Source organism: Lepeophtheirus salmonis, chromosome 9 (assembly GCF_016086655.4).
Source record: "Lepeophtheirus salmonis chromosome 9, UVic_Lsal_1.4, whole genome shotgun sequence".
NCBI classification, from domain to species: domain Eukaryota; kingdom Metazoa; phylum Arthropoda; class Copepoda; order Siphonostomatoida; family Caligidae; genus Lepeophtheirus; species Lepeophtheirus salmonis.
This window is the reverse complement of record NC_052139.2, coordinates 23,886,747-24,030,925: the sequence shown is the minus strand read 5'-3', so window position 1 is coordinate 24,030,925 and position 144,179 is coordinate 23,886,747. Positions and strand designations below refer to the sequence as shown.

The 144,179-nt window shown below is 30.2% G+C and overlaps 1 protein-coding gene across 2 annotated transcripts; it reads right to left on the bottom strand.

Annotated features, from left to right (window-relative positions):
- Positions 1-26,197: 26,197 nt before the first annotated feature.
- LOC121124856 (FMRFamide receptor) lies at positions 26,198-142,120 on the bottom strand. 2 transcript variants are annotated; one of them, XM_071891143.1, is made up of 10 exons: positions 141,790-141,983; positions 104,776-104,876; positions 100,869-101,184; positions 96,325-96,575; positions 93,491-93,730; positions 92,471-92,590; positions 69,061-69,242; positions 68,605-68,671; positions 40,787-40,876; positions 26,198-26,578 (listed from the first exon to the last, which is right to left on the bottom strand). In XM_071891143.1, the coding sequence occupies exons 3-10, from the start codon at positions 101,182-101,184 to the stop codon at positions 26,507-26,509; spliced, it is 1,338 nt and encodes a 445-aa protein (XP_071747244.1). In that variant the 5' UTR covers positions 104,776-104,876; positions 141,790-141,983; the 3' UTR covers positions 26,198-26,506. The 2 variants fall into 2 exon arrangements, with proteins under 2 accessions (XP_071747244.1, XP_071747243.1); XM_071891142.1 differs by lacking the exon at positions 104,776-104,876 and having other exon boundaries at positions 141,790-142,120.
- Positions 142,121-144,179: the final 2,059 nt, after the last annotated feature.

Here is a 144,179-nt window from a genome sequence, read left to right as displayed (position 1 = left end):
TTGGCGAGCAAAAGTATTAGAGGAAGTAATGATTGTTCGACCGTGTAACAAGTATTGCTCGTAATTCTTTGAGTGTTTTTAAATCTCGAAATTACTCAAGCAGCAACATTCAACCTGCTGCACATTAAATATATTTATGTACCATTAGTTATTTATTTAATTTTTGGAAAGGGGTTATGTTTATTTATAAGTAGACTTTTTTGATTACGATGACTATAAAGCAATAATCATTTTGAATTACACAACGTCCGTCAATTCATTTTTTTATTAACTAACCGATCCAAACTTAAATAGTTTGTAAAAATCAAACATTTTATAGGGATTTTTAGTACTTATTATTAGATTTAATTTAAATATCACTATTTTTTTTTATTAAATATTATTTACGGAGTACATGTGTAGGTCTTTTTTATGAAGATGGCAAGATGGTGTGCATAAGCACCTTGTAGTAGGCCTCCTGACTAATTTTCTGTCCAGCCTTGAACAAGAATGGACACATCTTCTTTCCGTCAGAGGCCACAGCACCAATGACCATTGTTTGGTCTGGGTATTTGGTGTGGTAAACTCCTTAGACCACTTCTTTTTTTTCCACAAGCCAGAGGTCGTTCCAGCAGTTTGGAATTAATCAAGTCTGAAAATCTTCTTATCTGTCAAAATGTTCACAATTGAACCATTTGTTTTGCTCCATGTGAGGTTTGTCTTGCGCCTCTCGAGCTCCTGTCTTTCATTCCCTCTTTCATAAGATAGCATGGGATCCTTGCGAAAGAAAAAAATCCCAAGTTGAGTTTTATAGCCCTCCTGATGTTCCTACGAGCCGCCACAGAGAAGTTGTTGGCGAGTCGACTATTCGATTTAGTGGGATCCTCCTTTATATTCTTTTCTAAATCTTACAATAACGTCGTATCCTTCTTTAAATTATACCTTCCACTTCCTCACATCCTCGAGAGTTCCTTTCCATTTTTTTTTTTTTTTCATCTTGGCCGATTTTAAAAATAAGCTTCTAGAACACTAATCCTTCATCATATCAACTCCAGCATCTAGAAGATCTGAGATGCACTGCCTTTTTGCTTGTTGCTTGCTCATGATATGATGAAATGACTTAATTATTTGTATAGTTTAGTCATGTAAAAAAAGTCCGTCAGGAACAGTATATCAAAAAAAAAAAAAAAAAATCACTAAAACTTTACATAGTAATGATAAAATAAACATTTTTTGACAGATCAAGAGTAAAGACACGAGCTGACAAAGGATAGGTGCCATTAAAGTCCTTACCTACTAAATACGGTAACCAACATGTCAAGTTCTACCTCTGAAGTCAGAGCACTGGGCTGGATGTTACCCTGTAAGGCAAAAATCCGAAGTTGAATCAACAACTGCACGACAAAAACCGGTGTACGTCAGATGCAAGTAACAGTACCTTTTCGAAGTAAATCGTCAGAGGCAATACCTTTATACACAGGAAGTATACGACAAGTTCCTAGATTTATGTAATTACAAAAATGTATCTCCAGCATGGCTCTCTGAACTCTTCAACAAACGGGCGTGTTATATGAAGGAGATTTACTATGAGGAAGTTTCATGTTTCCGTCATGGAAAAGGGATTCATACATACCTTTATACATCCATTTATACCTACATCCCAACCAGGTAATTTATAAGAATAGTATAAGATTATATGTTCTAAAAAAAGGGGAAGAAAATAGTTGGAAATCTCCTATACATTTTGAAACCATTGGATTCTGATTGAAAGAAGCACTGCATTTAACTCTTAAATACCTTACAATATCACTTTTCATCCCATACCCCTCAACAGGGATTACTGTGACTTTGCCAATGCCATACAATGTTAGATTTATGTTCACGTTCTGCATCTTGCGCGTTACTGATACAACCACCGGAGCATCCATCTATGTCTACAACAAGCCTGATTCCCACTCCACACACCGACCACTTTTCATTCTAATAGGGAAAGAAGATACAGATGTGATGTGATAAGTCAAGAGAAAAAGAGGGTTGATCAAGAGAGAATTACACTTAAAGGTAAGATCGATATGACAGGCACTGTGTCTCTATGGTTTCAAAGCAGTGCTCGTCAGACATGTCCTTTGTCAGTATTCCCTCCAAGACCAACAAGTCCACAATATACATGTTTATGGCCATTTTACTCTCGACCTATTCCTTCGCTTCCTCTGAGGTATTCTTATAAAAAAGGAAGAGGTCAAGAGTAATTGGATTATAGTTTTTAAATAATGAAAGTAATAACACAAATTTTTCAATAAAACAAAGTCCCGAATTAATGTGAGAAAATAAAAGAAAATTCCTCAATGTGCTTCCGAAAACCTTTCATAGAATTAAGTACACTCAGTGTTTTTAACTGCAATTTTTTGCATTTGAACCCAGGACAATTTTTTACAAAATACTAAATTTTATGTAAAATCTATGATTTTGTTAAATATAGTCTCCTTACCCACTGTGTGATGTCACATCACTACTAGCGAGAATCACGGGTAAGTCAGTACAACATAATAGTCATATACGTTTATCAATGTTCGGTACGTTCCCAGATGTATTTAATTTACAAAACTTATTTAGCTAAAATAACATTTGCTTCACAGACTTCATGTGTTTCAAGTATAACACGTTTGTTGACGTTCAGTTTGTGTTCAATTTGTTTCTTGTGAGTTTTTGAGCATTTTTCGATCACAAATTATTTTCTAGGAATATCCTGCTAAATTCATAAGTGAACTGTATTTTGTCAAAAAAAATTCATAATTTTTTTTCAATATTTAGAAAAGTAATTTATATTAATATATCTCTTATATTAAGTATCTCTTTCTGTCTGTCTGAATTTCTGAATATATGAAAACCAGTCACTGGGTGAACTGTAGATAGTGCTCCATGACTTATATCTTAAGCATATTTTGATTTAAGAACTAACAATGTAGTTGAATTAATGAAATTTTTTGGGCGTGTGCATATAGCATCGACGGCCTTATACAGGGTGCACTGTATATAATGCTCCCGGATCTAAGTCATAAAAATATTTTACTATAAAAAAATAATAATGTAGTCGTATAAACGAAATATTAAAGCGTGTATATGTTATATGTTTGTTCTTGTTAATGGTCTTTAATGTATATCATAAATTATAATTTATATGAATTTACAGGATATGTTAAAATTTGAATAAATTATAAACACTGGTATGTTAAAAGGAATTTTGTTTGTATTTAGTTAGAAGCCACCTGAGATGGCTCCTCCTTCAATTATAATGGAATTTATGACGTCCTTGAACACACTTTATACCTTTTCTATAATGGCGTAGCTACAACTTATGACAAAATCTGTGACGTCAGTGTAAACTCTCCATGTTTTGTATTTTTCTATTTTTGTTATAACAACGATTATTTCTCTGAAATAAAAAATAAAGTTCCTGTTTTTATTTCTTGTTATTCTATCGAGTCGACCTTCTATTTTCAAAAATTGTCATATTCAATAGCGTTCAAGATACTTATAAATCCATGTTCTCACATGTTTTAGCTTCTTAAATGGTTTATATTTGATACTTTTATATCGAATATCACAATATACAACCATATCTCTCGCACGATGCAAATGTTTGTACTACTAAAAATTTATTAAAAAAATGCATTTTATGCTTATTAAATCTCTGTTTTATCTTTAAAAAATGGCTTCTTTCTGGTATCAATAACGTGTAAAAGTTATGAATGAAGAATATTATAAAATAAAAAAATTGTAGAACAACGATTTCATAGATACTTGATAATTGTCTGTACAATGAGTATATAAGTCGTATATCTATATTATATTTCCTAATATATGTTGCTCTTATAAATGTCCATACTTTTTTTTATATATTAACGAAAGTTAAAGAACATTTAAATAATTTAACCCATTGGTTAGTTTCTTACACTGGCTAATACTAACTGAGTTCTACGTTTATGTATCTCATGAAACAGCGTACTAATTCTTAAAATTTTACTTTTAATCCATATGGGTATATTTCTATCTCTTCGGCATTCGCTTGAATAGAGGAAGTGGAGGGATTTTCAAAAAATGGACAAAGAAGGATTTCGTGTATTGATTAAACATGATTTTATGAAAGGAAAAACGCCTCAGGAGACTAAAAAAAGCTTGATAAACATATTGGGAACTCTGTGCACCTTCGATTAGAACAGTTTAAAAGTGGTTTCAAAATTTTCAGAGTATCGGCACAAGTGACTCTAAACGTTCTGGACGTCCTATTGAGGTTACAACTCCGGAAATAATTCATAAAATCCATCATATCGTGATTGATGAAAGAAGAGTAAAGGTGTGTAAGATTGCAAGGGCTATGTGTATCTCGAGTTAGAAACAATTGCTGATGTGTGAGCTGGTACATGATGGAAAATGACTTTTTGAGGGCTAATCGTGGGCTTTTTTCTTGCAGCTTTGTTTTGAAACGGTCCAATAACGATGAATAATATGCACTTGTAATAGTTTTACCCTTTTCTAGATAGTCGATGAGGGTTATCCCTTGTGAATTCAAAAGACAGTAATCTTTACGGACGATTTCTAGATTCAAACGAATGTCAAACAGAAAGAAATAGGCCGATCTAGCAGAAAGATGGTGTTTTTCTTCCACGATATACTAATAACTAAACACAACCTCGATATGTACCAGTAGTGCATTTCTCAGACTCTGCATGGAATTTTTAAACGACTCTCGTAAATTTGATTATTTCTACGTTTTGCTTCATCTCAATAATGTTTTGCTTAGGATTTATTATTACAACTCATGAGTGACTTTGGAACCTAGAATTACCACCGACCAAGAGCAGAGAAACAGTTTACTGTAAGCTGTGGAGTACTACAGAAATAAATATATTAGTTTCCAGAAATCTAATTTAAACTATGAAGCATCAATGTATTTCTATTATGTTATATTGTATTGTTCTTTTAGTATAGAGCTTTTAGCATGGAAAACAAGTATTCTTTGTATGTTATTCTATTTTTGTATACATATACAATAACAACTTAGGAGAATACCTAAAAGGTCGGGGGAAAAAATATGAAAAACAAGCATTTTTTAATATCTAGCGTAACATTCGGGCACAAATAAAGTGTTACTAGCATATTGAAATAAATTGAAATACAGTTTATTGGCTTTGATTTGATACCCATATCAATACTATACTATAAGCCATTGCGAACCTATAGTCAAAATAATACAAACAATAACGGTTTTTTTCTGCCTTTTTTTTAGAGCCACCAAGAATAATTTTTCAAGGCCATTAGGCAGGCATAGACAAGGTACAAAATCCAAATAACTGGTATATTTAGTTTCTATAGACCTTGAAGAACGGGGAAAAGTTAATTATTTAAATGTTTGAATAAAAGTTAAAATTTGAAGAGGTCAAATATAGTAGATGTATGTATTTGGGATTATTTTTTTCTAAAGCTTTTATAATTATTATTTAGTTCTTGAAAAGGGAACATCTAAGTATAAAGTGTACTCACAAGTGTCTGTCCTCATTGAAGACGGAGAATGCCAGTTGGGGTTTACTCGGGAGTTATCAGTTTAAGTATTTGTTGGACTCGGACTCGAATTGAGGACTGATATCGGAGTGATTCCAGCCTATAATGCCTTGCTATATAAAGAGTGGGATTGTTGGTTCATTTTCTTCCTCACATGCCTACTTACAGCTGATCTAACAAAACGTCAACGCAGCGAAGCTGTCCTATTCCACAACATTCTTCTCTTTTCTTTTTGTACGATTTTGATTAAATCAAACCATAACCAAGAAAAACAACACATCTATTGGAACATTGCTTGAGATGTCACCTGAAAGATTAATGAGGCTAAAAAAATTAATTTTAATAACGTGGAAAATTTCCTTGTTGCACTCTTTTGACTTTTAGGCATATGTATTCAAATTGTCAAAAATTACACCATTAGTATATTGATCATCCATGGAATATTCAATTTTTTATTTTAACTTTTTCTTGTAAACGAATTATAGTAGGATTAAGCTTTATAAGTATTTTAAGTAAAGCATATATGGTCTATGTGTCTCTTCCGCCTCTTGTCTTTAGTGAAAGTATCAATGATTGCAAATATTAATTGTTCTGTACTTTACTGGGATTTTTTTTTCTCTGGGAAACATGTAGTATTTGGAGCAGATCTTTTTTTTTTTTCATTAATGTTTATTTCCTTAGCAATCAAAATAGTGCTTACATGAGAGTTGGACTAAGGAATTTCCATTTTTAATCCACATTCTCGAAAATCTGCATTTTATAGAGTGGTCCATCTTTGCCACCAAAATTACTGTAACAGAATCGATCAAACCAAAATTACGGGTGATTGGCTGCAACAGTATCAGGACCATTAACATTATTTACACTTTCAAATCCCTGGCTTGTGTTTTACTCTTTATCAGAAAAAACCCTGTAAAATAAGGAAAAACATACTCTAACACTCAACAAACCGACTGGTAATTTTTTTATTAAGAAATCTGATCTTTCTAACACCATTTAGCATATAGTGATGGTACTAATTACGATGCAAGATACACTTGACAAAATACATTTATTGGATACATAATTGATTTTTTTACTACATCTATTATTTATCTTCTTCTTAAAGCAAAGTTTATCTTGTGAACGTATGCACAACCACTCCTCGGAACTCTTGCTTTCTCCAATTTAAAAAGATGTTCCGTTTAGGAAATTAGTGCATTACATTATGTAATCAAGAGATGCAATTTGATTATTCAGTGTGCTCATATAATTTGATTAAATTGAGTGAAACGTCTGTTCTACTGCAAATAAATCTTACTTTTTGTCTTGAAAAGGTAATATTGGTTCAACTTAAGAGTCATCTAGTGAGTAAACCATAAGATGATTGAAGCAACATGTTTGGCTTGAAAAGTGAATTTAATTTTCTCATGTACCTGACAAGACTTCTAGGAGGTATATAGCAAGCAATATCTGTACGTCTGTTGAAGATTCTGTCAACCCGGAAAATCTTCTTGTCAAATGTAAAATCACATTGATGAGGCATTTTTATCTGGCGATCATCTTCTTTTTTGTATTGTATTTCATCAAATATGTATAATTTCTAGCATTTGAATGAACTCCAAGGTCCACTTTTATGATCCTATTCATGAATATTGCTGACGTACCCATGTTTCTAGCTGGGGATTAAAAAAAAATTCGTTTTTCTTCTCATTTTGTCAACATTTTATCACATTTTTTAGTGCCTTAAAATCTGGTAAAGTGACTTTCTGTTGATTGACTAATAATCCCTGCCGATATCCATTGAATTTCAAATTAAAATGTTTTTTTCACTTTCATTTTAGTAATGTTGTCTATAGAAAAAATATTTAAAAAAATAAAAACAAACTTGAATGTACTTCGTTATTAAGCAACTTTATCAATTACAACTCCATGCTTGTACTTTTAAACTATTTTGCTTTCAATATGGAATATAGGGTAAAGGCTTTACTCAAAATGTGAGTTTTTTGTTCTTCATTTAATAGGTCATCTATTTGGCACAACAATGTAATATTTCTTGTATTACATATAATCTTATATATAATCAAAAGATAAAAAAAGAGATTTAAAATCAATTAGTACTTGACTAATTCTAGACAAATACCTATGTCGTATTATTTTTCCTTTAATAGTCAACTTCTCTTAATAAGAGTTAATTCCACATTTATAAAAACTAAGTTTGGAACAATAAAGAGAGTCGCGAGAAGAAGAAAAATCGACAAATGACGAAAGAATACATAGTAAGATTTCATATTCGTAGAAAAAAACTGCAATGATGATATTAAATCATCTCTCAATTAAAATTTTCTGTACCCTAATTTTAATAAAATTACTTTAAAACTGTTTCAAAAATATTTTAATGCTAGAAACAGCATCAATATTTTCATCTCTTGGAAAGACCAGAAAGTTTAATTTAGAGAGGCTGCAAGGGAAACAAAAGGAGTACAGAACTGCATCAAGCTTGTTTAGGATTTTATCCTCGTCTAGGGTTTTTTCACGGAATGCCTCTTCAAGGACGACCAGGCAATCTGCAAGGAATGTAAAAACTAAAACAATACCAACACATAATCTTAGGAACTACAAATTCCGGAAGTCTATTGGCAATTTCATATAAATGTCAACTTCACCATTAAAAAATAAATTTGCCATATTACTAACGAAACCTACTTAAAATGGATCAGCAAGGTCTATATTTTGAATTATAGAGTATCCGATCACAATATTCATGCAAGGTCATGTTTCTCTCGCCACAATGATGATGAGACACAAACTGCAAATATTAATTTTTCAGTGAACAAAATTGTATGACTTTCTTAAAGGCTAGTATGGCAAAAAAAACCAAAAAAAAACTCCTACTCATGTTTTCTAACTTTACTATTCATCAGGAAGGGCGGTTGTATTGATATGTAAATAAGTTATGTACTTTGAGTCTTACTATTGGCTGGTGGAAAGTGCTGTTGTGATTCCCGTTGAGAGGCCAACTCATGTAACACCCCTTTCATTTTTTTAGGAAAAGTTGTCATAAAACATACTTTTTGAGAGCAAACTTTTATAAGGATGATATATTTGTAACAATTGTCATTTTGGTTTTTTTTTTTTCCAACTTTTCAGAGTATTACGGACGTTACTTATTCCTTACAGATATAATTATAAATAAATATACTAATCAGTAAAAATGTAACTTTATGGAATACATCTTATGAATGGAGGAATGAGCGATTTATGATTATTTTTGACACTTTTCTCTCCTCAACCATCAGAACCACCAAAAAAAAAAAAAAAAACACAACACAGAAAAACTGAAATTCAGTTCCTACGAAAAAAGGATCTGTTGTTGGTTTCATTAATTTTGATTTTGATTTTTAAAATATGATTTTATATTTTCAATATGGCTTTAATATGCTCTAAGGCCTAGCATTTTAGCTTGTAAAAATAAACACAAATAACACCAAATAATAAATCCCTGAGTGAGAGTGTAATAATATATATTTGGTTGATAGTGGTAGTTATTTTGTGATAATTTGATGTGATTTTGTAGGAAAGAATGAAGAGATAGGCATGCATCAGATATGTGCACAGTCTTTCAATAACCTTCTTCATCCACTGTTAGCAGCTTACTGCAGATGGTTGCGTTCTCTCTGTTTAGCTGAAAAGCAATATACCTAAACTAAGCAAGACTCGGCTCTCTGGACTGGTTTGACCCTTGAAATAGGCCACTGAAGTTCAACATATGTGGGTAAAGCTCTATCTATGATATTGTTTCTGTATCTATTTCAGACGTTTAACATCCATAAGGCGAAAATATATCATCCGTGAGGGCAATGTTTTGTGATTCTTTCTTTAATAGGAAAAAAAGTTTTTTATATATGATTGTTGGCTATCTCAAACCCTTTCCTACAAAATGATATTAAAATTATTTATCTTTGAAACATGAATTCATAGAGTATTCATAATGTGTTCTCTGAGTCCAAAAAGCTAATCCGTTTCTGTAACATTCGTAACGCTGGCTGGGTATTGTATCACTTCTCTCAAAATCCGTAAGGTTTAAAACATTTTCTAATGCAGACTTATGTATCTTAATACCAATATGTAGAACTAAACAATATTTATTTAATTTTCCAATTCATATCAATAGCTTGTTAATGTCAGGCTTAGTTTCCAAATTTATATTTGAATATAACGTCCATGACGTTATAACTGACCATATAATACAAGAAATTAGCCAGGGTGTGGACTCCAAATTGTGGAAGCCATCAAACCACAAACTCTTGTATGGTGTTGGTGGAGCTAGCAATCTTGAGCAATGGGCATCGAAGGTTATTATTAAATTGTAACGTCTACTATTTTCAGTACGATATCATAAGGTTTATCCCATGATGAGTTTTGCTATTGCTGCTCTAAACAAGTTTATGTGGACAAAGCTAGCTGTGAGAAGAGAAGATGATGGGGGAGAGATAAACATACTAATTAAACTACCTTGTCCTCTTTTTATTTTCTTCATCTATTTATATACATATATGTGTAAATAAGTACATTTAGGAAGATATTTGAATGACCATGATGAATAATTAGAAATTGTGTTTTTTATAAGATTGAAGAAAATAAAAAGAAATAATAAGTGTTGGTTAAAATTACTTCAAGATCTTCTCTTTATTGTTTAATTTATTTATCAGATATCTAGATTTGCCGGGTTTTTTTATCATTGTGTCGTTGACTTTATTTTAATTGAACGTTCAAGTGCCATTTTTTCTTTGAACATTACATAATAATGTTAACATTGTATTGTTTAAGGTAAATAAATATAAGATAAAAAAATTTATAATATTTGATATAATCGTTCTGTACTTGATTTTTTTTTTTTTCAAAATTGTTTTAATATTAACTAACCACATATTTATGTATGTGAAAGAAGTGTATTAAAAATTCAAGTTTCTATCCCAATACGAATATGAAAAAATATTAGGCAGAAACATAATAGAATACATTAATAAATGGATAGACATTTTATATCAATTGGGTTGACAAGAGGTATTTATAAACTCTTTATGTTCTCATATGGCAACAGAGCAAATTTGATATAAACCCTTTCAGATTTTGTTTTGGTCATAATAGGTAACACCCAAAATAGAAATCAAAGGATTTTCTTTATTATTTTCCTTAATAATTATGCTGGGATTACTTCCTCTTTTTGCAAAACTTTTTCTTGGAAATCCCCCCACACACACAAAAAAAATCAAATCGGATGTATTTTGATTACATAATTACAAAAAAAAATGTTAATTCTGTAAAAAAAGAAAGATATTTTTTAGTTGTAACATTTTAGACTTATATTGATCGCTTTCTTATAATCAAAATGAGAATTCAGCTGTGCAATGCCACTAGTCCTATGTTAGTCCTTATTTTTGACCGGAGTCCAGTCCGGTATCATGTAATCCAGTCCCACTTATAAGTCCAAGTTTTTTTTTTTTCTCTTTCTCCTGATTTTGTTTTATAATGGAATAAATTGTATTAAACAAAAATAACATATGGTCGAATTATATCGTATTATAATGAAAAAATAAATAATTTTTGCTAGATATGGAAAGGGCTCTTAATATATCTCTTATTTCTTATTTGCTTAATAAACCATCTTCATTTCTTGAAAAAGTTCCAAGGACCGATAGGATCGATCCTAAGACTGCACTGAACAAAATAAATAACGTACGTTTCCTGATTATAAATAAGAATGATTCATTTTTGGCCATTATTAAAAAAAAAAACTAAACTTTATGAGCAGTTTATTTGTTGTAGTTCCTGTTTTATTTCGTTTTTTTTTAATAAAATAAAAATTTCCAGGATACATCAAAGTTTTTTTTAAATTTTAAATTTGAATAATTGATCTAAAAAAGCAAAGATAAATTAATACATTTGTATTTTTCAACCAACAATGCAAAAGTATTCACGTAAAGTAAATATTAAAACTAAATTTTTTTGGGTATTTTAGTTATTAAAATACTGCTGTCATCTGTTTTAAAGCTTTCAGTTGCTTCATATTTCTTTTTAATGTTAGTGATAACGTTTACATTGACAAAAAAGTTCTTGGCAATGTCTGCTATTAAATTTATGACCGTTTGTCGTACATTTTTATTACAGAAAAACTAAGTACTTTTGTTGTGATCTTATTATTGCGGAATTAAAAAAAAAAACATATCTTCGAAAACTTCTGCGTGAATTGTATTATATTTGGTTAAATCATCAATGAACTAGAGGCTTTACAAGCCCATACGACCCCAACAAAGTATATTACTATATATTAATCACTTTGAATAATAACAAATGTCTAAAACTGAGTTTTTTTAAAGACTTTTGGGTTCCATATCTAATTCTAGTAGTACATAACGAATCGTTCATTAGTTTTTTCTCCTCAAATTTTGGCAACTTTTGTATAAAAATAAACAAATCAACATATTTTTGTTAAACTAGATTTGTAAGTTTAGAAAATACTCACTCTTACATAAAAACATTTTTTACGCTCCCAATTTATTAATTTGGCTTAAAAACAAATGAAAAAGAAAGAAGATGTTCTTCATTTCAAAACAAAGTCCTTAACAAGGTTATTTTTTTGACTTTCAACATTTTTTTCCTTGTTCAAACAATAGCACAAATCTATTAAAAGACTAAAATAATATGGAAATATTTCGAAACTATATCTAATAAAAAAAGAAAGTTATTTAAGATTTACATATAATTAATGTCTAAGTCGTACAAAAAGGTAATATAAAACTTCAAAGGTAATGCAAATAAACAAATGTAAATTCTCCAACATATCCATGAGGCTAAATCAACTCATAAGGAAGTCAATCTCCATTTTAGACTCTTTTAGGTAGAAAAGCTCGCTTTGTATTCAAATAAAGCTTACCAACTGACCAGGAAATTCTCTCAACCATATGTATATGTATATGTAGGCTCTTTTTTACTATTAAATTAAATTAATGATAAGGATTCTCGTCGTGTCGTGACGTCAATAAAGAGTTGATATTTACTACGTGATATATGTAGTATATTTATAATGAATGATATATTGGCGAAAGGGAAAAGAATGAGCAAGGAGTCTACAGAAGAGAAAAAAACTAGCTTTCAAAAAAGATGTTTATCTTTTGTTTTTATACTTATTTTCAAAGTATTTTATTTTATTGTCTGTTACTCTGTGCCCATTGATTACAACCCTATATTGTAGGTATGGGCTTAATATGTAAATTATGTGGTTAATTAATTAATGGATTATAGATTTTGTGGGGAAGTCTTTTATGGTGTATCAAAATTAAATCTTAGTGAAAAACTAAAGAGGGATAGAGTTTCATATACTTTCGTTTTATTATGCTTGAGACGGGTTTTGGTGGAAAAGTTCAGACATAGAATCTTTTTGGCCCAGATAGATGAAAAGATTGTAAGAGAGGGCATGAAGTTCACTACTACAGAATTATTAAGGAGTCTTGGGAGTGTTTTGATGGATTTGAAGTATAGCACCATTACCAGCACTTATTCTTTTGGAAGTAAATACAGCTAGACTTATGAAGAGAAGATCTTTTCTTGCTGCCTAAGGGAAGTAGAGAACACAATTTCTTTTATGAATGCAGCAAAAGAGGTCAAATAAGGGATCATTTGATCCAAGATATATATGTTAAACATAAAATATTTTTTAAATTGAAAAGTTTTTGTTTTGTTTATACAGGCCCAGAAAATTTCAGGTCCTTTTATTTAGAGAGAAAACTGCAAATATATTCGTATTTTTTGTATTTATTAAAATTCAAAATTGAATAAATGCAATAACTAGAAGTGGATCATTCCTATTACAAAAATAAGACAAGAACTCTTACAACTAAAGTACACGGACAATAAACTCCCTACGTTACTACAAAACTTTTAACAGGGCAACAATCTTTGGATTTGTTTTGCAGACTAAGAGTTGGATTTGAAAAGTGTCATGGGGGCTCTAATCCATAAAGCAAATAATAAAAATAATAATTAATAAAAATTTAACAAAATACACAATTTTGAACAAAAAATAAGAGTTTTCTTGGTTAAGACCGGAAATTATCAGGCAAAGTGTTAATTGTAAGACTATTGTTATTAAATGTATAATGCTTATGTAACTTCTTTGTTAATAAATTCGTATTTGTATGCTAAAAAACAAGAAAAATCCATTGCAATGAGTACTCTTTGTTTTCTGCTTTATACAGTTACGACAATCATCTAAGGGTTCATTTTTTTATCTGATGGGTATGATATTCTGCCTTGTGGTCCCCTCCAGTTATTTCACACCTCTAAAAGGCGTCACAATACGAGGGTGGTTTGAAAAGTTTTCGACCTCAACTTGAAGAAGGCTTTAAATAAAGCTATTCACAACCATCTAACATCTGTTGAGAGTTATTCAGCATAGTTTTAGTCATTTTTGGACGGTAATTTATGCAAGAGTTGTTCGAAGAAGTAGATGCGAGTGTTTTTGTGAAAGTGGAGAAAATCGAGTATCTCTTCGTTAGTTCAGTTTAGGAGCAATAAATCCAAGTTTTTGCCGATTAATTACGGTAGATAAAACTTGGATACACCATTATTCGCCAGAAAAAAAAAGACTTTCCAAACAGTGAAAAGCAAAGATTTTTTGTGAACGATTATTTTACAGAGAAAAACGAAAAGTACTATTTGGATGGGGGGTTACAGAGTTGGGAGAAGTGTGGAGGGTTACAAGTAGACTATTATTAATAAAATAAATTACGAAAAAATGTCTTGTATCTTTGTTAGGTTGGAAACTTTTCAGACTACCATCGTTATCTTGATATACCCAGTCAGTTTTGATATCTGAGCCAGAGTGCTCAACTTGGATAAGTTACAAGATGATGGCTCTAAGATTATCCTTCCATAATACCATAATTAGTTTATGGAGCACTTTTCCACAAAAATTAATAGAAGAATGTTTGATTTGATTTTCAAGCTGATGAAATAGAAAACACAAAGTGTTTCTATATAAGTTTTGTCCGGGATACCAGTAAAATCCAGTAGTTATAAGAAATTCATAATAAATTAATCATAATATACAAAATTAAATCAATGTCATAAATAGAAAATTAAGATGGTAGGAATTTTAAATTTTGACTTGGAGGCTTTTTGGCTGTGTGTTTTATGTCCATTTTTTTGTTGCCTTGCCTATGGTGAATCAACTTTTTAGTTTTAAATTCTAATATCTCAATGGATAATTGCCAATGAACTGCTTTGAACCTTTAAATCAGTGGCAAAATAATTATACTTTGGTAAAATAAAATAGGTATAGGTACTTAGTCAAATACTTTAGTTTAATAAAAAAAATTAATAAGATTGTTAAATTTACTTTAATTTAGTAAATCCAGAAAATGAGGCACATTTCGAAATGGGGTGTACTTACTACTGTCAAAGAGCTTTAGCTTATGCATCACTAATATGTGGCTACTACACCGAAGTAATGGTCCAAGATTCGTAGACACTTTTAAAAATTGTAACCCACTATCTTGCTCCCCTCTGCACCATATCTATATAAACAATTAGTTGTAACATTTGAGTATATCTCTATATTTTAAAGAAAAAATGATTGGGATGTATAAAATAGTGTTTAGCTTAGGGTGCAAAAATCTGGCGTGGAAGGGTGCTGCATAGATTTTCGCTGCCTTAGTTATGACTAGGGCTGTAACAATACGTGTTTTGTGTCATGATACGATATTTAGTATTGAATTATATTATTATGATATATGAATACTTCCCACCCTCACAATTCTGTTCAAATATTGAAAGAGATTGAAATATCCCTCAGTAAGCAGAGCCAACAATTTCTTAGCGTAAGAATTTTATTTTTGTCTATTGATATATCGTATATTGTTATACTGAATTCTTCTTGGGTCATTTCATAAAAATTGGTTCTTCACTGTTTAGATCTAGTCAAGCTTGACTATTTCTTTTGGATCTTTAATGCCAGTCAAAGGAGGAGCGGCTATAGAATTTCCATCAAGGGGATGCCATCACGAATACAAAAAACAAAGATTAGATCCTATGTGTAATGAATAATTACCCTATTAGACCCACGATTTGTAAACACTATATCATTTACTTAAATAGTTAGCATTAAGATTTTCCATGATAAAAGCAATCGGAGTCTATTTTCATTTATTGTTGATACTACCAATTGGTAATTAGCCTCATCAGAGTTAGCTGGCTCATTTATTTTAAATAATTCCTTGTAATAACCAGTTTTAATCTGTATCAAGATTCTAAATTAATATCAATAAAAATAAATATTGATATGTGTTACAATATCTTATGATATCATTACTTTTTGATAGCCCTAGTTATGACCAGTGATGCTAATACGTAGATTTTTGTAGTTCGCCTGATTATTTTTGGAGTTGATACCCTTAAGAGTGAATTTTTTTCAGTAGATATTCTTATTATTAGTTAATTCCTTTTCTACTACAAACAGTTATGTATATTCAGGACCGGATGAAACATTTGTGTGTGTCCTCATAAAAGACCGAGAGTAACATGACCTAAAATTTATTTCAAACAGAAAATATAGGATGACTTTTTAAATATATATTTTTTGAAGTGATGAATTGTAAGTTTGAAATTGTATACCTCCATTTTACAATTCCATAGTAAAAATCTCCCAATTAAGATAACATTGACACACACCTGATTTGTACTTTTTCCATGGACTTAATCAAATAGTTCATAAAATGATTCCACATCTCAGATCCATATATTTATATTCAGAAGACACAAAGTTTGTTAAGTTTCACTATGAACAATACGTTACAGGATTTTAATGACTCCCAACTTCCCATTAACCTTTGTTAATATATAGTATACATACTTTTTAAATCTCAGACCTTGATAAATGTAAATTCCTTAGTCTAATTAATCATCCATTACGTTAACACTAGGATGAATGAACTTTTTTTTTTTGTATAAAGGAAGCAGGTCACATTTACTAACATTTATAAGCATTCTCTAGGTAATATTTAGTTAATAAATTTAGTAGAACGTCACTGACATATTATAAATCATAGCAGACGATTTTCGTATCATCTGCGTGTAGGAATAAATTTGCCGAAAAAGCTACAACTACAACATTAATGCGAACGACAAACAGTAAAAATTTAATGAGTTGAGAATCCTTTCTAATTTGAGTCCAACAAATACTTATACTTATAACTCCGGAGAAAACCCAGCGTTAATTTTGCTATATGTGATAAAAGAGGGAAATGGAAATTTCATGAAGTACACCTAAGAGCCCTTAATTAAATTTTTCAAGAATCCATATCAATCTTTTTGTCTTTCATGAGCACATGCACTAGTTATTTATTCAGCATACATACTTAGAGTATAGGTGCTTTCAAAAATGAAAACCAATTAGGACATATTTTCTAATCCTCTGAAGATAAAATAAGAAAAAGACAACGAAAAGAGTGTGAACTACAGCAAAAAGGGATGAACATCACTTAACTATAAAGTTGTTGGGTTAAAAGGAAGAGAGTAATGATAATCAATTATTAGATCCTGAGGATGCATTCGATTAATTTGTCATCAATGCTGACACATGCACACAAATTATCGAATGCTTACTTGATAATATATAAGATGAGATTGAATCGGGTTGGAAGCTGTATACACCAAATAAAAAGATCAGAACAAATAATATATTTACAAATGAGTAATTATTCGAATGCAAGACAATAGGTAAACAAAACTCAAACTGAACAAAGTACTGTTATATTTCGTAAAGTATCAAAATCCTGAGTTCGCTTTACTTGATGTATTGAAAAAAGCTTTTACACCCCTATTTGTTAAATCAGAATCAAAAATCATAAACATACACCTCTTGAAATTTAAATATTATTTTAAAAGTCTGTTAATTTATGAAGATGACCAAACTCGATTGTGTTCCAACTTTTCTTATCCCTACATATTTTGGTGAAGAAAAAAAATAAAAATAATAATAATATCAAAATCACATTCCATAGTACAGTACAATGAATTTTGATATATTTTGCATATAATTTCCTTTAAAAGAAGCCTTAGTAATCATTGGAAGTACATTTCTCAATATTAAATATTATTTGATTCAGTTGGCTAAAGTAATATAAATTATTGTTATGTGGAGTGTCAAAATCAAATGTACACATAGTTGGACAACCGAATATGAGGGAAATTGTTTCCGAACTAAGAGAATAAATAAAAAATAACTTTTGTAGATCAATGATTCAATATGTTTGAAGGGTATCAAAATTCCATGCAAACAACATAATAAGTATTTTTAATATTCGTAATGTATATTTTGAAATATTTTTACATTATTATCGCCCCCGAGGGCATCCAGATTAATTATGTGTGAAGGTGTGCAACATACAAACAAAGGGGGTCGGAACTACTTTAAATAGTACAATACAATACATTTTTAAATATTTAAAGTACACTTCTCCCTTCAAAGAAACCAAATTAATCATTGGAAGTAAATTGCTCAATATTAACAATTTTATCAAATATAAAACTGAAGGCATGACTATTTAGTTCCAGTTGATGTACATATATTCAACATTCAATGTCCAGGATAAACATAAAATCAAATCAAAATTACCCTTACATGAGAGTTTCAACTTTGTATAAAAATCAACATAATGAACTTTGAAATTATATTTAATGATGCTCTGATTACATTGTCTAAGAAATCATATAATACATATATTAGTTTTCTTTGGTTTGATATGATCAATCTTCTCATCACATAAAAGTGTCAAAAAATAAACACATCTATCCTCTGTCAAAACGGAATCCTTTAGTTATTTGGGGAAAAACAATGACTTTTACAATTCTGTTTGAATTAATTGGTTATCGACGATATTTTTTCGAATATTGTAAATGCGTTGAGTTTGTAAATTTTTTTGAAAAAAGAGTGACAGCATAAAAAAAATCATGAACAATAAGAAAAATTTATGGTTTAACTTCATAAATATAAACGACATATTATTTTATAGGCATACTTTACCAAAGTATGGGTTTTATATTCAAATTTTAGTGATAGTTTGAGGTACAAGGAACATTAAATATAGAATAGAACCTGGATTTTATTTATCTTCAATATAGTCTTTCAAAAGGTAATTTATTGAACATACAAAATATCTTGGTCCATTAGACCCATATTGACTCTTTGGTATGTATATCTGTAAATACATTAATTAATAATTTCACCTACTAAGTGCTATATTCTTTATTTAATCACATTTCTTACAATTTTACCACCAGGTGGGCGAAAAAATCTTACTCTAAAACTTTATCAATAAGTATTTGAGCAACCAGTTGTAATAAGTATGTTCAGAAAATAAAAATAACGACTATGATGTCTTGGCTACTCTAATAATCCATGTAGCCCCCTTTAGGAGAAATGAAAGTTTCTCCGCAGCCACGGAAGGCCTTGCACCCATTGTAGGCGTAGTCTTCAGACATGGCACAACAGTGCAGGTTGGCGGCCTTGAGTTTGTTGATGTTTAATTGACGGACAGTGCAGGCGGTGCTGAACATGCACCCAAAAAAGGAAGTCTAATGAAGTCTGGTGAGTAGAGGGACTACATTTTCTTGATTAGAAAGGCAAGTTGTCCTCTAACCACTTCCTGCCATGGGGGACGTTTGCGCAGGTGCAACATCCTGCTGGAACAGCAGGCTCATATAGGATTAGTTGGTCTGGACCCATGGTAACAACTTCTCTTCCGTTGGTTTCTTGTAAGCGTCCTAAAGCGGGCAGACCAAAATGCTGTGGTAACGTCCAGATGACATTTTCTCGGCTTCTAAGACACTTAAGAAGGTCTAGTTTTTTTGTTTTGTTCAGTATTTGACCCGAACAGTTTTACCGAACTCCCATAAACTTAAATGTATGTAGCAAAAACGAAAGGTAAAGAATGTTTCCCCACACCATTCGGCATATACTTGGCACTGAGTCTCACTCCAATTCTTTTTCTCTTCCCCTTCTTTAACTCTTCAAAAACTAAGGGAGCCACATTAACTAAACCCTGTACAGATTTTGGCCCACGTTTTGCCATTTTAATCTTCAATAAGGCCTCCATCGACATTTGTATTCGCCTCAATGCACTACTGGGAACTCTGAGTGGTGGCAAATATGTAATTGATGCTCATGGAGTTCCAATGCTCATCAACAGAAGCCTCGAGGGCTTCAAGATTCTATGGTCTTGTCCAGTAGATCCTGCTCCCAAAATATGGTCTGAAGGAAAAGTAGGGAGGCTGACATCTGACAAATCCAGAGGCCATGCCGTTTTCAGCCGCCACAACTGAATGTTGCTCTATAAAAAGGACTGTATAACCTTTGCTATGTGTGTGACGGTTTACCATCTTGTTAAAGTAATACATTCCCACAGGATCCAGTGCCTGATACAGGGAATCAACTTTGTCCTCAAGTTATCGACGTAGTCAGTAGCATTGAGCCTGTACCATGTGTTGAACCAAATTAGTTGCATCCTCAGTCCATTTGATGCAACAAATTCAAAGCTCGTCACCGATGCTGGGTAGCCTAGTTTTCATCAGGATGTGGGCTTCCTCTCGATGCCAATAACATCATTTATGGACTTTTTGGCATTGTAAATGGTCTGCTTGCTTGTTTAAGTTAAGTTTTAGGATCTCTGTTGGGGTGTGTTCCTGGAAAGTAGAGCAGCCATCTCGATTCTTTTGTCTCTTTGTGTGGGCAATTTTTTTGGAGGGTCTGTCAATAAAAACATTATGCCAGCTGTTGGGAGGAATTATCAATTCCTCCCATGTGTTTTTATTATTATTCACTTTTATAATTGGCCAAAATTTCAACTACGCACCCGGTATTCTTGACCGTACATAAAGTGACAATCTTTTTATGTCTTCATTGCCAAATTAGGGTAGCAATTTGCAGTGTCTTCCTGAGCAAAACATAATTCCTATTATAGACGAATAAATTATTCTTTATGGATTAATCAAATCCTATTAAGAAGGAAGGAGTCATTGCTATGTAAGGGAATACTACTTTGTTTCTTGTTAGTACCTAATTACTTATCCGAGAATCAATATTTAAATTAGTTTTGAGAGCTTATAAAAACAAAATTTAAATTAGTCCGTCTTTATTTTTTGTAACTATGGGAATTGAAATAACTCAATTGATTCTATATTAGCTTTGAAGTTTGGGAACTAAGTGTAAAAACTTATACAGGGTCCTCTGGATCAGATGTTTGAGATATTTAAGGTAAAAAAATATTGTCAAGTTCAACCATACTTTTTTCAAACAGAATAAAATAAAGTTCGAAAAGTAATTTATTGCATAACTCAATAACCATCAAATGAAGTAATATATGCGCCGATCGAACGAGTGGTTTATGAACTAATATCAAAAATGTAAGAATCTTGAAGACGATTTTGGATCAAATTCATCATGAAAAGGAGCTCAGAATAGGATTTAGTTGCAGATATTATTCGTCTAATATATACTTGTCCAGAAAAATACACATACCCCTGTTAACTTTATGTATTTTTTCCTTTTTATGATGAAACTAATGCATTATTTTTGTCAAGTCTGTTTATGAAGTACATGTACCAACAAGTGAAATAAAGATATCAATACACAATTCAAGGAACTTTTGATTTCATGGGTATTTTATTGATAAATAACCAAAAAATGTCTTTTTTCAAAATTATTCATACTCTTGACAATAATGTCAAAGGAAAATGTGTCAAACGTGTTGTTCTTTGTCTTAAAGTTCTTTCGAAGATATCTTAATAGAATGAATAACTTTTCTGATGACTAAATGTTTAACAAGATAAGAAATTGAATCTTTTCTGGAGAGTATAAATAGTGACATGTTCGTCTCGTTACACTCAATTTTTGATCATCATGGTCAAGATGAAGGATCTCAGGAAGGACCTGCGTCAGCGTCTTGTGAATGCCACAGAGGAAGTCTCCATCGATGTAGGCCACGGAAGACACCGCTGTACAGGGAAAAACATGTAGACGGATGTAGGCCAATCAGGTAGATTTTTATTTCTTATGTTTTTAGTATGTGTAATCTTATTTTAAAATAATTTTAGAAAATTATTAAGAAAGGCCAAAATTATGTTACATCTCTCGTGGGTATATCACAGATTATAGCGTATAAATGGTGTTCTGAGTCTTGATGTTCAATTGGATAAGTGTGGATAAGAAAATGAGAATATAGTAGGAAGTTTTTCCACTTTTTACAATTGATTTTCCAATAGAGAGACCACCATACAAAAATATGCCATTTTGGCTTTTGTAGCATACATTGTTATTTTTGGTGTATTTGATAATGTTTCTATTCACTTTTTTGGCTGAAATCATTCAATGTTTTCGCCAGTACTATAATGTATTCGATTTTTGTATAGTTTTGTATTAATCTACATTGATGTTTACATACTTACAGCAATAAGTCAATACACGTAGAAATAAATAAAACAAAAGAGAAATTTGCATTGATATACAACATAAGCAAGTATTATAGCTTACAGACAAGGGATGTACGATTTTTGGTTTACGGCACGCACTAATACTACACATTCAATTGTTTATTGATTTGAATAGAATTCAGTAATTACACTATGGTGAAAACATTAAATGATTTTCAGCAAAAAAAGAAACATTCTAATGAGACAAGCTAGTATCCTCTGCTATCAAGAGTGTAGGATTAGAATAATGAACATGATATTAATTAACAAGATGATGAAATATATTTTCTGAATAGGTGGCACAACTATGAAAAGAACGGACTAATAAGTTATTTTGGAAAAATATTAATAATAAGTATTGGCTTCACCAACTCGTGCAAAATACAATTTTCCTCTGTTTGGAAGACTTTGTGACTGAAGCAAAATTTAACTGCCAAGATCTGAAGATATGATCCAGTAAGTTTTATCACATAATCTAAATCCTTAACTAAAAAAAAATATTTTCTGTGCAATAATTTATTTAAATTGTAGTTATCAAAGTCATAAATATAACCCAAACAGCTTAAATCCCTACCAGGCTGTGCAAAAATAGTAGCAGATTAGATAGTATTATTTGATTAGAAATAAAGAAGTTTGATGACATCTTTTCAAAAAAAGTTAAAAAAGGGCATCATAATCTGGAGGATATTGATTTTCAAAATCCAGGAAATATAAATCCTACAATATGGCTAACTACAGCAAATAGGAAACTAAATATGTATCGTTCTGAAGAAGACCCCTCTGATAACTTGGTCTGTCTGGTAAATTTTTTAATGTTGTCTGTACTCCCATGTGGTTCACATTAAAAATGAATTCATATGTAACAGATGAGGCAAGGAATACATTTCAAGCAATCAAATTGATTACAGAGCAGCAGGAAAGATCCCAAAAATTGTTCTACCCGTTAACCAAGGAAACACTTACTTATTTTTCTCCTCCAGAAAATGCTCTTCTTAGTATTTGCGAAGATAGGCCTGAGATTTAAAAAATTCTATGGAAGATCATTCGACTTTTACGAGCTACTCCTATAAAATTGTGTTCTAAAGTGTTAACAATACCCAAGTTGAAAATTTAAATGTAGTCAATATTATGAAATTATTCAGAGTACCAAACTAGAGGTGAATGAGCCTTACATAAGAAAATATTTATCCGGTGAGCTAATTGTATATTTAACAATATCAATAACTAAGAGCTGTTCATTCCAGATAAAAAATCAATTGTGCCATTTAGATAGAGGTTATCTAGGATTTCAGAATCAATTTTGAGAAAATGCACTTAACCCCATACACGAAACCCTTTTATTGAATATTGGAAACGAAGAAAAATCAAAAGAAATATACACAAATTTATGGGAGCTTTCAGGAGCAAATTTTTGACTTCTTATTTATCTTAAATTATTCGATACCCTCGAGATCAATTTTATATTAACAAACGTGGAGAATGCACTTTTTGCTGTTTAATGGAGACCATCAATAATTTTTTGTGGGAATGCCCTCTTTTAAATAAAAATATATAAAGACATACTTTCGCTTTTTGGATAACTCTTTTGAGTGCAAGCTCCAGAATGATGATTTTTTAACCTTATTTTTGCAGTACAGGCGGTCAAAAAGTTATTGCTATCCTTAAAAAAACACAGTATATTTTGTACAACTTAAGGCAAAGGGAATAGAAACACACTGGAGCGGTTTTAAATATAGTAAAGCTCTACACGAATGTTTGAAAATATTTATGATACATAGTATTTTTTCATATGGTAGCATTATTACATAGGGGATAATGTTCTGCTTAATATTCAATTTCCTTGTTTCAATTTCCTTGTGTTTTTGTCTTTTTTTGTTTAAAATCCGAAAATATAAGAATGCTGAGTAATGACCAAGAGAACAAAGTAAAAAAACTATCTATTTTTGGATTAATTTAAAAAATTTTAAAATTATAAGTACCTTTCATGTAATGAATATTTTTTTGATCAAATAATATTAAGCATTTTAGTAAATTAAAACATAGGAAATTTCAATCGAGTTTCGGCAGCAAAGAAACTATTTTGCAGAACTAAAATTTTGCATTCTCTTTTTCAACAGTTCGTATCAACCTTTTATCCCCAGTTATTTAATTAATTTCCTCAAAAAGTGGTTTACCTCACAAAACAGCCCGCTCTGATGTATATAAGGTTGAGTTGAATTTTTTGAGAGATTATCGACAAAGTTCAATGTTTTGATAAAAGGTACTCAGTAAACAGGTGTAGAATTGGGAAAAAATTTATAGAAGTATTCATTTTCTTTTAAAAGGAATACTTAAGTATTATATATTCACCTTAAAATCTACATTGTACTAGTCCATAAAAAAAGTATTTTATTAATTATAATTTTAAAAAAACAAACAAAACATCAATCAATAAATTCGTAATTGACGCATCAAGTGCAACTACAATTGAATATAGAGTTTAAAAGATTATGGAAAAGTAAAATTTGGTTCATTAGTGGCAATTAATTATTTAGATCAAAGTATTATTCCTAGTTATGTAATTATCAATTATACAAACCAATATTGTTGCTCATCTAGGCCTATAACAACAAAATAATTTATTTAAAACTGAAAGATGAACTATTTACTTTTCAAAGGAATTCCTTTTGCTTAAAAACGATTTAAAAAGTCGGACGTTTGTCCTTTCTAAGCTAAAGCTATAAAAATAAGTATTTTTCTACCTTTACAATCAATTGACGACTCCATATAAAATATAAACTCGTAATTGAAGTAACACACTAATTCTTGAGAAGTTTGTTTACTGATTTGTCTCTTATTTAAAAGTTGTTTCTATTTTTTGAAAGGGGTAAAAATACTCAACAAAGTTTTTGACTAATTACAGATTCATCATCAGTTTTTATATACTGCGTTAATTAGTTACTGAAGTGAAAACATTTTTGTTTTTTTTCTTGAATTTTGTAACGGGGATAAGCAAAGGCACAGAAATTGGCGTCGTCTTGTTGCAAAATAATACAACTCCCTAAATGATTATATTATTTGATATAAAATATATCTGTATCTGTAGGTATGTGAAAGCTATTTTCAGCATGCCCCATTATTTTTATAAACTACCAGCAAGAGACAGTCACAACCTTTTCTAGGTAATAAATGTGTGGGTTTTTTTTTTTGTCTACTCATTTCCTATTCAAATAATTGAATATTAAATTAAATAAGAATACTTTATTAAAATGTATATTTTATATCTAATTGTCAAACATCAACAAAAAATTAGTTCAAATAAAATATATATGTACGAATAACGAATATTACAGTATATAGAAAAATTGATATAACTCTTTTGGCAAAAATAATAACACAAATATAAACATCAATTATATATATTTAAATAATTTATAATATATCATACATATATTTAATAAATAATTATGGGAGAATTTAATGTAGAACTTCTTGCCAATAAGACATTTAATTGAAAAAAGTATATTTATTTCAATTTGAATATGATTCATGAAGTATTATCAAAGATTCATATTGCTTCAACTTCGGGATATCAAATGATAAGTTATTTTAAACGATTACAGTATAGTTATTATTGATTAATCTAATTGTGTTTCCATATGAAATAAAAACGCATACTTAGTCTCTTTATATTTTGCTGGTTCATTTTAGTGTTAATTTTTTTTTTTTTCATCATATTTCATTGAATTAAATTTGCTCCTTTCTTCACCAATTCAATCTCACCTTTATTTTGTAAGCAAAATGGAATACCTTTTTTTGTAGTAAATCCAAACATTAAATAAAAGTTTCGCCTCGTCATGCAAAGAACATTCGTTGACCAATATATATTTCTATTCATAGATGACAAAATTAATACTGGTTCGTTCCATTCATGGCACCTTAGTTGATAAATGTTTTTTTCCTTCAACTTAGTAAAATTGTATTTTATGATAATATAATTGAATAAACCGTTTAAAGCTTCATTAATAATTGTCAATTAAAAGTTTATTTAAAAAAATTGACAACAATAGAATAAATGGTTAATTTTCTGACTGGCTCGAAAATAAAAATAAGCAATTAGATGTTTGAGTCTTGTTGAAATGAATTCATGAATCATAATCAAATTGATTAGTAATTTCCGTCGAGTCATTTTTTTTATATTTTTTAGCAAATTACTGTGGCAAATTTTATATATATAATGAAATGGATGATAGAGTGAAATAATTCATTTAGAATATTTTGATCCAAGGTTTTAATTGTAGATTAAAAAACATTTAGATCATATGTATAATTAAGTGACAGATCCATGATCCATTAAAAACGAGAGAAAACAAATAGTGACAAATTTACTTGAACAAATTTCTTATTCCATATATGAAACACGTTATGATCGAAAAATCCTTCCCTTTTTTCCTTTAGTAGCTCCTTTCCAAGATGGTTCAGATTAAGTATGTTGATGGTTACATCCATTATTAGTTTTATTATTGTTATTCCTTAAGGGCTTATCATCCATGCCCTGAAAATGTAAATAAACCATTAAATGTTTGTTTACATTGCATAATATAAATTAATATACACTATATTAAACTTTAATAATGAAAATCTATGTAAAAAACAAATAAATAATTAAAAGAAATGCAATCAACGTGCCCAAATGAAGTATTTATTTTTTGGATACATAATAAAAACATAATTTGAAGCATCTTTATTTTTAAATGAAAATAACAAAACCTGTAATTAAGATTTGGAACACGTCTAGATAAACTTTACTGCTACTTATAAACTTGATTGAAACTTTCTAATTGGACTGCTGTGATATGAAAAAGTCTTATGATAATTATCTATTGGATTTTATGATAACCTTAGTGAGCTGAACTACAAGATAACAGTAACCAAATTGATAAATAAGATTCTCACATTTCATTTCATATATATAGAAAATAAACACAAGCAGTAAGATAATCACGATAAAAAACTATCATACATAGGGGTTCTTGTCCACTACAAGTAAGAACACACATCAATATCATCACAGAGTTCAGTTGTTTTGTCTTGGTAACAGTTCTAATGTTCCGATCAGTACCGAGTAATTTTGCTTTGTAGACAGATTTTATGATGAAAAAAAAGTTATCTTTGTTGTGCTTTGAGTCATTTTGACGTCGCTGACAAAACTCATGACATAGTTTCTGCAGTTGTTGCGAAAGGATAAGCCTCTCAATCCATTCGAGGTACTTTCTATCAGCCTTTTTTTAAACACTTGAACTTCAACTTGGTTGGTCTACTAATATGTGTCCTTCTGATTCTCTCCCAGTGGAAAAATGATTTCTGACTTAGAACCGTGGTCTTACTGACCTTTATGGTATTCATGATGTCGAACGTAGTCATGCCGGTGTGGAATAAAAGGCCAATTCAAGCTTTGTATTCTGTTATTACAATTGTCTTGCTTATTTTGTTTATGTTCTAAATATAGAATGAAAGCGTAGAACCTAAGTTTTGAGTTAAATGCTTGAACTTATTTATTTAACTAACTAAACGTGTCGAGAAATGCAATTAAAAATGGTCTCAATAAGTTTTCTTATACTGGTCTATAGCATTGGTAACATTTGGAAGTATTTATTTTTTATTGATATTGCAAAAAAGCAAACGCGAATGGCATTAAACAAAATTATAATCTATTAGAATGTTTTATTTTTTAAATAATATATTTATTATTTTACAGCCTTTTAAACATTGAAACTCTCAGTAAAAAAATACTCTATTATTTTAATAACCATGTTTTGCTTCTTAGACACTTTTATTTATCAAAACTTATTTTCGGTACATGTTTCCATTGATTATTGGCAATAAATAGAAGGATTGTAGGGAAGACTGGAATAGTTAAATCCCTTATAGTCTTTGTTGCTCAGACATGTTCTGGACTAGACATATCAATTTTGTAGTAAATTTTCACAAATTAATCACTTATTTTAATGGTTTTACATATTATTAAGTGGGGAAAAAAATATGCTGACTTCTTCTTTACATAGGAAGTAAAGCCTTTCCTTTGGTACTCTTAAAAAAGATATGAGTCTACATATCTCTTATTTTTAGAAAATTATAAGCATTACATAAAGCATATTTTGTGACAACTTCATCACTTTATCTAATTTGTCTATCTAGTATAAATAAATGTTTCAATCGTTCCTATTATTAACTAAGGAAGGAGGCAACAAACAAATCAAATAAGGTAAAAAATTATCACTTTGAATTCTGATAGATTTAAAAATGTCTAAGTGGACAATTTTTATCTTTTAAGTCGTGTGATTTTTAGGGATGATATTTTTTAGAGAAAACATTTTTTTTTATTGTTCGCATGCTTTATAAAAGCCCCATCCCTATTAGTTTTATGAGTGAATGTCTGTGAATGAGTGAACTTAATGAAGATACATGTTTTTTTGATTTCATTTTTTTTTCTCGGCCAACTGGCATTGCTTTATTCGATAAGTCTTAATAGTGATCAAAAATTATTGGAAAATTGAAATGGTAAAACAATTAGAGAAAAAAACAGTTTCAACAATATTTATACTAAAATGGGCGCAGTTATTATCAATTAAAAATGAATACATATACATACACAAAACTTAAAACAAAATAAGAACAACCGAAGATAAAATCAAAACAAAATACAAATTAACTTATCTTTTTTAAAAGTTTAATTAATAATTTGATCGCTGGGATGATGCCATTGATATCTAATTTTCCTGCTGATCATTTAGCGTATATCATCTGCAAAGTTTTGGTAATTATGCCATTAACCCTATTTTGCCCCTTCTCATTGTAGTGAGCAAGCATCTCATCTCTACCGATCGTAACTCCAAAATTCCAAAGTAATTCGTAGGAGATCCCGTCATATAGTTCCTTTAGATAAGCAACGATTCCAAAAAAGATGCTATGTGGTTTAACTTTCCCTCTTGCAGAAGATACACGGACTTCCTGGGTCACAAAGTTTTTTCGCTCCTACTTCCCAAGTTCCAGAAAGAAGTCAGTACTTAAATCACTTTTTAGCGTACGACATATATTTATTTTTAATAGCTTTGATGCTATTTTATGGGTTTTTTACTATGCCTTTTCTGATTAAATAGTATGTCTGTTTGCTCTACATAAATTTCCTATTCGGTTGGAGAAGCATTCCAGAGTTTGCAAAACCTTTTGGTAACTTGTGCAAGGATTATCCATAAAGTGGTCTTGCCTTTCTTTCAGAAAATTATCAAGGACATAGAACCAGGGCTCCTTGCATTTCCACATCTTTCTGACCCAATGAAAATTAAAAACCTTCCACATTTCGCCTAGGTCAATCAAGGATAGTCCTCCGCTCCTCAGTGGAGCATGGAGTCGGTCATAGTAAATATTCTTTTTCTTGTCCATTTTGAATAATGAATCTTTCATATGAGTTATTTTTTGAAAGGTTTTCTCAGTGAATGGTGTTACTCTTAAAAGATGTATAACTCTAGGAACAACATAGGTGTTCCAAACTATGATGCTGTCCCAAATGTTTAGATTCAAGCTTCTGAAGAGAGTGCAGGATCGCTCTATAGTCTTAAGAATCTCTTTGTTGTTCTTCTGGCATCCATTTGTCCCAACCCAAGACCTTAGGAGTTGGATTTTTGTAGAGATTCGGAAATATGTATGGCTAGCCTTGCCTTATTAGATTTTCATAGGAACTCAATTTTTTTTTTTCTCTGGACTCATTTTTAATCCTGAGGATAGGGCAAATCCTTGGAGAAAAGTGAAGGCTCTTTTCATTGACTTAGTGGTTTCGAGGGGACTTCCACACACAATTAAAGCCCAGTCATCAACGTAACATAGACACCTAGGGTTGTTAGGAATCGATGAGATACAATCAATTTGACTATCTTGATGAATTTCTTGCAGAATTCTATGAATGCCGATGTTGAAGATAATTGTAGATATGGGGTCGTCACCCTGTCGGACAACCCCTTTGTTCTTAAAGAATGTCTCTTGGTTTCCATATCTGACGACAATACAGGATCCTGCTAGAACTGATCCAACCATCCTTATCATAAGTCACCAAATCCTTTCAGATATAGAGAATGAACGATGTGTTGGCGTGATAGAGAGTTACAAAATGCCTTGCTTTTGTAAAATCAATGGCCATTATTGTCGTGTCATTCCGTGATTCAAGTATCGTTTGTACTGAAAAGGGGATGATGGCCATCAGTTACCCTTTCGAAAACCATATTGAGAAGGATGGATGTTGCCGTTAGCGATATTAATGAATCTGTTTTCAATTACATATGAACAGATTTTATAAAGAGTGTTTCGCATGGTCAATGGTCTATAGTTCTCAATATATCTAAGATCCTTATTAGCTTTTGGGGTCAAGACTATTTTGCCCTCAGGAAACAAACCAATACCTAAAACTTTTTCATAAAAAGTGAGAAGAACTATGACCAAATATTTTACATATTTCTTATAAAACTCAAAGGTGCAGCCTCAAGGCCCTGAAGATTTATTCCGTTTAGCGTATTTAAAAATAGCGTCTTCAATTTTGGAAAATGCCACATGTGTCTCGGTCTTAGCTTTGTCTGATATCTTGAACTAATCATTTGGTTCAGCCCTCAGGTTTTCGCAAAACGAAACCGTATTTGTTTCACATCTTGAGCAATTTTTTTATCTTTTTGAGAATCGTAACAAGAGCAGAGCTTAGAGTAAAACTTGTGGATCTCTTCGCATATGTATTATGGGTCGTCCGATATCAAGCTGATGCCGTGCATTATTATTTTATTTTTTTGGTTTCTCGATCTGTATTGTCTCATACACTGCAATATGTAGTGTGATAAATCGTCTATTTGATTAATTTTAAATTTGGTTCAGTATTTCAAATCATCCTTTCTGTAAATCTTGCCTAATTTAGCTTTCTTTTCTTCTTCTGACAATAAGCTATTGGAGATCGATTCCAATTAGTTCAAATACTCGCACTTCTTAACTGCCATAATAGCTCCTTTTTTGCCTACATACTCCTTTGACTTTTCGAAGCATTGATTCAACCAGCAGAAAAGGGTATCTTCCATTTTTTACCATGTAATGTGTTTCTAGAATGATTGATGTTATCACTTTATTAAATTCTGGGTCGTCTACTATGCTTGAATTAAGAATCCACGGACTCTTACTTCTTAACTCTTTCAACTCGGGATTTAATATCAGCTGGATAGCTTTATGGTCTGATAATTTAGTGTCCAAAACGTCATATGAGATAATTGAATCCTTCGAAAATCCTTTGATAAAAAACAAGTCGATTCGTGATGACACTGGAACAGAGTTTTTGTCTATTGAGAAGAAGGTATGACTGTGATTCTTCATTTCTCGGCCAACGTCCGTGAAACCAATGGAAGATATTATCGCGGAAAATATCTTTGTAAACCCAAGATGGGAGTTTGATGACTGGCTAGTTGTGTATCTATTCATTGAAAGCTTCACATTGAAATCACCTCCTGTTATTGAAGGGTTGTGGGAAACAATTGGTAATAATTTGCTTTGGTAAAAATATGGATCATCAATATTCGGTGCATATAAGCCAATTACATTCAAAGTTGAGTTTGGGTAGAGACAATTTACTTTTATTATGTTACCTTCAGGACACCGGAAGGGGACTTTGGGCTTTTATGAGCAAACTTACTTCCCGCTTTGGGTGAGGATTCTTATTGTTGAAGGACGAAAAAAAAAATATCCATGGGAGATAGAGAAGTGTTTCTCCAAGATACATCTGGTATCACATAGAATTATAATGTCTGGTAATTGAACATACTCTATTAGTCTTGCTAAGTCGTATTTTCGACTCAGGCTTTGTAATGAGTTGACATTGAGTGATCAATTAATTCTTTCTTTTGTTGTTTGTGACATGACGTACTGGGTGACAGTTGGGAACATGATAATGTTCTTTTTGAGTTTGATCCAGATCTAGATCGGGACGGTAGTATGTTTCTTTTTGATATAGTGCTAAAAGAGTTTTTGGCGATTGGCGAGATCAGAACTTATTTTTGACTTTGTTGGGGCCAGTGTTTGGCCTCCAAGCTCACCGGACCTCAACCCCACATACTTCTTTATGTGGAGTGAGTTGAAGGACACGCCAAAAGATCTTCCTGCCATACAAAATCCATGCTGTTGTCCAAATCCAACGGTGACTATCATCAAGATTTGTTCCCGTTTAAGAGGTCGAGTCGATGCCATTATTGACGCCAAAGGCAATAGTATCGAATAATAATGCTCAAAAATGATTTAGTGTTCATTTGCATTGACTTTTATTATAATCATTTAGTTTATTAGAAAGTTCATTTAAAAAAATAATTGTGTTTGTTGCATTCTGTATATGCAATACATACCTCCATCCAATGCCAAAATGACTTGTACTCTTCTCTATTGATATCTTGTATATATAATATATACATTACTTATACAAAAAAGAAATATAATCATACTTATAGATGAAAATATTAGAAAAATTATGGAAAACTTTCATACGTTATATGCCGATAGGCTTGCAAAATATAAAACTAAGTTATTTTGTCAAACCAGTAAGCTTTTTATCTATAAAAAACATATAAAAATTACCATAACTAGTATTGTATAAAGTAGTATTTTTTGTCCAATCAATGTACTCAAGTACTTATTCATTATATGTCTGTCCTAATTTGATAAGAATATATATAGTAAACATAAACTACTTATAGTTACATTCATATATTATATTCAATTAACTTTAGAATAGAGTTGAAGTTCCTTGAATTTGATTAAGATTCATAGTATTCCTATTTACTTAACCTGATGGTATGAAATTTGAAATTTCTTACAATTTATTCATAAGGAAATAAAAATATTGTAGATCACAAATCTACGTAGTTATAAATTTGGACTTGATGTGATACTGGATAATCTTTTATGATATTTTAGTAACAATTTATTAAAGAAATGAATGAAAATCGTGATAAATTATTTTGCAGTAATTGTTGGACTGCAAAAATAATCAAAATCTCAATATTTTTAATAATTAGATATATTTTAAATCTGACATAATTAGAAAAATACATTGGCGTATTTAGAAGGATGATGAATACATTGCAAATACATGTTCGACATCAAAACAGTTATTACTTACTTTTTTTTCGATTGGAATAACCTTTACTAAAGAATGGGGTCTCAAAACATAATTTACAAAAAACCCGATTTTGATGGAATCAAGAAAAGTCAACCAAAATCAATTAATGATAGGTTTAAACACTATACTTAGCTATATTTTTCCATTCAATATGTCATCCTTTTCAACCAAAAACAGTTTTTACTCGCTGGCGTCCATATTGGCCGCCCATCATACGTTTCTTATATTTTTTTCTTTAAAAAACACCAAACATTTCATTTTTTTTTCTAAGCTAGGTCATTCAGATCAATTTAATCATTTTTATGTGGAAGAAACTTCATTTATATACGAAAATATAAAAATAACTCTATAAAAAGTTGAGTTTTATGTATCAATTTGTAGTTGTATGAGAATTGTTAAATCTTACTTATAAAAAGCCTAGTCTGTTGGGGAAAATAGTTGCAACTAATTTGTCTAAATCTATTAGTTTTCAAAGCTACACAATTTTGAATTTTGTTGAACTCTATATTGAGTTTCTTAAAGAGATCCTAAATATACCTTTTTCTCATAATTGGTGAACTTTGCTGACTCATACGACTCTAGATATCCGGAATAAAGATTAATAAAACTCAAAGTGTTCATATTTTAATGGACCACTCAGTAAATAAGGGGTAAATGTATTGTGATTAACATTTCTAAACTTTGAATATACAAATAAGTCTTTCTCAATTTTTTATATTTTAATCAGTTATTATTAGTGAATGAAGCTTATAAAATATGAAGGGCCTATCACTAAAAAAGGGAATAACGACACCGATAGGCTTTTATATACAATTTCAAGAAGAATTGTAACAAAAATATTTTGATGTTTGGAATATTGTTTATTGAAATTTGACACGGAAAATCCTTTCTCATCTAGTCTCAAAAAAGGCTTTATAAATTACGAAAGTTTGATTACTTTCATAGGGTGTGTATTCCCATCAAGAGCGTTAATATCTTGTATAGTTCCTTGGGTTATTCATTCTTTTGTTCCACCTTCTCTAATGCATACTCTAATTTATGTTTCCTGTATCCATTTTTTTGAGATGATACTTCGTCAGTAATTAACAAATTCTAGATTTAATTAAAAAATTATCAGAGAATATTATTAAACTAAAACGTTATGCAAGTTTTTAGTTTATTCAATCACAATGAAAAATTCCATTTGCAATTATAAAATTGATTATACTACAAGGAATATAGTGGGAATTGAACAAAACACAAGTTGACGATATATACGACATTTTCATAAAGTTTGTTAATACGTTTCTCTCGAGGAGAATGGAATTTTTAATAGAAGGTTGTTATTCAATTCGTCAAAGAATAAAGTTTTAAAGGAATGTATCAATCAGAGAGAGAGAGTGTTAATAAGTATTTATTATATAGGTATAAGAAAAGAATATATATATGAAAAGAGAACATATAAAGTCATTTCTAGTAGTGTTGTGTCGGTCATTATTTTTTAGTCCAGTTTGTTTCACTCTTAGGACCGGTATTAAGAATGTCAGTCGTTAGGACTGTCAGTACTATAACTGATTTAACAAAGAAGAAATAAAATGATTGACGTCATCAAAGACCGAACTTAGTAAGTTATTAGGGGTGAAATGCATCATACTGAGACTGAACTAGAAGGACTGTACAACAGTAGTCCCGAGTGCGTGTACTCATGAATTGTAGAGAGTGACACAGTAGATTTGTTGAGGAGTTATTGTAGTAGAGGGTGGTCCAGACCAATTGGGAACTCTTTCAATGCTTATAACAAACGAACTTTAAGGGGTAGAAGAATACATATTTATTATTTGAAAGCTACATATAAAAACATTCAATTATTCATAATGAGATCCAACTTTCTTGAAAATCTTGGCCACACGGCTCCAGAAGCATTGCCAGGCCCAAGCAACGTTGTGCCGATCCAGCTTTGTCATTGTACCGGTCATGGAGGTATTCAGGGCCTCCACAGATGAATCACAGGCCTCATGCTTGACCCTCCTCCAGAGATATAAATCACATGGGTTCAGGTCTGAGCTGTTTGTAGGCCAAAAATCCGGGCTCCATAAGCTATGAAATTTTGTAGTCTAGACATCTTCCAATTTTTGGCCTTATGGGCCGGTGCACTATCTTGTAAGAAGGAGTAAATTCTTCCTACTTCATCCCTTTAGCGAATGTAAATTAAAAGTGCAAAATCTAAGCAAGTTCAATGCCAATGCATGATTCCAACAAGGTTGCCTGCGATTGCCAAAGCTTCCGGTGCCGTGTGGCTAAGGATTTTAAGAGAGGCGGATTTCATTACAAATAACTGAATGTTATTAAATGCAGCTTTTCAATTATATTTTTTTTTTGGTTTTACCCCATCTAGTTCGTTCGTTATATTCCAATATGGAATATCCCAATTAATCTGCACCATCCTGTTGGTCCTTGTTGCACTATGAATATATTAATTATGGACAATTGAGTCATTATTTTCTATGTCCTTGCTCAATATGGAGTGAGATTTGAGTTTATTTTATTGATTGTAGATAACCTATTAAACCGTAATGACAGCTAAGCCGTTATTCTCCAAAAACATTATTCCTATTGTCAGGGTTACCATTTCCTGTGTTGGTTCTTTTAATTTACCATTCCGTAACCGCAGATTATATTTCAAACGTCTCTAGGTATGAAATCTATCAATTACTAAGGGAAAATAAAGTTTGATATTACTAAAATACTTGCTTTAGAATTTTTAAGAAGGTATCGGAGGGTTAAATTAATTGATAGGTTGAAATACAACAGTACAAAAAAAAAAAATCTGCGTAATAAAGTAACGAATCAAATGACTTTATATATAGGTGATTTGTATACGTACTAGGGATTATCATTTATCTGATAAAGATACTTATCCAGGATTACATGGAATATTATCATGTACTCAAATAATATTCTACTGTTAGGAATTAAATATATACTCTGTTTATTACCTTGTAATATCTGAATAACGACCAACTATCAAATAAATTAATTCATAAGTAAACGATGTTATTAATAATAAGGTAATAATAGGAACGACTAACAGGGGAACCTACACACATTGAGTTGAAGAAAAAAAAATTATACGAAGCGCGTTGTCTATTGAGCTATGTCGTTATATTTGATTGACCTTCAATTAACAATGATAACAATTAAATAATGTATACTGCATTTGTTGGAACTCCGGTGTATCTATGCATGTCTTGATTGACACTCCTCTATCCCGAAGTTGTCTCCGATCTTATAATTATACAGATGTTCATTGGAGTAGTCTAATAGATAATTATATAGTATTTTAACAATGATCTGCATCAAATATATATATTAGGCTGGGTCGTACTTTTCATTTTTTCGAAAATCAAAAACCGGTAGTGTAGAGACGGCAACTAAAGTAAGCAGCGAAAAAAATACATGGAAGAAGATAATATTAAATTTGTCCATGACAATGTTTGTGATTCTTGGGCATCATCAAATTTACAAGTCCCTGAAGGGAGAGGTGCGTGAACTTGTGATGTCAACAGTGAAAAGATCTGCTTGGTATGCTCACAGTGAAATGATCTTACAGGTTCTGGGTTGCTCTGATGACCAGAAGAAGAGAATCATGGGAGTACAACGAATCCTGTAGGTCATGAGAAAGAGTCGACCAAACGGTGAACCGGGTAGCCTATCTGTTAGGATCAGAAAAACGCCTGCAATAAGCTTCTAGCATCATGGACTTGATCAACTGGTCAGGAGAAGTGTCAAAGCCACCTCTTACCTGCTCCTTAATAGCTTCCGAGTTGAAGGGCTTCACCCAAACCCCCCTATGAAAGTGTTTAAATGACCATGCACAAAGTTGTAAGAGGGTTGTTAAAATGGTCACAACAGCTTCTTCACAGTATTTCTCACATAAAAAGAGAGATGAAGCAATTAGGACTCAGGAAGCCAGCAGGAGACAGATGTCCAAGAATGACTCCAAGCAAGACCTGTATAACCTTCTAAAAATAAATAAACTATAAGAAAGATATACAGAAAAAAAAAGTTGATCAAAATGTAATTTAAATATTTTCATTATTTCATCAAATAAAATTTTTGTTAATAAATTATTCTGGAGTGTGATAGTTATTTTCTCTTATTAGATATTTAGAATCAAAATAAAAAAATGATAAAAAATGGTATCAGTGGATTTGCATCATAAGGCTAATAAATAAAAGTATATGTTTCCAAGTACTCTCCACACACAAGACAGTGTTAACATTAATGCTTATTTATCTATTTTAAAATACACAAATAACTAGATTAGAATAATTTAAACATTAAAATTTATTTCTATTTGAACTCTTTACATCAAGGACAAAAGAAATATATATTCCTTTAATGTTAATATCTATAAATGACATAAAAAACCCAGAACTGGAAAATATAAAAAAAATCTGCATTTTCTCTAATTTTTAAAGTTCAATTGATGTAGCTTAGGGTTATCCTATCTTTTTGAAAATTACATTTTGAAATCTACGTGAAAAAACACAATAAAAAAACTACCGGTTTTGATTTTCGAAAAAATGAAAAGTACGACAAACCTTAATATTTATATATTTTTTTTTCAGCGAAGTATACATTTGGAAAAGTGATTATTCGGTAAACTGTCCGTTCAACAAAGTGACTTACTGCAAAGTGTTCTAGAACCATTTTTTAATGGTTTATTGATTAATTATTGTATAACATCATACAGAAGTTGAGTAAAAGTCACTAAATTTAATCTACTTTTTTCAAAATTTTGCATAAAATGAGAATGAAACGTGTACAATAATGATCCTATTCAAAATGGAAATCTTCCCCAACTTGAAACTTTTATTGATTATAGAAGGAAAAATGTACCATAACATTTTTCGGAAATTAAATTTTTGAACACATCAGACCTCAGTGGGTTTCACTTTCCTATAAACAGTACATGTTTTCGGCCTTAGATCCAACTCTTGTGACTGTAGATAGATTGGCAAATCATATGACTTTCCAGTATGTTTAGAAGGGATACGAAAAATAACATGGTATGCCTGATAATTTGATAAATATTTTAGAGAATAACAGCTTAACTGTCGTGACATTTTATTAGATTAACTACAAGAAGCTCTGAGAGAAAGGAAATAAACTTAATGAGTATCTAGCAATGGACAGGCTTTACTACAAAGTCGATGCTCATTTCAATTCCTAGTCTAAAAAGGACCTACACTTAAAACTCTCTAAGAAGTCCTCACTACTACTCTTTGACTTTCATAAACAAATGCGCATGTGATTACTTGATATATATTATCTCTCTACAAATTAAAATATCATGATAACAGCTTTATAAAACAGAACTAACACTCCTCAGATTGCCAAATTTCAATAAATATCTCATCGGGAGCGTGAATTTTCTCGATATTTTATACTGGTCAGTGCTCTAAAATGTATATTTTCATCTACTAAAATACATTGAAAGTTAATTATTATTCAAGACCTCGAATGGTCTATTTATTTATTTTAGTACTTGTAAAATTTTGCAAAGGAAAATTGAGCGATGTGGAATATTGTCACTAAATAAGCTACTTTTTAGTTAAATTTGAATATACGAACTTACTTATAAATAAACATAGGATTTGTGAGTGATCGCTGAATCCCCTCAAAAAATTGCTCATTTTTCTAAAAAGGTAAAAAATAAATGAAAAAAAATTGAATTATAAATAGATTGTAGAATAGCTCAAATGTTCAAAAATCTTAAGTTTACTTCTAACTAAACCAATGAAACTCTTTAATTGTCAGAAATCAATATAGTTTTGTCTTAAGGAAAATATAGTTTTTTTAAATGATTTTGAATAGCTTACTTTTATCATTGAAAGGGTTAATTTACCATATGAAGCTTTTAATTGCATTATTTTCTTCCCCTTTAAATAGAGTTTGATTGAAAATATAGGAAAATGTTAAAAATTCATATTCGTCGACAAAAACAATCTCAATTTGGTTTTCATTTAAAATGTCATAAATGAGACGAATTTTACCATTATATTTTGGATTCAAAGCCTTCTTTGTATAAAATTTTATTTGTTCCTCCTAGGGCAAATTTTCGAGTAGCATGTATTTCTCTAAATAATATTAATAATTTCCTCAATTTCTAACTCAATTCGATTTTTTAAAAATATTACAAGCGTCCTAGCAACATTTGACAGGTTACATATAAATGTAACTTATAAAACAACCATTGACTGGTATAATCTATAATCAGATGAAAACAATTGTAGACATATACTCTGGTAAATTTTGGCGTACTTGAGTCAAACCAACTCCGGATAATGGAACTCAAAAACAATAAGGGTAGCAACTCTGTCCATTTTTATCTTTATATCAAAATAGTTTATAATAATTTATGTACCGAGTGTTCCATTAAAATCTGAAGACTTTGAATTTTAACCTTCAACGATATATAATTTATTAATTAACATTAGAATTGTCTGAACTCTCTTGATCAATAATGTAGGCGCCCAACGCAGCCATGATGGCTTTCAGGCGGCTGTGGAATGCACCCTCTGCGGATGTAGTCCTCTGTAAGGACGTCCCAATGGCTTTTCAGGTCTCGGTGTATGAATTATAGATCCAGAAGTCCTTCTTCTCAACATGGACCCAAAAAGGTGTAGGGGGATTAGAATCAGGGCTGCAGAGGGCCGGAAGTGTCATAAAGATTTCAAAATAACTCACAAGACTCTTGCGACAGAGGAAATAGATTTTTTTCATTGCTGGTGTCAAAACTGGCCTCTCCCCCCCCCTCACAAAACTCTTTCCACTTACGTCTTTGATAGCTCTCCGGACAGTCTAGATTTGCCTCTACTGTTTTTTTTTCTACTCCTGGTCAAGTTTGAACTTTATTACAAAGCTCTTCTCACTCTCCAACGTTTCCCGAATTGCTGACAGCGTAAAGGGTTGTCTTGGACACATCTAGAGTTGCTTAGAGGCCTTGCATGGAAATTTGTCGATCCCGTTCAAGTGTCATTTTATCGACTTGTACGTTAGCTGGAGCTCAGATTTGTTTTGTAGATAACTGTTTATGCTTTAATACGTATTATGAAATAATTTCAATCACTCAACATTCGTTAATGCTTGAATTAGTCCGCGTTTAGATTTCAATAGACCATCCGGTATAGGGATATGAAAAGGTCTTGTGATTTCCAACTTACAAGCATAAAATATTTTGAAAGCAATGATATCCCCCAGGAGATTAAGATTAGTCCTATGTTAATACATCTTTAAAATACTTTTTTATGTTTAGACAAATACATACATTCAAATTAAAGTCTTAATATAGGGGCCCACTCGTTTTTTTTATGGGTTATTCATCAATAAACCATTATGAATGATTCTTATTGAAAACCATGGGGCTTTTCATCAATGAAAAGACTCTCATATTCATTTTTATAATTTTATTAGCTATAGACGAAGCATAATTGATTTACTGTTTATATTATTATGGTTTCATATAAATCAAATCAAAACATAATAAAACATAGAATGAAAATGCATCATGCAAATAAATGATCTTACATGTTTTTGTGAATTAAGTACTTCTTTCGAATGATCATTCTGCATATCAGACATTTTTTTTTCAGATTCCTCAATGTAGCATTTTGTTTCCTAAAAAAATATAAATTAATACAGATGTAGTGCACCATCATTAAAACAATATTGTACAAAAATAAAGAATGTTCCAATCTATTTTTTTTACTTCATGTAAATATACGTGCCAATATTTTATAGACATCTATTAAAGGCTTTATATTCCAATTTTTGGATGATTTATAATATCGAAGAATTTAAGCTATAATTTAATATACTTATTGTCTTATGCTTAAAAGAATAGGTGTAAAAAAACATGTTTTAATGTTGAAAGAAAGGCAAAAGAAATAATAAAAAGGTTCTTTTATTTTGGACAATTTGATAAGGATGAGTCTAATGAAGTAACAATAATCTTAGTTTATATATCATTTTATTAATTTTGACTTGACACACCGCACATATACAGGGTTGTTCATAAGTTTTAAAGGGATTATTTTAAACGATAATTAATCAGACAAGATTATAATTAGGAAAGGGTTTTAAAAAAGTAATAGACTACTTTTGATTAATTACTAATTTAATATTACTGCTATTGTTAGTCTATATCCGATAAACAACAGTAGAAACCTGTACATGCTGTACCGATGTATTTTCCCAAAGACCCATCCACGCTTCTTCGATTGCATTTATACCAAATTCTGATAGGAATTATCGTTAGCATTTGACTCAAGATAAACATATACAAAATATTTGAAGGGGTTGAGATCTGGACTCCAAGATTTTTCTCAAGTAGAATTATTTATTTCCTCCATTCCTGAGATTTTCGACGATTATGAATTGTAGCTACATCTTTCTGGAAAAAGATGTTTATCTATTATTTGAGAAATGTTCAAAAATTTAAAAAAGAGAAAAGGTTATAATTTTGTTCCATTTCTCATTTCCACCCCTTCACCAACGGTGGTACAGTGCTTTCATGTACAAATTTCCTACAATTTCTCTATTTTTTAGCTTGTATGTCCTCTGTGAGTTTCTGACCGAAGCGTAGATTAAAAATTTCATGTTCATGTCATTCTAGACCAAGCTATGGATATATAGACATAATTCCGATTTCTGGTACCATTTTGGACAAAAGAGGTTAGTCTCAAAAGTTTACGACCTAACAAAAATATAATACCATTTTCTTTATTTTTTCTTCGACAAGGTCTCCTTGTAACTCAAACCACTTATTCCAGCAATGTTCCAATCTCGTTAACCCCTCCAAATAGTACTCAGTGTTTTGCTCTGATAAATAATTGTTCAAAAAAGGGATTGCCTTCAGCATTTTAAGTAATGATGCGTAGTATAATCCTGTAATTTTTTTTTCTTGTTAAAATAGATAATAATAGATTAAGCCCATACAAATTTTGCCCCAAATTATGGGACCCTTACAACTTTTGACAAACCTGTACTTACATATTATGTTGGAGGAAAAGTTGTTTTGCCCCAAGGTTCGAACAGGGGCCCTGAAGATTCGTACAAAGGGGACTTCTGTTTAAAATGTAAACGTGTAGGGGTGGGGGGGGAGATTTTCATTGTGAAGTTAGGGAAACCCTGGATTAAGAAATATTATATTTATCAAATTATAGGTCCCTGACAAGCCTAGTAGCGGACCTGGATCCATTATCGACCCCACTTCTTCCCTCTAGTTTTTATACTGTCTGGTGCCTAAAACCTCTTTTCCAGATCCATAAGAAGCCCTTAGCTCTATGGTACTCAGATCCAACTACAGCTCCTTGGCAATTTAAAAAAATCATTGGAAAACGGCTTTGTGCTATTGCAAAAAAAATAAATCAGAAATTTGACTTATTGACTAAAGCGAATTAATTTTTTTGTAATATATATTTTATTTTCTTTACATTTTCTATATAGGAGCAAAAGCACAAGAATCGAGACCAATAAACAATATATTGCGTTATTAGTTCCGGTCTTGGTTCGACTTTGTCGGTTTCGGTTCTAGCAGTTCAAGATCTGGAACTGCTTGAATCGCTAAAACCGTAAAACCGCTAAGGCCACAACCTTGCACCCATTTTTTAAATTAATCTTGTTGATTATTAGTCTCATCAGATCATACGATAAGGCGTTCTGAATGTGAGATTACAAACTATAAATATTTCCGGGCAGTAATGGACTTAGGCAGTTCATTTGTAAATTTTCATCGATTATGGAGGTTTCAAATTTCAAATTTTCACTAATTGAAATAGAAGAATACGTTATTTCTAAAGCTCATTGTGACAGGCGATGACAAATAGATCACTTACGTCAATGTCAAACGACAGAGATCGTAGACAAAAGCCAACCAAGCGGCCCACAACGTGGCCAAGCCAGGATTGACTGCCTGGTTAGTGTTGCTGTGTGTGTTTGGGATTGGCATGAAATGATCTACTATGAGCTGCTCCCCTATAGAAAAATCCTCTACCGTGAACAACTTGACCATTTGAAGCTGTAAATCTAACAAAAACGGCCAGCAATGGTGAAAAGGAGAGGAATCATGTTTTATCGAGATAACACCAGGAAGCACACATATTTGATAACGCTCCAGAAGCTCAAAGAGCTCGGTTGGAAAGTTTTTTTGTATCCACCCTACAGTCCGGGCCTGGCACAAAGTGACTACTACCTTTTCCTGTCTATACCAACGCTCTTAGTAGTACGCATTTGGCCTCAATAGAGGCCAGCGAAAATTGGTAGTCTCCTTTTTTTTGCCAATAGGGACAATGGCTTCTACGAAAATGACATTATGAAATAGGATTCTAATTGGAAACAAGTTATTGAGCAAAACAAGGCAATTTCTTTAAGCACGTTCAAAATTGAATCCATATATTGTTTATTTTCTGTTTACTCATTAGCTGTCAATAATATGTCAATATATTTACATATAAATATATTATACAAAGTTCTATCAACCAAATGAAAATATCCAGGGAAACAATATAAGCCATCTGTTTCTTTTATAAAATAATAAAGAAAATATAAGTTACATTTCTTTAAAAAAAAATACAACTTTGTCGAATAAATGAGATAATCCCTAAAGTTTCGTTCTAAACGTTTTAAATAATAATATAAAATTTGCATAATCGTGCAATAAAAAGAAAAAGAAAATGAAACCCAGTACATACATTACCTTTATTAATAAAACAAAGTTTGTCTGAATGTTTGCAGAGAAATAATTTTTGGGTGTTACTACTTGATATAAAAAACAACAATGTCGTAACGAACTGAGGTTAAAAAAATAATAATTATAGTTTGTTGTTGCATGCTAAAGAGTTGTTTAAAAAAAAATTACATATCTTTATTCAATACAGAAGTAATATTACCTCAACAACAACAAAATTGTATTTTTCTTTTTTCCTACTAGACGTTTGAGGAAGATTTTTTTTTTTCAAACCTTTTAATGTTTGATTTTTTCCCATCTCCAAGGTCTATAGACACTAAATTTATCAGTTATTTAGATTTTTGACAGCGGCTATGCCTGCCGCATGGCCTTGAAAATTTACTATTGGTGCATCTAAAACAAGGTTCAATAAAAAACGTGATTGTTTGTACTCTTTTGACTATAATTTCGCAATGGCTTATCCTATAGTATTGGCATGCGTATCAAATCAAAGCCAATAAACTGTGCTTCAATTTGTGTAATTATGTTATTAACCCTTTATTTGGGCCCATGGGTACCTTTTAGACAAGTGTACCTTACAAAAATAGAATATTATAAAATACTAAAATGAAAACAATAGAACATACAAAAAATACCTTGATTCTTAATCGTCTAAATTAGATTTCTTCACACTAATATATTTATTTCTGTGGTATTCCACAACTTGCTGTAAACAGTTTCTCTGCTCTTGGTCGGTGGTAATCCAAGTTGCAAAGTCCCTTATAATAAATTTTGAAGGCCCATGCGGCAGGCTTAGTCGCAGTCCAAGATAGAAATAACTGGTATATTTAGTTTCTATAAGCCTTGGAGAACGGGAAAAAGTCAAATATGAAAAGGTTTGAAAAAAAAGTTAAGATTTTGTACGGTGATTAAATCTAATGTAAATAATTAAAGATAGTTTGATAAAAATTGGGTTATACAAAGTCCCAGTTCACTCACAAAGAGTTATAATACTTATATTTTTTAATGGAAGCCTCATTTTTGAGTGTTTGCTTAATATTTTAGAACTGCGTAAACTACTTAATCTATGAAACAATAACGTAGCAACAAGCGTGGAACGATAACTCAGCGACTGCTTTTAAAATATGTAAAGTAAAGAGAATTTCATTTCATAATGTTGGTTTATTTTTTGACAATATAAAAACTCCCACTCGGTCCAACAAAAAAATTTGGTCTAAATCGGTCTCATATAAAAAATTGGTCTACTTGATAATATGACATCATATGTATTTGCAAGTACAATGACGTCATACGAACTTTGAATAGAGATAGTTCTATTTAATTTTGATACATACAGTATTTGTTCTAGAACACATCTTGTACTTTATAAATTTTCTGGAAAAAATCAATGACAGTTGATCTAGACAAAAAAGAAAGAAAGAAGGTCTCCTATAATTTATAGCCCTAAAAAATCAGTGAATAAAATCAGCCCGTTAAAAAAATCGGTCGACGTTCTGGACCAAAAATTGGTCCAAGTCGGTTAAGAAAAAGGACCGAATCAAAAAAAAAAAAAAAAAAAATTAGCGCTGGAACGATTCTCAACACTATTAATTTGATTATATGGACTTCTTTAACTATCTTGATAATGTCTTGTATAGGATTTATTTGTGTATTTAGCATTTTTAATCGAGGTTCAGTAAATTTAATAAATGGTTTTCCTTAAAAGTTGTTCCTTTTTCTTTCTTTCTTGGATTCTTCTTTTTTTTTCAATGTGAGGAGTGTAGCGTTGAACGGTAGCCACAAAAATTTAATATAGTTTTATCTACTATTTTATATAATACAAACAATCTCATCAAAACGTATATGAGATAATAAGATTAGTATAATTCCTACAACGTAAAACAAATTTCATTAAAAAATTTACCAAATATAAAAAATTGTATGTTTTGACTACAGAAATAGCAAATTATATTTTGTTAAACCCCTTTAACTGATGTTGTTTATATTAATTCAAGATAAGGATACATTTAATTCTCGTTTTATATGAATACAAGTATTTTTAGCATTTGAACTGATATTTACGAGTGTAAAATCGATGTAATAAAAAAATAGTACAAAAATTTAAAAAATATAATTATAATTACCGTTCCACTTTTTATTTTGTATTATTTCAGTTTTATTTCTAGAGTTTCTTTTTACCCATTTCATTAACAGCGGATTAAAATCATTAAAATAAAATTTGATCATTAAAGTACTTGATAATTTACATAACTATTTAAGTAATTATTTTAGACTTTCATTAGATCTCTGGGGTGTTATCCACCCTAGACACTGTATGTATTATGTTTTTGCTAAATTTTATGGAAAAATTATTAATTTATCATAATATACTTTTGTTTTTTGGAATGGTATTAACAAATTTTGATATATTTACTTTATCGAAGTTTCAAAAATGGTGTTTTTGCCCATTTTGCATTATTAATCCTCCCAAAATTTTGATATAAAAAGAATTATTTAAGTTGAGTAGCAAATGTTTTATTTTGTATATCTGAACATTTTTTGTTTGATTGTAACCTTAGTTAATAATTTTTTCCCACTAATCTTGAGATAGCTTTTACCTAAAGTAACATACAAATAAACTTTATAGCCCAAAGCTAATGCTATTGTGGTCTACGGAGGGCAACATTTTATAAATTATTAGCAGCTTTTATAGGTTTATAAATGTACAAAAATAATTTTGCAACAAATCATCAATAAATTAAAAAAGTACTTTTTTGAATAAATGCATATATTCCTTTAGTTTGACGTATGATATATATATATGACGTATATGTCCGCTGATAAGAAGGGAAAAAGGAGAATGCACCAGATAGTGTTACCTCGCTAACAAAAAACATACGGTATGTATTTTGTTGTCGACTGTAGATTCCCTCCTCTCACTTAGTACGTCATGGAAGTATCATAATTTATTCTTTTTGAGAAATAAATAATTAATAAATTATAAGTTATAATACGTTTACTCCATTTTCAAAACGACAGGAGTACAACTTCCTGTATCCTCGTTCTAAATATAAATGGGGTGTAGATTCAAATATCAGAATCCTTGTCGAGGCTGTCTAGCCTCAGGGCTAAAAGTCTAATAATTTTGTACTAAGCCATTCGAAAGAACTGACAAAAAGCTACTATTTGAAGTTTGTTTTGTTTTGTCTGATATAAAATAACCAAGGGAGGACTAACAATCAAAACAGCAGATAGTGTGCAGTCTTTTCCGCGCACAGGTTGATATCCAACAAGAAGATCTTCACATTGAAAGCTGTTTTGAACAGGATAAATGGATTGGATGCATCAAGAGCTCAGGTCGAGGGAACCTACAGAACTGAACATTCAGCTCAGGTCATGGTCCTCAGCGGTGTGGCGTCTCACAGCAGCAAGATCCCTGCTTACTTCTTAAAGGCCCTCAAGAAAGTCAACAGTCCACAGGGACAGCTATGTACTTACCCTAGATGGTGACCCGCCACACACGTTCGAAAAGGTGTATCATTTCAGCAGGGAGAAATTGGCTGCCTTTTGGTCTGCAGAATTCTTGTCTTTGTCCTCACTCAACGTGAGCCCCTTGGACTATTTGGTGCGTCTTCGAGGGCAAGACGAACAAAACTTCTCACCCGAATGTCGATGCCCTGAAGTCTATGATCACTGATCACGGAGGAGTAGAGCACCTTGTCCTCAGACTTCATCATGGCTAGCTGTACTTTTGATGGTCCCCTTTTTGAAGCCATCATTCATAATGAAGGGGGACATACTGAATGATAAGTGTAGAAATTTTTTGAATAACTAACTTTTGCTTTTAAATTTTGCTATAAACATGGCACAAATAAATATATGTCAATGTGAAAACAGCTTTTAAAATTTTCTAAATTTGGAGTCCTCACCCTGTATATGTATCCTGTCCTTTTAGTATTTATATGAAATTTTTTTGACTATTATAAAGAAATAAAAATATAAATCTACTCTTTTAATAAAATATTACTTGGCAATATTAAAATACAATATCGAATAAAATACTATTGAGGATTTTAATATTATTAAATTTATTTGTTTATGTAATTCATTTTCAAAATTGTGGATAAATAATATAAAAATGAGAATTCTAGGATTAAATACTATTAGAGATAAATTGCATCGGGTGTAATATACTTATTTGGCAAACTACCGGATGATTTTTGGCCTTTTTTCTATTTCTTTTTGGAGGAAAGGTTACGTGTTACAATAAAACTATCAAGACAAGCCTGTACTTCAATAGTAGCTTCTTCAACCTTCAAGCAATACTTCATTAATTACTTATATTTTCTTTCAACCATTTATTTTAACAATAATAAAAGCTGCATCCCTCACAATTGTCTAACAGTTGACAAATTTAAGCACGTATCGAATCAAAGTTGATAATAACTAAAAGTTGTATGATTTAATTCTAATGGTGCCTACACACTTTTGAGTTGATCTTATACTCTTGAAGGGGAGTATTGAAGAGTCAAAGTATTGTAATGCATTTTTGGTGTTTTATTATATCAAAACCTTATATAAATACACAAAAAGTATTGGTTTTTTTGTTTTCAAATATTTCATATATATAACTTGAGGTAATAAAGTATTGAACAATATTAATACATCAGTTATTTTTGATGAAAAAGAAATTTCTTTTTTTTTGCTTTATTTTAAAGCTTTATAAGAAGTGTTACAATCATGGGATTTCACCCAATTGAATATGCTCCGTTCTGTTTGATAACTAGTTGCCAATAAGAATCCAACTTCATAGTACCCTTTACGTAGAAGCTCTTGTCCTTATTGGAAAAACTCGTACAATTTTTTTTCACAGATCTATATAAAGGCCAACTTTGTAGTTCCAAGCAAGTTGGCCATAGACAGAAACAGGTAATGTTCAATTGGTGCCAGGTACGGACTATAAATTAAATGCTTAAGAACTTCCTATCCGAGCTCCTGGAGCTTCTGGCGATTTATCAAAGATGTCTGGGGTCTGAAATTGTCTTACTCAAACACAATTCTTCGCCTATTCAAGTTTGTTTTTGTATCTATCCTTCTGAACAGGGTTCAAAACAGTTTTATGATCCATGTGATCCAAACTATCCAAACTAGACATCTATAATAATAATTTGTGGAATAATAAGTTGTGGATTACTAGACAAACTAACCAAACTAGACATGATTCATTTTGCAATGAATCATGTCTAGTTTTTGTATTACTTTTTTTTTATACAAACAATCCATGATTCTGTTGTTTGTTTTTTTGTGTAACCAAATGCATTTTCTCGGTTAATTTATAAACAATATGATGTACATTCACGCTGACCCTATTGGGTATTAACATATGATATTGACAAAAAGTTCTGGAGTCAATTTTTTCCGGTTAATTTGATACATTTATTGTTGTAAAATGAGTTTAAAATATAATTATTATTTTAAAGCTCCATTTAATTAAATTCAATAATTCATAATGAGATCCCCCATTCTTGAAAACTTCAGCAACACAGTGCAAGATGCCTTGGCAGACCAAAAGCAAAGAGCAGAGGATCTCAGAACTTCTGGGTGCCAAAATTGAGGTGGCAGAGATTAGGGACATTGTGAAGTGCTCCAGAAACCCCATTTGAAGGTGGGCAAGATGAAAAAGGACGGACAAGACCTCTCAAGGAAAGAAGGAAGTGGGGGACACAACTTGAAAAGGGATTCTGAGTATCTGGGGGACAAGAAGAAGATCTTGTGTGTTTACTCGTTTGTGATCCTCTTTAAGGGGGTTGGGAATCTCTTTTGTTTCTTTGTAAAATATTGAAGTATGTTGTTGTTATTCAGATCGTGTCCTTAGTATTTGTAGTTAATTCAAAATAAAGTAATTTGTTAGAAAAAAAAAGAAAAAAAGTGCCAGATTTTTTTGGAATTATATTTCAATTTACATATTTTCTTTTTGCATCAGCCTGACAATGCCAAAGGGCAAACCAGTCTCTCGTGGCATCCTCTTTGAGAAACCCTGATCCATATTCAAGATATTATTATTTTTATATATTCAGGTTTTAGTTGATCCTGAATTAAAGCCTAACTCAATATACACACATTAGACTCATAATTGATGAAGAAGTCCTTAAATGTGATATTTTGTTATATGAGCTGTAATAAAATGCTCATTGAATAATATTCTGACACTCTTTCATATCACCATTATGAACATTGAGATCATTATAATATACTATTTCCCTTGCTTTATTGTGTGTACGAGTATGTTTTATTCAAACCAAGGACAAATAATAATATTTTTTATGAGCATTACTCTACAGTATACAAAGGCTATAACATTCCAAATGAATTATATAAATATTTATTTATATTTTTATAATAACGCAAAAAATCTTTTTTTTAAATTGGAATCTCAATCTTCATACAGGGATGACCAGAAGTATCTGGACAATATTTTCAAGTATGTTTAAATAATTGTAGATGGCATTTTAAGACAAAATGTATACAATATGAAATTTATATTCAACAATTAGCTGTTGTATCATTCAATAAGAATCCCCTCATCATTGATTACCAACTTTAAGCACGTCATAGAGGCTGAGCAGGCCTTTAGTACATCTTTCTTGTTGAAGTGCGACACGTTCATATTTACTCGAGCTTCAGGGATCTCAAGGATCAATGGAGATGTTCGTCTACAGGCATTCTCAACTCTGATTACAACTAAAATTAAATAAGTTATAGTAATGGATGTTAGAAGTTCACTTATCAGCTTTGATAACGACGTAGAACTGGCTGTCGAGGTACTGTATGACATTTTGGGTAACATGACAAGGCACTGAGTATTGAATCAACCTAAATATTGTATCTGGAAGGTATATGGATTCCAGTCATGGCATTACAAAATTCTAAAGAAGGTCCAAGTACACAGAGGACGTCAACTTGAGACTGTTGTCAAAAGTATGAGCTAGCATAACATTCCTGTTTCTGGTGACACATTACCTCTGCCCTCTGCTAGTCAGCTGTCATTATTTTGGTTGTAAGCAATCTGACCTACTTCATCTTCTTGGTAAGAAGTTGATACCTTCGCTTGATGAGGGACTTCAATCCAAGGTCTTCCTTGATGACCATGGACACTGTTTTCTTTACTAATCGACCTCTTCCGAGCATCAACAGCCTTTCAGATGCCAGGATTTGTTTTGATGAACCTCTTGAGCCAGGCAGAAAGTGGACTTTTTGGCTTTGTGTTATCCACATAAGGAATAAAAAAGTCCCTTACCCCCCTTTAGTTGCTTAAAGAAGTCATAACAGGTGCTCCTGATATATTTTGTTACTTATATTAATGCTTTAGTATCATTGTCGGCCTCAAAAATTTTTACAACTATTTTACATTTGTCCTCTAGTTGCTTTATGGCGAAACTGAACAAATTCAGTATAAGAACAATATTTGTTGTCAAGGAAGATTTCCTTCAGGTGCAGTTAGGGGTTAGCAAGATAAATGTTTTAGATTGAAGAAACAAACAATTATAAATATGTACGGATACTTCTGCCACCTCTGTACTCGTAAGTAATGTCCATTTTCATTCTGTCTAGTTCATTTTTATGTGATGGGACGGGTTTTTAGAACTAGATCTGATAAAATAAGAAGAAGAAATACAGTCAAAGTAACGTCATCAAGGACCAAAATTAATGAATATAGGAGGAAAATAACCTGTCTTATAGTTCAATAAGCTGTACTTTACGCATGCACGATATCTATTAACAAAAAGTAATGACTGTCGATAAAAATTAATTCAAATAAAGTAGAAACCAATAATTTTACAATAATACAACTCTTTCACATGTCGAAAAAAACTTAGTTTGCATGAATTGGGACCACCTGTCCCTGCAGAGATCATATACACTGTATTAACCTGTCCAATGGAATATTTCGCCTGTCCCATTCTTCATGTAAAGTCGCACTACCCGTAAGTACTAAGTAGTTGTGTTGGATCGGTCAAAAAACTATAATGACAGGAGTCCTGTACGTCCATTCCTGATTAATTTTGTTAGTACCAAAACCGACCTTTATCGTTTCAGCCCTACGTTAATATATACGTTATAGAAATACATACATAAAGGAGACAAGTTATTTCTGACAGCAGTTTGAGATTCTGGGCTAGAAATCTTTTTGAATATAACACTCGGGTAAAAATAGTCAACTGCTATGAAAAGAAAATGGGAAGGAATGTTGCAAGATTTTTTATTTGTGGCTTAATTAGACAAAAATATTTTTACTCAGTGACTCCTAATTTAAACACAAAATACTTACATACTATTTTTCTATTGTTTATATCTATTTACAGATGATTATAAAATTCATTAGTTTTTTCACAAATCGTATTCGAATACAACTCTTTAAATGTTGCAGCAACTAAAGAGATTCTAAGGAAAGAGGTAACGAGACGCTCTAAATAACATTGGAACAAAAATTAATTTATTCCATATATGTTTCCTTGTTCACACTCCCTTTATTCAAAAATGACTCAGAATATTACCATAAAATATTGATATCATTTGTATTCACTTGTGATATCCGTATTTTTATAAATTCGTATATGAATACTATCAAATTATTATTTCTTCAATCAGTGAGTAGGTCATATGTTGCTAACTGTGAAAAAAATATATAACTTTTAATAAAAGGTTGTTATTATTCAAATACATTTTTTAAAGTTGATTATATATTTAAATTGTTGGTAGTCTGAAGTAATAACTTTCAATGATAATATTTTTCCAGTTTTCAAACGAAATATTACTATGCATACTTCTATAATTGTTTATATCTTTAATGGACCGGCTACATCTCTTTTTATTTATCTCCTCTCCAGGTATCCAGGAAAAGGGGGCATGATTGGCTTTTTAAAACATATATTAATTTCAGAAGTAGACATCAAAGAAGCTCTTCTCCGGAAAGGTGTACTAAAGGTCTATTTACACTTCTAAATATTCAAAATTTTGCACGAAAGTTACGTTTCCCCAACCTATTTATTAGTAGGTTAGAACGATTTTTTCCACTTCGGTGAGGCTCAGACGTTCTTTGATGGGTAGCTCCCCCAAGAGATAACTCCAGCATTTGGGTCACATCTCTCGCTCCTTTGTATAGATCATTCATGTGCTAAGAATAGAAAGCGAGTAATTTATATATTCTCCCATAACTAGCACAAGGATTTTCCAACAAATAAAAATATTTTTCCTTTCAGAAAATTTGAGGGATTCGCAGCAAAACTATTCACTGCCCCACATTTTCCTTATCCAATAAAAATTCAAAACCTTTCACATCTCTGCAATATTCGATACAGATAAACCTCCTGTATTTATTGATCCATGCAGCCTCTCATATGAAATATTCTTCTTTTTCTTTAGCTGGAAGAAGGAAAACTCTATGTCATTTAATTTTGTTGTTGTTCTCTCATCATATGGAGTGACCGTCATTAGCTGGTTGTCCCACATATTCAGGTTCATGCCAATGAAAAAGGAGCTAGCCCGTCCAATTCGTCCGACAATTTTTTCATTTTCTGCCATCCTGAATTCCCCCCCCATGATCCTGTTAGTTTAATTTCCGTTGAAGTCTGGAAATATGGCCAGCCTGAATTAATAAGAACTTAGTATTTCTGTCTTTCCATCATTAATATTTAATCTCGATATGTATGAAAAATCTCGTAGAAGTAGCATGTCCCTCTTTATTGATCTTGTAATATCTAAGGGGTTTCCACTTAAAACCAATGTTAGATCGTCAGCATAACAGATACCTTTTGGATGCGTTGGAATAGATGAGAAGCCTATTATTTTGTTCTCCTTCTGAATGTCTTGTATAATTTTGTCAATACCCATGATGAAAAAAAATGCAGGCACAGGGTCACCTTGTCTTACTCCTCTCTTATTCATGAAGTAAGCTTCCTGATTTACATTCATAACAAGTGTGCGAGACCTTGCAAGAGTAATTACTCCCATTCTAATAATTAGATCTCAGAATCCCTTCTGATATAGTGAACGAATGATGTATTCGTGAGACACCGTGTCGAACACTTTAACGAAGTCTATTGCCATTAATGAAATATTATATTGACATTCTAAGAAGGTTTTCACCGTAAAGCAGGGGTTCCCAAGCTTTTCAGCCTGCGCCCCCCAAAATAACGGTGCCAGAGACTGGCGACCCCCAACAACACTGGAGGTGGATTATAATGTTGCGCACAGCCACGCGCACATGCACTATGCGTGCGTGCGTGCTAAACAACTAAACGCTCGGCTACAATTGCATGGTTTAACTCTAATATCAACTCATATGTATATGTTATACAAAAAAAAAAAATTATAATTCTTTTTTTTTTTTAATAAAAAAAATAAAAAATTGTATTTGTTTTTTGGAATGCATTTCGCGACCCCCATCTGTGTCTCGCGACCCCCGGGGTCGCGACCCCCACTTTGGGAACCCCTGCCGTAAAGGATACTTATTCACATGTTTGTTCTCCAAAAAGCTATATTGAGAGGGATATAGAAACGATTTATTAATTCTCTTTATTCTGTTCGCCGATACATATGAAAATATCTTGTATGGATATGTAATTTTGCTCGGTTAATGGGTGGTAATTTTTCAGCTGTCCAAGGGTTTTGCTTATCTTAAGAATTAGAACTATCCGTCCATCCGAGGCAAATTCTGGAAAATATCCTAGCGACATCACCTTTTCATAAAAAAAGAGCAAAACTGGAGTTCAAAGGTACTTTTTATAAAATTCAAATGTAAAGCCAGACGGCTCAGGGATTTACTAAGCTTGGTATTTTTTGTGCATTCTAAATTTCTTCAAATGTCAAATATTTATACACTTGGTTTTTATTTTCTTATCCTATTCTAAAATCATCATCAGGCTCACAACTTAATTCTTCACAAAAAGAGGCGATGCACGTCATGCCTCTTCTGCATTCGACTTCTATCTTACATTCATAACATGAGTATAGTCTGGAGTAAAAAAATTCGATCTCTAAATATATGTACTCTGGATCATTCGATGCTATGCCGTTCTTATCCATTAGATAAATATTTTTAACCTTACTTCTGATTTTTTCTTGTCGCACACAATGCAATCTTGAATATGATAGATCGTCTATATCCTTCATGTTCATTCTGTGCAAAAGATCCCCTTCTCTATATATTTGGTCCATTTAACATTTTTCTCTTCATCGCTGTTGTCGCTTCTAGAAATTAATTCACTGAATTGACACTAACGCTTTCTTATAGACAAAATTTATCCTTGCCATGTTGCATCTTTGAAAATACGTCATGAATTATGTTTATAATGTTTTTTGTTGATCGTCCACGATACTTGAATTAAGTATCCACGACATTTCTCTCTTACTTTCTTTACGAATAATCTCTAAAGAAGTAGATTTAACTGTATAAATCTGAAGATGTGCAAGTATTTTTAAATTAAATTGATTAATAAAACGTGTTCAATGTATGTTGATAAAATTTTTGTCTTCCAATACTCATTTGGGGGACTGAAAGCGTGTTTTAAGTCTATAAAATTGGAAAACAATTTCAATAAGATAATTAACTGAATCAAGAAGAGGCCGGTAAAAAGCGTTTTTATTTTTGGAAAAGATAGATAAAGAGGCAAGGGTCAGATTGATTTGGGAATTCTTCTGGCCAATTCTACAGGACACAATGTCTTCTGGGCTAAAAATTATAATTAGGTCATTAAAACTCAGTTCTATTATGAGTTTAGATAATTTTTTTTGATTGGGGTACCGACGATTACTATTATATCAGTCAACATTTAAATCTCCTATGATCAATAGAGGATAAAAACATTTATAATAGATTGAAAGAAGGTTGGACTTTTTACATTAGGTCCATATGCGTTTATTACATATAAACCACCACTTTTGTTAGATTAAAATTTTTATGCCAATCACGAATCCTTGATAATTCTTAAACACATTTAAGTTCTTCGATTGATTTTGAAATTTGAGAAAGTTTTCCCTATTCATACCAGAGCCTTTGAAAAAGTAGTGATAGTTATGAGGAATACAAATAGGGCATTTCAATGTACTAGATGCTTAGGTACGAGCCTTCACATTTTAAAGGCATATAATTTCAGGTTTATCACGAACTAAACTTTTCATTAAGGTGTGACAGGAAATTCCCCTTTTGTTTAATGAAATAATTTTACCAATTCCCAAACTGATTTCCTGACACCTACTGATCAGTTAAATAAAAAAAATCTTCAACTTTGATATGCTTTTTAAACAACATCAATATGATAAACGATTAAAATTGGTGACATTAATTCCTCTGAATTTTAGTAGCGCTTGATATCTTTGCGGAAATAAGTCTGACCTTGGAGAAGCTCTTTTCACGACATCCCCATATCTTGTCAATGCTAACAGAATAAGATCAGGATTTACAGGAGGTTTTGAAGGCTGACGTAGTTGTATTGCAACTCTTGTATCACCTTCGCCTTTACCGATAGCATTAAAAGGTATATTGCTATATACTGAAGTCTCCACAGTATTATCTTCACCTAATCTTTTTCCAATGGAGTTTAGATTACTCTCATCCCCCAATTCCAGATTTGTATTTGGGTTAATCTGAACCCCTTCAACCTTGAGCGTTTCTTCTGTACTTCTAACTATAAATTCCATACCTATATACATCATATTGAGTATTAGTTTTCTCAGTATTGTCTTGACAAGGGACCATTTCAGAGGTATTTATATCATATTCACCATTTATTTCATTAGGATTGACCCTGGCTGGATCCACTTCTTCCACTGTTAATAAATCCATCGTTGCACTTTCAATTTTATCTTCTTCCTTCCTTTCATCTTTCGCTTCTGAGCTCCTCTGAACTTCCACTTCTCCATGTCTCTGTTACCTTTTCCCCTAACATATCCCTACCAATAAATATATCTTCGAAATCTTGAATGCCTCCAGGGGCCTTAGTAGCCCTATTTCTTAAAATTGTTTACTCCAAAATGTTTTCTTATTGATGAAATTTAACTCTACTATTACTATAATCATGTTTTGACCTATTTCAAAACAGTTCTGACATTGTATTCTGGATCCCCTAAATTTGAGCATAACAATGCATCCCTGCAAATCAATTAGCTGTGGAGTTTTGACTGTATCTGTAACTATTTCTACAATGTAATCTCTGTCTCTCTGCACATCTTTGTAATCCTTGTATTTTTTTCCAGCCAATTCATTGATTGGATTTATTTTGGGTTAATGATCGACTACTTGCCCAAGTTGTTTCAACCAGTTAACAGCGCTTAACTCATCGATTCGTTTGAATGTGTTAACCATTGTGACGGTAATTTTTTCTCTTTATTAAGATGAATTTTATGAATGGCTTTTAATTTTAAGTGCACATTTATACAACTTCCATTCACATTTTTAGCCCTAAATGGGTGTACCCTTTTGAGGTCCTCTAATTTTCCTTTTATGTAAATTGGGAATTTGGAGTAAAAAGCCACTTTGCTCCTGCTAATTCATACTCTTTAAAACCATGTAATAAAGCAATATCATATACGTCAATATGCTTCAGACCTTCGATACGAAAGAGTTTACCATTACCATTTTTTTTTCTCACACCGAATAAAAAGATGACCATACTTCAAAAGAAAAACATAAAACGATTAGATTATATGATTTTATCGCCTCTCTTAAGAATCCCTTCGTCAGGAATAAATCTATTCTGGACGAATATTTGTCAATTGAGAAGAAAGTATGCCCTAAGTTGTTCATCTTATATTCTACATACATGAATTCAAAAGGTCTAATGATTGAGGATAATATTTTTTTGTTACACGGGGGTGAGGTTTCAATCCCTTAGAAGTGGCATATCTTTTCATTTATCAACTTTAAGTTGAAATCTCCCCTAATTATTGTTGGTCTGTTTGAAATCATTGAAACAAGTTTATTTCTAAAAACTCTGGATTTCCTACTTTTGGTCCAAATAGTCCAATTACTTCAAATCAAACGCCTGAATAATTGCATTATCCCTGAATGAGATACCCCTCAGCACATCGAAAGTGATCTTTTGATGTATTTTATATGTATGGTAACTCCACGTTTTGGATTCGAGCTTGTTCGATCAAAAGACGAAAACAATATATATTATTGTGGGATTGAAAAATGGTTTTCAAAATTACATCTAGTGTCACAGAGTATTGCAATATCGGGTAAATTTAAGAACTTAATGAATCTAATGACGGCATATTTAAGATTTAAGCCTGATAAGGAGTTGCCACTTAATGTTAAAATGGATATGGTCATGCTTTTTTATGTTGCATAGGGAGTTGTATTGGGGTGTTCGGGGCAGGTTGGTATTCAGATATCGTTCGTCCTATTCGTATTAGATCCAGACCTGGATCTACTCGGTATTATATTGTTTTTTGTTAAAGTACTAAGATAATTTCTAGTAGTTTATTTTTTTAAGGAATTTCTCAGGTGTTCCTACTTTGTTCCACTCCAGTCTTAGTGACAGGAGAAAAGAGTTTTTCTCCATTTTTATTCTACTCATTCGGTTAATCTTTTTCGGTTGTGGCAGATTGCAGATGTTGTAGAGGAGTTGTTTTGATCCTCTAAATATGTTATTTCCTGGGTGTGCTTTTCTTTAAAGTTCCCTTCTTCTTTTAATTGGTTTGACAATCTTTTTTTGAATCTTTGCTCGTAAGATCATTTTCGTTTTCAACCAAAATGGTTCCATTATTTCCCTGTGGTTTTTCGGATGTACTCTCTTTTTTTGACTCGCCATTCAATAGTTCATCCATGGTTTCTTTAATTTTCTGGTTTAATACAGCTTCATTTTCCTTAATTTGTAAACTTATTTCGCTCCAGTTGACACGAACATGTCTAAGCTGAAAGCAATTTTAACATTGGAGCCGTATACCAGTAAAATTCTCCATTCGGTCCTTCCACATCAGTGGTGTATTTTTTTTTCAATTCTGTTAGTGGAGGTCGAATATCAGTGGACTCATTAGTATATAAGGAGGCATATCCAAAATTATAAATTGCTTGTCCTCTAGCAATTTCGTCTTCTTCAAAACTGAAATGCAATGCTGCATTATAGACCGTTACATGTTTTAAGTTTATGTTGTTATAAACTCTTTCATTATTAACTTCAGTCAAAGTGATGGTAAACGTTTCCCATTTAAAAGTTGAATGCATTTTTATTTTTTTTGAAACATCATTGATGTTTGTTTCCCCTCTTAGCCAATGCTTTAGTGTAATACATTTTAACCTTGTTAGGATTTTTGACGAATAATTCATTTGAATCTTTATCTGGAGGGCGATCCGTAGGACTCAATTCCGTTTAGAAAATTAAATAAATGAAAATCAAATCACTAATGACAATAAAGTGTAGGGTAATTTACAAAAGAAGATATATTTATGAAGATTCTATTTATAAATTAAATTTTCCCAATTTCATATTCTTTTCTGAAATTTAACAATTTATGTAATTTTCAAAAAGTGTTGCATTATATACGGAGGAGCCAATCTACGATAAACATGTCATAAAATGTTTAAATAATAAGACACTTATCAGCAATATCTGTTTATAAAATGTAATAAAAATCATAAACTTTTTAAGGCAAAAACCAATCAATGTTATGTGATAAATTATTTTAAAAGTTTATAAAAATGAATGATGGTATTTTAATAAAGGAAAGTAAATAGATACAAATATAAATATCTAATCTATGGATTATATATATATTATTTTATCAACCTTGAGAAATAACATAAATGTGTCATAGAGCTGAAATAAAATCATTATTACGGTTTTTAAGATACAATATACATATATTAGTGATTAATAGCTGTGTACCGATGCATCAGAATTGGCAAGAATCGGCCTTTTTGAAGTATCAGAATCAGCTCAATAATGCTAATTCCATTGATACCACTGCTTACTTATTTATATACAACTTTAACCAAAAACTAATTTTTGTTAAAGTATTTCAAATGGTCAACCATTGAAAGGAAGTAAGGATTATAGTTGTGTTTAACCTAGTTCTAAAGCTTGGTGTTCCTACCTATGGGGCCCGTATAATTTGATGTACCTTCTTTACATAAGATTTCTCGGTTAGATGGAGTAAATGTAAAACAATAATGTTTACTTATATTTAATCAGTGCAACTCAGTTTAACCAATTAAAGGAACATTAAAAAACAAACAACACATTAAAAGAAGTAAATCTTTTTGTTGTTTGTTTATGTAACTCCGTTATAAATAAGGAATCGTTATGGAAATCGTTCATAAATATGATATGAGAATCGGTTGAAACTTTAATATCGGTAAATCCCTTATTTTAATCTATCCTATGTAAATTAAAAAAGCAAAGTTTATTTACTTTTATGTATGAATCTTTAAACCAAATGAATGAATTGTTGATCTAAGAAGTAGCAATATATTCGTACAAATAAATGATGAAAAGTGTGTATGAAGCATTGAACGTGTGTACATGAAGCACTGTATAAAGTGTTACTTGATGTACAGGGTGAGGACAAAAATTAAAACCCTTTCTGGGGCCTTTTAGCCTCAGTTCTAAAAGTCTGATAATTTTGTACCTGGCACCAGTCGAAAAGCTGACAAAAAGTTACAATTTGATGTGTTTTTTGTTTTTTTGCAGTCCAAAAATGTCCGAGCCACAAGCAAAACGACAGAGTGTATGCGATTTCCTCTTCGCATAAGTCGATCCCAGATAAGAAGATCTTTACAAAGGACGCTGTTCTGAACAGGATACATTTTTGGCTGAATCAAGAGCTCAGGTAGAGGGAACCTTCAGAACCAAACATCCAGCTAAGGTCATGGTTTTCGGCGTTGTGGCGTCTGACAGCAGCAAAATACCTTCCTACCTTTTTCAAGGCCAACGAGAAAGTCAACACAAACATCTACTTGTAAAGCACGTTACCAGGGGGACAAATATGAGATAACTCAAGATGGTGTTCGGTACACACTTCAAAGACGAAGTACTATTTCTGCAAGGAGATCATGGCTGCATCATGTCCAGCAGAATTCTGGACTTTGTCCTCACCCGACGTGAACTCCCTGGACTTCGCTCTTTAGTCTGGCAAGACGAACAAGACTTATCACAGGAATGTCGATACTCTGAAGACCGTGATTGTGGAGGAGTGGAACATCATGCCCTTGTACTTCATCAAGGTCAGGTCCTACTGTTTGTCTCCGTATGGAAACATCATTCGGAATAGAGGGAGACATATTGTGTGAAAAGTGTAGAAAATTATTGAATTACCAATTTTTGCTCAAAATGTTCCCATAAAAACGGCACAACATAAAAATATAAAGAAGTGAAAGAAGGTTTTGAGTCTTCGCCCAGTATATGATATGGATATTTTAGACCTAAGAGATAACAATGGAACCGTAGTAATCAAATATTACAGGCCTGCACATGTAGCATTGATAGATATTTCACTTTTGTTAATGAAGAATTGGTATTGGAATCGTTTATAAAGATGTTATCGTAACCGGCTTAAATTTTGGTATTGGTACATCTATAGAAATCACTCTTTGGAGGGGAAAAGGGGATTTTCATCAAACTGCTTTAAGGGAAGAACCCTACGAACTCAAAATCCATGGATTTTGGGCAATTGATCGACAGTCTGAGAGGTTACATCTTTAAAACAATTCATGAATCCATTCTGTTCTCTTCGTCAAACCCATCATGATAATGGATTCCAATTGGCCAAAGAGTATCTTAAGTTTATGGACTCCCTTCTGCTCCGTAGTCCGTCCTAATTTAATTTTTCAAATGGACATACTCATTACTTATTTTTTCTAGTTCAATCTTCAAAATATGTCCGTTGTTTTATAAATGTATAATAAGGTGACAATAAAATCATTTTTTTGGAACAAGTAAATAAATTACGTTACGTCTTTTTACAGAAAGTGACCTTTTTAATTCAATTTTAACAGATAAAAACAGCAACAAAATCTAGTTTATCCTTGCCAAAGATGGTACATTCAAAAACATATATCCTTTGGATACATTTTTGTCCTTCACCATGCAATTTTATTCATTAACATTTCATGCTTCGATCATTTATGTAATATAAACAAGCTTGTTATTTATTTATAAATTATAAGTAATTTCACAAATTTCAAGGAAAAGTAATTTTTAGATCGACATTTAATGGTTTTGCACTTTGACTATGCATTTAATATTTTTATCAATTTATCATTAAAAGATATTACAACATCTAAGTACATAAGTTTCTTACTACGAACAAAATAGTACAATTAAATATTTATGGGGATATTATAAACAAGTAAGAAATTTGCATAAATTATATGTTATAGAAATTTGACTTAAAAAATATTAAATGCAATACTTAAATGTAAAATTTACATTACTCATAATAAATTATTTTTATGTACCAGGTGAGGATGAGTACCTAGTGCACGCCAGACTCACATTAAAAGTGTTGCCAAGGCTGCAAATGAATTCGTACAACAAAAACTTTTTAGTAGTTATTAAGACACTTTAAGGATATTTATTTCTCAAAAACTGAGCCTTTATCTTTCATGCACATATCAATTCTTGTTTTGAATGCAGCACAGGCCTAATTGGCCTATGTTGGTAGACATATTGACCCAGGTTGCATTAACCAGACCCTTTAGAGACTCCAAATTGGGATGTTATTTAGCAATGGCAACCTTCTCAATTTCGCCCCAATACTTAAACAAAGGGGGTCCCGGTTTGGCAAAGACGGAGGCCAAATCTCTTTCGACCAAAGCCCCTCTGACCCCAACTTTTAGAAAGATACTTCTGAACGGCATTTGGTGTGTGAACTTGCATCCATATGAAGGCCCCACGACCATAGGTTGCATCAAGATGGTGAATAACTTGACCCCGAAGTACTTTCTTGTAGCTCTTAGCACTGACAATTCCATTTTACCAAATGGGAGAAAAAGCTTTCCCATCACTCCAAACAAAACCGAGCATCATTTGGCCGGCAAGAGGCTTTGATTTGCTCACAAATTTATCAGAAGGATTGGTAGAGCTAACTGAAGATGCTACATACCTGTCATTTCCTTCGATTATGGTTTTTGTCAACGGTTCTTTTTGCGCTGTTCTGAGATTACCAATTGAACTCTTGTCTTCCTAAGATACTCGAGCTCAAATCCTCAACCAAAAGGTTCCTCATTGTCTTGGGACATCCTATGGTCTTAAACAAGCATGTATGCACTTCTAGAAGGGTTGGCTTCAATTGAGCTTTCACTTCAGCAATTATTGAAGGTGTTTTAATGTCCAAGACTGTCCAGGATGTGGGAGATCCTTAAAGTTAGACTCTTTTCGTCCAGCCTCTTTTTGATCATCCAAATAGTGTTTCTGTGGACTCCAGATGTCTTTACAATTCTCTTGCTTTCCTCTCAAACCAATTTTTTCACACATCTGCTCCATGGTCAAATATCTCAATAAGGAGGTGGAATCAAAACAAACTTTTTTCTACGCAACATTAACTATGGTTAAATGCAAACTCCTGCAAAATTTGAACGTTCTGCGAACTTTAATAACAAAGTTATAGGTCGCCATAGTCGTATACCAGCTACTCGTCTTCACCCGGTACAAAAAGTCTTTCAAGACCTGGTAGTCAATTTTCTCTAAATTGACTAATATTGACACGTATTGTTAAACGCTTATATGATCATATGCTGCTTGTTGAGAATATTAGTGTAGTAGGTTTTAGACTATTGTCAGGCTGTGTTCCAAGCTTTCTATGTACTATTCTAAATAAACTAAAAAACATGGGCCCAAAGAAAGACATTTAAAAAAAGTTGCAAGCGAAAATTTATGCCGTTTAACTCTGAGAATTAGAGTGAATTGAAAATGAGGACTTTATAAATCGATGATTGAATGTACTCAAAAATTTAAAATACTATGAGAAACCACACTCCATGGCAAATTTCAGGATCATTGACAATTATGAAGGTTCTCCAATTTAGGTAAAACTTTATTTGTAAATATTTCTTCCACCATTATCAATCAAGTATGCTGATATATTTGATACCTGGGAAAACTTGACTAGTATTTTAACCCATAACAATCGAATTGTTCAAGCTTCGCACATCATTTTTTTCTGAGATAATAATTATTAATCGTCATCACCAATACCTAATAGTTAGGTAATTGTCAACAAAATAAGTTGGGTGATCGCGTCTTTATGATAAATGGAATGGTGATTAGTCATCCCCCAAATAAATTAATTATTTAAAAAAATATAAAGATTTAAAAAGTTTATATGAAAAGGAGAATCTCTTTAACCCACTCCTTCGAACTCATACTTATATCTACTTATTTTTATACCTATACACACCTCCAGAATTCGATTTTCTTTATCCAAGTTCCTCAAAACAACCCACGTTTTGAGCATATTTATCTGAAACTTTTAGGTAAAAAATGCAAAATTAGTGTGGAAATTTGATGACACCAGTTTCATTTCAATTGGAAAGCCGTTATTGTCCACCTACAGATAAGAGAAATTACGAGAAACCCTTCAAACATGCTCGCGTTGCTTGTGCAGATCGCTATTAACGTAAATTAACTTAGCGGATGAGATAAAAAAGGGCTGAGCCACACTCCAAGATTGAGCCTTTCCTCAAGGTCCTCGACTACTATCACTTGTTACCTAGTCGCTACAATGTGGACATTAAGTTCGATAAGGAATCCATCAACAAAGAGATCCTCAAAAACCCAATACTTAAGACTTTCCAACATGCGAACAAACATCATACTATGTCACAGAGTTCGAGCAATTGTTATGTTGTCACTCCCGGAGCGTATTCCAAGGAATACGCCATGCTTTTTTAAAATAGTTCCCTGGATATTCCAAAGATAGTGCCAACACAGGCGGCATATATAGCTTGCACAACCTGTATATATGCCTCAAGAGTGAAGGAAAATTCTCAAAAAATATAATCTTAAAAGTATATACCTATGACTGTATAATTATAAGGCCATGAAGACAAATGAATGGTCAGTTTTAAAAAACAAACCCTTTAAAATCCCCCGTAAAATATGATTTCTGACTTAAATTAATGGTTTAGCAATTAGATATATATATTTTTATTATATTTTCTTTTGTCATCTCTGTAGATTTCGCCTTTTTTATGTCAAGTTATACCCGCCCCCTAAAAATAAAAGCGTAACCGTAACTTTAATAACTTTCAAGTAAATATAAGTTTTAAGTATCAAAGATACTTTCGTTTGACATACATTTCATAAATATTATATGTTTACTTTCCAAATTTATATAACTTAATTTTCTATTTTCAATTAAGAATATATCTTTGGGCAATTCTTAATTAATAAGGAATGATTATGCTTATTCTAACCATATATTCGTATAACAAGTGAGTGTAAAAGCCAATTTTTGCAAAATATAACAAAACAAAGTGCATTTTTTTTTTTTAAATTAACAATCTAAGCGTTGTTTTTTTCATGTTTTCCAAAATGACCTTCATTATTCTTTCAATCTGGAAAAGAGAACAACCAAATATTAAGTAACTACGAACACTGTGATTATAAAATACTTGTAATAACAGTTAAGTTAAGGGGAATAACAGGCTCTTCCGTCTAAAATGCAACACTTTTTGGAAATAAAAAAAATGTCATATTTCAAAAATATATATAAATACAATCAGCGTTATTTATATTTTCATCAATATAGTCTCCTTTTTCCTTAATGGTCACTTACAGCCAGGTGCAGAACTTTGAACAGCAGTTCTTTACAATGCTTGGCTCTAGGTTGGCTCAAGGACGTTTATTGTATATCGGACTCCTGAAAGCTTCCTTTTGCAGTGCCAAAAAATACTAAAGTCTAGAGAGGAACGGTCGGGGGTGTGGGAGGCCAAGAATCTTGTTTTCAATCTTGTTGAGAAGGATTTTGTGCCGGGTCACACGCTTTACTCGATCTATTTCTTCAAACTCTGACGAGAGGTTCCCTTGTAAGCATTAATTAATTCACCAAGCACTGTATGGTGGGTTCACTGCTCTCAAATTCAGGAGTGAGGTTATATCCAGTCATCTTGTCTCTTCTTCCCTCAATGATGTAATTGTATTTCTATAATATAACTTATACTTAATCAGCGTAGCTCCATCTGACCAAGAAATTCCTTCAAAAATGGTCAATTTTTTTAATGATTGTTTACTTGAAGATCTTCATATTTTCTAAGGTAGCACACAGTCTAAAAAGTTGAGAATTCGTAAAAATCCAAACTATTCGAATGTGGAATAAATGAATTATTGCTGTACAATGATCGTTTGATGCTTTGTTGTGTCTCTATTTTTTTTTTTTGTTGTTGTTTTTTGTGCATCATAATTTATATTGCACAGAATGAAAATGCTATTTACTGACTGATATTATCATTAATATTTTTCAGATAACATCATGATACATGATTCATAATAACATTTTGAAAACATGAAATATATTTATGTATATACATATTTTACTAATATGATGAGCTTAATTGAGGTTAAGGACACTGTCCTCGTTTCTATTCCTTTCTTTTCCGCACTATCTCATATCATGCTTCCTCTATTTCAATTATTGCTATTAGAAAGAAGAAAAAAAAATAAAGTGGGGCATTAGAAATATAGAGCTACATATCACAATAGCTTCAGCTCCAAAAAAGTTGTTTTTTTCTTGTATAAATATAAGTGAACCTCATTTATATATTTAATCATGAAGTTGTCAACTTTTTATAAATAAATTCAGTCAAAATATTTTGTTTTCGTTTAAATTTTTTTTCCAGAATATTATTTGCAATGGGAATTATGATAATACTGACAATGGGAACATATAATCTCGATAATTTATTTAGTATTTTTTTTTTAAAGTCTTAAGGCCTACTTTCGGATGATTCCAAGAAAATGGCTTCAAAAGTTTTTATCAATAAGTAGACAGATCTAGACTCCATCTTTGAAAAGGTTAATTAAAAAAAATTAATAATTTCATTTAAGAATATTTGAGCAATTCTATAATATAATTGGTATATTCCTATTAACTTACAAAGTGCCTAAGTCTAAACTGACAGATCAATGAAACTAATGGAAAAAATATCATCAAATCAGGAAACAAGGCTTTAGGTCACACTCCTACTACTAATTCAAGGCTTATTCGAGTCTCTAGAAAGACTGTTTACATTGTGAAAAATATGTCAAAATGTGATTGGAACTTTAAGAAGAAGGAAGGCTTTGATGAGAAAGCTATTATGATTTTTAAAATCCTCAACAAATACGCTGAAAGGAAGCCAACCAAGTCCATGAGTTGGAGTCTCTCACTCTGCAATGAATGAAACAGTCGCAAAATTTGGTAGTAAGTCATTCGTAATGTTAATGATCCATTTCTTTCCTAACAGCTTGAAACATCCTTATCTCCAACAATGTTAATGACCTTGAATCTGCACAAGCTAAAGAAGTGATCATCGTTTCAGTTGAAAAAAAAAATGATGTTTACCAGTTTATTATCACCACCACAAATCAGTCATGGTTTTGGCCATAAAATGAGATTGCAACACCTTAAAGTCCTTCCAGACAAAATACCTCAATGGTTTGCAAAAAGTTTGCCTGAAGGTAATTTAGTCTTTCAGTAGGATGGAGCTCCTGCACACATGGTAAAGATTACCCAATCGTTCTTGGTAAAAAAAAAATATGTATGGAGAAAACAAAATGGCCACCATACAGACCAGATGCGAGCCTCTTGACTATTTATTCTGGTCTCATGTTAAGAGGAAGGTATTTAAGAAGTGACATTGGGGTGTTGTGACTATGAAGGCAGCTGTAAATAAGGCCTAGATTAGAATGAATCTGGTCTACATAGAGCAAATGTGCATCACTGTCAGAAATAGAGCTTTTGCCATAGTCACTTCTGATGTTAGCAGAACTGAATAAAAATATACCATACATATATACGATGAGATCAGTATTATATGATTTTTTTATGACCGATTTGGACTTATATTTTGTCCAAAATGCGATGTTACACCATATATGGAAGTTTAGTCCTATTTTTTAAAATCTCTAAATGGACTATATTGTTCTTCATCCGGATTTATGTATAATAAACATATGATATATATGCAATATATTTAACTTCATATAACGTTATTGTTGACCGATGCTCACAATTTCGAAACCCAACATGACATTATCAACATTTCATCTATAGAATACGTCTAAATCAAATATATACTTTTAGGACCAAACCTTGGAGATTTTTATTTTGAGGCTGATCTGGAAGGAATTTCTTTACAGGGCCACATTAGTTCAATCCCATGAAAATCATAATGGCTTCTGACCGAAACTTAATAAAAATCATATATGAAGAAATGACATAACTGATCGATGATAAATTTTATATATATATATATATAGTATTAGGAAAATAAGTGTATTGAGGACATTTGATCTCATACTGCTTTAGTTTCAGTTCTATAAAAAAGGAGGTGGTCCAATATTTTTGAACACAACATCTGTATCATTATTATTTTAATAAAAATGAATTTAAACATTTGAGATAAATGTCTGTTCAATGTAAAATGTATAACTTCAAATTTTGTGAGAGATTGGTAATCATTTTATGCATATGTTACCTGTTCTTCAAACTCCTTATCGTGGTGTTGTCGTCTTGTACTTCTATAAGTTCTTCTTAAGACCATGCTGAAACATAAAATGGATCAAATAAGTTTAAAAAGCCTTCGTTTTATCTAGGTTGAGGTTACAATTAGGTATAATAATAACGCACAAAAAGCATATTTTTTTAATGAAGATGGTCTTGTCTTCATAGCAAGCATATATTTAAAATATGTATCTATACAATTTATTGATTGATCAAATTAGGGAAAATGGAATTGATAAAAATAGGGACTACAAATATCAAAAAATACTCACACACAAAAATTAATGAATTTGCTAGCATTATGAATCAAATTTGGATGGATATTACATATAGCTCTAAAATATACGGCATCCAAAAATAAGTCAAGAATTTATAACAGGGATAATTCAGGGAAATGCTTTACAATACAATCTTCTATTGACTTACTTACCTTTGGGTCATTAGCTGAGTGTCTCTACCATGACGTGACGGGTTTTTACTGCATGTGAGTAGACGCCACGTAGCTGAGCGAAAGTTTTTTCGTAGAAGACAATAGAGGAAAAAGTTGGCTGCAGAGTTGATGCCAACAAGGAGATGACTCGTGTCAATAATGATTTCAATATCTACTTTTAGCTGTAAGAGAGGGGGAGAAAAAGAGAAATGAAGAACACGTATACGAATCTATTTTATCAAGTTTTGCAGATTTTGCAATCTGTGCCTACTTTAAATGCAAATATAGTATGAAGTAGCTATAAGATTAGTCTAATAAATTATTTGAGGAATTTTATTTCATTTTGTAATGTCATGAACCTTGAAAATATCAAATATAGATTAAGAAAATTCATATGGTACGTGCGTGATTCAAAGGAAAACCAACTTTATTGTAATATCCTACTCGAACATCATTTTCCTTTCCTCCTTTATATAAATGCATCTCTCACTACAACAAACATGGATGCTCCATGCTGTATTATAACGATACCAATCGTTTTGTTAGTATCATACTTCGCTATAACAAAAAAACTCAATGTATTTTTTGTCAGTTGTCAATTCCCTAATTTCACTTGATAACTCATGGGTATTTCATAAATCATATTATTTTTAATACATCAACAAAGAAATAAGCTATACCTAGAGTTGAATAGTTTGTAATGAAAAAAAATGGTGGGAGAATTTTTTGGGAGCCATATTGCACACACTTGAATTAAGAACCTTGTAATATCAACTGCCTGTTATATGATTTAGGGCGTAGAAAATGAATTACTGCTATAAAAAGTTGAAGTATCTACATTTCAAATAGCACGAGTAAAGGACACATATTGTAATTATATTTCATTTGATCTATATTCAATTTAATTATAGGGTAGAAACAGTCTTCAAGAGGTTCATATTAACACCACGACGACCGAATAAATAATGAGTATAAAAGAAGAACGAGCACATGAATACTATTTTTTTGTTGATCCCTCGGATGTAAATATATATATATGCTGTATAATTTGCAATTTAGTACATGTTGTAACTTGTATAAGCAATAATTGAATATTAATGGGATGATCGAACAAAAATATGTATTTTATGGCACACTATAAAGTTTAAATGCCCGCAATTGAATTACTCATTAATACATAATGACTATATAATCTTAATGGAACGAAATGAAAGTAAAGATTAGTGGTAGGTACTGAAATAATAGATTTTAAGTCGAAGAAAATGAAACTTGTAGTATTTTCTTATACAAACTGTAACATGTAATCAAAAAATATATATAATTTGGTCATTTTATTATTTTTATGAAGAAATTTTGAATATCCTATCGAAATACAATCTGAAGCAATTTTATAATAAAGTATAAAATAAAATAATATATAGCATTTAAATATTATAAAAAAGGTATAAATGTATGTATTTCACTCTATAAAATTGTTAATACATAGTATGAGAATGATATATGGGAGTACCTAAAAAAATCAGTATGATTTGATAATATTGACTTATTTAGAATGATTAAAAACCGATTTTGGGAATTAAATATGTTTCTTTTTAGTAGAAAGGTTGCGTTATACAATAAAAGTAATTTCCTACGTTATTATATTTTTTTTATTTTATCAAGGATTATATTTTTTTGGATAAAGGATGCGAAATTAGAGGGATTACGTCAATTTAGGTTATTCCTGTACTACGATAACAGTGGTATTCCTAACTAAACTAGAAGCTATAATATTAAATTGTATTCACAACAATTTTTAACAAAAAAGAAAACCAGATTTATTACATTAGGCAAGAAAGTTTAGCCAATTTTTTGAAAATATTTTATGTATATGTTTTTTATTTTTTCGAGGCAGAAATTTTATAAGGCTAAGTGGTAAGATTTGTGAAGTTGGGGTATATCATCAATTATATTGCAACGTAGTTTATATGTAATTATCAAATAATATTGCTGTTGATCAAGCCCATTAAAAGTCAAATACTTTTTCAGTATTAATGAATCAATTGGCATGGATTAAGTGAACAATTAATTGTATATCAAAAATATAATTTTAAATTGTAATTTTTCCACTATTCAAACCCTCAAAAGATGGGTTTTTTTTTTAAAACTTTTTTTTCTTTATTTCATTAAATTTAATAGTAACAGAGTTTAGTAATACTAAACTCTTATACTTCACATATAACAATAAATGAAGACCGTAATTTTTTGTTAATTGATCTCTTTGCAAACTTTTTTAAAGAAGATTATAAGGTTTAGAGAATAAGAAATACTCAAGTTGAACTGCTGTTAACTAATCTTTCAAATTATTATCTGAAATCCTTTCTTATATTCTCTATTCTTTTTTCTTTCCTAAACCTTATAATCTTCTATTAAAAAAAGTGTGTAATAAACAAACCAACATGCAGCAGTTATAATCTGTCCATCTGTTTTAAGAAAAATGTCATTTTAAGTACGCCATGGGCTTGGCTTCGATTCTCGAACACGCCCACCCAAACACAAACACACATTTGCATTAAATATATGGAATATCATCATAAGAATATATTTTTATTTGATGGGATATGATTTATTTCCAAGTATGTTTTATTGGTGATATTTTCTTATCCTAAAATTGAATCAAATATTATCAAAAGTATAAAAATATTTTAAAAAGTCAAGTACAAATAGCATTTTAAGCCTTTTTAGCTTAGATAAAAATAATATTTTTTGGGCAAAACTGACGATTTTTATGCACATTGTACCGTCCCATGAATGATGCTATTGGTAAAAAATTGTACTTTATATATTTTTTAGTACGCAGTTTATCTGTCAAATTATTGTGAACTCATTCACAAAACCTCCATCCAGAAAATATTAGTATAAGGTGCGATTTTTTTTTGTAATTACAGACTGAACCCTTTTTTTAAATTTTTATAAAGCTGTTATTATTTTTCTTACAGTTTAAGGAGAGGAAATGTAAGCATAAAGCTTATATACTTATGAATGACAGGGAGTAGCGCTGATGATTTATTCGGAAGTTATATAGTTAAGTTCTTATTGAACTTATAGGAGAAATTAATCCAATATCGATCCTCTATTGAACGAAGAGATTATAATTGTTACGTTTCCCTACAAAAGTACCACCCTTAAAAATGACGCGAGTCAAAAATTGTACATGTATCTATAAAAATAGTTAAACTTATTAGAATTCAGGATATTTTTTCTGCATTGATATGCCTGCTGGCTTATTCCCCATAGTATCATCAGTTTAAGCTATTCACTATGAATATCATAAACTAAATACTTCATACATAATATTTCCTTTTTTTCCATTTAACAATGTATAAAATGGGTGGTGCTACATAATAACATCAATAATAAAATGTTTTATGAATTCTTCATAGTAATCTGTGTATCGAGTGCTTAATTTTATATTGATAGAGATTGTGTTTTTGTATGATGATGGTTGAGTTTGATTGAAATCATGAATCATAATTAAATGTAGATAAAGTTATTATATCTTTTTTACAACGAATTTATATTCTGTATAATGTTTTTCGGGGGAAATGACTTGCAGGTGCACTATAATACTTTATTTTTTTGTAAGAATCATAGAATACAAAAAACAAATCATTTATTGTACAACTCACTTTTGTTCGTCTAAACAATCTTTATTGTATACTATGAAAAAACTTTTGTTATCCATTTCCGTTATAAAACACATGGTCAAATGAGAAAAGATCATATTTATTAAAGATGACAGTACATTTGAGTATAAAAATATATACACATATAGTCAAACGTTATATCAAAAGGATTTCTACATCTTTGATATATCCTTTCAATATTGTGTTTAAAACACTTTCCATTATCTCTTACTTAATATACATACTTTATCGAAAACTAGATTAAGGGCTTCGATAAAAAAATATCCTGCTGGTATTTGGAAGAAAAAAGTGCGACACTTGCCATAGGTTGCTAAATTTTGGGGGTTTTGTTTTTAATAAAGTCGACTAACCCATTTTGTTCCTAGACAAGGAAATATGTATTATGTAATTGGACTTTAAAAAGATTAATAGTTCAAATGGAAGTGAAGTGCAATGATCAGAAATTCTTATCAATATAAGAATATTCTCGAAGATTTATTTCTTAGTTGATAGTATTATGACTGTAAAAGAGTAATTGTGTTTTTCATATAAATGGATTTTCATTTTTGGTGTAAACAAACATAGAAAAAAGAAGTATATAGACAAGTTATTTTTAATGGTATTTTGAGGCAGACATTTTTCTTAATATACAGGGTGCTCCAGATAATTTGGTAAAATCTTTGAAGGCTTATTAAGAACGAACTCGATGCGGTAGAAAAATATATTTATTATTATTTTAAATGACATTCAAGCTTTTATACTAAGGTCCACCTCTCTTTATAACTTTGGCGACTCGGTGCTGGAAGCTTTAGAAGGACCCGGGCAACCTTTTGTGGATCCATCCTTGCTACTGTACTGGTTTTGAACCATTGCTTTACATTCACTTGGTGGTCGGGTGGCACAAGGACAGAAAAGTACAATAAGTCTTGGTGACAAACTCTTCACTTTTGGCATCCAGATTTTTTGCCTGCAAAAAGCCCAAAGCTAAACCTGTGCAATTTCTAACTCTGGGGAAGGATCGAACATGAGTCCTCAGCCAAGTATTATTCGTCTGTGGAGCCTGTGAAAATGTACTTTACACCTACTATGGCACAGCAAGATCTGCACAACGTCGCCCGGGCCTGACAAAGCTTTCGGCTTCATCTGGCGGAGTTTATAAAGAAACCAGGATCTCATTATGAATAATTGATTGTCATTTAATGTAGGTTATAAATAAATGTCATTCCTTGCCATCTAGTTCGTTCACTTAGAAAAATTCAGCTGCTATAAAAAGAGATTAGGTTAGGAATGTCCTTCATTCCAGATTATTTATCTTAGCGGGGTATATGAATGCCCACTAATTCACCCTTTATTCCATCAAAACTCCACAATATCTCAACTTCTAAACATTAAGAGGAACTCAAATTTCTAATAAAATTTAAATGACTCCATAACATCATTTTCCTTGAATATAAACTTTGCTTGAGCGTGGAAATTTCAGACTTCAAGCTTTTTTCAGTCATAATCATCGTTTAAAATCCTATTGTGTTTTATCATAATACTATGATCATAACTTGAGGGGGTACCAACGTAAAGATGACTCACTCGAGTTGTAAAATTTAGCTCGCAGTCCATTACTAGAAAATTCTAAATATTTTGCAACTGTTGAAGATTTAAATAAGATATTGAAAAAAACACTTATCAAAATTATGTAAATTAGTAAAGGGTCTCATTAAAAGTATTTTCAAAAATGCATAAAAATAAAAATGTCATTTGCAATTACGTAAGTACTTTCAACGAAAATATTGCAAACTAGTTAAAAATATTTTCCCGATAGAAAGTTTTTCAAAATATGTAACCAAAAATATTTTTTTTACTTTTAAATTTTAGAATATCCAAAACTAAATAGTTTTTTCATATTTCATAAATAATAACTTGTTTTTAATCATTTATATTGAAATAACTATAATAATAAGATATAAAGTTACTTTTGTGAAAGTTTTCTGAACACTTTATTTTACTCTTCAATGTTGTTTAATTTCACATTATTTAATTTTTAATACAATGTCTATAAAAAAGGGAAAAAAGGGTAGTGTGTGTATAAATAAGGATTTAGACGGAGAAAAAGTTAGTCAAAAACATTAATTTTTTAGTCACGTTCAAAATGTTTTTTTCTCTTTATTTATTGAGAAAATATAGCAATTATACTTTTCTATTTTGCTTAAATGTGAGCACCTTTAGAAAAAGCTAAGCTTATATCCAAGCAAAATAAATACTTGCAAAAGTTATATTATACACTCAACAATTAATAAACAAGCTTCTTATGCCTTTGAATCTATAACTTTTGGACATAACTTAACAGTTTGGTCCTGAAACAATAAATCTGATTATCTGCAGTTCTTTATGTATCCTGATCAAGACTTGTTTAGGATTTTTTTTGTATATTTAGCTATTTTTAATTGAGGTTTAGTTAATTCAATTCACTGTTTAGTTATTACAAAGTCGTTATTTTGTTTTTCCTTTTGACTCGAAAGAGTCTTCTTTTTTTCAATGTAAGGAAATTTAATATTGTAAAAATTATATCATATAATACACGCAACTTCATTCAAATGAAAAGTACAAATTTAATTTCTAGAATTGACATGAAATAATTAATATTTTATAAAAAAAATTCATTTAAAATAAAAATTGAATGTTTTTATATGATAATAATAACAAATTATAAGTTGTTGAAAGTTAAAGCTCTTGTTGTAAAGATGATTTGAAATAAGGCTTTATTTTTACTCGATATTGTATACTAATATTAGTATTTTTAGCAACTTCAATAAATATCTACGAGTATAAAATGGATTGACTATTGAAAAAAATTATTCAATTAAATTTGTAAAATATTTACATTTAACAACTTGAGTAATATTCTTTCAATGTTTTACTAAAAGACTTAATGAACAATTTTATGTAATCTGAATGATTAAAGTTACCTTTGATTAAGCAGTGAAAAGGGATCATCTTTTTAAACGACGAAAAAAATATAACCTTAAAATGTAACTCATTAAATTACAAAATAAACTACGAAACAATGAGAATAATTACATCATTTACATTTTGTATCATTTATTTAACTATTTTTTCATCTATGCATTCGTAAATATCAAGTAAAATGTTATTTATACTTGTACAAATAAGAAATATCAGGACAAAATTAAGTTCTTACATATAAATAATATTAACAACATGAGTTTGAGATTCCAACAAGATATTAAATAAGTATAAATGAATCGTTCACTACTTTATACGAATTGAGGGAATCAAATTACCCCTCAGTTCTCACATTAAAAAGAATAAAAATCAAAGAAAGGAATTGTAAGCAATGCAATTAATTAAATTCTAATATATATATAAAGCAAGGTACAAAATTTAGCTTATTTTAAACAACTTCAAAGAGGGTAAGAAAAACTTTGATTCTTGTAACAATTACATAGGTGTCATAAATATAGACTGGATAAAAAAATTTATTTTGTTTGCAATGAATTAATACAAGTTAATATCTTTTAATATTATTATATTATCAATAATCTAAACATAGTCTGACTTTCATTAGTATTGCTTCGAAGTAAAAGTTTAAAATGATCCAATGAGAAATTTTATATTTTCTTTCCGTCCGAAAAATGTATCTATTTTTTTTTTTCAACTAAAAAAAACAAAAAACTTCAGGAACACTTTGTATATGGTTTAGTTAATTTCCTAAATTTAATATTAATAGATAATAGATTAATATCAAAATAGCCGCAAGATGCTCAACCTTTGGGGAAATGTCAAAAAATTAAGCCTTACTTCAAATATTAAATAAATAAATTTTTTTAATCATAATGACATAAGTTATAGTCCTTTGTAAAATAAAGCGATGCAAATTCATAATAAAAAAATAGTAACTATTAAAAAAGTTATGTCAAATTTGTTGCTTGAAAAATTATTTTTGTTGTTCATTAAGCAATAAAGACTAATTTATGGTAAAAGTATTGTAGTACACGTTGTAGGCCACAAAAATACTAATTTAAGGTTTTTGAAGATTGCTTTTAATTTTTTTGAGGTCAAAGCAATCAGAAACACGCCATCTTAATCAGAGGGCAAAAATATTTTGTCATGTGTTATTTATCCATACTTTAAACATTCCAGCGTATTTGAAAGTAAGAAACCCTATAGTTTATTGTGATCATCATTTGGGACGGGAGTATTTTGTATATTAGGGCAAACGTATATATAAAAAAACAGTTACGCTAATAGGAACTAGATATGTATGTTTTTATTTTTTAAGTTTGCTGTCTTATTTTTAAAATTATAATATATTAGACAGGCAAGGATCACTAAAGGCACTAATTATCTCTGATTTTTATGCTATCATCAGTAATTTTATATGATTGCGGTGATTTTGTCAAATTTTACATCTCAAACAAGATAAGTGTATTTATATGGTTCTAGGACCATTGCCAAAATATTTTTGCCAAATAAAAATTTACCATATGATATTTTCCCATACGGACAATTGGGCCAAAAAAAAGAAGACTTAATATATTAATTGCCTTATATTATGCTTCTTTGTCAATCCTTGAGCAATTTCCAATTTGAATAATCCATCATGTCGAATGATAATTAATTTGTTAAGGATAATTCGAATTACTGTTGTGATTGTTTAATATTTAATTTATTTAAAGTGATGCAACAGTAAAGGTTCATACTAAATTAGAATAACATACTATTTTGTTGTGCTTACATAATGATCTTTAATTAATATAATTAATGGAAAATACATTTTTCTTCAAAAGAACACTCATTAATTTACTTTATGTGACATACTAGTAAAGGGTTACCCACCTTTGCTCGGACCAAGGATGCAGAAAAAATCACATTGGCCAAACTAATCGAAAAATTATTGAGACAATACTTCTATATACTAATAGTTGTAATATGATTGTTACGTAATTGTCGAGAAAGATCCTGATAATCGTAATTCACTTACTATGATACTAAAAATCAAGGAGGAAATTGAATTAAGTTTAAACAACATATTCTAATCACGTTATATTAATACGCATAAGTAAGGTAATCCACAAAATCTCATCACACCACTGGTATCTGACATTTAATTCTCAAGATTTAAAATCTCCTGTTGCATGTCTTATCACTAAAGAATACATAAGAAGCTTTGATAACTATAATATTAAATGATTAAGTGCAAATTTCCAATTATATGTTTATTTTTATTTTTGTACATCTAAAGATCTTGCGGTTGAAAAAAAAAAATCACAGCTTTTTACATTTTTTTTAAACAAAAACCTATAAGTCTGAATTAAGAACCATTGTCAGAAAAAAAAAAAGCTAAAATATCGAGTTCTTTTTCGATTCCACTTTCCAAAATTGGAAACTGATTCTGTTGCAGAAAGTTTTTGCTTGGATTAAGTAAATGGGGTTTGAAATAGTTTTTTGTATTGAAGTCAACCATAGGAGACTTAGTCTGTCCAACGGTGGGGTTACCTGCTTTTCTTTGGAAATTGTTGCAAATTTTGAAATGTAATTTGGAGGTAAACCAGCCTTATATAATTGGTTTACAATAAACTCATAGTATATAAAGTCAAAATCCTTTTTGAAGTCAACAAGTATTGTTGCAAATTCTTATTAGTTTTTCTAATCACTTCTATTGCATCTTGAATTGATATGTCCTCTGCAATTCTTTTTTCCATGAAACTCTTTGTAGAGGTAGCCACTATATATGGTAAAACTTTTTTTAGACGACTGTTGAAAATACACGTTAGAATTTCGTAAGTTGCATCAAGTAGTGTCATGGGCTTATAGTTATCAATATTCAAGAGGTCTTTACCTTTTTTTTTGTTAAATAAAAGTTATAATCCTATTTTTCATTAATGTGGGGATAACTCCCGCTTCAAATAATTCAACGAAAACTTTCTTCAGAATGGGAAAGAAAAGTTTTATTCTCCATTTGTAGAACTCAAATGGGAGTCGAGAGGGGCCTGGAGACTTAATTTTTTTATAATTAATATATTAAAATTTGTATAGTATTCAATTTCTTCTTTCGTTATTGTTTTGTCCAAATCATGTAGTATTTTTTTTCTTCTTGTTCTTCTCCCTCTCACCGAGAAGAGGGATAAAGTTGTTTGTTCCCCCTCCACCTTAAACAAAATAAACAAATCTTCTCCACAGATCATTCCCGGTATTTATATAAAACAGTATAAAATCTATGAACTTCTTTTTCTATTTCAGTAAGATCTTCTTTTACTACACCAGACACCAATCATAGCGAGGATGATTTCTTTGCTTCTTGGAAAGACTTTTTGAGATATTTAAAGTTTGATTTTCCCTTTATATTTGCGTCGAAAAAATTGTTTTTTTATCCTTATTAAAGCTCCACTGGATTTGTACTCGATGAGGAAATTAATCTTGTCATGGACAGTGACATTGCTATCATTAATATTATTCAAGACCTCTAATCTAACGGGAGATTTTCTTCTCTCAACTGCTGCGTCAAACACTTTTTAATTGTAATTGGATCAGGTCTTTGACTGCTGAAAAACCTGTATTCTTCTTATGGCTAACACCTTCTATAATAATTCTCTCTATGTCTATGTGTGTGTTTTTAGTCTCTAGAAGGGATACATTTAACTTCCGAAATGGCTTTTTGACTCTCTTAGGGGTACAGAGGGTTACCATTAAGGGTGAGTGATCTGAAAGGTATGGGTGAAACACTGTTAGTTTTTAAGGAGCTAACCATGGTGAGGCGAGTGGGAAATCCAGTCTATTTGCAATTTGTACTGAGTTCTTTGTTATTGCAGAGAAAGTCAATTTTGGATAGTTTGGATTTCCTACCAGGCCCAACCCTATCAAGTTGAATTTCCGAATAAACCTTTCAATGTCAGAAGCATTTTTATTATTTCTTGAACCCTCTTAGCCCTTAGCATCTTTCTTTAAAGATCCGGTAAGTTTCAGGTCTCCAAGAAGAATTATATTTATTTTCTGTTTGTGTTTTCTTAAGATATTTGAGAAAAACTTTGCCTTATGTAAGTTTGGTCCAAATATAGTGAATAATAAAAATCTTATATCGAATATATCCAAATCAACTACCAAATAGTTTCAAAGAGATATGTGGCTCTCAGAGTTGGATTCAAGGATTAGTCAATGGACAAATTTACACCCCTGGAAGGGTTTGAGGCCCTTCGTTGTGCTTTTGTAAAAAAACTTCGTGACAGGGAGAGAAAAGACTACTATTGTTATCCATATCTTTAACTCTAGTGTCTTGTAATGCAATAATATTAAACTTTCCTAGGACACCGATATAGTTGACGATTCTCTTATTTCTCCCTATAACCATAATACCATATATCATGAATAAAAAATAGTTCTAAACTTCAAATTACATACTAACATATACGTTGCAAAAATTGCCTTGATTAGAAGTCCATCTTTTATTATTGTCAAGAAATTAACAAATTGAAAATTACCTTTTTGCACTAATTTTGCAAAAAAAAAGAAAGGAAGTACTATTATTGGCATATAAAGTGAAGTACACATCTACCAATATTTCTTTTGTACATGCAAAACAAAAAAGTTAATGAAAGTATGTTCTCAAAAAAAAATACCCCGCAATTACTAGTTAATTTTTGCAAATATAGCATAAATTATTTTATAAAATGTTCTGAGAATTGAAAATACTCCGTTTTAATGTTCGAGTTAAAAAATTTATTTATGAAAGTCATTTTTTTGTAGCTGAAAATAACGAAACTGCAATTTTCACAGATTTTTTTTTTTGGACATAATTTTTTTGATTTTGAAAAAATCTAGAAAACATTTTGATTTTTTTGTTTTTACTCAATTGTATTCTATTTTTGTATACATATACGTCAAGATATTAATAACTTTTTTTTTCTATAATAATTTGACAAAATCAAATTTGATATGTTCACAAAATTTCGTCAAATAAAACTTAACCGTTGTAGTTCGTATAGTACTTTTTTGAGAAGCCAATCCCTTTTTTATTTATAACACAAACCCCTATGAAATATCTCCTTGAGCAAAAAAAAAACAGTTTTTTATATTTTGGGTGTAGCATAAGACACCATTAGATGATCCCTCCCACCCAAAAAAAAAAAAAAAAAAATTGGCAACCCCGTCTTATCCTAACGAATGAATGAGGCACCTTTGAAACATTTTAGCTTCCTAGGTTCAACGGTCTGGGCAAACATAAATGCCACAAACAAACTCTATTATATACAGATATAGCATATGCAGAATACCTATTTATTATACAATCATTTTTAATTGAATAGAAATATATAATCGTATACATCAATATATTAAATATATATATTTTAAGTCCGGATGGTCCTTCGGCAAAATGTTTTCGGCTAATAGCTTACTCATAATTTTAATGATATGAACATAAATAGTTAGGTAATTCATTATTTATTCACAATACTCCTATTTAACAAACTATTTTGGCGCAACTAATACAATCTATTTATTTGGCATCAATAAGGAAAAATGAATTAATTATGATAATAAATTGTTCATGATTGATAAAGTAATAAGAATCGACAAGTAAAATGCATTAAATTACAACCATATTTTATATTTGCACTTGCATACATTTACAATTTCCTTTGAAACCTTTTGCAAGAAATGATTAATTATTATTAATAAAATCATCTAAAATTGGAAAACTATGCATATAAATAGATACATCAAAATAATTTCCAAATGAATTGTCAACAAACAAATGTAGACATGACATAACCCTGCATCAAATATGGGCCTTCAGCACATAAGTAGGCATGAAAGATATTTCTTAAAATTGAGAGTGGAATACATTTGTTTTCTTCGGCGACTGATTCCAGGTTTCTATGAACAAATTATTAATATTAATCCTTTAAAAGCACCTCAAATTCCAAGTTACATTTACCTCCCTATCATCTTTCATCATGATTAATTAAATGAAAGTTTAATCTTCTATCAGTGAGCATCTTTTTTTAATACGATTTATTAACTAGGTAAAAAAAATAAAGCAGGAAGTTGGATCTATTCATTTTTTGGAAATATCAAAAGTAGCGTCCCACTCAGCACAATAACTCATAAAACTAAAAACATATTTTATGAAATTTTGTCTGCCGTCTTTTAATGGTTGGCACTAATTTAAAATGACGTGAATTTAAAAAAAAGAAAAGAAAAAAAAGTCCCATCGAAAAGCGGGGCTTTTAATTCCATATGTTAATTTTATTCATTGTTTCCTACTGAAAGTATTGGTGTAAAAATATAGATTCAAAGGAATAAGAACATTTTTACAAATATCGGGGGTTATAATATCCCAGTTCATCAACGAAGGGTAAAGAACGATTGATTTATGGAATAAAGGGAAAAAATATAATTTGTATGTAATTTTATCATCTACATTCTTTCAGGAGTAAATCCATACAAATTGCTATGAAAGAACTAACTATTAATAGAACCCTTTCACTCCCAATGAAAAAAATCTTTTTAAAGTGTTATATACATATATACAATAGTTCAAATAGTATTTTTTACTCTCCTTCAATATACCTAAAGTATCTGTTTTAACCAAGACAATGAACCTCTTCAGTGAACTCGCCGACGTTTTCTATAAGAAGGAAGCTTCCAGAGCCAAGTGCATCAAGCTTCTCTCGGGTTACCTCAAGAATCATAATCTCCAGTACCCCGAAAACAAACAATACTTTACTCCAGATCAGAAGATGGCAAATATCTTCGGACAGGACATAATCCGAGCTTTCGGTATGGCCAAGTTCCTCAAAGAGCACCTTTTTGATTCAATATAGACAACTACCAAAGATTTCAATAGGCTAAATATAAGACGGAAATAAAAAAAATAAGGGCAATTTTTACACTCTTGCTTTATACATTTACAAAATACCTACTTTGGTTGTCGTCTCGCCCTGTGAATAATTTATAAACAACAACTTTTGCCTCTATTTTATTATATATATTGTTATGATCCACGTAAATCTATATCTACAATAAATATATTATTTATTATCTGAATCCCAAAAAAAAAAGAAAATGAATGCTCAACTTCTGCAAATAATTATCAACTTCATTAATCTAATATAACATAGTGGTTTTATATTCTAAATTATGATAGTATCTGGCATTGCTTGGAGTTATTAAGAGAATTTGCTTTAATGATAAAAATTTGTATTTTTTGTTTTTTTAAATGACGCGTCGATCTTTGCTAAACAGTTTTTTTTATCACATATATTTTTCTTCTTTCGATATTTTTTTCAAAACATGACATTAGCTACATCCTCGTTGTTCCATTGTTATTTCTTAATCAAAAATGACTTAAAACAAACATTTAAACATTCAGATAAACTTTTTTTTATCAATTTAGATTATATCATCACCTTCAACATGAAATGTAAAACGTAATATATTATGTCTTCCAAAATAGGGATAATTGGAACGTTTGATCTTTCACATTCAAATACAAATTGCAATAAATGTACAACAATAGTAGGTGCATTTTCAATTTAACTTGAATTTTATCAAATATTGTAAGTCCTTTCTCTCAAAACGTTTGTATATTTTATATGGAAAATATGAAAGTTACGACTATATATGAAAGTGATTTCCTTGTCGCAGATTTTTCAAACAAACCAATGCTTTTATGCAAAAATAAATTTGAAAATGTAGCAACTTCTTTATCTCATAAGAAAAAATTATTTAAAAGAAATTATGCAATACATTTTTTATTTTGACAGAGTTTTAACATTTTAAAGCTTGTTTTTATACTAAGATTTATAACATGTGTATATGATGTATGAATATTAGTCTTAAATTTAAACTAAATAGTTGAAGGATGTCAGTTTGATATGTCAGAATTCATCTAAATGAAGCATTTAAGTTTAAGTTAGTAAGCTTTTTCTTTTATTAATTTTTCTTTTTTAAAGAAGAAAGTACATCAAACTATTGTTTTGCAAGATAATAAGTTCTCAAATAATGTAAGAAAATGTACGCTATTGTTATGTAAAAAGAGGCCTCCAAGGGATTTTTGGTTCATACCAATAAAAAACTAAAAGGACCATCTATTCAACAATTTAAATCTCTATTGATTTATAGTAAATGAAATTTATTGAATTTACAAAAAAATAGACTTATTTTAAAGTCATATGTTTTGTTCAAACTCATTCAACTCAATCATGTCGCAATTACTTATTCCAAAATCCAACTGATTTTTCCCTTAAATTAATAAGTTGTGTATTTATGTCCCCATGCGTGTGAATCTTTAATTTATTCGTATTAAGTACAAATAATGTATAAACTTTATTAAGATTCCAAATACTTATACTTATTGTAAAAAAGTACGTAAGAATGATAATCAAAGTTAAAGTAGCAAAAATTAAATTGTGACAATAAAAGAGGCAAGATTGACAAGTATTTTTTAGAAGGCCATATTGTGGATAATATAAGGCTCTTAAGTCAAATAAAGTTTATAAAATATAGCTAAAGTTTTTAAATATTATAGCTTATCCCACAAATTTGAATACAAATATATAATTGACTAAAACATGTCAATAAGTGATTGGGTTGTATGCATGTATAAAATAAAACATAATGTCGTACAATAAATATATCGTAACTGTCTTAGCAAAAAAATATATGTTGTATGACAGTTTGGCATGTCCGATAGGTTGGGCCATTTTGGGGGTGTAAAACCATTTTTTGGGAAATTGATAAGTTGTCAGTGAGACAAATTTGGTACGTTCTGTTACAAAACAGTTTGCCTAATTTGAGATCTGAAAAATATATTTTGTTTTTGCATGGTGACGCTTGTTATGTTTTGATTTTGCAAAAAATACTCACTATGAATAAGAAATATTCGAGACAAAAATATTATTTATATTTTAATGACTATTGCTAATTCTATTCATATGTAAATTTCTATATAATATTATATGTTTAACAAACAAATAGAATCGAGTACAACAAAAGTCTTTAATTCTACATTTATTCATCTTTACTGCTATAATTTGACCAATAATATGACCAATGTATCTTAAATAATCTAATGTACAACTGTAGAGGACTAATACGTGAAGATATAATTTTCTCCCATTTGATTTATTCTTCGTGGTGAACCACGTAGGGGTATAGACAAAGATTACAAAATGTAGGAGACAAGTAAAGTAATCAGAAGGATTTCTTTCATTACCATACTGTCATATTGGTAGAAGTAAGTCATCTTGCATGATTTACATTTCCTGGTTTTTTAAAAGCAATAGTATCCTAAACATGCCCTTCCGATATAGTATGATGAACCTAATATCATTTTAGTGAAAAAAGATTGAATACCACTTACTTTAAAATTATTTGAAGCAAGATACCAATTAAAAATTAAATAATTTATTTGCGATGAAGTATTAATTTTTTGAATTGTCATGATTTATATACTAAAAAATGAGATATAACAAAATAATACAAAGCATCAAAGTTTCAATCCCGTGTCGGCAGCTAAAACCGTGTTTTCATCAATTTACAAATGACATGTATGCTTTTTTTCATGATGGATTTTGAAATATAGCATTAAGAGAATCTTAGGATGTTATGATTTTTGGCTCATGCTAATGACCAATCTAATGTACAGTCTGTAAATATGTGCAAAGTTAAGAAAATGGAATAGTTGACTGCTTAGTGCAGGTTATATCTTAAACCAGATTTGGTAATTTAGAAAAATTCAAAAGGAAATAATAGTAATACAAAATTATGATAATCAAGGACACAATTTACGTAATGAAATTCTCAAATAGAGAGGGAGGGAAAGACAGAAAAAAGTAGTGAATGTAACATATATATTTAATTTATTAACTCGTCAAACGAGGGTTTATAAGTCTTTAGCAGTTTCATATAGGAACAATGATGCTAATCGAGATCGAGAGTATTTTGGGCATGTTAAAAAAATGAAAATATTTTGAAAAAGAGCAGGTTGCCTAATGTGTCGTTTCATTAGATCAAAAAGAATCAGCTGTCACGAGCAATGAGGGGTAGAAGGAAATAAACAAGTACATAGACAAGAATAACTCCAACCTTCCCCCTTATTTCTAGTCTGAGTCGTCCAGCAAGTATTAGAATAATAACTCCTCAACAAATCATCAAGGCACACTCCAATGCTCCATCTTGTTTTCCAAATATATCAATGATAGCTTCTATGAATTTTATTCTTCGGTATGACAACTCAAAAAAAAAAATTAACAAAAAAAAATACCGGGCAATTAAAATATCAACACACTTTTAATTACTGTATATGAATAAGATGTGAAAATTATCCAAATTCTCGCGAGTATACAATTAAAAGAAAGTGAATATTAGTTATCGGAAAGATATTATTGATTTTATGAATTATTTTTCCAAATTTCCTTTTTTTTTTTTTTTTTTAAATGAGATTTTTATGTAGAGATGTCGTCGATCAAAGTTGGGAAATTATACTTTTATTTTTGATTTACGCTCAAGAGGATTGAAAATATTGTAGGATCATTGTGTATGAGGCTATGTACTAGCTATGTAATAATTTGTGCTGGAACTTGCCGGGCATTGTTGTGACACACTTAATACAGCTTTTTTATGTTATGAAATTTATGTGTGGGAACTGAATATGCCCCCTTGCTGTGGTAACATTCCTTTATCAAGTTTGACTGTATATTTGAATATTGAGCAAAAAGGCAAAGAACTGATTATCTACGATAGTGATTCCCTACCTTTTCATAATTGTGAATCCAAATCGCATTTTAATATATTGCAGTGTATAAAATATGCTGAAGCAAATGTTATATTTATTATTGAGATCATTTCCCGCAGAACACAAGCGCTTTGATGAGTTCCGCTTAGGAACAACTCATCTTAATAATTGCTTACTTTTAAAAATGTATACCTCTTTACACTAATTATAGCAATTATCTATCAATTAAGGGCAACTTGATTGATTATGCGGTATTTCTTTTCATACAATAGTTCTACATAGAAATATAAAATCACAATTTTCATCAAAATATTTTATAAGAAAAAAAAGATTGGCAACTTATATTTAATTTTTTTAATTTTATTAAATAATATTTATATATTTCAATAACTGGCCTAACTATGTGTGTTTATATGTTTCAAATTTAAAAAAATGAAAGTCCTGAAAAATATTTTTGAAAAGAAAAAAAACAAGAAGAGGTTATTTTTTAAAATTTATGGTTCATATTGTAAATTTAATAAATTAAGTAATTCAAACATTTTCTTTCTGCCTAAAATTCCTTTATAATGAGTTATGTTCTAATGGAAATAATTTAAATATATACCTACATATATGCATTAAATGTTCATAAATAAACACATCCAAATGACACTCTTGATTATATGGAAAAACACAACAAAGTTAGTGCTATAAAAAAATGGTTCTTCAAAAATATTTTTAGAAAGGCATAAATATAAAATACTATATATGTACATAGATCTAAAAAAAATCCCTTAATATATTCATAAACAAATATGTTAAATAGGACATAAAACACTTGTTTTGTTTGTCTTTTTGAACAAACATGTTTTAAACATATTTACATTAAGGTTTTTCATTTTTCAGGAAATATTGAAGGCGCGTTAGGAAATAAAAGACATAGTATTGAGCTACTTAGCTTAGAGGACGACACACTTGGTTCAATTCACAGTCGCTTATGTTGTCAGAAAGAAATACTATGTGCTATGTAAAATCATGGAGTTTTTGTATAATGACCAAATAGGGTAAACTTTTGAAATCTTTCAAATTTCGGTAAAATCTACTTGTTTTGGTTATCGAGCAGAGAGCCTGTGCTACCACAGACTTTCTGTTCAACTTCTCCCAAAATTGGAATAGTTGAGGGAGAAACAGTTTGTGAATAGATGGAAACTTTTGATATATTATACTTTAACCAATTCAACAATTTTTGGCCTCTCTTGATCTTGTTAGCCTTGGTTGTTCTTGAAATCAATTGTTGATTTCCTCGTATAAAAAAAAAGAGACCTTCCCCAAATCTTTCACGTTCCTCCTTACAGTCCAATCTCTGCCTCATCAACTTGGACAGACTTCTGGTGGTCGCAGTGTCTAGTCCCTACATGATCTCAATTTTCTGCTTCCAGGGAACCTTAAGGTTCTGACCTGAAGCCACCATGATTTTAATTTTGTAAACAAGACTCTGGAAGCACCCTATGACCTTGCTGATCTTCTGGACACTCACTTGGATGTGGAGCAAATAAGATACCCTTGACCTTTTTTCTCCATGTTGACAACTGTTGAACTTTGAAAGGTTTTTTTATGGTTCATTAACCGCAAAAATTATTTTACGAATACTAATATATCTACAATTCCTAGTCATCGAAGATGCTTGAATAGCTTAACATAATCTAAATACATCTTTTTTTGTTTCATTAATATTTCAGCCGGCTTGTTTCGTATTTCTTTTAGAGTATCTTAGACTTTCCCTAACATAAATTCTCAATTATCCTCTTCTTCATGCTATTATTATCACTAATAGAAGACAGGTTAGTTTTTAGAGCCTCCAGGTTCCACTTTCTCTAACTCTGCAACCCAATCTGACTGTAATAAAAAAGTTAAATATTAAGTGATGAGCTAATTTTTTGAGTGTTTTGGGGTCGTATAACTGTGAAATATACCCAAGGGCTCAAAGTCAACTCAGTATGAATAAGTAAATAGAATATTCAAATGAAGTTTGTATTATGAAACAACTAAATGCAGGATTTTCCTTGGGTGATAAACCCCCGAAAATCTTGGGAAAACTTTCTCCCGAAAGTTATATACTTCATTGTTGTTTATAAGATGTTTATCTTAATTCTCCTTCAATTTTTCGCAGATCCTTTTTCATTGTCTTTTATAGTAGGCCTATCAACATTATTTACTGCATATGTATGCAAGTAACTTTGATGATATCATTGAGATAAGGTGATGCTTAAGAGAACTGTTTATGGGCCTTTATTTTCTCTATTCATACTAGCGGTTGTTTAATGTAGATTTTTTCTATAAATTATGTTTTAAAAGTGCATTAATACAAATATAATATGCATTTACTTCTTTACGGACGTGTATACCTATAAAACTATGTACGATGTGACATTTACTTGAATAAATATGTACTTATATTTTGCAGTAACCATATTTTGATTTAGTAAGCTGTCAGATGGAAATTGTAAAAGTATTATATACCACGTGAGAAAGACAGAAAAATATCATGCTCCATCCATAGCTGCTTCATTAAAATTGTTGAGTCTAATTTTCCTACTTTTAGCAAAATATTTCATTGATAAGAGTTATTCAATGTCTTTTAATGAATATAATACAAAAAAAAAAACTATTCTAATTTTTAAATTAAAATCCTGTATACAGCGAATTAAAAGGCTTTTCAAATTCTGAGGTTCAACTTACAGGAACACATCTTATGTAAATTTTGACACAAAGAGGATTTCCAGCAAGCTGAGAGCCATGCATAACAAAAAAAAAGATAAGGACATGATAATTTCTAAAATTGAATGCTGAAATAACTGATTTGTAAAAGTAAGCATTAGCCATTTGATATTTGATAAAAATTATATTTACTGGTGTATACGACAATATACAATAGATTCCGGTATTCGTATAGGTATATTAATGATTCCTTATATTTTGGGCTCTAAAATGTATTCCATCTTTTAAAAATATAAAATAGGATTAAATATTTGTTTAACTTTACCACTGCCAGTCTTGTATATCCGCAAAAACCAACTATGCGAACTATGTTTGTGCTAATTGGAAATCTGAATATGGTTATATATTTCCCGAACCTGTTCAGAACATCTAAGTACTATATAGTAATAACTAGTGTGTGCCCTCATGAGTGGTCCATTTAAATGGGAACACTTTCAAGTTAAAACTTCAACAAGATATAATTTATTCATAATAGAACTTTCACAAAATTAATACTATAAATATGGATGAGTCTGAGTTCTCTTAATAATTAATGTAGCCGTCCTCAGCAGCAATAATAGCTTTCAGGTGGCGAAGGAAGATATGGCAAACGCTTAAAATGCACCCAAAATAGCTAATTGAGGGCGTTGGCATCAAGTATCCAGGGGGGTCAATTGCAATGAAGTAGATGGGTATGTTTCAAAAGTGACCTCTCCACCCTCACAAAGCTCTTTCGACCTAATTTTTGATGGGCAGTCAGGTGTGAAACCCAGAGATCTTTTGCTTGGGCCCTTATTAACCTGAGAGGATTGGCGTAGTATTTTTTTTTTTTTTTTTTTTTTTTTTTCGCTTTTATTACAATGATCTAAGTTAAGTCAAATATGCTCGCTCTGTTTAATAACTTGTTGCCAACAAGAATCCAACCTTATAGTACCCTTGTCGTAGAAAACCCTTATATTTTTTTGCAAAAAACTCGGAAAATCATTTTTCACAGGCATCTATTGAGTCCAAATTTGTACCAACCCCCTGGCGCATTGGCCATAGACATACAGGAATAGGTGAATAGTCCGGGAATGTAGGGTGGATGTATAAGAACTTCCTATCCAAATTCCCGGAGCTCCAAAGATGTATCCGACCTGGCACTGTATTGATGGTGCCTTGTTTTTTCTTATTCACCAATACTGACTGATTTTGTTCGAATTAACTTCAAACTGTCGAGTTGTTCAGAGTAGAGGGTAGAATTAAGCAAAAAAAAAATCGCTCAAACCACTGTTGTGCAAAATAAACCGAAAGAGTATCAGACCCGTGTAAATAACAAATTTTCTTTCTCGCTTTCCTTTCGTTGGTCCCTTTCCGATAGTAAAAATGATATATATATCTTTGACACACCTCCATACTTGACGCACGATAAAGCACGATTGAACTCACTTAGCGTAATACTTTCCAAATAATCGTTTGTAGTATAGTGTTACAATTGTTCAATTTTTTATCATGTAATCCAATGTGACGATAATTAACATGATGTACTTAGCAAAAATAGAAGCGGAAAATTATTCTTTTTCCAACCTAATGTAATAACTGTTAGAGCCCGGACAAAAAATATTATAGTATACATAGGTTTGCAGGTAGGGCTAGGCAAAAAATATCAATTTTAAGATTGGAAGAGGAAAAGTGACCGGTGTTCAATTCCATTTTTCTTTTTTGTTCATTCTTAAATAGATCATCAAAGTCTCAACATTTGTTTCTGAATAATAAATTCCCACATATTTTTGTATATTTTTTTTATATGCATAAAAAATTGAAATTTATATCTTTTTATATAATTTAACAATATTTCCCTTTCCACTAATTTAAATTCAAATGTTGAAGGTTCTCCTTTCTAAAGTCGTAATATGGACTCCTAAAACAGGGAGCAGATGTTAACTAGGGCTGTAATTTAGTAGTATTATATGCATCGCTTCCGCCTTCTCCTAGTACCCTCAGAATTGCTTAGTCCTAGTTTTATGTTGTGTTATGAAGGTCTTTAATTAAGACCGAGGACAATGGTCCAGTCCAGTTCGGTTCCATCCATCCCAGCCCCACTTGTCAGTTCTTAAGGAAGGCAAAATTAATTTTTTGTGACGTCATTTAGGGTGTTTTGCCTTTTTTTTTTGTCATTATTCCACCATATAATCTAATAAACTTATAACTTAGTAAAGGTATAATATGTTTGTAATATACAGGGAAACACTCATTTTGTACAAATGAATTCAAGACAAAAAAGGAATTTATCCTTAAGCACAGAATCCAAAAATGATCTCAGCTTTACTTTCAGTCATCTGAATTCTGAAATATCTGGGATTATAGTAATTAGGGACTATTAGGGTTCAGAGTTCTTAACCTTAAAGCAATCCCCAAATTAAAAATAAGGTTTTTACAAGTTATGTTACTTATGCTAAAAAAGTAGTTTTATTTATTTTGTTCTAAACTCGATATAATACCATTTTTAAATTGAAAAAATTATAAGAAACGACATTTTTCTTTAGATCTTTATAACTTATTCATAATACATACTCATGAGGAATATGATTGCTATTACTTTAGAAAAATATTCAATGTAAAATTGAATAAAATATCTATCTAAATAAAATGAATCTTCAAGGATTTTTTTTTTCCATTTTGTACTTTTTAAGTGATACAATTTTGAAATATTATAATTATATACTCATCGGCAATGGATCGCTTTTTTGTTTCGATCAAAGGAATGAGTCCATTCCATTCCCCCAAGAAATATGGTGGTTTTCCTATTTCATATCATACAACAAATAAACACTGTATAATTTTATAAATTGTTCTTTTTAAATGTGTGTATGTATCCTTGCACACTTTTTTTAAATGAGATTGTAATTGTTAGAGATAAAAAAAAGGAGAAAAAATAAAACAAAGGATTTTTGCCGCTAATATAAAACTTGAATGAACAACATTTTAACAAACTTCAAAAAAAGTTTTTTTGTAAAGCTTGTAATTTCTTCTTAAAATAAAGTGTGCAAAGTTACATATCAACATGCAGCGAGTTTATTTTTTAAAATTTTTGGCGTTTATTTTTTATATTTATCCAGTTCTATGACTGGACTCAACTGGAACGAATAAATGAAAACTGACACAACACAAGTTATAGGTATTCGCGGAGGAACTTTAAGAGCAGATTTGTTTACAAATAAACTATGTTATTAACTTGCCAAACAGTGAGTGTACATACAATATTATTAAAAATAATTACCTGTTCTTCATGGCTTGCAGGGCAAGGTATGTTTTTATTTTTTATTTTAACAATAGCTTCATAGAAATCCGGAATAATTTTCCAAATATGACAGAGTATAGATACCAAAACAATTCCCACCTAAAAAAAATGATATAGAACAGTATTAGTATTTTATAATTATAGGTTATTACTATACTATATGAAGGGTAAAAAAACTGTTACCTGTCAATGCAAAAACAAAATTACATGATTTTTTTCAAAAATAATTGTGGATAACATTTGGAATCTTTTTCGAATGATTGTCAATTTCTATCAACAAATTATTATTACTAAACTTTTGGAGACACTACCTAACTGCACTTAAAGTAAAGATTTTTTTAAGGCCACGATGTTAAGTCTCTTATATCAAATAAAAGTTATCAAATATAGCTCAAATTATTGGGTATCTTAAATTATACAAATAATTTAACTACAGAGCCTATAGTTAATTTAAATATGATCATAAAATATGTATGTTTATAGAAGGTAAAAAAATGAAATAGGATTTTTTTTAGACCAAACTTTTTAAAGAAAAAAATTAGTTCAATTTACTAAAAATCAAAAATGTCTGATACAGGTCTATGACTTTCAAATCGAGACACAACAGTAATAAGTATGATATGTTTGGTCATAAATGGGGATACTTGGACATTTTAATATTTTCTCAAGTGATATACACTATAAAATTTTGAGAGCCACAATTAAATTTTTTAATGAACTCTTTAAATATAATTAATATATATATTTAAATAAATATAAATTTTATATAAGTATTGGGTAGTTTGAAAAATTATTTGGACTTTTTTGTTAATTTCAATAAAATAAATTTAGTAAAATGTTGGGTTTATTTGATAATTTCTATTTTGCATATTTAAAAGTTTGTAAGCAAAGATAATATTCAACATAAGACACACAAAAAAGAACAAGAAAACCTTTGATTTATTTGATTGCTTTTAATATCAATTATCATTTCTATTAATGAATATATTTTTCCCTTACCACTACATTGGCGGATTTTATTTCTTCTTTCTGTGACTGTGTACATCGCATTGCTTGTTGGATCTTTACACTTCGTCTTATTTCTCTATAGATACAGGCGTTTAAGAATATGAGTGTCACATATGGAAAGAGTTCAGTAAGAAGGGTTTTTGTCAAAAAGTTATAGTAGACAACATAGTGTTCATCAGTTCGAAGTTCTGTTGCTTTTAAATGTCGAGTTTGATTTTGGTCGTTGATGGTCTGGAAATGGAAATATTTTTATAAATGTCAACACGTATAATATAGTAACACACAGCGTTACGAATTTTTGGATTTTTTTTTTTTACTTTTATTCGTCGTAAGTTGTCAAACCTTACCTTTAAATTGTTTTCTTTTCACTTATTTTTTTAAAATTATTTTCTATTGTGAATAATGATAAGTGTAAAAATAAAAATAAAGAAGAATCTCAGATCTCCTTAAAAAGAGTGCATTCTCAAGATTGCAGTCGTCTGTCTGAAGACTGTTTATATCCTGAATCAACGCTTAGGGTTGTCTTTTAAGTGAAGTTGGAGTGTGTAGGTAAAACATAACGAGAGATGGCGACTTCAGTACCAGTTTGATGAACTGATCCCACCATCTAAATCCGCTGCCTAGTAATGGCCAATGAGGGGACAATCGTAGAAAATATTCCCCTCAACACTTTTTTTAGTGTACCGGACATCATATTAAAGCATCAGTGGTAAGGAAATGAATAAAAAATGACGGAAAACCTTGTTGTTCCGAATATATAGCGTCCTTCATCCCCTGATATGTACATGTCTACTTCTGGTATAGCTTTATCGCAAGGGAGTCCAATTTTACTGCTCACTCTGATTTGGATTTTCTTAAAGGACAAAGTTCCGGAGGAAATTATCTGGAAGGCCTTTAGTAGGTTCTGCCCTTGTATCGAGGCAATTATCACTTCGAGAATGATGTCATACAAAATGTAAAAATTAAATTACTTTGCTTTAATTTCAAAAAAAATTTAGAAGCTTATATATTTTGATACATAAAGATTTTGTAACGAGTGCTTTTGTACACTGAATAAGGGGCATGTCAACACAAAAGCGAAGTAAATTGTTGTTTCTCAAAGTTCAGTATGTGTTTCATTTGGATTCTTGGACAAATTATTACCAATTTATACCAACCAAATTATTATTCTGATTAGTCCATTGGAGGCGCCGGTAACATTATTTAAAATAGCAAAACTCATTGTTGCTATGAAATAGTTATATTATATTTCAAATGGGATGTTGTTTTCAAACAAAGTTTTATACACCCATTATGGTCGAGACTTGAAAAGTATTAACACAATTCAACTCCTCTTTCAAAGAATTTTTTCACATAAAACTGATATATAAGTCTCCAAAATAGCATCCAGATTTCTAAACGATTCTTTTAGTTGTTGACAACATTAAAATATAGTTTGCTCAAAAAATAAAATTGAAAATAAATTTTTTCCATGTATGATCAAATACACTGCCAACTTTTTTTCTTGAAACGATTTTTTTTAACGAAAAATAGAACTGTCAGTCTCAAATTTTTTACACACTTTCCCTATCTACTTTCATAAAAAAAAGTTGTTAAGATACAAAATTTAATAAAACATATCCCTATTTAATAAAGCCTCATGAATAAAGCTAAAAAGATTAATTTTTAAAGTATTCAAAAAAGAACAAAATTTAGATTATCATGAGTGTCGTTAGCAAAAAAATAATTAAAAAAAGATAAATATTATGGGTAAAATTTAATGTTTAATCTAGTTTGAATAAAGGGAAATTCAGCAACATAACTTCAAAATTCAAACATCTGAATCCCTTTAAAAATAGAAAATGTTGTAAAAAAATCTTTTCAAATGACTGTAGAGCTCAAAAATGCCCTTTGATGACTGAAACTTTACAGGCAATTGTTTTTTATTAAAATACAAAAGGAGTTCAAATTAAAAAATAATAATAGTACACATGATAAAATAAAAATTTAGAAGAAGTTGACCTTTTTTGTGATATTTGACCTTTTATATGAACTTAAAGCTGTAATTTATAAACTTAAAATGGTATATATCTATTGCTTTAAACATAAGAAGGCTTTAATGATTACGACTTTTGCCAGTTTCTTCTTATTACTTTGAAAATAGTTTAAAAAATACGCATAACTGAGTGATAAAGTAATTTTCAAGGTAGGAAGGGGAGGTTCGCCGAATTTTTTTTAGAGTGCTTAAAAGATCCTTACATCCCAAAAATGGGCTAAAATTTTATTCGCTCATTTTCATAAATTGACACGTAATAGTGGACAAAATATATCGATAATTATTGGACAATATGGTTATGTAAATAATCTAAAAAATATATTTCTTGATTTTTGTTTAAGATTGTATTTATATTAACTCACAACATATGTAAACATCAAAATGATTGATTATTTAATTATTATATTATTTTTGAGCGTTAATTTGGGTGTCATTGTTTATTTACTGATGCCGTCAGGTGTGGAGAAAAACGTAAACCTATCGAAACACCAATAACAATGATATATTTTGTTCTTTTAGTAATCAAAGTATCAAATGATAATGTTTTATGTTCATATCATTTCCTTGATCATTATGCTGAATCAATTTAAAATGTCATGAATAACGAATGAAAAATTATTTTACTAATTTATGATGTAAATTAGACTATGTATTAGATTAAGTGAGTCTATATAAGATTGGCAACATTATTATTTAGCAATACATCGAAAAAGAAGTAACTTTTCTATGTGTTCTACTTTTTCAACCAGAAATCCAATGGTATGTGTTACTATAATTTTGAATTCCATACCTCAAATTCCATAAATTTAGGGATATTGAAGCCAAAAGCAAAGAGCGTTACTATGATGATGTATAATCCTGGATGACATCGTCGTATACGTATCCATAAAGGTCTACATACAGCAAAATATCTCTCTAAGGAAACTGCAAGCGTTGTAAACACAGATCCCACTTTTGATACATGAGTCATTCCATAAAGAAAAGGAAGGCTCCAATTATAGATATCTTTCATTTCATCTCCAAGAAATTGAATTGGCTTATCTATGAATACAAAAAAAAAAAAATAATAATACAAAAAATTTGTCAATTAAATATAGAATTACCCATCAAAATGTAAATCTTACAACAAATGAAAGAAAAAGGACCAATCATTAGTTTGTACATACAATATCCAATTTGTTACATGAAATTTTCTGTACAAATAAATATTATAGAATATTTTTTGACAAATATTTTTAGAATTTTGAAAGAATATGTAATTTTTTTTTATAAATGACCTATTTGACAAATAAAAATTTAAAAACGTGATCAAGACAAAAATATATTTATGTATATATTTTTTTTTAAATAATTTTTTGCTACATTTTAGTATTAATGTTTTTTTTAAAGAAACAATTTCTTTATCATTTCGACCTAAAAAAAAAGTTTTTTAAATAAAAATTTTAAATTTGTGACAGCAACAAAAAATATTTGACTAAAATTTTTCTATTCCAAAAAATTTGCGACAAGTTTTTATTTAGGGATAGGGGGTAGGGGTTACACTTTTGTTCTTTCCTTTTTTTGACAAACTATAAGAGCTATTTTTTGAGACTATAATAGTTTTGAAATGAATTAATATAATTCTACAGAGAATGACTTTAATTGAGTAGAAATATTTATGTTGGAGTGTCACCAGAAAACCAGAACACCTCTGGTATCATTATTAATAACATTTTGACTTTGCCGGACTTTTTAAGCCCTAACTTTCCGGAAAAAAAAATAATATTTTTTTAAGCATGTGAGTACAATCAATACCTATACAAAGTTCCGGAGCCATCTTTTGAAATATTAACCAATTAACTGATTTCATATAAGATTAGGTGTGTTATTTGCATAAACTCCATCATATTTTTTGGGGGATTTGGAATTAGTACTCATAACATATTGTTAGGAATGGGCTCTATGTTTTAAAATTTAATTTAAATTTTGGTTGGGTTTTCAGCTTCCAATAGCCTATCTAGACCTATAATGACAAAAAAAAGTTGGACTGGTATCATAAGCAAGGTGAGCAAGCCCATTTTATTACTCATGTCCCTATTTTTTTACTCGAGTTACAGTACTATCCAAACACAGCTTTTATAATGAGTAAATACGCTATTTAAAACCATTTTCTAATGTACTTTTAGACAAACAATGATTTAAGACCCATTTTGGAATGCTTAAATTCCCTTAGTCAAGAAATTTGACAAAAACTATTATTTTATAGCTAACACGTCCATTATTTTACCAAATTCTTGAAAAATTAGCATCGTATATTCAATATACATAATTGAAAAACAAAATCATTTTCTTATGACTTTGTTCATATTTTTAGTAGAGAAAATAGTTTAATTATTGTCATTTTATATTTTAAAATCACTCTGTGTTTATGTCTTTACATGTAAGGAGGGGTATTGTTAGCTTTCATCATGAGAAGGGAGGGGGGAGGAGGTTGTTTAGCCCAAAAAATTATCAACAACGTAATACTCATTTGAATAAGTTTGTTTTATATAAGTATATTAACTTTTTTTGAAAGAGAAAAAAACCCCTTGAATGTGGCTAACGATCCCCCTGTATGTAAACATCTAATATATTTTTCTATCATTTTATCTGTAATTACAGTTCTGGATCTGATTGTGTAATTCCTATTCTAATTGCTAATTGTTGTAGGTAATATATTCGTGAATCATCATCATTGTAAGCAATATGGATGTGAGTAATTTCATTGGAAGACAATATAATCGTGTACAATTGCATTGCAATTATATTATATTCTGGGAATCCAACTATTGAATTATGAAAAAAATATACCCTCAACGACTCCATATGATCCCAGGAACCAGGTTGGAATGAATTTGGGGATAGTATTTGGCTTTTTTGATGCTCATTGAAGCATAGGCATATAAACTTAATCTAACTGGGACGCAGTAGTTTACATACACAGCCTTTAGGTCGGGATGTATTATATGCTTAGAAACGCAGCGGTGGTGGAGTTTAACTAGAAATTGATTTAATATAAGTGGGAAATGAAATGTTGGAATGAAGCTGTCAGGTGTCAGGCATAATACATATTTAGAACTCTCTTATCAGTCCTAAAATAATGCATCTTTTTCGAGTTATACCTTATATTGATAAGTGTGCAAGAAAAAAAGAAAAGCTATCAGAGGAAACCAAACATTTTGCAAGCCACCTTCTAATGCGGTTGGGCTCATATTAAAGAAAATGATCATCATAACCATTGAAACAGGGGCTCTTATAAGTTTACCAACTGAAGACTACACCCCTATGACACACCCACAGAGTATCTCTGAGTTTGAGGGTTGGGTTTTTGGCCACCGACTTACTTGCCATTCAATAGATCTTAAGCCGTGATAATAAAAAATCACTCGTTATAACGAGCTTAAGAGATGTATCTTTCGTTTACACCAGGAAAAAAAAACCATTATTCTTGAGTGTATCAACTTTTGTATCAAAAATTTACTAAGTACCCATATGGTCATAGCCCATCATTAAGGTAAATAAGTTTGTATTAATCAAACCCGTGGGAGTCCCTAAGGCGTCGTTCTATCCCCGGTTCTTTAGAATATGATTATGGATTTCTTATTTAATCAATTTAAAATAGAAACAATCAAGGTCGTATGCTACGGAGACAAAATCCTCCTTTTAGTAAGTGGAACACATCACCACATCCTTGTCAATGCAATGCAAAGAATAATCTATAATGTTTTTGAATGGTTGTAACAAGTCATTCCATTTCAAATTTAAATTATAAATAGAGTATATAATTAACAATTGATATACTATAGTACATTACATTTAAGGGAAACCCATTATTATAATAGCAACATCTTCTTCTCAACTCTCATGAGAGTAAGTAGAAAAGAGGAACAGAGAAAAAAGACCCAAAATCAGTTGGTAATTTGCAAAATCTTCTAAAGTATGAAATTAGTAATTGATGACTGTTCGAAATTGTAAATTGTTATATTTTACTGAGGTAACGTCACAAAAAAGCTTAACATACCTTATTCAAAGTTCTGAATGCTTAAAAAAATGCTCTTGTTAAGCTGTGAGCAATTCTCACCAGTTATTGAATAATTATTCTATAGTTGTGAAGAATTGTTAACTACTGATTTTGCCTCTTTTTTCTATTTCTTTTTAGATGATAGGTTTCAAGGTACAATAATGGTAACGACGTGCATAATAAAAAAACTACAATTAATAGCTGAAAATATTTTTTTCTATATAAATATGTTACAATTTGCCCAAAATTAAGTTATATTCTACCCCAAGTGGTTCATTAAAAACTGAACACTTTAAATTTTAAACTTCAACTAGATATAATTTATTAATTAACAATAGAAGTTCAACAAAATTAATTCTATTGATAGATGTCTGTCTGAGCTCTTTCAATCATTAATGTAGCCGCCCGAGTGGCAATTATGGCTTACAGGCGGTGGTAGAATGCCTGGTAACAACTGGGTATGTATTCCTCATTTGTCATGGAGTCCCAGTTCTGGCTGACAGTGGCCTTGAAGGCCTCGATTTTAGATAACAGGTACTGTAGGCATTCCCCTCAACTTGAACTCAAAAGGTGTAGTCGAGAGACAGGGCTGGGGGGTCAAAAGTGTTAAAAAATAATTTTAAAAAATCCTCAAAAGACTAATTGAAAAGATTTTTGCAACGGAGATGATGTGTTTTTTAGTGCTGGTATCAAAAGTGGCCTCTCCTCTCTCAAAAGAATCTCAATAGTTCGCTGGACAGTCTGATGTGAAACCCTGAGATATCTTGCATGGAACCTCATGGACTAGATAGGTCCTGGCGACACCCAACTCCTTCTATTGCACGAATGCAAATTGGTCGATCTAGTTGAAGTGTCATTTTCTTGACTACAGAGATCAAGTTCTTTTTATTTTGTAGCCAATTGTTAATGCCTTAATTTAGCGAAATATGAAATAGTTTCAGTCACTCCACCTTCACTGATTATTGAATTAGTAAGTGTTTAGATTTTAATGGACAACCCGATAATTCACTTTCTCATGAGGAACAAGTTTTTATTTTTCCCCACTACCTCATTTTCTTAGGCTTATTGACATATTCACCATTACTAAAAGCATTTGAGAAGGGAAGAATCTATAAATAACGATCTAATCAATTCTTTTGTAATGAAGAAAAACTTTTGTAAATATTTAAATTATAATATTGTAGGAAAACAAAATTTTCAAATTTAAATTAAAAATAAATAGTTTTGTTAAATAACATTATATAGAACATTAAAAGCTTTATTTCTTCAAAACACAAAACCAAAAACCATCTTACCATTAGGATACACACACACATTTAGATAGTAAAGGAACCCATTTATGCTTTGAACCGTAAACACCGGAAATGTGCAAAATAAAAATAAAATATCGAAGACTGCCAATGTGATGAGAAGTGTAGAAATCTGAGTTTTCATTGTACGTTGACATAAAACAGCAATAGAAATTGAATTGGCCAACATGCCCACCACAGCCACTACGAAAAGTCCAATCCCTTCTGTAGCAAATGAATATTTAATAAGAACTTTTAGTCCATGATCTTGGCACATAATATTCTTATTTAGAGCCTCAGGTGTTGTACAGTTATCATCCATCTAAAAAAAATATATTTGAAAAAAAATAGATATGAGTTCTTTTTTTATATGTCTGTTAATTAGACATCCCATTATTATTCTGCTAATGTTTCATGCATTTGTAAATTACTCATTTGCACTTAGCACTTTCAAAAAACTATTTTTAATTATAAACTATTATAACAGCATATAATTATGTTGTTAATATTGTTTACTAACTTGGGAAATTGGTTTAAATATATCTTCATCGTTTGATGAAGCACACGTTTTAGAATCACATGAATCATGTTTGAGGTTACATAGTTTCAACTGTGTATTTATTGTTATTTAGTGTATAATTATTTGTTAAGTTGATACTTGGGTTTTGACTCTGGGATCTTGTTTTCCCGGACTTTATTGGGGCTTCACTCCCACGTATAATCCTGCATTTATATTTTTCAAAAATTAAGCTTAATTAAATTAAACGTTAAATACATATTGAATAATTATTGGGTCTAAAAATTTTACGATTTATGTTTCGAAATGATGCAGTATATGTATAAACAACACTATGTAATAAAATTCAGGTCTTGGAACGCCCGTCAGCTAACTGCTATATATTTTATTATTAATTATGCTATCTAGGTAATAATTCCTAAAAAGTGTGTCTAATCATATAAAAATCAAGTAAGATAAAGGATCTTAATCATACGTGAATATTTTTTTTTCCAATGAACTTTTCACCTTAGTATTAATGAAAAAGGGCTTTGATGGTTATAAGACTTGTTTAGTATCGCAAAAAGCCCAGCATTAGCAATGCTTAACGTCACTTACAAACTTTCTATTATTTATTTAAAAATAAAACAGATTTTCTAGACGTGTTTGTTATATGGGAAATGCAATGAATTATAAAATATTGAGTTTTAGTTATAAATAATATTATTATATCTGTAAAAACCCGAATTCTTATTAAAATGCTTAAACAACTCTGCAATCATACTACAATGTTGTTCTGGGATGCTATTACTTCGTGGAAGTGGTCTTGTAAATCCAAGGGCTGTTCTTCTGTCACTTTCTTCATCTCCACTTTGCATTAAAAAAAAAACCTCTTTAAGGGAATCAAAATTGTCATTTCTGGGTAGATTTTTGATCTTCCTGAACAAGAAACAGTAATTCTCCTTCTCCACCAATTTCTGGGGTATCCATATACTCAAAAGCTTTTTCTACCCTAGATTGTCAGTCAGGATCCAATGAACTGTTTTTTTGTGCTAGACCAACGTCTGTTGCAACTTGTCTAATGTTCATCCAAGGTTGATTAAATCATCTGATGATCACAACTGATGTTAACGAGATTGCGTGTCTTTCTGGTAAGTTTTGGAAAAACCTACATCTCAAGAGTAAGAGGGGTATCTTCGATGGCGTTAGTCCAGTTTAAAACAAGCAGCCTAGTAGAAAAGTATTTAGATCGGTATTTGAGGAGTTAAATTTAAATCTCGGAAACTGATTTTGCCATCTTTAATGGAAATAGACAAAGCTACGATAAAAAAAATTATCCATAGTGCAGCGATCAAATGGCTTACTAATACATATGTGATATACCTTGACACTGAATACCAAATGGAAAGAAAAATCCCAAGTTACACCCACAACTTAATTGCATGATTTCCCATATATGGGTAAACTAAACATTGGCAAATTATGTCGTAAGTTTTTTTTTTTTTCATCATAAAATAATAATTACGTAAAAGTATATCATAATGAAAGTGCCTGCTTATTTATGATTTTATGGGATAAATTTTCCTCAATAACTAAACCTTCCGTTTATTTTTATAATCCTCCAAATTGCAGATTGTCCGGATATCTCGTAAAAGTCGAGATCTCTCTTCTTCTATTCTATATATACTGTCGTTATAACATCATTTCCTAATTATTAAAATGTTTGTATAATTGAATTTCAACTACCTGTGGTTGCAGTCTCCAACTTCTTAAACAAACAGGCAATGTATACTTGTATATATATATATTATAAATCATGCCAATGTTAACTTTTGGTGGATTTGTGTCATAAAATAACTTATCATTAATCACAAGCACTTTCGATAATACCTCTCTATTCCTTTTATACTATTCCAAAAGAATGAAAAATAACAACTTAAGCAATATATAAATTTAACCAGCTTATCAGTATTGATGATCTTGTTTAACATAAGGGAATAGAAAATCTATCAATGTACTTAATTTAAAAGAATCCATATCGAAAAAAAATATGTATTCCCATATTTTTATTCATTTAGTTTATTTGAAGGAATCGTTGATGTAAAAGGATATGACTTTTGCTTGCCAAGATAAAGCTTTTTGTTCCATCAAAGTCATGCTGTTTCATGTATCCTTCAGATATTATCTACATGTGATGATGCATCAACACAAAATCAAGCCCGAAAAAAAACGAGAAAAGGAGAAGTTTCGTTTATTTTTTTTTTTTTAAATTCGTAAAACTGAGCTACGATATTATATACAGCTCAAGATTTATAAAAAAGTTTCTTAGTACTATTACTTTACATTTTATCGTCAAAACTTTTAGTATACTCCTCAAACATTAAATCTATTATATTTAATTCTGTTTTTAATCGAGTTTTCGTGAATTTCATTACTTGTTTGGATTAAAAGTTTTCCCTTTTGATTTCTTGGATTCTTCTTATTTTCAGTCTGAGAACTGAGGTGCGCAACAGTAGCCACAAAATTGTAATATTGTGGTTATTATTTTATACAATACATGCTACCTTATCAAATACTGATGGGTATCCCAAAATTCACAAGAAAATTATTTTTTAATAACATTTTTTATCGCAAGCAAAAATGTAATGTTTTTACTATAATGTAATTATATACATTTTATGATTTTGGTTTCATTTTTTAGGCATCTGCGTTTTAAAAAGGATGTTGATCAATGGAGGCTGAATGGATTCATACGTTCCCCTTTAGATGAAAGGTAACTTTTTTCTTCATAAATGGCAACTGACATTCTTTTTTTTTTTACTTTTAGTTAAAAATTGAATGAATAATACCCAAGTTTTAAAAGTATATATTATATTATTTATTTTCATAAAATATAAAGCTAAACAAATGTACAGACATTCAAATTTCATCTAATGATACAAAAATATTCTTAAAATAAAATAAAAAACGATTCATATCTACAATGATTTAAAATATACTAAATTAATATTTGATCAGTTAGAAGCAAAGTATTTATTTGGTTTTGATACAAGCTAACTTCTTTTTCCAGAGGGTTTCACATTATGATAAAATGGAAAAACATAACTGCTTATTATAAAGAAGAAAAAAATATTTTCCTCCGTGACACATCGTTTTTTTATACACAGTTAACTAACAGCGCTATTAAAAAAATGCTCTCTAACAAATAGTAAAATAAAGACTTATTGAAGCTCAACACTGGACTTACATATACTCAAATATCTTGGAAAAATTAACATACTACAAAAAAATGTGACTTAAAATGTAGGCCTTTGAATACCCTTTACATTTCATAAGTATATTTCCTTTTCAATGAAGGATTGGGGTTTGGAATCACAGACAAGGATTTTATGAAAATAACTTTTTCCAAGTACGTACGTTTTACAATATATTATGGTTCACTAGGCAATTTGTAAGGTCTTCGAGGGATTAATCAATTTCTACTTTATAAGTTTCTTTTCTGTTGACAGGTCACGATACTGTAATAAGGAAAGAAATAATATCTATAAAGTAAATTTAAAATACGTTTATAAATTTTACATTATTTTCCTTCTTGACAGATAATTCTGTATATAGTATCAGATTTTTATATAAGTTACTACGACAAATTATGTACGTAGAGCTAACTCCTCACTTTGGATTTTTTTTAGTGTAAATTTAATTAGTACATTATATATATATATATTATGTTAGTGTTGTTTCTTTTTATCTTCATGCAATAAATCTTTCAGGACGGATCAAGGACAGTTCAGTTTATCTTGTCAATTTTTTTTGCTTATTTTATTTGACATTATATCAATAAATTTCCTTTGTTAAGCAATATACAGAATGGACACATAAATATAGTTAAAAAATTAAATTAAACTAACAGAGATTTAGAAGCATCATAAAAAAAAATAATTATATTTGATCAAACCTCATCAATATTTACTTTTTTTTTTTTTTTTGTTATCCTTTATTTACGAAAAAATGGAGAGTCAACGAAAGCAGTGAACTCCTTAGTTTTTTGAAGTTCCCATTATTATATTTAAGTTATATCAAAGTTTTTGTAGGCCCATTATATTCAACTCTCAAAATAATCACGCTTTGATCAAAAAAGATTCTGATTTGATCTATTGAAAACAAAAGTAAGAGTCAGGGAGGGTATAAGGTGCAATTAATTGGTCCGCTGTGTGCTCTCGTGGGCAAAATTAACAGCATTGAGTAAGTTATCACCATCCTTGAAAAAGTTCTATGGCTATGGGCCCATTCCCACTTAAGGCAATATTCTTAGACCTGTCAATAACATTGTGCTCCCTCTAACACCTCCAAAAGGATCATTTTCCTAGCTTTTGGAACCACAACTTTTTAAAGTTTGACTCCAATTTGAATAAATTTGATTTATCAAGTCACATATCAATGAAAAACTAAAAAAAATGAAATCCAGCGTAGAGTTCAGAATGATAAATTTGATCAAAAATAATCTCAAATTACTTTTATTATGGGATTGTTATTTGTAAATCAATTAACTGAGGGATATTATACTACATTGTTTAAAAGCTATAAAACTAATTTGTTTTTGAATTTAAAAAAAAAAACATCAAATATCTTACCACATATTTTTCTTTAAATATCTAAAACGGTATATCCTCTGATTTTCATAAAAATTGATTAAAACAGAGTAAAACTAATATCTCTCTATAGAAAATTATTTATCAGTTGTACTGTGTTTTATATTCAAGAAAGTGTGGCGGCTTGTTTCTGCAAACATTGTATCTAAAGTCAGGGCCAACATAAAATTAAAATAAACGTTATTGGATGCATAATAAAAAATAGATCATCCGGCGTTAGTTTTAATTCATTTGATTTAGAAATGTCGGAGGAAGAACGCAAAGGGCAAAGGCAACGATTAGTATATTTATTCCGGACCCTTCCAAATAGCAAGGATTGTCAGCAATACAAAGTATCATATAGTATATCTTTGACTTTCTTATATATATTTACGATATTAAGTTCATTTTTACTTTCTTAGAGACAATGCAAATATATATTGTAAATTAAAATATTCCTAATAAAATATTTTATCATTTCATTGTAATAATTCTACAAATATATATTTTATTTAAAGGTTCGAAATATATGTAAGCATAAACAAAAATTATTATCAAATTTCACTCAAAAGTATATTAAAATGTATTTTCTTTGAGTCATTTTTAAAAAAAGGAACAAAACATTTTTTTTGTTTATTTTTGCGTTTTCAAATTCACCACAATAGCAAATCCTTTTAAAACAAATTAGTTTATGTTTCTACAGGGTGGAGCAACATAATCTACTTTTTTATCATGGGTTGACTGTAGATGTAAAATTCTAAATTTTTTTTTTACCATCATGCTTTGGAAAAAAGTCATAAAATTAAACAAACTTCAGTTTTTTTAATTATATTTTATTAGTGCAATTTATAAAATTAAGTTAATTCTTTCAATTTATAATAGCAAAAAAAATAAAAATAATGTTATCAATTGATTTTCATTATTTGAATTTTTTTGAATTATTTGAGCACCAAAAACTCCAAATATGAGAATGCTTGATAGCTACAACTGTTGCCATCAACCTTGAATTCGTACAATTTGTCTGCAATTGAACTCAGATTTACTCTGGAAAAACCAACATTTTAAAGACTCGGCAATATTTTTAATCAATTAGTTAACGATGATTAGGAAATAAGATATATTTCCAATTAACATTCGTTGAATTATATAAGTCGAATCCAATTATAGAGAACTTAACCTTGTATATAATTAACAAAAAACTAAGTTCTTAATCATCGTTACAAATATAATACAAATTTTATTTTTTGTTCATTTTTTTTTTTGGAGTCGTTTTACATTGTTTTTCAATAAATTTAAAGAATTTAAATATATAACATTTATTGCCCAAAATGATTATATGTGTAATGTTAAAATTAGAAAGCATTTTGCAGAAATAATGCAAAAATTAATAATTGTGAAATGGAATAAAAATATATTGACTTTGTTAGGCAAATAAGAGCATTTATATTAAAAAATACAACGATATAGGTATCATATACAATGTGCATTGATCAATATCTACATGTATGGGGAAATGATGGCCAATTAATTTTAATAAATAAAACCTAGACCTATTTAACAACTTCCGCGGTAACCTAACGTGGACAATGACAATTGAACTCTATCTTCATTTTAGTTGTAGATGAACTCGTCTTAAAAACCATAATATATTAGATAAATATTTATAATTATTGAATTGAATTTCGATTATGTTACTCACTCACATGCAATTATGACACATACGGTTTGTTATCTCAACACATTTTTATACATTCATAACATCTCATAAAAAATGCATTAGAACGATATAAACGATTATTGTTGACGGAGAAACATTTGATATATATCAAACAATATTATACTTTATTCATTCAGGCCTATGTATGTATAATTTGACTATTTCATGAGTCAACCTAAAAACATTCCTCAACCAAAGTACATAAAAATAAGGGCATTTATTTTTGTACTAAATATATGTATAGATACCACTCAATAATTCATAGTTTTAATTAAGTCGATTATAGGATTAGTATTCAAATTTTTAGATTAGCTAGAATTTCCAACATTTTTAACTATAAATAAGAACCTTGATTTTATTTAAAAGACTTATATTGGCTACGATATTACTTATTTAATAAAACTTTCAATTTCTCAGTCTTTCGTTTGACGATCAATTTTACCAACTAAAAGTACAATTTTCAACACACTGAAAGGGCTAACACGAATTATTTTTTGAAAAAAAAAAATTAACGAATGCTTGTCGAATAATTTAAATGTAATCTAGACTCCATTTTTAGGAAAATTATTCTCGATTCTTTTTGTTTTGACAGGCCACCTACGAAGAATGATGTATTGGTCCATATTTTCAAGAACCCAACATTGAAAAAAAAAAAATAATAAGCTGAAAAACATCTGACAACTTCTGTTTAATTTTGAGTCAGACTCAAATTTTGGTGGAAAAAGCAAAACTAGTAGTTTTTTACAAAACATCTTCAATTTCTATCCACTAATTAATATGATTTTTTTTTCATCGTCACAATGAAATAGTTCAAATGGATTTTGTAAAATAAAAGTCCACACAAAAAATCTTGTTTCAATTTACTCAGGAAAAATAGAAAAAAAAATACCACTGCATAAAATCAACCCTGTATGTTCTATGGGTTCTTTTTTAATTTGAATTCATAATAATATTTTTTTTTTTCTTCTCCTACCAACTTTAAATAGAGTAAAAAGAAGCTGAGGCCTATCTGATTGATGTAACGTTAGGCGTAGTTTTTGATATTATAAGGTAAATGTAAGAAAATATTAAACCTGTACTGACTATAATCTCTAAGTATTATTATTTTGTTATTGGACTTTAATACAAAACCACCCTAGTTATACAAATCAACTAATATATCCATTGGTTGATATTGAAGGTAATTTTCTGCAACATAACACAAGTAATACGAAACAAAATGAAATTTTGTACATTCATACAATTTACATTAACACAAAACTTAATTAGTATTTAAACTTTTTTTTAAAGAGGAAATATTCCTTCAATAAAAAGTAATACGTACTTTTAAACTCACAACAGCTAAACTCGTACTACAACTATTTTAGTATCAAACTTTAATTACATTACGTAAATCTAATGAGAAAAACCTAATTTCCTTTCGTCTCGTTAATGAACAAGTTACGTACAGTATGAAGTCAATTTCTAATTTAAAAAAATACACAAAAACTCAGAATGTAACTTTTGTGTACAAAAATAAGGAATAAGTTTAATTAAGGAGTTTTAAAAAAGCACCGGGCTTAACTCTATAAATTTCTTTTATAAAAAATAAATTCATAGTCAATTTTTTAAAAAAGAATTAACAAATTAATGTAAGATTAAACCTTTTTTTTTCTTCTTTTACATAAAATGGACTCTCAATTTTTCTTTTATAATTACTCTAAATCTATCATAGGATGTATGTTCCAGACATTGAGAAGCATTGTAGTATTGGTAGTATTCTCAATCAACAATGATATAAGTTCTAATGCAAGTAATAGATTTTCCTCTAATTTACTTTTATTTACAGTGCGTTAAAGTTAATGATTTGACCCCCCGATTAATATATGAACTGCAAATTGATACATAAATACTCTAATTTAGTTATGTCCAAGTTCAAAAATAAATTAGAAATATAATAAATATAAAGAGAGTTGTAGAAAAAATTGACGTGCAGTGTGTAAAAAAAACCCTAGGATAAAAAATTGAAGAATGTTAGAGTGATTATGAGCTTAGCTGCCATTAACTACAAAAAGTTATGATATTATGGAAAAAAGGACAAAGATTTCTTTGTATCTAGCATGGAGATTGGCATAAATATATTTAATGCCGATTTTCAATTCTTCTACGAGTCTAACAACAAACTATACTTATAACTTTAGATTTATGAGCTTTTTTGGCTTAAAATAAACATAAACATAACCTTCTAACCATAATAATTTGAAGAATATTTAGAAAGAGTGCAGCTTAGCTGTTATGATTTTTCATTGAACAAGCTGCAGTCAATTATAAGAGCAAGAAGTTATCACAAGTCCCACTTTGTATGAATCAAAAAATTATATTTTTTGGAAACAAATTTCACAAATTAAATTTCTAATATAAAATTTAAAAAAAAAAATTCAAATATTAAATTTCTAGAATATTTCATTTCAATAATTCAAGCTATTCACAGAAAATCAATTTTTATAAAAAAATTGAAAAAATAAATGTTAAATTTTCTTATAAAAGGATAAAAAATCCCTAATTTGTGGTGAGGGTTACAGCTCATTAGTGTTTCTCTCCTTCTTTCATGAGTACGAGCACTAGTGATTACTTTATATTTACACGTTTTCTCCTCAAAAATGAAATTATTTTTCTAATTCCTAGAGTCATCATGTCAATTTTGTTTTCTTTTAATTTTTTATAACAGCCTAAGAAAATATAAAACCACCTTTCAGTTTGCAAATAAACTAAAAACTAAAAGTGTATCAGAATGTACATTCCAACCTAAAAGTACCCAAAACTATTGGTCATTAATGAACAAAAACACTTGTTATTTACAGGTTTCCTCCACAGGAATTAAAAGATAATGAGGTTTGTAAAAAATAAAACCCTGTTCATTTAGTAATTTCTGAGTTCATATTTTGCACAATTATATTTCCTTCTGTAGTATATATGTAAAGATGTATTGTATATTATCAGGTACACAAGAAATTTTTGTGGTATTCAAAAGTTTTATCGATACTAAAACTTTTCCCTGATAAAACATATATGGATTTTGATGTATACTTGTTTAATCAATTGTTTTTTATAAAGTTTTTTAAAAATTCTTATAGTTTATCGATAAATTGAAAATAGAATAGACTATTGTCTTTCAATCTGCGTAGATATGGTAGATAGTATTAGCTATTATAATTACCGTCACTGAAGTTAAGGATTTATTTCATATCTTTGACAATAAAATATAATTTAAGGAATTCTACATACATATTCAATACTTGTAATGATAGTGCCTTTTGAAGCTAATGAACGCTTAGTAATAGTTATTTACTAAGAATGATTGTGTTTTGCAGATGCGTCCGCAGGATTAAGTACGAGTATGTATATTGAACGTCTATAAACATATATTAGGATTGGGGCGGTACGCTAAGATCTCGGTTCGATACGAATTGCGGTACACCCTTAAATAACCTTAGAGGTTGAACAGAAAAATGAACAGTGTTCACACTTTCTGTTCATTTTTGAACGAATGAACGGGAAAAAAATGAAAGTCGTTCCTTTCTTATTGTTTCTGATGACTATTTTTCAAAAGATTACTTCATTGTTTTTTAATTGTGGTTATAATTTTTATTATCTATGATGGTACTTGAAATAAAATGAATATATCTTAAAAAGTTATGGATCTAATTTTGTGTCTACAATTAAAACTTACAGTAAAGATTGCTTAATTTTTATGAAGTGTTTCACAACGCACCATTTGCAAATCACTCGAATATGGGATGGTAGTGTAGGAAATATGTATTCTGGTATAGGTTACTATACAGTTTTCTACATACACATTCATTTCTTATTTTTATTGCTAAATATTTTATTAAAATTTGATTTTTATATAAGAAATGTTTGTGAATGTAGTAAATCCCAAGTGGATCCAATACAGATGAAAACGTTGAAGTTGTGAAGAAAATTATTTTTGAAACCCTTTAAGCCACAATTGAAGAAGTTGCAGAGGATATCTGGAACTTAAAAAACACCCAAATAGAACCAAAAACATTCATGGGGATGCTTTTAAATACATGTAATGTAGCAATTTTTTGGTGGCCCAAATTGATTGGTCTTAGATTATGTATCCCCAGAGCTGTGATGTAAGGACCAAGTAGGTCGTAATAAATAAGGTTTCAAAACTTTAAATAATGTCAAAGATTATTTTTTGTTCCTTTACTTCCGATTTATTTAAGCGCCTCTGAAGTCTGGATTAAAGTATACACAATATTTATAAAGACTTCAGCTATGGACATAACCAACCAGCAACAGAATAAATATTTGCTACAGTTTCTTATTTATAATACTACTGATTATAGAAAAGTATACTAAGTGGTTCCTTGAGACTATCAAGAGAAAGAGACAATTCAACAAAGAACCCTATTTACAAAAAAATAACCTTAGCTTTAAGAGAAACTGTGTACCTGTGTATTAGTTTTTCCTAATAGTAGAAATAGATAAAAAACATAATTTATATAATGATTTTTATTAATTATTTTTTCAACTTAAAATGATTTGGCATCAAAGATAGCTTGAAGGCCGATTAAAAAAAAAGGTTCCCCAAATCAGATTAAAAATTGAAGTTACAGCAAAATTTCATTTTTTTTAGTATTTAAAATCATTAGTATTTACAAAAGTGCCTTATTATCAATAGATTAATACAACTTCAACAAACATAAAATATAAATTTACTCTATCAATTATTACTCATTATGAACAAAACCCTCACATTCAAAGGCCCCAGAACGTAAATATATATATTTCGAGGGAAAAACTATAACAAGAGTTTTATTTTTAATTTTAATACTATCGATATTAAAACCAAGCAATGTTCGTCTGTATCTCTCACTATGGAGGACACATTTTGTCAAAGGTCTGTTGAGAAAGCTTAATGCCTAAAAAAAGAAAAAAGGAAGTACATATTTGATTCATCAAGATAAAAATAATCTTCAACAAAAAGAAATAAGAAGGAAAAATCCCAGTAATTCATTCACATACAGGGCGAGGACTCAAAAATTAGAACCTTTATTTAATTTCAAAGACTTATTTTGGCACCAATATATTCTTTCAAATCAAATCTCTCAATTTATCATTCATTTATTATTTCAATCAATTTAAGCTACTGTATTGTAAATTTTATTCATACTTCATTTTGAAAAAAAAAACAACCATTCTAGCTTGCTTTTATTTTGACAGGCCACAAATATTTAATTAATTTTAAAAAAAATCATAAATATACTTTGTCCCCTTTTTAACTCTACTTTTATATATATATATATATATAAGAAATAATTTTTAATGACCATGATAACAGTAAAAACGTATTCGTCCAAACTATAGCCTTGTTGCTCTTTTTTTGTTGTTTCTTTCTCGTGTTTTCTTCTTTTAATAATTCACATTGGAGTCTTTCAAGTTTTAAGTATAAATATGTATTATGTAATTATTATCGTGTTTTCATTTTTAACTTAATTGTTATTTTATTATAATTGTTCTGTATCTAGTTAAAGTTGTTTCAAAATAAAATAAGAATAATAATTTAAAAATTAATGAATGTAACTTTTTATGAGGTTTGGAAATGAGGACATGTAGCTAAAGTCCAGCATATCATTTTTTTTTTTTTTTTTGAAAGAGTACAAATTTACATTTTAAACGCAAAGTTAATTGGCAATGGATGCCCCTGATAATTCAGGGCACTCCCTCTATGATGATATTGATGGGTTCTGACTTTAATAGATTTGCTGCCATGTCGTGGAAACATTTGTTTTGATCCTTACAAAACTTTATTCTTCTTTATTTTGTATTTTTTAGAGTTCAAAAACAAAGGGATAGAAACTTTTTATAAAATGAACATTAAAAGGGTGACTGGGTCAAAACATGTCGTTAAAGGTATGCGGTTTGGTATGGTATAAAAATAAATATGTGTTTTTTTTAAATAGAATTATTGAACTGAATCATTATTCTATAATAATTGTTTTTTTTGTACAATTAAATTATTCCTAAATTAACTTATCTTCTCTAAAAAACAAACGATGAGATAAAGTAGTTAGGGACTATATAATACTATTATTCATGAACTCATAAAACTGCAGACTTGTAAATATTATCAATACTATTTGTTGGTCGATAGTGATTACCTAAATATTGAAGGCGTATAGATATTTATGACATAAAATAAATGTTCGATTTTATAAAAAAATTAAAAAATATCGTAGTTGCTCCGGTATATTTTTATATGTACGCTAAGAATAATATATAAACCAAATAATGAATAATATTTAATGACATATTAAATATTTTGTTATTTTTTGTTTATGTATATACGTACAGTAACGACAGTAAAAATATACTCTTTTTTTTTAATTTTTAAGCAAAAAACATTAAAAAAAAATTATCTATCCTATTTTAAAGAGAAATTTTTCCAATGTTTATATTCAAAATTTTAAATTTTGTTTCCCCATAAAAAATATTATTTTATAAATCAATAATCTTTCTTACTTTAAGACCAAATTTTTTTTTCTTATTATATGGGGGGGGGGCTACAGGACTTCAGTACCCCCCCTCCCCGCCTTACAGACACTCTTGTATTATTCTAAAAATATGTTTCATACTTTTCATGGAATAACAATTAGTGAGCGCATCCAACCCCTCCAATTATTTTAGCTTTCAAACGACACTAAAAGCTGAATGGAACAGAAACGGAGATCAAGAAAGTGGTAAGGAGATTGAAATTAGAAATCAATTCACTGATTGAAGACAGAGATAGCTACGATATCGTCTTGCTATGTCAACAGTCTTCACCAACAAGTAGAAAAAAAAATTAAACGGAGAGGCAAGGATCGCACAGATTCTTCCTTTCATCTTTTTTATAAATATAGTTGAGAGTAAAGCAAATCGTGGAAGAGAAAAGGAGGGATGCACTCGGAATTAAACTAAAAAAGAAGATTGGGCAGTGGATATACCATTCACGACTCAGGCTCACCTAAAGTGTGATGCAATCATATGTATTTTATATCTCAATCGTACTATAATAAAGACGTCAGGACTCGATGATTTCATTGAAGGACAATTGAAGGTCCTTCAACGGTTTTGAACCATTTTGTTTATAAATAATTATTGATGAGAAATGGGTCCAGATCCTCTCTTCTCTTCATTCAGATGGTAGATTCCCTACCATATCTACCGGTTTTTATTTTCCTCTTCCTTTGTTTGACGTTTCGTTTAGTCAACGTCTTTATTAATGTATTTCTTCTTTATTAGTATGATAACATGCAAGATAAGTACTTCAGTTCAGCACACTTTGTTAATTTAGATTGGTGATAATCAAACAGTATTCAGTAAGCCAATTGGGGCAATTTTAAACATATATAAAGAAGAATCAAAATTAGAAATAATGTCATTTGTAAATATTATTGGAACAGACATAACAATAAGAAAACCATTAGATTTTGTAAATCAACAAGTTCCACTTTCCCCTACATACATTTAAAGATTTAAAATAAATTTTAATTTATTTCTTTTTGTGCTGTAAATATTATATGCCTAGTTGAGTCCATTTCTTGCATTAATAATAAAACTAATAACAAAAATGCAATGTATATTATAAAATGTAATTTTACGAGTGATCTATTAATGTACTATTGTTGCTGTTGTTATTGTTCCCCTGGAAAATGAATGAAAGTCTTATAGTTATGAATGGTAACCGGTAGTTCTTTTTCCAAGTTTATTTTTGGAAGAAAAGTTAAGAGAGGCAAAAAAAAAAGTGCTCTAAAAGAAAGTATTTTCCTCGAAAAATCAATATTTTTTTTTTGGAAATGTTAATTCCATAAAATAATAAACCGGGCTCTGACTTATTAAGCCTATAATTTTTTTTCAAGGAAGTTGCATTTATAATTAAAAGTATATCACTTAATATTAACAATTTCATAAAATATCGGGTATGATTTAGAATGATAGATTGGTTCCGGTTGATTAATATTCAGCTTTCAATGTCCAGTAAAAAAATAGTAGTATAAAACAAAAGTTACCATTTCGTTATAGTTTCAACTTCTTAAGACACTCACTCTCAAGGACCTCTTAAAATGTATTTAATGATGCTCACATTACCTTGTCTAACAAATCATTTTATACATTTTCAGAACTTATTTCGGTTACATATGATCAATCTTCTGGTTTTATCAAAATCTTTAGATCCATAGACGTATGTCCTCTTTTGGATGAAATATTTTGGTCATTTTGAGAAGAAGAATTACTTTTACAATTCTGTTTGACTTAATTGAAAGGTTGGCTGGGAAATATCTTGGATATCTCATAAATGTATATTTTCAAATCAAAATAAAGTTCCTTCATTTTAATAACTAAGTTAGTGTATCAAACATTTGTGGATGTTTCTAACCGAAGGAGATATTATATTAAATAGACGTCTAATACTACATGTTACTATGTGATAAAATTAGACAAAATCAACTCCCTCAAATAACAATGCAAGCATAACTCTACTATAAACTATATTAAAAACCCTTTTTTTTGTTATGCCCGATTTTTCAAAATAGGGAGGAATAATTAATTAACCATTTCCGACCCACAAAGAATTGAAACGAAAATCAAAGATAAGTATAATCAATTCTTGATCTCTTGGATCATATTAGAACTAATTACAATTAATTTTTTTAATAACTTCAATTTGCTCATCAGAACACTTGTGTCCCAACAATTCTAAACTGTCATAATGATTGTAATTTTCATCAAAACATAGCAAAACAGATACTCCTTATACTATACAAATAATAAATAATCAATAAAGAATTTAAATCATCCATACATAAAAAGTAGGAATAATAGAAAGAATGTTATTTTATGTCATTCCAAAAAATGACAAATATAAAGTCCTATGATAAAAAGTTGAAGTTTTTTATAAATTTTAGAGATCTACTATTATTCTTTTTAATAATTTAAAAATATCTTAAATATAATGAGAAATAAAACAAGGACGAATGAATAAAAATACGGGACACCAGTGTCTTGTCGATTCAAAAGGGTATTCATATTTTGCTACTTACCAACCTTTTTATATTCATTATCACCCCTATTAAGCAAATATTTACTTCACAAGTTATAAGTATATGGCCCTGTTGACCTCGTAGTAACATAGCAAATCAACATTAAAGTAACTCAATGCTAGATACAGATTATAATAAGTGCTTATTTCCTTTCTCCCATTGCTGCTCGACCCTAATATAATATACGTCATACCAACTAAACTGCTCTCTTCCCAAACATTATTTAAACTTTCTGAATTACATTGTTATAAAAAAGAGTTGTTTTTTTTTGGGGGGGCGACAGTTTCATATGATTGACAAGGATATAAATAGTACATTCCCTTTTTCCCTAGCGGACTATTGTTCTGTACTAATAGGTGTCAACAAAAAATTCATTAATAGAAATATAGACATAAAATAAATGGTTTTATGAACATATTTTGCTATAGACAAAGCTATTAACGAATCATATATCCAATAAAAATGGTGCAAAAGATGAATTATGATTGTTTGAAAGAAGTAGTAGAGAGTAAATCTGATAAAAGTACAATGTATATTTATCAAATATGAAATCAATCTCTAAAGTTTTTTTTTTTTTACAAATAACGCCTCTATTAATGTATGACTAATGGTACGTAGGTACAAACAAACTTCTAGCAAAAAACATCATTAATTTGTCAGAAGTTATATATACTTTCTATAATCTAAATACAGGATGTGCAAGCTGTCTTTGCCACGAAAATGATTTATTTTGTTTTTTCAAACACAACTTTATCTCTAACCAGATAAAAAAATAAAACCAGACTCTGTAAGCTTGATGGATTTGAATTTATTTTATTGAATAAAATCACCTCCACTCTAAATTACTGTATCTATACGACACCGAAAGCGCGAGCAGGCATTCGCCACCTTGGTCCTGTGATAAATCCTGGAATTCCTTATTGATCCAACTGATACGCTCGTCTCTCGTGTTGCAGAGATTTCGTTTGGTTTGTCGTTCGATCGTCTCAACACAAACAAAATAATCGGTTTCAGATCTGCCTATTTAGGGAGACAAAGTAATTCTGCCACATGTAAGGCCTCCCATTAGCAACCATGATGATCTTGGTCTCCAGCACGTACAAGTAGACACTTGTGTTGACCCTGAAGCCTTGAGGGAACACATGAAACATGTTGTTCATGAAATACGGTGATTCAATCGTAGCTTTGACTTAGACTGTGTCCTCAAATTCCTTACTAACCTTGCAAAACATGTCTAACTGAGTCCCTGAGTTTGAGGAATTGTAATGTTGTCGTAAAGGGTGCAGATTCCAAGGAAGGCTCCATACCTTTTTCAAATTTTAGGACAACGAATTTGTTTATTTATTCCATTTTTTCCCAACTGGTACCTACCCAAGTACCCGCGTTTGCTCAAGAGAGTACGCCAAAGTGGTGGCATAAATAGCTTGCACACTTTGTACATAAATAAAGTTTTTGTTTGTTCGTTAAACTGGTTTTTAAAAATATTTTTTGTTTGTTAACCCATAACTTCCCGAGTGTAGAAATTGTTTGAATTTTTTGTTATAATTTTGTAGAGGAGCTTCTATTAGTATGTATTTAAATATTTTAATTTTTTTTTTTCATCAAAATTGTCACTTGTGCCGTTGGTGGGCACGTACATATATGTACGATTGGTAGGATCTCCTACAAAAATATTAATATGCACTAATAAATTAAAGTTGTGCTATGACAATAAATAGGGATATGACTAATTTTCGTTTTCTTTTATTCCAAGGTAACTTTATTATGATTAATACAATTGAAAATATTTTCTGATATACATTGATACAAATTATTTACAAGTGTTGAATACGGTATTTTTTTAAATAATAAGCGCACAAACCTAGGTCACACTTTGTGAATCTATGTATGGATCTTTACGAACAAGATGCACAAAAATTTAGTTTATTTGTTTTGACAATCATATGCCCTTCATGGTGTTAAAGTACAGAAAAAATATTTGTTTTCTGCTTTCAATTTGGCAAAATCATGGTGTAGATATTTTCACCATGATTGGTAACCTAGGATTTTGTACATACTCTTGCAAAATCAATTTATAAAATATTTTGTTTTTCCTTTGAATTTAAAATGTCACTCTTATTTGTATAAAGACGACATACTTGAACAATTATCACATTTCAAAACCAATCATAAAATAACCAATACCAGTTTTTTTCTGCATGCACTTATTCTATAGTTTGGAACTATTTTATCCAATAGATCAACCCCTTCATAGTGTTGTTGTAAATTTTTCAAATATGACGTTGATTACTTTATGATTATCAATAGTAGTGCAATTCATTTCCCCTCTTTTCATATTCATTGATTTCTTTTTTGTTGGGATGGAAATTGACTGGAGTCTATTGTATCTCACAGTACCTAGTACTCCAACTTTTCCATGCATTCAAAACTAGTAAAACGCTTATCCTTTACCACCTTTCTACTTCTTTATATTTGTGTTTTTTCAATTAGGTTATAAACAACATCCCGTCCTTGTCCCAATCCATAACCATTTTATTGCGTTTGTGCTCCCTCATAATGAATGCAATGAAAACGCTCAGGGAATGATGTAGCTAAACCCTATTTGTGTTGGTTTTGCTTTGATGTATTGTTTCATACTATGCAGTCCAAAGTACTTGACGACCCATTCACCCATACAAATACATTCAGCCGTTTCTACATATTTTTTAAGGTTTCAAAGAGTATTAAAGCTTTTCATGAGGGATCCTCGTTGTTGGCAAAATTTGTATACTGTAGAAGTTCATCAAAACTACTTTGGGACGTTGCTTTTTTAAAAAAATATATTACTTGAGTTTTCCCGTCTTTGCCAATTCATATGTCTTGGCGCAGCTTTGGGATAGCCACTTAATTACATTATGGCATGAGTAGCTCGAATTGTATCACGAATAAGTCGTAAGAAGTTGTGTAAGAATAAGTATGAAAAGGAATTGCAGTCTTTTGTTCAATTAGAACTTTAATATGGTAGAATTTTACTTTTGAAGTAATATTTGGACAAGGTTTTTTTCTGATAACATTTTATATTCGATTTAACTTTCCACTATCAGTTAAAAAATGATGTTACCTCTTTCTATTTGTCCTCAAATAAAGAAATAAAAAATTTCATATACATATACATATATGTTTAGATGTACAGGGAGTGGGGATCAAATTGTCGCCAAAATATTTTTCTACAAAAAACAACACAAAATATACATTTTATAACTTTTTTATTGAAAATCAAAACTATGACGAGCATATAGGTATAGAGTAGCCATTCATTCGATATAATCAACGTTGGCATCAATAACGGCCTCAATACGGCCTCGGAACCGGCCGCAGGCTCTTCTGACCATCTTATTGTCTATGTCTGTTGGTATGTCTCTTGACATAGCCCCAGACAAAATAGTCCAAATGATTAAGGTCGGGAGGGTTAGGAAGCCACAAATCCTTGGTTAAGACGTCATAACAGTTCTCGGTTAACCACTGCATGGAGATTTTGGACACATGGCAGGGTGCTGAGTCCTGTTGCCACACCACGGGCCTGTCTCCGGCCACCCCTTGGATCCAGGGCAGAACCACCTTCTCCATAACATCCAGGTAGACCTCTGTATTGACCTTTAGACCCGTTTTAAACATGTGGGGAGGCATAAAATGACATTCACTGCTGACCACCCCAAACACCATGCCCATTGCAGGGAACTTGGTCTTCATTACCTTCCTCACATGGCTGGTGCAGGTGGCTATCCACCTGTTGATCTGCTTGTTGACCTTCGGATCTTGACAGAAATTATTTTCATCAGAGAAAAACCACAGCATCCCGGGCTGCTTGGTGCTTGAGCTTGTTGAGCAATTTTGTTGACTTCATCAGCCTGTTGTCCTTTGCCTTCTGGGTCAAGATCTGGCCCACCTGCACCTTGTAGCTCCTGCACCTTAAATCACCAGATACACAGTCACTTATTGTTTTCTCATAGCAGCCCATATCCCTCGCCATGGCCTTCATGGACCTGGTAGGGTCATCCTCAACCATCTTTTTCGCCTTGTCGACAAAGTCGGTGTCCCTGACCTTTCTGTCGGCGCCCTCCGCCTTGGGTGCCCTCTTTATGGCGGCATCAACATCTCAGGTGTCCTCTAGCTTCTTGCAGATACGCTGAACAGTCCGTAAATTGACTCCTAAGGTTGAAGCAATCGTTGAATGGGAGATTTCACCTCCATTATTAACCAATGCCATGACTACGGCGGACCTCGAAAGTTCCTCGTTCCACTTATAGCTCTTTATCTCCTCATATGATGACGGCATGATGCTAACTGAACTACGTATCGTCAGCTGGCGAGAATAGCTTTCCTATTTGGTAACCGGTGTTTTATTTGATAATGTCGTCTTCAAGTTATCAAGGTTTAAAGTAGGTGAAAATTTGATCCCCGCTCCCTGTACCTGTATTATTTTTTTTTCTACTTGCATACATTGAGTTTCATTGAAATTTGGCTTCTCATTATTGTCAAACCCGTGATAAGAAGGAGTACAAAGCTCAGTATCAGAGTTAAGTAAACATTTTTCAAGACCATTTCGCTATTTTTCTTTTACTTCTCTGTTATCACTATCTTCATCAGATTGCCCATAAGGGTATATGGATGGAATTAGATAAATAATTATAGATACATCTGGAGAGGCATCCTCCAAAAGTGAAAGAGTCGTTTGAAGATTCAACTTTTTTTTTTATAATTAGGTATAATTAATTTTAATATCGATGTAATTCAATTATTTCTAGGTTTCTTTAGATTACCTTCAATATTTAAAACGTTTGATATTTCTAGGGCTCATTTGCAAACGTATATATATGTATGTAAGAAATTTAGACATTTTGTGCAACATTAATCATTGAATTATACCTATTAAAATTTGATTGACTCTAACCGTGGCCGTATATATAAAATCTATAGTTATATAGTTACTAGGTATGCACCGATAAAATGAGACTTTCAGCTATTAGTCCCTAGGTGTCGACATTTATACATTATAAACCAGTCAAAAAATCTCAATGCTTATTTTGACATGTGACAACAATATTTAATTCATTGTTTGTATAGTTTCATTCAACAACGCCCTAATTTTGTGCATACAAACTACGATGTGCGGACATCATTGATTTTCTGTTACCAATTGAAGAAAACACACTTCTTAAGCCCATCAATTGCTTGTGAAAACTTACAGGGGACATGCTGTAAGCAGAGCACATTACTTAAGGATGTTTGAAAAATTCCAAAGTGGTGAATTTGACCTGAGAAATGAAAAGCGTGGCCGGCTACCGAAAAAGTTTGAAGACGTCAAATTGCAAGCATTGCTCGATGAAGATGATGGATGTACGCAAAAACAGCTCGCTAAACAATGGGGTGTTGTTCGTTGAACTGTTGGAAAACGTTTAAAAGCAATGGGGAAATCTTCGGTAGATGGGTGGCACATGAACTGAATGAAAGGCAGCAATAAAACCAAAAAACACCTATGAAATACTGCTCCCTCGGTACAAAAGGAAGTCGTTTTGGCATCGAATCGTAACTGGCGATGAAAAGTGGGTCTATTTCGAGAATCCGAAATACAAAAGATCATATGTTGTCCGTGGCGGCAAGGCCAAACCGACTGCAAGGCCAGATCGCGTCGGAAATAAGGCATGTATGTTCTGGGACCAGTAGGGTGACCTTCTAAAATCCGAGCAAGCCGTTAATGGTGATCGTTACCAACAGCAATTTGAACCATGCTATACGCCAAAAATGCCCAAAATATGAAGCCAGGCAAAACAAGGAAATTTTCCTTGATGACAACGTACCACCGCATCGCTCTATAGCCACCCGCTAGCTTGTGGTATTGTACAACTGGGAACCTCTTGCTCATGCAACTTACTCACCAGACCTGGCGCCTCCCGATTATCACTTGCTTGTATCGATGGACTACGTACTCAATGATTTACGTTTTTATCCTAACGCTGAAGCCTAAAAATAGACTGAGGGTTGGTTTGCAGACAAAGCCGAACATTTTTTTTTTTGGAATGGCATCCGTAAATTGCTTGAAAGATGGGGTAAATGAATGGCTAGCAAAGGAGCAAATATTGAAAATTAAATTTGTAACCATTTTTTCACAATAAACGTAAAAATTTAAAAAAAAAAGTCTCATTTCATAGGCGCATACCTAATAGATAAAAATCAATCAGTAATTTTTATCGTAATACTAGCTACCAATAAACAAAAAAAAGCATATGCAAAAGCATACTATCCCTTCATCTTTGTTCGCGGAAGTATAAAAATTTCTCTTTTTTTAGAAAAATGAAGTCAAAGCCATATAAATCAATGTTTAAAGATTGCACAATTTCAGTTTCATGATTTCATTGAGGAATTGCTGAGTACTTTATTTTTTACACGCGAGGTGTCCTGTTTGTGAGGTGGCCCAGATTGTTGAACTGAACAGAACCTATTTTGAAGATCAGAAAAGTGTTTTAGGCTGATGATTGCAATGAAATGAGGATGGGAGAGACAACAAAAAGCGATTGGAGGAGTTCATGAGTGTATGAGGAGTATTGAGGCAAATCCTCAAACCTCGAGGCGCAAACTCGAAAAAAAGAACAACGTTAGTTAAGGTAGGAGTAGGAATTTCGTGAAAGACAATAGCTACGTCCTAAAATCACTCCAGCAACGTTAAAGGCTACCAGAATAACCAAGTTAAAAAATCATGAATTTTATGAAGGGGGGACAACTCCACCATTGAACATTGTGGCCTCCTTCCTCACCAGATTGTAACCCACTTGACTTTGGAATTTAGGGTGCCATAGAGACCAAGTCCTGTTTGGTCCTCCACAGAAATACTATTGAGCTGAAGGCCTCCATTGAGCGGGATGCCCTTATGTAATGAGTATATCATAAGAGTGTGTCAGGCCTTCCGACCACTTGTAGAGTTTTTAATTGAACGAAGATGTGTTGGTCACTTGATAATTAATTTAAACGTGGTAAACTTAATCACATTTGTGCTCTTGATTATTTTATTAATGTTCTCTGCAATGATTAGTTTTTACTTACACGGACACGGAACTTATTCTATAAATATTGTGCTCTTTATTAGTGTTGAGACTCGTTCCAAAACCGAAATTTATTTCCATTGAGGTTTTAAGTGGTGTTTCTAAAACAATTTCAACTCAATTAATAAATTGCTCTGGTATTGATTATAATATACTTATGGCCATGTCTTTATATTTTATTGATCTATTTTGCATTGTTATATTGATTAACTATACTTTATCAATAATAGTAATTATTTGAGCTTTCATATTTGGATTGATATTAATTATTAGTTTGGTTGTATAAAAATCTATCATAGAATAGGAATAAAATTAATTAACTTCTATTATTACATTATTAAGGGAAAACATAAATGTTTTACTTTAATTTACAATTACCGAGTGTCCTCAGGGAGAAGATATTCCTGAAATATATTTAAACTAAGGAAAATATAATGAATAATTAAAGTACTGTTTTTGTAATCCTTTATACTTTTTTTTGTAGTTTTATGAGTCTTAAATTACAATTAATAAAGGCGGGAACTAAAAAGCTGTAAGCATTGTATTGATTTTTCTCATTCAGCACACTTAATTAAAATCTAATAAGTCATTGCTCATAATGTGTGTATTTTGTTATATTTTTTTATGGATAATAATAATTTTATGAACTTATTTTAACTCGTTTGAAATGTCTCCAAGATATATTATTTTTACAGAACTCCAATATAGTTGGTTAAGTTGTATCAGTCCTTAATATGGGACTTAAAAAAGGGCCAAATGTTATGAGCACTATAAAAAGGCATTGTTTTCATCGATTGTAAAGTAAAAAAACCTCAAATAATTAATCATTATTCTAAATTTAGTTAAAATGAAAGTTATATTTTTTAGTTTTAAATATATATATATAATCGGTCTAGTGATAAAATTGTACAGTTGTTAAAGTAAAAAAACAACACCTTTATAAAAAAGGGAGTTTTCTCCAGTTATTTAAAAACACATGAATTATTAAAAGTTGTTAAAAAATGGGGAGAAGTCCCCATTTTCAAATAAAAATATAAAATTTGTTATAGTTTTAAAGTCAATTAAAACTATTGTTGAATTCTGACCTGCGGGAAGAGAAGACCTTTTTGATGTGCATGCATAAATTATTGTGAAAGTATTTGCTATTATAGACTTCACTCAAAAGTAATTTTCTCCTCTTCTTCATGGATAATATAAGTATCACCCGATCACAAAAATAAAGTAAGTGGAACGAAGATTCCACAGCTTATTTGCAGAAAAAACATTCAACGTCTGTTTTATTCGGGATACATTGAGGATGTCGGCAACCTACATCGAAACCACTTTTGTGAATATATAGTAAGAAGTTTGATGGTATTATTTTTGGGTTGAGTGCTTCTGCTTCCTATTAGCAGCTATTAGATGAGATAAATAACCACACATAAAATTATTTGTTATTCGTTTAGAATGATTGAGGATTAATGAATGATGACATCACTGAACGATGTCTATGATTGTTTTATAGTACGGAATTTGTGTTTGACTTAGCGCATTCTTAGTTTTTTAGACGGAATCCCAATATTGTGGGGGAAAATATTTGAAAGAAGAGCAGCTGACCTTTCATGACGTTTTATTAGATTATCTACAAGCAGCTGTGAGATTAGAAAATTAAACTCACAGCCACGCTCAATATCGGGCAAAGATATAGGCAGGAATTTCCCCGATGTTGATCCACAATTCTACTCCAAGAAGGACTTATACATATCTTTCAATCAAACCCTCAGAGTTACTTTTTGTCTTTCACGGACTAGTGATTACTTCATACTTGATGTTCTTTCTTCAAAAATAATGATAAGAGCTTCATAAAATAAAAAAATCCTATTCAGGTTGCAATTATAAAAAGAATGCAATTTGTCATTTGCATATTTTTTTAATCAATTAATTTCAATTGAATTTCCTTAGTCTTCTTTCAATTATTTTCCTCTTGATTTTGCGTTGACTGCGGCTGGTTTGAAAAAAATTAAGTTAATCTTTGATGTTTATATTATTGATCCAAAATATAACTCCAATTATCTTGGACAACGATATTCATTCATACAAAATTTCATTCCTCTTAAAACTGGAATAAAATAATTTATGAAAAACTGAATAATCTTTTATTTTACATACTTTATGGAGAAGATTTAATAAAAGAAAAATCTAAAGGGATACCATATACATACCCTGTAACCCACCAATATATTATTCATATCTAAAGGCGGTTCATCAAAATTCCTATGATGGTCTAAACTAAATAAATGTGATAATATCTTATCTCAGATATACCAACAAATATTTTATCTATAAATACAAAACCATATTATCTTGTCATGTTATAATATTTTAACAGAAGCAAAGAGTTCTGATTTCAAATGTAATTTATGATTACTCTATTCTTTATCTCTCTTTTATTACATTTGGAACATGTCAATAGGGAAACATACTGGATAATTAAAAAAAAACTATGAGTTACTTTCCTCAAATATTTTTAATGATAAAAATGGTCAATTGATGATTGATTTATAGGTCATCCGTGACGTTGCTAGCCCACTCTTTTTTTTAGAGGGAGGGGCTTGAGCGGCCTTAAAAGTTTCTGAAGCACCCTAATTTTTTATCATTCATTATATATATTTTTAATTCTATTTTTGGTTTTATCACAGATGGAATTCAAAATGGTCAAACCAAATCAGTCTGAAATTTAGTTCCTATGATATTTTTTGGCGCCTCCGAGCTCATTAAGGGTCTGTTTTTGATCAGAATAATACATCCATTTCACTCTATCTCTTTCTCTTCTCACTTTGTATATTTCTACATCTATTTTTCTTTTCTTCTACACTCATTAATTGTTTGTATTCTCCTCCATTCAGCTCTGTAACGCTTTCACCCTCTGCTAGTATATTTGTACATTTATATGTATTCGCAAAATATTTTTATTAACATCCGTCCCCTCAAAAAAAAACCATAATAATAATACAGGAATTATATAATTATAATTACAAGAATATTAGCGTCTTTGAGAAAATAAATAACTCAGAAAATTAACAGAGGTTTTAATAAATAGATACATTGTAAAATTTATTAAATTTAAAAAAAAAATGACAAACAAAAAAATCAGTCTACTTTTAGGTTCGATGAATTGCCATCCTTTCATGTTTATGTTACGTACACACGTATATTCCATTCTGATATAATTTTCAATCAATCAGAAATTAAGGAATTATTAGATAATAAACTATAGAGCATTAAAAGCCACTTTTATCGATGAAAATTTGTGCGTATATATTTTTCGAGAACCATTCTAAAAAAATAGATGAAAAAGGTAAGGCTTTCTTTCATATTAGAACTTAAAATAATTGTTATCTTTTTAAAATGTTTTGAGTATCTTGATAATATTAGAAATATATCAAAATTATTTTTAAAGCTTATAACAAATTTGTGGGAAACCCGAACGATTAAGATTAAAAATGTTGATTATTTATATTTTATTATTATTTTGAAGTAGTCATAATGGATAAGTTTGTATTAATCAAATGATTGCATGTTTGATGCAATTGAGAGAAAAAGGTTTAATTATTTCAACATTTTTTAATCGAATATTTTATAAACAAATGTAAAAACTAAGTGATGTATACTTTTCAAATTAAAGCATAACCATTATCTGAAAAAAAATGAATGAATCTATAATATAATAAATATTTTTAATGTTTTTGTTAATGAGTATATGTAAGAGCAATTGAACCTTCAATCAATGAAGAACTAAGACTTTTAACAAAAAATTCAGAATAAAAAAAAAGATTTAGTTTATAACGTTTATTCTTATTGTTCGATGATATGTTGGGTTTTGGTAGTTTAATAAAGAGGCTTGAACGTCTTTCCCTCTAACAGAATATATTTGAGAGAAGATTCATTATTAATAAAGTTTTGACCATGGACATAGTGTATATAATGTATTTCTAGTTAATTATATACTATAATGTAATTCTGTACAATAGATAATAATGAGTTGTCATCATTATTGGATCGTTCTAAACATAAAATCATAGAGATTTTTTATTAAGCTGATACTGATTGATTTTTTAAGCTGATACTGATTGATTTTGGTCTTAAGCCAATACTTATTATAATTATAATTTTTTTTGGAAAAACCTTATCACAGACTTATACTTTTTTTTCTTCAAATGCATCCTTCAAAACCAAAGAAAGTTCATTACATAAAAGTCAAAACATGGCAGCTCCAGCCACAGCAAGTATTTCATCTGCTAGAATTAATGAAAGTACATTTTCTATTTTTTAACCTGGGAATTTATTATTGTATACAAACAAAAGTATTTTATTCTGTTTATGTCCTCGTCAGGTTTTATATAGTTTTTGTAGTTTTTTGACAATAAAGCAATAGTTTAATCATTTTCATTTTCATCACACATTTAATTGAGAATGGACTTAAAATCCACACAGCATAGTATATGAAGATCCTGATTCTACCTTAGATGGAACATAAGCTTACCTTGAACAACATTGTTATTAACCAGGACACTACCCCGTGCCATTCCTCTCAAGCAACTCAGTCATTCCTATCTGATAGGGCTCCATTTTTGTGAAGGCTGAACTGTGGTGTGACAAAAATCTAGAATTGAACAATTTTGACTACTATCAGTGAGACATTCCTCTAAAACAGGTCAACAAACGCTCCTACAGCAGTGTATAGAAGGTAGAGAAGATCACAACGAATGAATCAAAACACCAGATCACTGGCAACAGCTTAATTTCGATTTCTTTTAAATTGTAGATTAAATATTTTTTTAGAGGATAATAATATTTTCAATAATCTGGTTTAAATTTAGTTGATGACTGATTATTATCAAACTGCATATAATCTATCACATTAATCGAATTCTTTATGAAAAGGTCGTCTTCAAATATGTATATAAATATATTTTCTGGAATTAACATTATATTTTCCCACAAACGAGATGATTCACTTTTTTTCTTATTTGAAGGGATCCCTGAATGTTCAGATAAGTTGGTCTTAATCGAAAGAATATCCATCTCTTAAGCTTAAATATTTATTTTGTCTAATAAAACAATTGTTTAGAAAATCAGGCCTTTTTAAATTAAATTTTGATACTTAGTGATGTCAAGTTTCGACCTGGAATATTTTCAATTAAAATTGACACATTTGAAAACATAGCATGCTATATTAGTTTACAGATCCCAACGCTTATAAATTTAAAGAAATCTATTTGTATAAGAATTGTTTTCTACTTTTGGATCTATTTAAAGTATCCGTTTGTCAATGGATTGGCTCTTTGAAGACCTTTCATGAAGGTATCATCATAGACAAGATCTTGTGTTTTTCAAATGAGCGTATGACGTCAATTTTAATGGATTAATCTTATATATTACATATTTAACAGGAGTACATAAATATCTATTGATAAATGTCAACTTGATCCTACTAAAATTTGCCTCAAGCTAACAAAAAATCGCAATTCTATTACAAAACACTAATTTTAAATTCCTAATTAAAGTATCAAATGCAACCAGAACCAAAGAAAAAATCTTTTCAAAAAAATAAACCTTTTGTAATGTTAGATATAAATTTAATTTAATTTCTATTATGTGAAGCTAAAAAGGACAATTTTATTATGTAGGTAGGGATGTAAATTAGAAGATGTCCTATAAATAAACTATACTCAATGTATCAAATCTACGAGGGTCGTTTGAAAAGTTTCTGACCACAACGTAAAGTTGGAAGCACTGTTAATAAAATCTAATCACATCTATTTAGCATCTGTTGGCCGTTACTCAACCAAGTTTGCGCGCAGTTGTAATGTAACAATTCTTTGAGTGTATTGATGTGAGTATTTTTGTGGAAATGTACAAAATTGAGAATATAGATGTAATTAGATATTTTTTTGGAAAGTGTACCAATGAAATAGATTCAAACAATAGCAGACATATAAAGGCTTGATGTGTTAACATTTGACGCATCGAAGTGAATCCAACTCAGAGTAATTGTGCCAAGAACAAAAAGTGCTTCGTGGATGAATATTTAGCAGAGAAAAATTCCATGTAGTATTTGGACAGTTTATAGAGATAGGAGCCTTTTAGGAGAAATTAAGATATCCAAGAACTTTAGGTATACTTTAGAGCAGTTATTTGATTTAAGAGTGTTATATGTGCTCCAATATTACATTTCCAATACAATATATCAATTAGTAATTATTTTACTATGAAAAATCAATTTTGGCTACTTTTAGTGCAGTTTTGGACTATACAAATACAAATATTATCCGTGCTCATCTTTAAAAAAAATCATTTTAGCCTACTTTTGTATTGATGTACCACTTGAGTGATGTTTAAGTATGTATTACGAAAAGTACAACTACAAAAAACTGAATTTGTTACAAATATAAGCAAAACTAACCATTGGTTCCATCTCTCATCCCAATGGAAAATATATTTTATAAAATACTGTAGTATAATGAAAGAAAAAATCATCAATTATCAAAAAAAAAAAAAAAAAAATGGTTGCCTCGGACTGTATTTATATAAATACAATATAAGACATTTAAGTCCTATAATGCAGGCAGGTACTAGATAAGAACATCAAAATAGGACCAAAGAAAAAAGTTTTATATATAATGAAGTGCAAACGAAAAAAAAAATATTCTTTTAATTTCTTTTGTATTAAAATATTTTTACATTTACTTGAGATTAAAAGCCAATTTATTATTTTTCTAATAATATCATCTTAAGTATTTTGACAAAAAATTATAATAGAAATAATTCTTCTGTATTAATATTATGTTAGCTTTATTCATGATTGATCATTTTCTCAATAAAAGAAAGAAAGAATTGAAGAGTTTCATTAACGAACCATCACGTAGTCATTACTTTTTTCTCTTTAGAAATGCATATCTCATTGAAATTGTTTAATGAGCTTTAAATTATATGAACTTGATATTGATATAGTTATTCTAATATCCAATATTTATTTTTATCAAATATAATAATAATAATCAAATATAAATATAATAAATATCAAATGTTTCAAATTGGCTAATTCGTTTTTCAATAGAATAAACCAAATGTTTTATAATTTTTTTTATTCAAATGATAATATATAACTATTGATGAAAATCGTGTGTATTTTGGGCATGTTAAAAAAACAGAAAATCAACAAAGTAACCTAGACAATTAGCAAAATGATCTGAGGGCGTGCAGATGATCTGCCATGATGTTTCATTAGATCACCTACAATCAGCTGTGAAGGGGGGTGTATTAGGAATGCAAGCTCAAAAACCAGGAATAAAATAATAATGAAAGTACCTAAGGGAAAGAAAATTTATTTTTCATATTAACAATTCCAAAATAATGGACCAGCAAAATATATTGACATCAACCCTTTTATTATACAAAGAAGTGGTGGAAGTTGTAGAATATAAGATATTTAATGAAAAAGCTGACTATTGAGCATTGATTCTGAACAATTTGAGCCTCCATACCCCTAATTTCACAATCTCATATTTTTATTGTAAAATAAGAGTAATACCTCCTTGTATAGAACAGGGTCTGTTGTTTTCTGTCCATTTGATGTAAATATAATCAAATCTGCACTCCCTTTTGACACTCTTAAACATTCAACATATAATTGACCATGTAAAAATACTGATTTTCGTAAATATAAAGCCATTTTTTTAAATTTTTGGCCCTGTGATGTATTTATTGTAATTGACATCGCTAACTTACCATGTTCATTCTTCAACCAATATGAAGATTGAAGATGCATATGAAGACTAACTCGTTCATCCTCTTCCTAATTCCCTTTCTTAATTCGTATTTAATATACCTTCCCCAGTTACAATAATTACAAAAATTAATTTTTTGGTGCATTTTTGAATACACAACCCATACGTTAACCAACTTTGAGACACGGGGAATCGATCTTGCTTTAAGAAAAAAATCTATGTCAAAAAACAAACTTGTCCTACAGACACAGGAATTGATCAAAATAGCCCTACGTACGTAACTCAGAAATATGAACAACTTTTACTTACTGTCTAAAGTCTGTATTTGTCTCCGTTTTTGAAATAAAAGTGTTTTTATCAATATTTTATTAAGCGGGAAGTAAATTAAACAGACACATAAATTATTTTAATACTATGTAGGATATATATTTTTAAATGTCAATTACTTTGAAATTGTTGACTATCTCCTATGTTTACTGATGGTGACTTCAAGAGTTTGTAATTGGAGATATTTAAAAAAAAAAGAAAAAAAATCGGATATGTTAGAAACTTGAAATTTGTATAAAGGCATTACAGCATTTTTTCACTTTCAAAAGTAATAGTCGCACTATATGTGAATGTTTAACGATATAATAACTTATTTTTTTATGAACCATATGAACTGAGGCGAAATGGTGATATAAAAATATCATTAAACTTGAAGTAAAATTTTGATGCATATAATTATAACACAACATGATGGTTATGCTCATGGTACTGCATGTATATATATCCACTAATGTTAAACTTTTACATACAAAGTAAAACACAAATCACATATGTGTAAAATTAAAAATAAAAGATGTTTAACAAGCAATTTGGTTTGAAAATGAATTTCAGACTAAATAATCATAATAAAACATTGTGTCTAAAGTTGTCAGTGCTAGGTTTTTTCGCTATGTAAATAAAAAAGAAACCAATGATCCACTTGGTTAACCTGACAGTTTGATGAATGTTTGGGAAGAGAGCAGCTTAGCTGCATAACGTCTCATAAATTTTTACAAACAGAACTGGTGTGAGGTGAGAAAGGACAAAATAGATAGAAATTACTCCGATACTCCTCAATTTTACACTAAGTACACTTATAATATCCCATCCAATTCTGAGCATTCCCCTCCTTCTGTCATGAGCAAGCTCACATGCAGTATCTTTATACAAAGATATTCTTTCCTTCAGAATTCAATAATTATAATAACAGCTTTGGAAAATTTAAAAATAACCTTTTTTAATTGCCTACAAAAAAAAAAAAAATCACTCAATAAAAAAAACATAGGATTTACAATTCTAAGTATTTCTATAAAATATTTAGCAAAAAAAATAAAATTGATTTTTTGGATGCATATTGTCAATAATATGTATGACATGTCAAAATAGTGACTTTTTAAAGTTGTTTAAAGACTAAAATGACAAAAATACAAGGATATGAATTTTCCTGACTTTAAGTAAGGTTCGAGGGATTTAGTGATGAATATATTTTTTTAATAGCGCAAGGCGTACGAAGCTAACACAAAAATATCTGCTGTAGTTTGCTGTCAGCTGTTAATTCCATCTTCTCACTTGATTTTGTGATGGCCATTTCATTTTATAGTAATAAGATATTTTAAATTTATGCTCTGTTTCCAAAACGACAGGAATACAATATCTTGTTGATTCCTCGTCGTATATATATTTATTGGGCATCTTATTATTTGAATTCTTTTATATATATATAATTTTTTTTTTTACATCGTAATCATATTTCCCTATATCAATTGATAGATAACATATTTTTTATACACCTCCAGATCATTAGTTATTATGTGGATAAAGTTATCATAAGCTTTCCTTAAATCAGAAAGAATTAGAAATTGTGTTAATAAATGTCCAAAATCCAATTAGTAAGAAAAAAAATGATTTTGTCTTATATTTTTGTAGGATATGGGAATATTATTGATATATTCACTCTATATTTACAATTCTAACAAAAAACAAAATATTGATATCTTAAGCTTAAAAAATCTGCTTTTTGAGATCTTTAGAGTCAATTTTTGAAAAATTACTTTTAACTGCTTTTTTGTTTGTTTTTGTTAATGGTTAATTCTTGCTCAATCTATGTAAATAAAGAGATTAATGTCTTTCATTTCCCTTTAAATGTGAGTTTTCTTTTTGAAGCAGAAATACATTATTCGTTAATGAGTTAAAGCAAATAATAAAATAACCTATGTACTACAGATGTAAATCTTATGAACTCATGCAAAATTAAGAAACCAAAAATTTATATGGTAACCCTGACAAATTGAAAACTGTGTAGGAAGATAAATTCCCCCTCGTATGAGGCAAGGCCATAAGTAAGAAATGGTAATCCTCATAATTGAGTGGGGTTTACAGTTGTATTCTTTGACAAATTATTTTAACTTCCTTTCAATAAATCATTCTTATTACCCGTTTGGGTGTGTCGCAAATGGACCTTAATGTACCCAAAATTAATTGTCAAAATAAAGGAATGAGAGTTTAATAGATTTTTTTGTAAGGCCATATTGGGCTCAATTTTTTCTCTGTTTTCACACAATGGCTTAGTTAGAATTCTTATATATTCTAAATAATACCCCCAATTTGAATACAATGCTTATAATTTATTCAAATATGTCTATAAATATTGGGAAGTATTGTTAAATTAATTACAAAAATAAATTAGGATTTTCTCCTTTTCTTGATTTTTGATCAAAGTTGTTTTTATGTTGACGCACCACTTATCTAAATATAATTCTATGTCGATCCCCAATTCTACCCTAATTCCGACACTAACTAAATACTATGCCAATAATTAAGGTATATTTATAACAGCTTTAGAAGTAAAAAAATGTCACACTTGTGTAAATGCATAAGAATTACAACTCTATGTATGTTTTCAATTTATCATTATCATTGTGTTTAGTAACATACCGCAGAACATATTTTTTTAAATTTTATTATCTAACAGCAGATAAAGTTTATATTTTGAAGATTCTAATATATTGGAGGGGTTGAATAAAGTAATTGGTTTTTTGGTTTTTTTCCAATTGACATACAAAGTTATTGGAAGTTATCCTGTGATTCAGTAACATCATATCCATAGAAAAGCTTTCAAATGTGAAAAAGAACTTTCATATTATGTTACCGGGAAATCAAAGGATATACATACACATTTATCGTAATCAAATGTTTTGTGTGCACAGTGTAATGAATTCTAATTACATAATTTGTACTAATGTTGCTTATTATTAATCCACGGTTGTTTGTACTTATTTTATTTGTTAAATGAGATGAATATCCTTATATTTAATGTATAAGTTATTTAAATATTTATAGTTGAATAAAATATGACTTTAACGCCTACATTATATATTTTTTCTAGCTGGTAATTTGAATTCTTATTTTTCGAAAGCTCCTACCATTATTATTAATTATAAGAGAGAGATTACCTAAGAATAAAGTACATATGCTCATGTATGACGGAGAGTAACACTAAAGACTGTTTGGGAAATTATAAGTACAAGCCCTTAGTGGAAGCAAGGTAAAATTGAGGATTGACATCGGAGGTATTCATTCCTGCCTTTGTCCATGCTTGATACGGAGTTGGACATATGTTTATTTCCTAACCAACAACTAATATAACAGTACGTCTTGACAGGGAAGCTTTTCTTTTCCCAAGCAGTCTTCAAATTGCGAGGAAAAGCATATTGATTATTACATCTTTAGCATACTCTCAGGTCATATTTTATACAACTCTTTCTATACTTATAATAGGTTGGGTAAAAAGTAATTTCGTATTTTTCACTTTTTTCAATGGTTTGTAAGAAGTGTTCATCAAAGATGTATGTGGCCTGGCATTGTCATGATGAAACAAGAGTTCTCTCCTTTTCAACAATGTTGCCCGCTTCTGTTCGATCGCCAGCTTCAAATGGCTGAGTTGTTCATAGTAGAGGGTTGAATTGAGCGTTTGCCCATAAGAGAGCAGCTCATAGTATAGTATTCCAAACTAAGATATTTAGGAAGTAAAAATGTTAAATATGGCGAATGGCTTCCTTTGAGACTTTTATACGATAACTCATCATGCATAATATTGTCCACAGATGTCTCAGAAAAACGTTATTGGTATACACTCATACCTTGACAACATCTTATCGTATGATCTGATGCGACCAATAATGAACAAAATATCCAAAGTAAACAAAGGGCCTTAAAAAAAATCCGAAGTTACTTTCTCCGCCCCCCCAATCTAATACATATTATTAGGACGGAGCAAAAAACAAAAAGTTGGAAGATGGAATATGTTTAGTTATATTTCAATAGTTTGAATAAAAATAAGGATAAATGGAAAATTTCAATTGGATAGGAATACTTTTTTCGCGGTCAACACAGGATTCTCACATTTTTTTGATAAAACCTTATTTTATTACATATATAGCATATTAATTCAAAAAGTTCAAGCTTAATAGTGGTTCAATTATTATTTAAGTAATTGGTAAGTTACTTAAAATAATTTCGAAAGTGGTTCTCAATCTTTTTCACTGACATACCCACCTCTAAATATGCTGCCATTCATATATTCCCTAACAAGTGAAAAATATTTATGGTAGTAAAAAAATTCATATTTTTGTAAATCTTACATGCCCATTGGAGTATCTCCACCTTTTTTCATTTTATAAATCATTAGTAGAAACAACTAAACATGATTTTACAGCTTTTTATAACAAAACAATAATTATAGGGGAAGATGTTTCATCTTTATTTTGTTGGTTTGAAAGACATTTGCTATAGTTATTGCATTCTGTCAAAAAGGTAGTAGGAATTGTTAATTTAAATTGTCTGTGCCGAAGCGACCTTCAAAAACTTTTTTTTGTAGGTCGTTAGAACAGCCTTTCATTATTATGCCAAGTTTGAGCCCAAAATGTTGAACAGTTTGCTTACAACAACTGGACAAGTCAGTCTACCTCACAAGTGCTCCACGATTTTTACAATGAACGAAATTATTGAACAAAACGTGTCCCTTAAATTTTGTGTTGTGAAGGAAAGTTCATGTCTTGAAGTCTTGAAAATGTGAGAAAAAGTCTTTTTGCGAATCATTTTTATCAAGAACCTGATCATATTAGTGGTAAAAAGCGTTCATGGATGGGTGTGAGATCGTTGAAGACCTTTTGCGTTGTTTTCTTTGCTATCTGCGGTCTGGTGCATCATGAATTCGTTCCAATGGGACAAACAGTCAATTAGAAATATAATTTGGGCGTACTAAGACGTTTGCTTGAGAAATACGTCAAATACGGCCAGAGCTATCAAAGAACGACTTGTGGAATTTTTCAAATGTTATAACTAAGTCATGTGAAGATATACTTAAGTTGGTAGAGAAATCAATAAATAATTGAGTACACAAAATACTGAAAATGTTTTTTTCTTCTTATTATGATTTATGATGAATAATGATAGCTCTAAAGTTTTGAAAACTGCATAGGAGAAATTTCAATATTCATGAGCTTTCCAACAGTGCCCTTAATTATTGAAAATCCATTGGTTAAACTTCAATTGTAGTGAATATTGTGAAAACATTGATAGGACAATGTAAAGGGTACTGACCGAGCTATTTTTTTTGTTACCCCTCGTAAAAAAATATCTATCGGATAGGCACAATATCAGTTTCAATAATGAAGAACTGACCATTCCAGAAATTTAGTCATTGTACACTCAAGCGGTTGAAAGAACAGTTAAAAATGATGCATGAGAATCATCAAAATATTAAAACAACATGACAAAAGATTGTTAAATTTAAACAAGACTTGCATATCTTGGATTGAGTTCAAAAATGACTACTTTTCCATAATACGTATTTATTATATTTAGAAAAATAATATTCTAAGTGTTTATCTATTTTAACAACAAAAAAACATGTATTTGAATGTTCTTATATGTTTATTAATAGAATATATATATATATATAAATGTTATTAGAAGTAAAGAAACTTTAAAAAAAAACGTCACTTACATGTGATGACTATATCATATTAGCAAAAACGTACAAATAATGAGTTTACTTGAATTGATTCTCTAAAAATGGCTATCTTAAGGGCTGGTTTGACTAACAGTAGATAAAAATAAACAGAAAATGCGGGGCTTGAATATTAACGTAAAAAACGAAACCTGGGCATTAGTTGTTGTAATTGTTGTTGAAAAAGTACTCAAATGGTGCTTGTTAACACAATTACGGTATTATTAGCATATAAGAGATAAGAAAATATTCGTTTTCAAAACAATTTAGACTTAAAATCTATATTGCTCTCACTTCTTCTTATTGCATAAATAAATATTCTAATATAGGAATAAGCTTTTGAATATCATAAGCAATAACTTACGAAAAAAAATATATTATCTTTTTTATAAATATTATTTGATTAAATAAAAGTCAGCAGTTTATCCAAATTAAAACCAAAGGAAAATTGAATGGAGTGTCAGCAGGTCAAACATTCTTTTCAGAGCCGAAATCTTTTCATATCGATTTTCAAATATACGTTTCAACTTTCCATAACTAGTTATTTATCAATTTCCCAAAAAGTAGTTTTTGAGCAAGCAGCTGGTCTCCTAGGCTGTGAATGAGGACCTCGGGTACAGGTCATACCGAATAGCCAAACAACACATCCTCACGGCATCCCTGAAGGCCACCAGGCTCATCTACGGTAAGCGTCTCCTCAATGACCTGAAGAGCCATGGAGGAAGAATTATCTTCTTCTCCGACGAGAAGAACCTGACTGTCGACAGAAGCTACAACGTCCAGAATGACAGGTGGCTTGCCAAGGAGAGACAAGAGGTCCCTCCAGTCTTCACCACAAAGTTCCCAGTCTCCGTGATGACCCTGGGTGTCATCTACAGCACCGGTGATGTGCTGCCTCCTTTCTTCTTCAATCCCAAGAAAAGGGTTAACGCGATAAGGTACTGCGAAGTCATGGAGGAGTTCGTCGTCCCCTGGATGAAGAATACGTCCGCTGGGAGGGAGTTCATATTCCAACAAGACTCAGCGCCCGCACACGTCGCCCTGAGGACTACTAACCTCTTCAACTCCTACGACACCACTTTCTGGGATCGCAACACCTGCCCCTCCAACTCACCCGACCTCAATCTGTGTGATTACTACTGGTAGGGGAAGTTGGAGAGGGAGGTGTGCAAGGTCAACCACAAGAGCATCGCAGCCCTGAAGGGCTCCATTACGAGGGAGTGGAATGCTGTCAATTCCGCGGAAGTAATCAGGACATGCAAATCTTTTAGGGGCAGGATGGAGAAGATGGTGGCTGCTGAGGGAGGAATTGTTGAATAAATTTATTGTTTAATATCTTGTCTAACTTTTTTATATTACAAATACTCTCCAAATTCCATTTCTATCAAGCAGGTTGAATTTTCAGATAGTTCCAATTTATACTCTTTTGGTATCGCGTATTACGCGTAAATATTTTGATTCGTTTCTTCATTTTTACTAATCAAATCTCTCTTTTTGATACCAAGTGTCTATTATCATATATACTTCCAGAGCTCATTAATGCCATATAAGCAATATTACTATACCTATTTATCCTTTTGGACTACAAAATCCCACGTATAAATACGATTTTTGTTTTTTAAAGTGAATAAAATGCAAAATAACCATTGATAGCAAATTCCAAACTATTAACATTTTGATACAGTCTAATATATATATATATATTTAGGAATACAAGCTATATGAATCATTGTGTATACGTTCTACCTCCCTTAATTTTAAGTTTTGGCTAGAGCAATATCCACATATTTAGAGATTAAATGATGTGGCGTGTCGACAGAAATGCGATCTTGAACAAAAATTAAAGATTGAAAAAATTAGCATTCTATATATAAATAGCCATTATTTAATTGACTTATTTGGGTAAACTATGGCCTTCATATTATAACTTTAGACATAGTTTAAGATACCAAAAAATACATACTATTGTCTGAAGGTTTTATTGAATATTTAATATATTATTTATTTCCGATATGGTCTTTCAAACATTATCTATTTTTCTATAAATAATCTAGAATTTTACAATCTTTAAATGCAATTTGTAGGGTCTTTGAATTATTTATCCAAAAAATTATAATTAATATGAATTTAAGGTAATCAGATTTCAAAGACAAATATAATCCAGGGTCACATTTGAGAAAAAATTATTCTAGTTTTCGTTTGTGATGACAGCCACAGATATTCTTCTATGTACATATTTATATGATTTATATCTGTTTAAAATTCAATAAGGACTAAATAAAATATATTATTTACTATTCAGTTCTACCAATATATATTTTTTTCTCAATTCAAAAATTCAGGCATTTTTATTTTTCCTTGCTGTTTATTATCTTAAATTAATGTTAAGGCAAGAGAAAATACAAAAAAAAAAAAAAATAAAAGAAATATAATATATATATAAAATAAAGGTTAATCATACATCTCATTTTTACAATAGTTCTTGTAGCAGTAATTACGGATTTGCAATTAGTTTTTTCCTATAAAATCTGGTTTTTGTGCATTTTTGATTTTTGGCGGTATTTCTTTCCCTATTATATGTTCGAGCAAATCGGATCCAGGCAGGTGATAAGCTCAACAGCATTGCCAAGAAGTTTAGTGTGAGAATCAAGACTTTGTACAAAGTTAGGGAGATGTTGATCTAGGGGGGCACAAGTTTCAAATATAAAAAGAGATGAGGGAGGCCGCCAATAATATCAGTTAAGATCGGAGCAGCCCAAGCGCTCATTGAATCCACCCCTTCAATGCCAACCAGGAGTTTTTCGAGGGAGCTGTAATTTACTGAGAAGGCAAGAGGGAGTTGCAGAAGGAGGACTTTAGCCACAAGATAGTTTCTTTAAAAACAATTCTCCTGAATTTCGAAGCTCCAGTGGAGGTTCTAGTTCAGGAGCTATGTAGACAAAAAATCATATTATTAAGAGCCATACAAAGACCAATATAAGTATCTTAAAGGAATACAGTTTATAAACAATAGCTAAATATCTTAAGACCTCCTACAAATTTGAATACAATGCCTATTTTTAACTCATACATGTGTATGAAATATTAGGCTGTATGTGAATATGAAGTAAAAAATAAATACATCATCTCCTTCTGTAAATTTTTGTTCATGGTCTTTTTTATGTTGAAGTATCACATTTGTTGTATTCAATCTACCACTGACATGGAACATTTTTAATGAAGAATTAACAGTTCTTGTGATAACGGAATCCATAAATATTGAAACTTCATAAAATTGTTTACAAATGAGGGTACAATTAGTGACTTTTTAATAAATCAGTAAGTAATTGATTAAATTTTTGTTAGCTAGTTTATTGTTTAATATAAAAATGTAACTCAAAAGATGCATTTATTGTTTAATAGATTGTTTTAAATACTTATTAGTATGTTATATATTTTATTTCGCTCTAAATTATGACAACTAATTTAAACGTTGTTTTTCCATGTAGTCGAGCAACATTTCAATCATTACCATTATCTATGTCAACTTTTTTTTTTATATGAGTTGTAAAGGCACTTTGAAGATAAATATATTTTTTTGTAGAAGTAGAGAAATAGAGAATTTGCTCCTATTTGAATATATTTTCGAAATATGTATATATAAATATATTTTTGTTCAACACTTCTATTAGAATGATTCATTATGAGTATGTAACATGATTAATTCCCCATCAAAAAAATCGTATGTTTATAAGATTATTGAATAAATTGATTTTTTTTGTAACTCAACCCCATTCGACATAAATTAATAAAACAGGCTTATTACCTTATTGTTAATACTATTGACTTGGATAACTATCATAATAATTATTTTGCGTTGAAATATATTTTGTAGTTATTATATATAAATCTATAAATGCGTGTAAGATTTTTTAGCAAAAAAATAAGCTACAGATGAATAATAGTTTATAATGATTTTTACTCGGTTAAATATTTAGATTTATGTTCTTGTATAATTAATGACAAAATACTTTTTTATACAGACAAATGGACTAAATATTTTATAATTGTATCTGTATAGTTATAAATAATTTATCTTATTATATAAAGTGTAAAGTATCATAAATTCTTACCTTTATTTCATGTAATGATCTGATTTGCTCAAATATAAAGTTTGTATTATTATTCAAAATTATCCTAAGGCTTCAAATGATAGTTGATTAATTTTACTTTTGGTATATAAATATTTATTTGATGGGAATCTATTTTATTGACTAATAGTAGGATTGTTCGACGGTGATGCAAGGTACATGTGAAACGATAAAATGATTTTTTTTTTCAAGTAATAGAAAAAAGAGCAACTCTCTCAAGTCGCATATCTTTATTTAAGACAGAAATCGGGGGAAGGAGGATAGATGAACCATTTCTCTTCTTTCTCTATTTGAAACGACGACAAACTTGAACTCATTCCCTGTTGAGAACCACCAATAGCATTCTTTAAAGAATAATGGGGTTTTATTTTAGCGTACGTAATCAAGAGAAAAAGTTTTTCAGAGGACTCTGGGTCAATGAATACAATGTATCTCGCTGTGTTAATAAATTATACTTTAGATATCTGAGAAAATGTCTGTGTAGATTTAATATCAATGGACACAAAGTTTTTTCTTTAATTAAAAAAACAAAAAAATTAGTTATAACATTAACAAGTTTTTATGTATATATATATATCCCAAACAGATATATATATTGTAAATTTCTGCACCTATTATATAGTTATAGGAACACAAGAACTTTTGGAAAATTCCTTTAAATCATTTTTTTCCAAGCGTATTAATTTTTTTTTTTGTGATGGAGCTACTGAAATAGTAAAATAAGTTTGATCTATCTTTACAATTGTAGATGATCACTAAAGATTAAATTAACAAAAATGCTGTGCGTATCCTAAACTCTAATAATGTGGCAGATGTTAAATTGATGGATTGTTGATAAATTAATTATTATGAATAAAATAGCCTGTGTTAGTTAACAGTTTATTTACGGAACAAACAGTAAAGAAGAGTGTCCTTTTATCCATTTTTGCGTACAATATACAATGTATATTAGACAAGTACTCCCTACTTTCGAAAGTGTACATATGTATACACTTACCTTACAATAAAAATAGCATTTAAGAAAGAGCAAGATATGGTTTAAATACAAAACTTTATCTGGAACTCTCGAGATTACTACCAAGTATTTTAATGATGAGCAATTTGCTTCTTCTGTACAGATGTGTGCGTTTTTTTTTTTTTTTTTTTTGTATTTGGACACATCATTTTATTGAAATTATATTTTCTATAAGTCTCATAATTTCTACATATATTAAATAACAAGTATCAAAATTAGTACTTTTTTCTTTAGCTATTCTTCTAATATATCGTATAAAATAAATGAAAAGTATGTCTCATACAAAAAAGAAAAAAAAATGTCGTTACACTACTTAGTATCAGGCACGCCATTTTTAAACTAGCAATCATAGCTACAAATATTTATCTTAAAATTACTTTTTATTTAAAATTCATCCTCATTATTGTTGGTTCGATGCAAATCATTTGACACCCTATTACAAACGTTCCAAATGTTAAACAATTACGTATAACATTTATTTGTAGGCAATAGGCAACGCTATTTGATGCTGCCCTTTCTCCAGGTTTCAGAAAATCCCAATATTTTCTATATTTATTGGACATGAAAAGGAGTAGTTTGAATTTATCGACATAAATGACGACTTCCTTTTCTCTGCTTCTTTAATTCTATAATATGATTTTGCAAAATACAGATATCCTATAGATGGTTAATGTTAAATGATGATTATAGCCTTTGACTAATTTCTCAAACTAAAAATATTTTCTGCATTAAAAAATGATACAAATTTATATGGATTACTATTTCAATCTTGGTATTCGTAGGAAAACCTTCCCTCTCCTTCAACAAGAAAATACATTTGAAACACCCTCTCTGTTCTCAATATACCACCTACAAATATATATCGTAGTTGGAGGTTTTATAAAAATTATCCTAGGATTTCACTAATTTGTTCATCCATTTGATGTATAAGACTACTAAATAAGTAATGGACTTGGTATGGGGGTATAAAGACACATTCTTACAATTAATTGATTATCTGTTTTTCCCTGGAGTCCTTTACACTATAGAGACTTTAAATAAGAAGTAGAAATGCCGAGTCAAATATTAATGGATAAAAAATAATGACCCTCAAATATGTTCGCGCATTCATACTCCTTCGTTGGAAAACTTAGTCAAAAGTCGATCATCCGTTCTACTCTGAGTAGTCCAACAAGAACACACAATTATAGCTCCACTATAAATTATAAAAGGTTACTCTCTGTTATTTATGAGCAGGTATTAAATATAACTGAATGTAGATGAAAAGGAAGCTCACTACTCAGCAGTTAGATAATTATGCCAACAGCTTATGAAAAGAAAATTAATTCTTCGACCTAGCAAAAAAAAATAAAAGAAT

Excerpts from the sequence above, each read along its gene's own strand:
- LOC121124856 (XM_071891142.1), bottom strand. The coding sequence starts at position 101,184 with ATGGATGATAACTGTACAACACCTGAGGCTCTAAATAAGAATATTATG. Across the intron at positions 96,576-100,868 it reads TGTGTGTGTGTATCCTAATG|ATAAGCCAATTCAATTTCTT; the intron begins GTAAGATGGTTT and ends TTGTATTCATAG. Across the intron at positions 40,877-68,604 it reads ATAAGGAGTTTGAAGAACAG|GAAACAAAATGCTACATTGA; the intron begins GTAACATATGCA and ends ATATTTTTTTAG.